Below are 144,179 nucleotides of genomic sequence, written 5' to 3' on the forward strand. Positions count from 1 at the left end.
TTTGAAGGATGCTGCTGGCTGAGCGTCTGGCTTGAGCGGCTCTCTTCTTGGGAGACTTTGGTCAGATATTTCACGAAGTGTTTTGGAGTCTGGATGTGACGGCTGTTGCGGCTCGTGGATGAAGATAGTCAGCGACTGTCAGATGGAAATCAGCCACGGCAGTTAGATGGGTTCTTCAACCCTTCTTCAGCGTATCGATTCTTTGACGTATCTTTTACATATCTTTTGACAACTGGCTATTGGGAAAGCATAGTTTTAAAGGAGCAATTTGGGTCCATCCTTCAGATGCGATCCTCCAATGAGACGTTGCTACGGAGATTAGACACGCCTCGTCTATTGTCCATTGATCACACCGCGTGATATCTGCAGAACATTCTCCTGTTTGATTAACAACTTTATAAAGTTTCTTAATATTTTCCTGATACTGAATTTCAATGTTTCATTCACACAGAATTACAGAGAATTATAAACTCTGTATTTAGAGCTCAAACATGACACACTTCTTCCACACACATATTACGAGACTGACCTAATTAAAACAATGATTACAATAATGCATTTGAAGAAAACCCACATATTGAATACATTGAATAGACATGTTAGTAATTACATCATGGCATGTATTATTCTGTATATAGTTTAAAATGATTTCTTAATGATGGTCCATTCGAAGTTCATTGCACAGTTTTCAAGCATAGTTTAAACTTTGACCGGAGTCACGAGTGACCGGGTCAGGATGGATTGCTCAATACAAGGGAGGTATTGATAGGACAGATTCGTCTTCAAATCCGTTGATGGGTGTTTTCCTGTTCCGTCCGCTAATACAAGAGGGTTTTGTGAGAGAATCAATAGATTTAATGTGATCAGATCCACGTGATGGGTTCTGATTAGTTTATTGCTGATGAGCTAATAAGTCCTTTAGACAGAGTCCTTTGTTAAAAGAAGTCACGTCATCACTTCAGGAAATGGATCTTTTGGACCACATGAAGCTTTGTTCAATCATGCCTCTGGCTGATGAAGCCATTTGTAAGTTCTGTCGAGCGGTGCCCTACACTAGAGTGTTAGCTTATAGTCCTCAATCACATGATACCCTACTAGATCAACCTATTGGGCCGACTGCCTCCACTCCTAGTGATGCAAATGATAACATTGCACAGCAGTTACGTGAACTTATTGGTGAATTAGGCAGTCAGATAGGTGATTCCATCGTCACCCGGCTATTAACTAGTCAAAGCCCAGTCACCCCCTCCAGTTCAGTCCCATTCAGTGCTGTTGCACCAGAACCCTCTAACGCAGGCCGAAATCTAACTAATGTCAGCCTGATAGTCAAGCCAGATGTCAAAGAGCCTCCAATGTTTAGAGGAGATGGAACAGACAAATACGCAGTTCAAGAATGGATTGAGTTGATGGAATTGTATCTCCACAAAGCGGATTGCTCTGACACAGATCAGGTAGATGAGATACTGAGCCACCTGCTAGGCAGGGCCAAGAGTATTGTCAAGGTCAGACTCAAAAGCAGCCCTAACGAAGCCATCTCCCCTGAGACCATCTACGATGTGTTGAGACGTTACTTCAGTGAAAGTCCTGTATCATGTCAACCACTTGCTGACTTTTACGCGACACGACCCAAAGTAAATGAGTGCCCTGTTGATTACTGGGTTCGATTAAATGCAGCTGCTGAATTAGCAGATAGCCATTTGCAGAAACAAGGAGAAAAGATGAAAAACATGAGTTCTGAAATTGCGATGATGTTCATCAGAAACTGTTCAGAACCAAACCTCTCTAGTATGTTTAGGTGTAAACCTATCAGTAAATGGTCAGTCACTGAAATTCAGGAGGCCATTGACGAACACCAAAGGGAAGTCCAGTCTAAAAAACTGTCCGCTGTCACGCATGATGTTAACACCGTCCAAGTCGCTGCAGCTAAAGTATCAACCTACCCCCACGCTGTCACCAAGGGAGATGATATGAAGGCGGATGCTCCTGTTTATGTCCCTGATAGTCCTTTGAAGGCTGCTGAACCTGCAACTTCAGAAGCTGCCACTTTGGAGCGTGTCTTAAGTATGCTGGAAAAGGTACTGGAGCGTACAAGTCAGAATGCTCCCATCTCACAGCCGAGAACAACTCAGTGGCGCAGCTTTCCCCCGTGCAGAGTCTGCGGTGATAGGAATCATTCCACACGTTCACATTGTATGAGAGAAAGGAGATGTTTGTTGTGCTTGGAGATTGGGCATCAGCAGAAACAATGCCACAAAGTCGTCAGCCCTGCTAGTCCATCTGCTTCTGACCTGCACGCTCAGGGAAACTAATACACTCACGTATGGGAGGGGATTATGTGGAGTGCAAAATGTCAAACCCTCAATGTGGATGATGATTTATATGTTTATGATGAATGTTGCAAGTCTGTCTCCAGTAACAGTGTCGTCCTATTCCAGAATGTCACAAAGTTGGAAAAGGCAGATAGTCTGTTCTATACTTCAGTTCTGTTGAATGACAAACTCACAGTCCAAGCTCTACTGGATAGCGGATCTATGGCATGTACGATCAATGAAGAAACAGAGCGTGAACTTTTGAACATGGGAATGTCTGCACAAGTAGATCAGCCACATATGGACGTTCTTCTCATTGGCTGTGGTGGTGTTAAAGTCAGACCAAAAGGAGTCTATCAGCTGAAGATGGACGTGTATGGCAAGTTAGTGAGTGTGCCTACACTAGTCGTCCCGGGACAGAGAGATCAATTGATTCTGGGAACTAATGTCATTAAGTTCATACTTACTCAGCTCAAACAAACCTCTGGCTATTGGAATGTCATGAATCGTCCTGAAACATCTGGAGAACCTGAAATTGAGCAGTTCCTGAACATGTTGTCGGGCATTAACAGGTGGAAGGGTGGTGAAATCCCTGATATTGTGGGCACTGCAAAACTAGCCCAGGCCATTACTCTGTTGCCCAAACAAGAACACCTCGTGTGGGGTAAACTTCCATCAAACACCCCTATTTCTATGGGAAGTACTGTTGTGATTGAGCCACCTAAGGCGCAGACCCACAAGAAAGGCATCATGGTGGGAAGAGTCATTGCCTCTATGTCTGGTGATGGTTGGGTCCCAGTCAGGATCATGAATCCCTTTGATAAGGCTATTACACTGAGAAGGAACTCAAAAATAGCTGACGTCTTCCCTGTTGTGGCTGTTGAAGACCTCAATGTGCACCTTGATCGCAAGAATGATAAGATGCTGAGTGTGCAGAACCAGGGCATCAATGGAGGCATAGATGGAGATTGCCCTGCTTTCGAGCTCCGTGAAAGCCTTCAGAAACTTGGTCTTGGCGATTTAGACATTGAGTCGTGTGAAGTATCCCACTATTGGAAGAGTCAGCTAGTACAGCTTATTAGGAGGCATGAGGACGTATTTTCCAAGCACAAACTAGATTGTGGAGAAGCCAAGGAGTTTGTCCACCGTATTCGTTTGTCAGACGATTGTCCATTCAGGCTTCCATACCGCCGTGTTCCACCAGCGCAGTACCAGAAGCTAAGGAGTGTTCTTTCTGAGATGGAGGAACAGGAAATCATACGCAAGTCTAATAGTGAGTGGGCTTCGCCTCTTGTGTTGGTATGGAAGAAAAATGGAGACCTCAGAGTGTGTGTTGACTACCGTTGGCTGAATGCTCGGACTGTTAAGGATGCCCACCCCTTGCCTCACCAGGCGGACTGTTTGGCAGCTTTGGGAGGGAATGTGATCTTTAGTGCGATGGACTTAACCTCTGGTTTTTATAACATTGTAATGTCTGAAGAGGACAAGAAGTTCACTGCCTTCACGACTCCAATGGGCCTATATGAATTCAACCGTCTGCCTCAAGGGCTCTGTAACAGTCCAGCCAGCTTTATGCGACTCATGATCAACATCTTCGGTGATCAGAACTTTCTCACTCTCTTATGCTATCTTGATGATCTTCTTGTGTACGCTCCAAATGAAGAAGCGGCCATTGAGCGGCTTGAGCTGGTGTTTTCTAGGCTCAGTGCGCATGGACTGAAGTTGGCGCCAAAGAAGTGCCATTTTCTTCGAAGAAGTGTGAAATTTCTAGGGCATGTCATTGACGGCACTGGAGTGGCAACAGATCCAGACAAGGTTAGCGCCATCTCTGCCATATCTGTATCTGATCTGATGATGCCGGATGGAGTGACTCCTTCACAGAAGAAGATAAAGTCCTTTTTGGGTATGGTGTTATATTATCAAAACTTCATTCAGAACTGCTCCAGTATCGCAAAGCCACTGTTTGCTTTGACTGCTGCACCCAGAGGGAAGAAGACCCCTGTGAGAGGCATTGCATCATTCAAAAGACTGAACCCCGATGATTGGAAGCAAGAGCACAGTGTGGCATTCGAAAAGCTAAAGACAGCCCTGTTAGAATCTGTTGTGCTGGCTCACCCCGATTTCAGCCGACCATTCATTCTATGTACTGATGCGTCTATGGATGGGTTAGGAGCTGTACTGTCACAGGTCCCGGAAGGAGAGATTAAGGCACGTCCCATCGCCTTCGCCAGTAAAGCTCTAACTCGTGCACAAGCCAAATACCCTGCTCATCGTCTAGAGTTTTTGGCTCTGAAGTGGTCCGTCTGTGACAAGTTTAGTCACTGGTTGAAGGGGCACGACTTTACTGTCTGGACGGACAACAATCCTTTAACATACATTATGACGAAGCCAAAGCTTGATGCATGCGAGCAGAGGTGGGTGTCCAAGCTGGCCCCTTATAGCTTTAGCATCCAATACATACCCGGCAGTAGAAATGTAGTCGCAGACGCCTTGAGTAGGCAGCCCTTCATCCGTGGGTGTGTCAGTCAGAGGCTGATGTCTGAGCCATACAGTGTGCTGTTGGAAGAAGCAGAGCAAGTCCGAGAGAACTCCATACAAGATGTTTTCAGGTTGAGTGCAAACACCTGTAATGTTAAACATTACCCCTGTGCAGATTCAGAATCATGTTCACTCACCAGTGTTGAAGTGTCGGCAGTCCTTTGATGTTCACACAGAGTGGGAAGTAGGCGCGAGGGATAGAGCGGTCCAGTGGCTCACTCAGGATACCCACCAGTTGTTGTCTCCAGGTCCTAGTCCCCTGCCGGTTTTCTCATTGAGGGATTTACAGGAAAAGCAGCAGGACGATGCAACCCTGTCAAGAGTCTTGTTCTATGTAAGAAGAGGAAGAAAACCATCTAGACGTGAGAGAACTGGAGAAACTCACAAGGTAATTAAAACACTTAAACAGTGGGAGAAGTTCAAAATGCTTGACGGCATACTATACCGAGTGTGCAAGGATGTCCTGATGCGAAAAAAGAGATTGCAATATGTTGTTCCAAGTTCGCTGGTGAAGCAGGTTCTTCAAGGCATTCATGATGAGGCTGGGCATCAAGGCCAGGGTAGGACTTTATCCCTTGTGAGACAGAGATTTTTCTGGGTCAGTTTGGAAAAGGATGTGCGTGAGCATGTTAAATGTTGCAAGCGCTGTGTAGTGAGTAAAACTCCCGAACCTGAAGGAAGAGCTCCTCTTGAAAGCATCAAAACATCTAGCCCCCTGGAATTGGTCTGCATAGATTTTTGGTCCGCGGAGAATTCCAGTGGTCGCAGTGTGGATGTCCTGGTCATAACAGACCACTTTACTAAGATGGCCCACGCTTTCCCTTGTAAAGACCAGTCAGCGAAACAAGTTGCAAGGCTGTTGTGGGATAGGTACTTCTGCGTATATGGCTTCCCAGAAAGGATCCATTCGGATCAAGGTGCCAATTTCGAGAGCCAGCTGATCCATGACCTGCTGGAAGTTGCTGGAGTGAGAAAGTCAAGGACAACAGCGTACCACCCAATGGGCAATGGTCATGTTGAACGATTCAACAGAACACTGGGTGGTATGATAAGGGCATTGCCACCTAGAGCCAAGCAGAAATGGCCACAGATGTTGCAGTCGTTGACCTTTGCTTATAATTGTACAGCCCATGAGTCGACTGGGTTTGCGCCCTTTTATTTGATGTTCGGCAGGGTTCCGAAACTTCCAGTGGATGTAATGTTCAGCAGTGTGGAGAGGGACGATGCCCTCATTGACTATGATGCATACGTGAGGAGATTGAGGGATGATTTGAAAGAGGCTTTGGCCCTTGCTCAGAAAAATGCTGAGGCCAGTCAGCGACGCCAGGCAGACCTATACAACAAGAGGACCAAAGGTTGCAGTATTGAAGTTGGGGATCAAGTCTTACTTGCTAACAAAGGCGAACGTGGTCGCAAGAAATTGGCGGATAAGTGGGAAGCCACCCCATACACAGTTGTTGCCTTGAATCCTCAATGTCACACCTACCGTATACGCAACACCCACACTGGTCAAGAAAAGACTGTTCATAGGAACTTGCTCCTTCAGGTTAACTTTCTGCCAATTGAGGCTGAGGAAGATGAACCCTCATTCAGTGACGGCAGTGAACCAGCTGATGACTGTAGCGGAGTAGCTTTGAGTGATGCTGTAATGCCCATGTCTGAAAGCAGCAATGCAGATCGAACTGCCAGCTGGGTAGCAGGGACTGTAGCTCCAGATGATAACCTGAGCAGTATATCCTCTAAGACAAAGAGCGTCCCCCCATTAACAGTTGATCCTGAGTCTGCGCAATCTGTGTTTCCAGCAACGCAGGAGGAACACTTGGAATGTGACAGCATTTCCAATTCAAGTAAAGGAGGATTGACTTGTGATACAGTATCTGCATCTGTGGGAGGTTCAATTGATGTTCAGACCTCTTATCCTGTGGATTCACTCCCTAATCATGTGGTGACCCAAGTCAGAACCAGATTTGGCAGGCTTGTGAAACCTATGAACAGGTTGATTCAGAACATGACCCAAAACATGAAGACAAGCAGTTCAGTCAATGGGGTTACCAGGTCTTTATTGACATAAGATGATGAAACTGTTACATAGATTATATTAGTGTTTCTTTTGAGGTTACTTAATTTACATCAAGTTGAGAAGACCAACATTCAGAAAACCTTCAGCTTCATTTAAAAGTAGCTGTCACATTGAAATCATAGTAGTGGTGTTTGGGGCACCCTATTCACAAGTGTTCTCTTAGTAGGCCTGATCACCCTGCTTGGGTCACTTTCCCTGTAGGTTGGGAAGCATATGTTGCTGTGTTGAGTGTATTGAATGTCAGTTGAGTTTTTATTCTGTGTGTGGCTTCTTGATCAGCTATTTATCCGTATTGAACAAGTTTTGTGAAGTTCAGCGGGGAGAATGTAGCTGGTTCAAATATTACATTATATATATATATATATATACATAAAGAATAATGTTAATGAACTTCATCAAAACTTGTTATTTTCTTATATTCTCATGTTTGTGTTCAGAGTTATAATGAGGCATAACATGCATAATTAATTCGAGTAGGAACCGTTAATGCAGAATATTTTATGGGGCACATAATGGTGACGCACACAATACCTCGTGCGATGTGTGAACAGCGCCATCTTTAGAAGCACATTTGCTATTGACGAGGTTCGGTTGTGCTTTCTCTCGCTCTTCAAACAAGAGTGCTGGTAAGGAGATTTCTCTAAGTGTAAACAATATCATCGATTAATTTCATGAGATAAATAATGTTTAAGTGTAATGTAAGACGGTGATTTCATGAAATGTAACGCATTGAATTGTATTTTGAACATTTTACTGAGATTGGTTTTGCTTACTAGCTTTTTCCATGCTGTATGGATCACTGAAGGGGAGAGACGTGTATCCCAAAAAACATTAATTGTGCTCTGTGTATTTCTGCAGGTATGTTCGTTGTTTATTGTATTATATGTTGAGAAATGTTTGAAATGTGTTTACTATCGAGTTTATACGAGTTTGATAGATACAAAAAAAAGAGTGAGGTCTGTATGCAAACGTGATGTTATCAAATTTAATATTTTCAATTTAAATTGTGCAAAATCTGTAACTTTTCACATTTCCCCCATTTAATTAATTTACTGATGCGAGTACGCGGTGAGGAACTATATTTTCTTTTTTTATATATATTTCATATGCCATATAATGGTGACATGTATTTTGTGACTTACTTTATTTGTTTGTTTTATCTTAATTATCTTGATTTATTTGATTTATACTATTTGTCTTATGTTTTGTAACTGTTAATTGAGTAAATTGCCTTCTTGAGAAGCACATTTGCTATTGACGAGGTCGGTTGTGCTTTCTCTCGCTCTTCAAACAAGAGTGCTGCTTTTTTCCATGTTGTATGGATCACTGAAGGGGAGAGACGTGTATCCCAAAAAACATTAATTGTGCTCTGTGTATTTCTGCAGACCTGCTTCTTCAGAATAAACCTTCCTGAGACCTGCTCCACCTGTATTGTCATCTTTGAGAGCAACAAAACACAACCAGAGTAAAACTGCTACACGTGCGCTGCGTGCTTATGTAAATAGAACTAATCAGTTTCGAATTTCAGAACAGCTTTTCGTCTGTTTTGCGGGCGCTAAGAAGGGCGGACCGCTGTCTAAACAGAGGCTGTCTCACTGGATTGTGGAAGCCGTGCGTCTAGCCTATGATTCCCAGGGACTCGACTGCCCGATAGGAGTGCGTGCCCACTCCACTAGGAGTTTGGCATCCTCATGGGCCTGGGCTAAAGGTATGTCTATTCAAGACATTTGCTTCGCGGCGGGCTGGTCATCTCACAGCACTTTTGCGAAATTTTATAATTTGGATATTCCCTCGTTTGCACCACATGTCCTGTCAGTGCAGGAGGGGAAGGCTGAGCAGCCATTGGACGACTGAATCGCCTGAGGACACGCCCCAGTCTGGCTCGTGTTTCAGCCCATGGTTTCAACTAGGTCGTTTAGGCGAGACGGTACAACATCATGTTAATTCTCTTGCGTGAATACAGTCATTTACTAAGTGAAACAAGCACACATACATAAGTGTCCCCATTCATCCATGCCCGCTTATTCAGGCCGGCAATGTTATCAAGCACCAACATGTTTTGCTGCCTTATTTCACCCCCTATATCACACCAGTTCAGTGCTGTTTGTGTACAGAGAGGCGCTGGTGGCGCCGACGCCGTGCTGGCTCACTGCCAAGGTTGCATCGGAGTGTTTCAACCAGGTCCGTTACCCGACATAAAGGGGAGGGGTGAGCGCGCTGAATTCTCTTGCTACTGCCTCAGCGCGTAGCCTTTTTACATCGGCTGTGTGCGAGTTCACTCGCATAAGTTTTCACTCGGCGGGGTTTTATACGTTCCCCATACATAATGTCGAGAAACCGACTCGATAAGGGAACGTCTCTGGTTACTCAACGTAACCTTAGTTCCCTGAGAGGAGGGAACGAGACATTACGTAGATTGCCATGTGAAAACCTCCCACAACCTCAATAGCTCTCGTTCAGTCGTAAGATTCTGAGGTATTTTGGCACCCGACATTATATAGTGGCTGTGCCAGCCAATCAGGCGAATGCTCGGACGCCATTGGCTATTGCAAAGCAATAGAGTGATTCAATCAGGCTTCAGCATTTCGAGGAAAAGGGTTTTCCCCCATACGTAATGTCTCGTTCCCTCCTCTCAGGGAACTAAGGTTACGTTGAGTAACCAGAGACGTTTCTCAAGAGGAGCTGCACGAGCGCTGATGACGACACACCTGTTTCATGATTGGCCGGATTCACCGCATGACAACGATCACGTGTGTTTCGTGTTTATTGTCACGCCTTCAGCTCCACTAATGCTCAAAAATCTGTTTTTATAACAGTTAAAGCTCTTTTCATGTAGTCGCGATGTTGTATTGTGTCATGTTTATCAAAATAAAACGGATAAAAAACAAAGACTCCACTACATTATTATTTAAATAATATATGCTTATGTTGAACTTTATTCTTGTAAAAACAGACGCTGTAAGCAGTAAAGTTTTGAATGAAAAGGTCTCTGAAACATCAGTGTATTAGTCAAATATTGCATTTATTTCACTTCAGCTGTGATAAAGTATGCAAACCGATGCAAACGCAGAGCGAGCGTCACTACGGGAAGCAGAAAGTGTCCGATTTCACGTCTCCGTTTTCAGCTCCTCCCCGCCTGGACGCGGCTAATCTCGCCGATCGGTTACATCCAGCCGCAGCCGATGTCGAACACACCTAAAGGCAGGCATACACTGTGCGATTTTCGTCCGATTTTGAGCCGAATTCGGACTCGTGCGACTCTTTTTTGAGTCGGGCCGATTTTCAGCTTTGTCGTGTGTCGTTTGTCGTGCAGTATACACGGGGAAACGAGTGGCGATACACCTCTCCCAACTGGCACAGTTGAATATCGCACAGTTGAAGCAGAGCTACGAACCGACTTGCCTAAACTCTGTGTTTTTCCCCTCACTGCGCCTGCGCGAAAAAAGAAATTAAACCAATCTTCAATGCAGCAAGAAAGAAAACGAAAAGAGGGAGATCTTTAAGTTCTGTAGCTATCAAACTAGCTGCAATTTAGCAAACTGTTGCTTACCTCCAGTTCGTGTTGCATGATGGATAAACCCACGTCTTTCAAGCCACCTGGGTGTACATAACCGGTGCCTCTTGTATTAATTTACTTGATCATTAATTTACATGTTTTGCTTTTCACTTTATATTTACTCATGTAGGCTATTTAATATTTAGGCCTACTTAATTTTATTAAATGCGGAAATGTGAACTGTTGTCCATCATTTGGCAATTGGTGATAAAGAAAAATGTCACGTCGCAATATAGGATTTTTTTTTTCCATTTTAAACCAGGAAGGCGAGTCAATGTCTACTTTATATCACAATGTGCAAACTTTGCGCGAGAGTTATGCCGATGAAGACGTCTCAATCCCCTGTCAATTATTCACCAGCCTTTAAAAAAAAAAAAAAAAAGTAAAACCGACGAGCTTTCGCATATTCTCTCAGAGACAACGAGACTACTTCAACCTGATAACGGTAGGCTTTATATCTTAATTTATTTTCTTAATATTTCTCTTGTGGCCCATAAACTGTATGTAGTGGGTGAAAAAATGAGAAGAGAAGTATTTCGTATTAAACAGGTTGTTTTTGAAGTGAAGCTGCTTTTCATTGACTGATTATTGCAGTCTTTGAACACACTGTTAATAATTTTAATTATATACCTTTAATTCATTGTATAAATGTCTTTAAATAATTTTCAGTGAGGAGTAATTATAAGCTAATCAAATCTTTTATTATCCTCGCAGTGCGTCAGTTAGCCTATGCGGTGATGCGCTATAAAATATTGCGGGCCAAATTAATTGTAATATCAATTTAATATTAAATAGGCCTACCCTATACTACTACTACTACTAATAATAATAATAATAATAATAATAATAATAATAATAGGCTAATTATTATTATTATTATTATTATTTAATATATGAATTGGAAATGCTAAATCCTCTTGATATCCATAGCTGATGCTTTTGATATCTCTGGAAACATATTGTCAATCGGCGCATCCCAGTACGTGGGTTTATCGTGCATATTTCAAACGCATAGTGTGAGCAGTCGAGTCACGCCTCGACCATCGGACCGCATAGTGTGAGCTAGAGGTCTTCACGGGTCCAAAAATTCATACCCGAACCCTAAGAGACCCGTAAATGTGCTACACGGAACCGACCCGGCCCGACTATTATTTTGAAAGTTGGACCCGAACCCGTGCAGAACCGAGAAATGCCATAAATGTACTACCCGGACCCATCTAAGCTGGACCCGAACCCGACAGGACCCGTCTGGACCCGATTGGCACATAGGTCTATTCCACAGCAAATTGCTATTAATAAGTCAATAAACAAGTTGCGAAAATAAAACGTGTTGTCTTACCTAATATTAGTAGGCTATAGCTTTCTCCCTTGTACCTGACTGTGATGCACTTGCCAAGAAAGTTAATCCGTTATTCCTCTCTTGCCAATTGAAATGCTTAATCCACTCATTATTCCAGCTTTAAAAGTTCACTTGCTGTCACAATGACAAATGCGACTTTGCAGTTTTGCATTATTTCTCGAGACTCGAGTCAACTCCCATAATAAAATTACTTTGACTGTTTGCCCTTTTGAACTATAATAACGATTGCTTGTTCAGTGACATGGCCGCTGACGTTAGCATTACTTATTTGCGGTAATTTCTGTGCTTTCTGAGCCGAGTCTGACCAAAACTTTAGATATAACAAGACGGCATAACGTTATTATAAAAACAGGAGAAAGAAAGTGCGCTCGCATGAGACATGCGCGTTAGTTGGAGCAACCTGAAACATAAGCTTTAAGCGTCACAGAAAACATTCGTGTGATAGTTCATATTTTGTTAATGATTTGAAATAGGCTATGCTATTTAAATGCGAATGTGCAAGAATACAAGCAGTTCTTGAGATTTGAAGTTTGTTTGCATTACTGTTGCACACGATAGGAATAATAAAACTAGATGATCACCGTTCGTTTGCATTAACTCTGCCCGCTCTGCTCCTGATGGCTGGGGTCACTCGTGTTTTTTCACCTTATTTCCCGGCTCATACTTTGCAAGTTACAAAACACGCACAGCGCTGACTGACTCTGAACACGGCCGTGTGATCTCCGAATCAGATCGGCTCGGGTATACACACAATGTTAATCAGACCCGGGAACCGAAGTAATAGATTAGGACCCGACCCGGACCCGGCTGACCATTTAAAATATGGTCCCGAACCCGTACGGTCCCGGGTCGGGTACCGGGTCGGGTACCGGGTCCTCGGGTCTCGGGTCTTCTTTGTAGACCTCTAGTGTGAGCACATAAATCGTGCATTTTGGTTTTTCATCGCACGTGATCTACTCGTACAGTGTGAGTTGGTAACCTTGCTGAAATCGCACAGATATCGCACAGTGGGTGCTTCTCAATATCCCTCCTCGTCTCCTCGCTCCTCTGTCCTCCATCCTATGACCCGGAAAACAATCGAGCTCAGCCATCTTGAGGGACATCTCAATTCTCTAATTGCACCGTGAGGAGGCGAGGAACGAGGAGTGAGGAGGCTTCCTGAGGAGTTATGAGCGAGGATACACAGGTGCATCCTTTGCGGAAGTCTTTCTCATTGAGAAACGTGACGCACGCATAAATTCTCCTCCCCCTTCTTATCTGTCACAATAATTTAAATGTATGCTTTACTTTTACAGATTAAATAAACTTTATATCTCATATATTTCAACTAGGCATCTTGCTTTATTAATATTTATTATATTTTTTTTAAATAACCAACATGTGGGTAGATCTCTCGAGCGCAGCTGATGACGCTTTGAAGTGACGCTAAAGGGAGCGAGGATTTATCATTTCACTTGATTCAATTCCTCCGTCCTCTCGTCTTTTCCTTGCGTCCTTCCCTCGCATCCTGGAGGGGTGGAGCTAAGGCGCGAGGAAAGGAAGCAAGGAAAGGAAACGAGGATGCACAAATAAGAATTGAGAAGCACCCAGTGTATGCTCGCCTTAAAGACTTCCGCAAAGGATGCACCTGTGTATCCTCGCTCATGACTCCTCAGGAAGCCTCCTCACTCCTCGATCCTCACCTCCTCGCGGTTCAATTAGAGAATTGAGATGTCCTTCAAGATGGCTGAGCTCGATCGTTTTCCGGGTCATAGGATGGAGGACGGAGGAGCGAGGAGACGAGGAGGGATATTGAGAAGCACCCAGGGTCACGGAACCACAGCTGCCGCTGCTATAAACATCAACTGTAAGTTTAAATACATTTAACACACTTTATACATGGCATATTGTATTTCTGTGCACTTAACTACAGTAACAGAAGAGCTTCGCCGTGACACTTTTGTTTGTTTGTTCCAGTAGAGCGACGGGCATGCGTTCATCTGACAGTATTTGAGTGAGAGATCACAGTGTGAAATTAGTTTATTATTCACATGGAATTGACAGTTTTCAGCAAGTCTCTTCTCACCTGTCATGTTGTGGAGAAAGTCATATTTCCTGCCCCAAATCCACTGAGCCATGCATGCAGAAATGCTCGAGCAAAGATCTGTACAATGAAATAAAAAAGTTTCTTCAGTTGTTTTAGGTTTCTTAAATGGTTCTTAGGTCAGTCTTTGCCCGTATATGGTTCTTTACTTGACTATAAGGTTTTTTTGGTGATTCAAAAAGTTCCTGATGTTTCATTACATTCTGCAGATCCATGTTTTGTTTTTGTTTCAACTTTAAAGAACTAGAAAATAAGTTCTTGTAAATTCAATAGATTAGTCTATGGCAACGGTTTTCAAAACAGGGATAGCACAAAGTCTGAGAATGTTGGTGCATTCATGTCATGCCAGAAAAAAGAAAAGTATTTTAAAAATATCAAAAAAGCATATCTTGTATTTATATATTTTCATATTTCACACATCAACCCTGTTGACGACTCCTCATGGAAAATGAACCATGACCTGGTCATTTTTATTTAATTATTCAGACTCACCTTTACTGATGAACATGTAAATAATTATATGGCAAGGAAAATAAAAAAATAAAAATAAAAAAATGTTTCACTGTAATTTGTTTGGTAGTTCTCAAAATAAATTATACCTCTCTAGGGTCCTAGTATGAGAAAGTTTGGGCATTGGGAATTAAATAAAAAATGTTTTACCTTTCTCCATTTCCTCCCGTCTTGAAGGGCTAAAGAAATCTGAAGAAAAAAACAGAGTTCATATGAAAATGATTTGACTCAGTTTTAGGCAGAACTGATTCTTCAGAATAAATGCAGCTCCACCTGTTATCATTGGCCAGAAGATTTTCTCAACCTCCTTTCTCTTAGCTAAAGCGCTGCTGCACAGAGCTGCAGAAAACACAATATGCAAATAAACGCAATAAACAAACAGGAAGTTTAAAAGAAATGGAACAAAAGACAATCATTTTTTTTTAAATAAAATATGTATATATAACAGTTATTTGTAATCAGATCTTTAAGGTAGATTAAGACATCACATTTCAACAAATTTATTGAATAATTTTGCTTGACTTTTCCTATGAACATTTATGAAATTTATTCCATCTGAAGAAATTTGAGGTTAAAGGATCAATTTTTATTTATTTATTTATTTATTTAGATTTTTAGTTTTTGGCATTGGACAGGCCTATTGCTGATCTGTTAATTGATCTAATGTTGGACATAAAGGTCTTTATGTCAGACATAATGCATTTAAGCCCCGTTCACCTCATTTCTCAAGTGCAGGCAAGACAGGACTGAGCATTTCTAGAGCAATTTCATGGTTCTTTATGATTTGTTTGTAACCACATGCATGCATATAGTAAAATGATGCACGGAACAGAAACTGTTGGCAGTCTTTAGTGAGTCTGATTCATATATTGATAGTTCTGGTTAAGGTAACACTTAACAATACGGGTGCACTCTTAATAATGTGATTTAATGTATCATCAATGCATGCATATTAGTGCACCCAGCCTACTCGTAAGTGTAATTATATAATTATATTATAATTATATGTTAATTATATGATGCAATGACATTACTGCAGATGCTATTGTCATATTTCTAGTTGTCAATCTTTCTAAAAACTGTTAAAAATGTGCATTTGCATTCATTAATATTCACTTGTTGTGTATGCTAATGTTATAATCATAAAATAACATTAGGATGTTTTAAGTAATTAAATGTGACATTTAAAAATGTTTGATAGTGTCTAAATTATCATTCAAATGCAACACCTAAACAAAAGTATGAAAATATGATGGGCAAAACTCTGAGCAACTAGACTAGAGCTATATACATGCATAGCCTAATTATTAAAGAGCCATACAGGCATCTAGTGGTTAAACCATGGCATTACATATGAATATAATTCTCTCTGGCTACCAGATGCATCTATAATTTGCCCTTTATAATTTGCTCTTTCTGAATTGGAATTTAAAAACCTTTTCATCTGGGAGCCCCATCTCACCAATAGGACACCACCTTGCCGTAATTTTCCTATTTAGGACTCTTGTTTATTTTATGTTTAACCCTTTAAGACCTGAAGGCATTTTTAGAAGGTTTTTTCTGAGTAAAGACTCATAACTCCAAAACTATAGCAAGGAGAGTCGAAAGGTAGGTACCATTTGATAGAAAACTTTTTAAAAGTTTAGAAAATATATGTATAATACATTACATTTGGAAATTCTCATGCTGAGAAACTGCTGATAAAAGACAAAATATAAATATATTTTTTATTATTAATTTTTCATCTTTTTTATTTGACATGGAATAACTCAGGAAGGAAATAAGATCGGAAAAATCTTTTTTGGCGATACTCTTCTACATGTGAGCTACATCTGGTTCAAATTTTGTGGTGATAGCATAAAGTACAGTTGAATAAAGTATTCATTTTGTCGCAACTAGATGGCGCCCCAGGGCGGTACACTCAGGTTTAGAGGCACTTCTCAGCACTCGTTAGGAGTTTATCAAAATGGTTAGATCAGGGGTAGGCAAGTTTGCTCCTAGAGAGCCACTGTCCTGTAGAGTTTAGCTCCAACCCTGAAAAAAACCCTCACCTTCCTATAGCCTTAATCCTGAAGAGCTTGATTAGCTTGTTCAGGTGTGTTTACTTAAGGTTGGAGATAAACACTGCAGGACAGCGGCTCTTTAGGACCGGACTTGCCTACCCCTGGTCTAAGGAAATATACATTTTAAACCTCTTTTTACTGTGCCATTGTTTAAGAACCCTCCACTTCTTTTCTGGATGAGACCGCCCCCAATTGTAAAGCAAAACGTGATTGGTTGTAGCTAGAGTGTGCTGCGATTGGTCAGCGCAACGTGGCCGTTATCTGATTGGCTTGAGTAGTCGGTGGGTGGAGTCAACCTATTTGTGGATTTGTCTGCAGTCATGACGCTAGAATTGTTTCAGAATCCACAAATGCACAGGTGGTGATTCACAAATGAATGCAGGCACAAATGAGTGCTTGTGACATAAAAACATATTTGTGAATATGTTTTTTATTGGCAAATCTCATTTTATTTATTTGTGATTTCAATTAATTTTTGTGGAACGCCCAACATTTGTGAATCTCATTCTAATCATTTGTGGATAAGATTATTTTTTGTGAATATCTTTACATTTATTTTATGAATCAATCTATTTATTTAGAATTTTGCTTGCACAGGTCTGTCTCCCACATCTGCTTTTCTTTTCAGAAAACGATCCATATTACAGTAATGTAATGTTACTGCATCTGAACGAACAAATGGTCAATCTGACGTTGTGATGTGATTGGTGTAGCAATATTTACATAAATTATTTTTTAGATAATGCATCTTGACTTTAATTGAGTGTTTTTGATCATTTAAATTAAATTAATAAGAACAATTAGATAATTATAAAATAACAAGATTTGTTAATTAAAAAAATAAAAATTAATTTGGGGGTAGTCTACCACTGCCTACAGGGCCCACCAGATGGCGCTCCAATGCCCACCGGTTGAGAATCACTGTGCTGAATGATTAAATGTGAATGTATTCAGTGCAGTCAGTATCAGTCCATTTCAAATGTGTCTAAAATCCTAGAAAAATAAAATAATAATGACTAGAGCTCTGGACTGACCAATCAGCATCCAGGAACACAACTATCAGTTTTGTAATAATGAGCATTTGCGGTGTTTGCTATATATCAAATGACCAGGACAAAACCTTATTTATCAAGAGCCCTTTATTAATTCATTGGAACAGAAACAGGAAAGAGTGCAATATTTGTTAAATACATAGGCTATATTTTTTATCTGCAATTACTGTTATCATATATGCAATCCAGTCTGATATTGCTGATTTGATTATTAATGATCAGATATTTATTGCTTAATGAAGGTCAGTCATGAAGAAACAGATTGAAACATGCAGAAACATATTTATCATTAAACAGAAATGAAGCACAAACTTTATCAATCTCTGATGCTCTTATAATGGCACACAAATCACATTTTGCAGAAAAGACAATAATGCTGATCAATGTTAAGAGAAGAAATGAAACACCATTTATTGTTAAATCAACTATATGCAGATCAGTTTAGTCTGTATTTAGATACATCACTGTCATGTTTTGTGTAAGCTTTTCTCTGTTTTTGCTCAACGATTGCACAAATCACTTTCTTCAAATTTTCTTTATTGTTTGCAATGTTCTTTCCAGCTACGTCCATAAGATCAGTGATCATCTCAGCACTGTAAGAACCTTGAAAAGTCTTGTATTTGCTCCTCCAGTCCTCAATTTTATCTGATGGAACAATAACATTTAAATTAGAATACAGTTGATGTTTCAGTTTTATTCAGGACATTGTAAGATTTTAACTTGCCTCCACAGTTGACCACATTAAAGAGAGGAATGTGTATCACGGTTGGAACGTTTTGGCCTTTGAACACATAGAAGTCTTTCGGTTTCTCTAAATCCTCACTGGGTATGTTGACCTCAGGGAAAGGGATGTTTTGTTCCCTGCACATCTCAGCAGCTTTCTTCACTGTCTGTAGAAAAAAAAGTATTGCAGCATCACTCAGTTAAAAGTGGAAGTACTGATGTGTCAGCCGAGAAACTGCCACTGAGATAAATGGGAATGCTAAAGGACAGATCTCTCCATATATTAGATTTTCATATATACCATGTAAAGATGGTTAAATGTAAACATATTTAAATGGTTTTCAGCAAGATTCTTCAAAAAAATCTCCTTTTGTGAAGGGTTTGGAACAACACGAGGGTGAGTAAATTATGACTGAATTTCCAGTTATTGGGGAATTATTTCTTTAAAGGAACACCTCACTTTTTTGAAAATAGGCTCATTTTCCAACTCCCCTAGAGTTAAACAGTTGAGTTTTACCATTTTCGAATCCATTCAGCTGATCTCCGGGTCTGGCGGTACCACTTTTAGCATAGCTTAGCTAGTCGTACCATGGGTGCAGCAGGCGCAATGATATTATGCAGCGTCTCTCACAAATGTCTCCATGGTTTGCAACGGCACGCTCCCTGTGCAAGCAGGGGGTCACAGGCTCTGCGTAATATCATTGCGCCTGCTGCACTCATGGCTACGGCAGCAAAGTTCCTTGATTATTACGCCAGAATGAGAGTATAGTTCCTAGCCATATCGGCTTAGAAAATCACAACTTTTTATTTTCATTTTCTTAGTACACAATGTAACTACAGAAAAGTCAAGTTTTAAATTGGAAAAATATTGAAACCTCTTTGGTCATTTTTGAGCGAGATGCTATTGGTCTCATCAGATTCAATGATTATGCCTGGCTATGCTAAAAGTGGTACCGGCCAGACCTGGAGATCGGCTGAATGGATTCGAAAATGGTAAAACTCAACTGTTTAACTCTAGGGGAGTTGGAAAATGAGCCTATTTTCAAAAAAAGTGGCATGTTCCTTTAAAGTGCCCTAGAATTTAAAATTGAATTTACCTCAGCATGGTTAAATAATTAGAGTTCTGTACATGGAAATGACATACAGTGAGTCTCAAACACCATTTTTTTCTCCTCCTTATGTAAATTTGATTTGTGCAAAAGACATCTGAAAAACAGGCAAATCTCAACATAACACCGACTGTTACGCAACAGTCAGGGTCATTAATATGCACACCCCCAATATTTGCATATACAGCCCATGTTCAAGGCATTAGACAAGCCAGTATTAAGTCTGGAGCAGCACAGCCGAATTAACAGACTTTATGCAGGTGAGCAAGCAAGGACAATAGCAAAAATGACAAATGGAGCAATAATAACTGACACGATCCATGATATCATGATATTTTTAGTGATATTTGTAAATTGTCTTTCTAAATGTTTCGTTAGCATGTTGCTAATGTACTGTTAAATGTGGTTAAAGTTACCATCGTTTCTTACTGTATTCACAGAGATCAGAGTCATGTCATTATTTTCATTTTTAAACACTTGCAGTCTGTATAATTCATAATAAACGCATCTTCATTCTTTATAAATCTCTCCAACAGTGTGTAATGTTAGCGTTAGCCCCTGTTAAGCCACATCATATTATCAAACTCATTCAGAATCAGATGTAAAGTTGCGAGCTTGGGAGCATTTAAAGGGGACACGCACAGAATCAGCACATTTTTAATTAAGCTTCACAGAAACTTCACTGAAAGTTCACAGACACATTCTGGGGACACCTTAGACTTATATTACATCTTGTGAAATAGGGTTCTAGGGCACCTTTAAATGAGCTTACAGTATATGAGAGTATGTGTGCATTATTAAATTAGAGAAAATTATATTTAATACCATGAAAGGATCACCATCACTGAAATCCAGGGAAATGATGAGGTCAACTTTTCTATCTTTTCTCAGCACTGAGAAGTAGGGTGAGTTGAGCAACAGTCCAGCATCTATAAAGTCCCTTCGTCTCACTTTCCAGTAGAGCGACGGGCACGGGTTCATCTGACAGTATTTGAGTGAGAGATCACAGTGTGAAATGAGTCACATTGAGTCACGTTTATTATTCATTTACATTGAAGTGCAAGTTATAAGCAAGTCTCTTCTCACCTGTCATGATGTGGAGAAAGTCATATTTCCTGCCCCAAATCCACTGAGCCATGCTTCTAATAATGCTCAAGCAAAGATCTGTACAACAAATACATTCTTCAAAATAAAGTTTCTTCAGTGGTTCTTGAGTTCCCTAATTACTGATGTTTCATTAGGTTCTTCAGATCAGTGTTTTGTTTTTGTCTTAGCTTTAAAGAACTAGTACATAGCTGATTTTCTAAAGAACTAGCAACATCTTCATGTCTGATGATTCCTTTACTGATGAACATTGCAAAGCATAAAGAAAGGAAATATGTGTTAAAATGCCCAAGTGAGTGTTTGTGTAAGTGTTCTGTGAAGAACATCAAAGGTTCTGTAAGAAATTATAGTCTTCCTCGACCCAGATTCGTCCACCACCACCACCGAAGACTATTTTTGACCCATGGAAAAACCCTGAAAATCCTTATGCTAATGCAATGAAATTGACAAGTAGCCATAATCAATATAAAAATATGACAAGGAAAACAAAAATGTTTACTAAAAGAGAACAAATGCAGGTTTTTCTCCTCATATCTTACTAAAATGTATTCTCAAGAAAAATTATACCTCTCTAGGGTCCTAGTATATGAGAAAGTTTGGGCATTAGGAATCATACTGGTTCAAACTAGAAGATCAGTTATTAATCTGGCTTAAAAACTAGGCTATATATCAGTTCAACCTACCAAATGGCCAGAATTTGAACCAAAGCACTCAAATTGTTGGATACATCCATAGTGTAACGCTCCATATACAGTTTTGCAGCTTCTTTATCAGTGAGATTCAGTTCTCCCACTGGAAAAATCAGCTGACCTTCACCTCCAGCGAGATCTGTATAAAATATGAGAACATTACTGAGTTCTTCTTATCTGACAACATATAGTTACATTTTGTGTAACTACAAACATAATTTACAAACAATTTTTTTGTTGGCCAAAACAGTGGTTTTGTGAAAAAGGCTACTTTCTGTTTGACCAATCAAAATATGGAATGTCACCACTGATTCAGGAAGTGGAGCAGGTGCTGAGCAAACGCAGTGAAAATTGAACTGTATCCAGATTAATCCTCTTTATCTCATGTTTGTTGGCAGCACCCTGAGCTTACTGATGTAATATAGTGTGTGTGCATATAAAAACGCACTTATTTGCATTTGAATTATCATCAGTAAACTTATTAAAAGAAATCCTGGGGTCTGCACAGTGAATTTCCTCAACTTGATGTTTTTACAAAGTTCTGTCTGCAGGGGTTCAAATCAACAAATCAATTTATTGCTTCAATTAAAACCTCAATCACAGGTTTGATATTTTTGCATTTGCCATTTCTGCTGTTGCATGAATTCTTTGTTTTGTGTAATATTTTTCAGTAAATGTAATACATTTTAAACAGTTATGATGTGAAATAGGGCAAATTTGAATTGAAATAGTATTTCATATTTCAAAAAATAAAAGGTATTCTTCTTAAATCAGTGTCAATAAACAAAATCTCAAGAAAACATGCACTGTGAAAATCTGACAGTACAACCACTGACCAGATTGTACGTCTGTCCCTAATAGACTTATTTTCACTGGCATCAATATTAAATATATTTGTTGGGCAATAACAGTGGAAATGTTCAATGTTTGTTTGTGTCTCTTCAAAAATAGATTATTAAAAATGGAACCACAAGAAATACATAATTTACAAGCACACTATAATAAAAGGTTTACCAGTCAGCGTTGTTCTGATGGATTCATCAAGAGCAGAAGGATCTTTGCCATCCAAAACATAGAGATTCATGTCCACAAGGTCCAAGAGCACCTGGCAAAACTTGTCTGCAGGTGGAGAGTTTGGATCTTCTCAAGAAAACACACATTGAACAAACATGAACACAATGAAAAATGTTTTTATCAAATATTTTACTACATGTAATCAATAAATAACAGCAACAAGAAATGCATTACCTTTCCCCGTTTCCTGAAGCATTTTTTTTATTTGAGTAAACAAACGTTGAAAGAAATCTGAAGAGAAAAAAAATGACTTTTGTGGATATTTCAGCTAACAGTTTGCTTCGTACGTTGTTTAACGGCATTAAGTTAAACTTACCTCATGTTCTCAATTCATGCATTAAATGCATGTCCTTAAAAGAGAGCATGCCGTTTTCTAACGTAGGCCTACTTTGACTCATGTAATGTCAAAGGTAAGACCCATTTCAGATGCAGCCAAAATTACTACAACAGTGGCTGCAAATTAATATATTTTAATTGTTTGAACAAAATTATTGCTAGGGACAGTTCAGTAGTGACTGGATATTGGTAGGGACATGTCCTGTAGTGTCCCTTTTAAATTCAGTGCCCTTGATGAATTGAACAGTTTTAGGCAGAACTGAATCTTTAGAACAAATGCAACTGCACCTTTTATCTTTTGCCAGATGAATTTCACAATCTCTTCTCCATCAGCTAAAGCGCTGCCACACAGAGCTTCAGAAAACACACAATATCAACAAACAGGACGTTTAAAATAAAAGGAACAAAACCCTAACATTTTTTAAAATAAATAATATACTGTATATATGTACACTACCGTTCAAAAGATTGGGGTCAGTAAGATTTTTTAATGTTTTAAAAGAAGTATCTTCTGCTCACCAAGCCTGCATTTATTTAATTAAAAATACAAACAAAAACAGTAATATTGTGAAATATTATTCCAATTTAAAACAGCTGTTTTCTATGTCAATATACAGTAAAGTGTAATTTATTCCTGTGATCAAAGCTGAATTTTCAGCATCATTACTCCAGTCTTCAATGTCCCATGATCAGGGGCGTAGTTTGCGGGGGGATGGGGGGGAGGTAACCCCCCCAATATTCAAATCCATCAGTTACAACCCCCCCCAATATTTCAACATGAAAATCACAGTAGATCTATACTAACATATGTATAATTCATTTATTTTGTAACAATCATTTTATTTCTAATCGAATATGAGTTTGTCATAATAAATTAGTCAAAAAAATACCCCCCTTCCATTGAACCGATTGGTAACGCCCAACCAATGCGCGTCGCACTTTCACCACAACAACGCAAGTGGTGCTGTACTGTTTGAATGGAGAGCACGGGTAGCACCAAAAAATGAAGAGAACCGTTGCCCAGCCAACTATATTAAACTTCTGTTCAAAGAGGGACGTTAAAAAGAATAAAGCATGTACTGAGAAGGAGGTGTGAAAACATTGTAATAGCTAATTACACTCCACATATATTTTAACTAGCTAATCCATTGCAATTTAGCCATAACTATCAGTGCAACTGTAACCAGTTCCTAAAACAGCCGTCTGTTTTGTTACTTCATTTTTCAATAGTATCTTATCAATGACAAAAGTATTCACATCGGTGTTTGTTTTCTTCCTTATTTAATCTGATTTTGAAAGAATTGGCTTGAATGAACGATTTAAGTAGCTCACTCATTAAAACGTCGAATCACTGCCACCTACTGGCGTTTTAAAATTTTAACATAATTTCTTTCTTTTTAGAATCACTCCATTATGTTAGAATTTGATGCATGGTTATAGATAAATTCCATAAAGTTATGATAGATAGATAGATAGATAGATAGATAGATAGATAGATAGATAGATAGATAGATAGATAGATAGATAGATAGATAGATAGATAGAGAAGAAATAAATTATCCAAAAACACTATACACATAAAAAAAAAAAAAAAAATAATAATAATAATATCAGGCAGCATACCAATGCTCAACCCCCCCAATGCTGAAACCAAATCTACGCCCTTGCCCATGATCCTTCAGAAATCATTCTAATATTATGATTTGATGCTCAAGAAACATTTATGATTATTATCAATGTTGAAAACAGTTATTTACATTTTTATTTCATGATGCTATGATGAATAGAAAGTTCAAAAGAACAGCATTGGTCTGAAATCGAAATCTTTTGTAACATTAAACACTACCGTTCAAAAGTTTGGGGTCAGTAAGAATTTTAATTTTATTTTTGGGGGATAGAAATAAAATTAATCAATACTTTTATTCATCAAGGATGAGTTAAACTGATCAAAAGTTACAGTAAAGACAATATTCTATTTTAAAATAGAAAATATTCTATTTTAAATAAATGCTGTTCTTTTGAACTTTTTATTCATCGAAGAATTTTGAAAAAAATTTGTACACAACTGTTTTCAACATTGATAATAATAATAATAATGAATGTTTCTTGAGCATCAAATAATCATATTAGATTGATTTCTGAAGGATCATGTGACACTGAAGACTGGAGTAATGATGCTGAAAATTCAGCTTTGGTCATAGGAATAAATTACACTTGACTGTATATTGACATAGAAAACAGCTGTTTTAAATTGGAATAATATTTCACAATATTACTGTTTTTGTTTGTCGCCGTAAGTCCAACTCTGTATCGGCTGAGCTACCGAGCAAGCTTGGTTGCGGCCAAAAAAAGTGAAACGCGTAGAGCCGGAAAGTCCAAAGTACATTCATTTACAAATCGACCGCTCCGGTAAGAAGCGTTTTGAAGTCGCGACATGATATTGCGCGAGGAGACGTCAAAACGAGGCTTTACGAATCCATAATCCGACCCCGGCCGTCGTCGAAACCGAGCCAAAGCGCTCATTGACGTTTTACCGGCCTCTAGCGTTCGTTTCTGTTGGAAACTGCAGCCAGACGTACGCGCCGGTACGTAATCTTGTGTCTCGCGAAAACGTGCCCACGGGTACGTCTCTCCCATGAGACCAGGTTGAAATGATCAAATGTTTTTGTCATTGGAAAATACAGATCTGTAAATTGATTTGTTGTACATTAACCAGTGGCGTAGCAAGTCAGCCCCGGGCCCATATGCAAAAAAATTTTTTACGGCCCCCCTTCGCGGACTTTAATATGAATAAGATATCATCACTAACATGCAGACAAAAATGTAAAAAAAAAAAAAAAAAAAAAACACATTTCTAAAACAACAGCACTACAGTAGGCCTACAATGCGCTCCTCCATCATTTTGACTTTGCGGATCTATTTCAAAAATGTAAAAAAAAACGGCTTTTTAACAGAGTCTACGCTTGAATTCGACCGATTCGACTTTCGATTCGATTCTGGAATTTCAGAATGATCATAGCATCATTTCAGATGTGATGAGTCCGAAGATTATTCCAGTTATGAATTAATTATTTTTTAATGCATATTTTATTCCTAATAAATTTACTAGAAGTTTCTTCTCTAAATTTGTTTCCATCACGTTTTATGTGCATTTTATTTCGTTGAATATAAAGTAGGCCTATCCACCTCAGCAAGAGTATGAGTTACATTTATTCACATCTTGTGCAGTATCTTAAAATGTGCAGACATAGTCGGTTTTTTTTTTTTCAGAAAACCAATGAGACTCATTTAAAATTCTGTACTACTGACATTACTGCATGCGTAAGTTTCAGAAACCCACTTAAAAATGACAGAAATGCGAATACCGGTCAAATAGATCATCGCTAAGACATGGCATGGACCATTTTATGGTCCATTTATTCAGATTCTTAATGATTTTCAGTACATTTAACATAGATAGGCTATAGCAAGTTATTGACAACATTATTTCTATTATACTTCATTTTTTCTGAACATATGTACACAGGTTCTGTCTCGCTCACAGATGCACGTGCAAGCCTATGAAAGTATTTGGCTGCAGAAAGACGCGTTTGGCGATCTAGTGGACTTTTATTTTCAAGCACTCAATTCACTCTTGCATGGGCTGTTTTCTGTACACACTGTCCGTGCCATCACAAAAATTGGGCTGCACGCGGACGGGGAGTGCGGACGTCCGCGAACCCTCCTGATGACGAAAATTTTGCGATGCGAACGGTGCGCGGACGCCCGAAGTATACTTTGGGGTTAAGCCCGTAATAGCGGGCCCCCAATCCGCCTGGGCCCATATGCACGTGCATACCTTGCATGCCCAGACGCTACGCCACTGACATTAACGGTTTTTACGTTCCATTTCACACCATTTCTTGAGTGCAGGCAAGACAGGACAGAGAATTTCTGGAGCAATATCTAGCGTAGCGTCAGTTCTGGCAGGTCACGTCAGTCAAGCTCGCATCACCTGACTCCCAGGGGACTCGCGTCTACCTATAGACCTTATGTAGCCCCGCCCCTTTTCAGCGCTGCGCTCGTTGTCTTTTGACTTCCGGCTTGTATTTCCACAGCGATCTTATGAATTTATGAATGAACTGCTCATTTTAAAATCTTCCCGTTCAACTGACATTTGTTAAGACACCCGCTTTAAACATTACAATGCTCATGATAACTTTTGTTAACTCTACAACACGTAAATCCACTTCACCAGCTAATTATTCATCAACAGCGATGCCATAGAAATATACAGGGCTACCGCGAAAACGGAAGTTCAAAGACAATATTCTAAAGATGGCGGCGCGCATGTTTCTCTGGAAAATAAGGTCTATAGGAATACGACGCCTATCATAGCATCCATATATAAGCTCCTCAGTAATGCATCGACGTCACTTTCCCGCCGGAACGCGCTCCCTCAGCTGGACTGAGTGGTAAAAAAATGCAAAAAAATTATGCAGAATATCAGATGGTAAATATGTAATTGATGAGCTGTCAACACAGTATATAACAATACAATATATACTGTCACAGGTTAACCTGTTGAATCTAAATTTGGACTTTGGACAAACAAACCCCTTTTCACTTGTACTATGCATTGCCGGCAATATTAATATCTGTGTACACATTAGGAAGGTGTTATGGAGTTTTTGGTTTTGTTCAGTCTAAAATTTTTAACTGCTGTGTTTTGTTCTAGTTTTCTATAATTTGTTCTCTTATGTTAGAAAAATAGTGACAAACTTAACAGAATACCAGAACACAATAATTCATGTGATAATTATCTTTTATTCACAAACCTTGTTGCAGTCAAACTTACCGGTTCACAAACACACCCTGTACAACCAAACCCTTCCCCTAGGTCAAACTGTGTTTTAAAGCAGCAGCCACGTCACTTCCTGTGGAAGCTACCATTTTGGTGTGATTTCAGAGGGGGAGAATATATGAATAGATGTTTTTGCCATTTAATTGGCTGTTAAACTCTTTTTCTGTTAATGGTTGCTGTATTAGCTGTTTGTAAGTCTGTCTTGCTGAGTTGGATTACTATATTATGTAATTTAATTGTTACAAACTTAAAAGTTTGTTTCTATTAATTGGTATGCCCTGTAGGTGGGGTTTCAGCCTATAAATAGGCTTCCTAGCTGAGAGGATTTCAGTTGGACGTCGGATTCGAGGTGGACGGTGGGGAGTGAGTCAGAGCGGAAACAGTCTCCACATAAGGCGCGGTGTTTAAAAAAAAGTAAACAACAAAACTTACTAATCGGGAAAGTACTCCTTGAGAGAGAGATGACTAGGTCTCGAATAAAAAAGATTGTGGCCGATCCAGAGTCAAAGGAATGCATAGAGGATTCAGAGGAAGGAGAAGGAGATGGAATGGAGGTAGGTGGGGAAAATGTAGAGGAGGGAAGAAATTTCACAATGGTAGGGGCTAGGAAAAGGAAAAAGAATAATAAAGAAGTGACAACAGGTAGTTCGGGGGAAAGCGGTGAAGAGGGGGTGATAGAAAGGAGAAGGGAGGAATTGAAGTTAATGATTCGTTTTAGAGAGGGTCATGGAATGATAGGGGTGAGTCCAATTGCTTTGACAACTGAGTTAAAAAAGTTGATAGGGGAGATAAAAAGTGCAAAAGTAATGCAGGATGGAGCATTGTTGATGATATGTGTTAATGGTGAGCAAAGGATAAAAGCAATGAGAATAAAAAAGGTGTGTAAACAAGAGGTAGTGAGTTGTAAACCAGTAGGTGAAAGGACAGGGGTAAGTGGAGTAATATCTGGAGTGCCTATAGAGGTATCAGTAGAAGAGATAAAGAAAAATCTTGAGGGAGGGAAAGTAGGAGAAGTCAGACGCTTGCAGATGAATAGAGATGGAAGTAGAGTTGATAGTTTATCAGTAATGTTAAAGTTTGAAGAGGAAGTGTTACCAGAACGGGTCAGAATTGGGTAGGTTTTTTTTTCTATAAGCCACTTTTTCCAGTAAGAGTTTGGGTTCCTTGCCGCTGTCGCCTTTGGCTTGCTTATGACACTTGAATTTGATATTCAATAGTATTCGCATTTATTCAAGTTCTTCTGATCTGCCTGATGACACTATTATAAGAGCTGCTGTGCACAAATTATGCCAGTTAAAGTAAAGCCGCTTTGACACAATCTGCATTGTAAAAAGCGCTATATAAATAAAGGTGATATCGACTTATTCAAAAGTTATTAATTGTGCAAGGCAGAGAAGATTCAAAAATTGTGAGAGCTGAAAGATTTCTAGGTGTAAAAGGGCTCACATGGGAGAAAGTTAGGGATGGACTAACTTTGGAGTCTCAGCAAAGTGGAAACAGGGGTCATTAACCCTCAGGGGTCTGATTTTTGGGACCCTGGGATGCCCTGACATGTGCTTTTTTCAGGTTCATAAACATATTAATGGAAAAATGTCATTACACTGTATTGCACAAACTAGGCTACAATAATATGTGAGGAAAGTATGTACATGTTTGTGTTTTTGAAGGAATAACGTTTATGCGTGGTTATTGAAAAAACAAAAAACTTAAGTCACTGAAATAAAGCAAAAAATATATATTAAATCTTTGTTCACAAGACTTCTGGGTATTTGAGGTTGCTAGAGTTTTTGCTTCAAAATGGTAAAAAATATGGCTGCGTTCATATAAAACAATAGAGAGATTTAAATTTTTAAAACATCTTTGGTCAAGAAACAAAGCGTGGAGGGTGAATAATCATGAATAATGGGGATTCTCACCTGAGAAGCAAAAGAATCACAAAGAGCTCTAAGACCTGATAAAAATGAGCTCTTTCAAAGGTAGGCTGAAAAAACCCTCTGTTGATATGTCTCAAATCTCATCATGGTGTAAATCAAACATACAGAAAAAAAGCACTGTGAAATATTACTACAATTTAAAATAATGTATTCTATTAATTCTTTAAAATATAATGTATTTCTGTGATGCAAAGTGTCTGAAGTTATGTTACCTCTATTGCATTTAAAGCTTTTAGCTTAAAAGCATGCACATTTGGAGAAATATTGATGGATTCTCAGTTTGCATTTTCTATACAAGGAGTAATATTTATTCAGGATTTATTGTCATTACTATGACCGCTGGAACTGTGTTTTCAATTCATACTTGCAGCCGGAGGGCACTCTGTACACCTTTGTCCACAAAGCCTGCTAAAGAGAATAGGCAATCCAGGAACTAACTGAATAACAAGGCCAGAGATCGCTAACTATGGCTATTCAAAACACTTTTCAAGACAATAAATACACGATTGAGACGATGTATGCAGTAAGGGAAGTCAGGCTCCCTGAATGGCTCTCTTTTCATACAGATGTTACATAAACACAGAATATTTGTTTTCGATTTGACTTACAAGATTTAAAACCTGACATTTCAACGTTTTTTTAGACATAAGTCTAATTTTTTTGTGATTAGTATTCACTAAGTTACAGTTCATTTTTGAGAATTCAGATGACTTCGTTCAGAGGAAGAGAAGTCACGCATATGTTAGTTTTCTTTATTTTACAAAAAGCACAACATTTTGTTGTTACTCTGAGTGTACACAAATAAAAGAAGATATTCCACAGATTAAAATGGTGTATAACTCTTAATTGTATGTGCAAATTGAAAGTATTTTGAGTCTCTTTCACACTGGTTAGAAAAAAAAACGCGGTGATCACGCCGGCGTGACCGCCGACCCAAGGGAGTTAATTGTGATATTAAAGTCGGCAGAAATCAAAATTAACAATTCTTATTTTTTTATGGAATATTGTGTATTTATTATCAATAAGTATCCGTGAACTTCATTATTTTTTAAAATTATGTGCCCTCATAATCTTTAATCAAAATCCTTAACCTCCCATCCCCCTTCAAAACGACTCATCGTCTCTTCCTGTCACATGCTATGGCGCAAGGGTGGGCTATCTGGAATTCAGTGACGTATGGGGTAAATGCTGGCTTCACTTTATAGAGAAAGTTAAACACCGCTGGCCAGATGGGGGACTAACTGGAAAGGAACCTGCGACATGCTCAGAGGCTGCGTGTCTGGAGCAGAGCAAGCGACCAGAGCATTTTTAGATTCATTCTTAACTTAAGCGCGGCTCAACTTCATAGGAAGAACCGAACTCACTTTTAACTGCTCGCTCCACGCCAACGGACATGCACCATGGTCATCAGTAAGTCTCTCTGGTTTATGTTAACCGTCCTCGTATCCTCAGTAAGCTCTTACAGTCGTGAGTGCAGTGGCAATTCATATCTGCCTCCATTTTGTTAGCAACGGCCAACTTCCAATCAATTTCCAAGGAAATCAAGTCCCGCCCTCTCATTTCAGATGCTTTTGGCTAATGGATTGGAGTTTAAAGGATATATAAATAAACTGAAAGATAAACCGGATGTGATTTGTATTCAGGAATCTTGGCTTAAACCTGGACTTGATTTTGTTCTAAAAGGTTACACAACAGTGAGAAGGGATAGAGATGAAGGTAATGGAGGGGGTTGTGTTACTTTTATCAGAGTAGGTATTCCATATAGGAAAGTAGGAATAGGGAAAACAATTGAGTATATGTAGTAGTTGAAATATGGGACCAAGGGAAGAAGTATGTTATAATAACATTTTTATAACCCATGCAAGAGATTAGGATTTAATGAATTGGAAAAATTGAAGGACAAGACAATGAGAGAGTTATCTGGTGCGGTGACTTTAATGCACATAATACACTTTGGGGTGGGACAGTAATGGATGTAAATGGAGAGGTAGTTGAAGAATTAATAGAGGTAAGGAAATTAGTATGTCTCAATGATGGGGGTGGAACGAGGGTAAATATTACTTCAGGTGTAGAATCTGCATTAGATTTAACATTGGTGTCAGAAGTGTTAGGAGGAATAACAGAATGGGAGGATTTTGAGGAAAAGCACAATGGGTAGTGATCATTATCCTTTAGTGATCTCTTTACTGGGGAGTGGAAAAGGAAAAGGGAACAAGAAGGGAGTTACAGGGAGATGGATATATGAAAAGGCTAATTGGGTGGAATTTATGAGAGAATGTGAAGAGGAATTGAGTAAAATGGAAAGAATAGAAATAAATTGTATAGATGAAACAAATAATAGGATAATTGCAATAATTAAGGGGGCAGCAGAGAAATATATTCCAAAGGGTAAAGGAATTAGGAAGTCAAAAATGGTTCCATGGTGGAATGAAGGACTGCAATGAAGCGATAAGAAACAAAAGGAAGAGCATTTAGGAAACTGAAAAGCACACATAATTTTCAAAATTTAGTTAAGTATAAAGTGGCTTCAAGCAGTGGTAAGGAGAGTGGTAAGAAAGGCTAAAAGGGATTTTTGGAGATCATTCTGTAATGAAATTGGGAGAAGTACTCCAGTAGAAGAGATATGGAATATGATTAAAAAAATGAGAGGAATAAGTAAGGAATTTGTAATACCTGTGATTAAAAGGGGAGAGGAGTTTGCAGTAACAGATGAAGAGAAGGCAATAATGTTTCAGGAAGAGTTTCATAAAGGTTAACTCTTCTGGAAATTTGTGTGAAGAGAGGAAGAGATTAAGGGAAGAAATGTTAAAAAGAAACCCGACAGTAAAAGACAAAAGGGAAGTTATGGATAGTGTAATGGATGTCCCATTCGAAATGACAGAACTTGAAGAGAGCATTAAAAAGAGTGAAAGAATCAGCACCTGGGCAAGACGGAGTGAGCTATAGCATGATAAAACATCTAAGTGGAAAAGGCATTGGGTGTAGTACTGGAATTTTTAAACAGGATATGGATTGAAGGGGTATTACCTAAGAGCTGGAAAGAGGCAATAGTTATTCCCATAAGGAAGCCAGGGAAGGATCATAGTATTCCAACAAACTATAGACCAATAGCACTTACTTCCTCATGTATGTAAAATAATGGAAAAAATGATAACAGACAGATTAATGTTTTATTTGGAAAAAGGAAATAAGTTATCTCCAAATCAGAGTGGATTTAGGGGGGGACGAGGAACAATGGACCCAGGAGTATGCCTGGAGTCAGATATTAGAAAGGCATTAATCAATAAAGAGATTGTGGCAGCAGTGTTCTTTGACATTGAAAAGGCGTATGATATGGTATGGAGAGAAGGGTTAAGGCAGGAACACACCAAGCCGACGGTCGGCCGTCGGGCAGTTTTTCTTTGTCGGCCGACTAAGTTTTTCAGTGTGTTCTGCACCGTCGGCTGAAGTTGGTCCTCGTCGGCTTTTTTTTCGGCCGATTCGACATGTTGAATTGGCGTTGGAGCTCGTCGGTCCGTCGGGCCATCTGATCATTCTGATTGGCTGTTCAGCTACTGCCGTCTGCTGTTCGGAAAGGCATTTCATCTCACGCAGGTGCAGAACTGACGTGCTACTTGGCCGTGGGCTGTTTAGCGTCGGTTTGGTGTGTCAGGGCAACTTTGGACACAGACGCTGCCGATGTGAGCCAACCCCGCAGTTTGCTTTCGTCGCCACTAGTTCGTCGGTGTCGGCTTGGTGTGTTCTGGCCTTTACTGTTGAAATTGGAAAACTTGGGGGTAGGGGGTAGAATGTATAATTGGATTAAAGAATTTCTGGAAGATAGATCAATTTAAGGTGAGAGTGGGAGAGTGCATATCATCGAAAGTACATGATAGAGAATGGCACTCCTCAGGGGAGTGTCATAAGTCCATTACTGTTTATTATCATGATAAATGATGTGTTTACGAGGGTGGATACAAATATTTGCTAGATCTTTATTTGCAGATGATGGAGCTCTGTGGTACAGAGGAGGGAATATAAAGTATGTTGTGAGAAGAATGCAAAAAGCATTAAAAGAAGTTGAGGAATGGTCATTTAAGTGGGGGTTTAAATTCTCTGTGGAAAAGACTCAGGTAGTATTTTTCACTAATAAAAGAATAGATGATGAAATCAAATTAAATCTATACAATCACAATCTAGATCGGGTATCCAAAATAAGATTTCTTGGAATATGGTTAGACAGCAGACTTACATGGAAAGGACATATTGAGAAAATGGAAGAGAAATGTAAAAGAGTGTTGAATATAATGAGATGTGTGGCTGGGCAAGGCTGGGGGGCAGACAGGCTGGCACTGAAAACTATTTACATAACATTAATTAGATCAGTAATGGACTATGGAAGCATAGTATATGGATCAGCAGCAAAAACTCATCTAGATAAATTAGAGCGAATTCAAGCAAAGGCTTTAAGGATTTGTTGCGGGGCATATCAATCATCGCCAGTATCAGCATTACAAGTAGAAGTAGGCGACATGCCTCTCAAATTGAGAAGACAGCAATTAGCTGCAGTATATTGGGCAAATCTTAGGGGGCAAGACAAGTCACATCCCACTTTAAGGGTATTAGAGCAGTGCTGGGAGTATGCGAAAAAGGAGTGTAATAGTTTTGGATGGACAGTTGGAAATTTAGTAAAGGAATTGGATATTAAAGAGTTAAATATTACTCCAAGAGTGGCGTTACCAGCAGTCCCTTTGTGGATTTTGCCACAGCCTTTAGTTGATTTAAGAATGCTGGAACAGAGGGAAAAAGAAGGGCAGAGTGAGTTCGAGGAAATCCAGGTAAGGGAATACCTGTGGTTAAAGTATGGGCATAAAACACAAGTATATACAGACGCATCAAAAAATCCAGATAATGAACAAGTTGGGATAGCATTTGTCATTCCAAAAATGCAAATATCTAGAAAGGTAAGGATCTCAAATAAGTTATCAGTTTTTTCAGGCGAATTAATAGCAATAATGATGGCATTAAGATGGATAAATGAGGCAGGATTAAAGAATTTGTTGGTTTGTTCAGACTCCAGTTCTGCTCTCATGTGCATTGAAGCACAACAGTCAGACACTAGACAGGATTTAGTAGTGGAAATCCTGCAAGAATTATATACATTACAGCAGAAAAGGGTGAGTATAATATTCATGTGGGTTCCTGCTCACGTGGGGGTGAAAGGGAACGAAGCAGCAGACAAATTGGCAAAGCAAGCTTTAAAGAACACTAGAATAGAAATGGAAATACCATACAGTAGATATGAAATTAAAACTATAGTTAAAAAACAAATAATTCAAAGATGGCAACAAATGTGGGAAACAGGAAATAAAGGTAGACATATGTATGAAATACAACCAAAAGTGGGGAAAAGTAGGTACTCCGGTGGAAGTAGAAGAGAGGAAAATATTTTATCCAGACTGAGAATAGGACATACAGGACTTAATAAAACAATGAAATTAATGTCCAAGCATCCAACAGGAAAGTGTGAATGGTGTGGAGAAAATGAAACGGTAGAACATGTTATCATGTATTGTGAAAAGTATAAAGATGATAGAGGAAAGTTATTAGAGGAGGTTCAGAGGAAAGAGGATATGGAAATAAATTTGAGATCTCTGTTAAACCCAGAACAGAAAAGTAATAACAGAGCAGCGTTAATGAAATATTTGGAGAGCACAGATTTAATTAATAGGATATGAATAATATATATATATATATATTTTTTTTTTATTTTAGCCGGAGGAGCTGAACACGCAGCGCTGGCTTTAGTATAGAGTTTTGGGGGAATTGGGGTAGTGGTTAGAGCCTCTGGATCGAGTACACAGTAGGTGGCGGTAATGCACAAAATTGGTGCGATCTGCCAAAAAAAGGGAAGAAGAAGAAGAAGAAGAAGAAGGATTTCAGTTCTGATTATGGACTCAGTGAAATAACATGCTGAGCAGTGTTGCAAACTTGGGCCGTTTGGTTTAGCCAAAATTAGCACATTGTTGCTGATTTGGTTTCTTTTTGTACAGTTTTTATTTAATTTTTGGTTTCTCCTGCACTGTAAATATCTTGCACCGTCCAAAAAAACGCCATTTTTGGATTATGCATTAACTTTTTGTACAGCACGTCATTTCCTTTTCCACTCCAACTGGTTGGCTTCCCTACATATACAGTATGATTTTATCGCAAAATCCAACATTTTGACACAAAATGATAACTGCTAATCCATGTTTCTCTGCCTGGAGTCCAGTTGTTTCTGTGAATTGCAGTGATCCATTTGCTTGTTTTTTCTGTAGCTTTTGGCAGTCTGTAAAAATATACCTCAGATTTTGTGTCAAAGTTGTTTGTACAGTCAATCGCAAAGCTCTTTCCCGTTTTGGATGCGTTTTGTATTTTCGCGGCATTGCTGAAAAACGATGCATGGATTAACAAGAGGATGATATGCTTTCAGAATGGTCCTAATGTTATTTTTTACATTTCAGTTTTGACTTGGAAATGAGTAACTCCTACAGACCTGATCACCAGATCAATACATCACAAAAACTATCGATCTATTAATTTGTTACCTTGCAGGTACAGCATGTCAATTTCAGGCTCCTTCTTCATCATAGAGCCTTTTTTAAACTGACTGCCAAAGTTGGATACTCCCAAAAATGCTCCAATGAGGGAATAACCTGCTTCATGTGGAGTGAACTCGAACCAGGGGTCTGCAGACAGAAACATCTCCATATAGCAGCTGACACAAGCACATTAACTGTCTGTCTCTTTCTTTCACACAAACACACAGACCTGCTTCCTTTTTCTGTTTGCTTTGCTTGTCGATCATTGTGTAGATGGGAAACGGGTCTTTACTCTGCTGGTTCCACTGCTCTGTGAGTGTGTGTTCATCGATCTAAAAGAGAATGCATTTCTTGTATGTATTGTATTGAGAAGACCTTAGAACAGTTTCTTCAATCACAAATTATATTAAGAAACTTACTCAAGTTATCTTTTATCAAGAAAAGTATTTAAAGTTAACGCACTAACTGTAAAATAAGAACTGTAAAAAAAAAAAAAAAAAAAAAAGTATTTTTTTTTTTTTTTTTAAATCTCATTTGGGAACATCTCTTATAAAATGTCCATATGTTCCTGCAAGAACTCTAAAGACTGTCAACAGTTCCTCCAGTGACCTCATCATAAAGAAAAAGGATTTGAGACACTTGAAATATACTGAAGTTCCTTGAGTTCATAAAAGGAAATTGGGGGTTCTGTCTCCAAGAAAATGCTACTATGGAGGACTTTATAAAGAGCTTTTTACTGAGAACATGTTGAGTCAGTTTCACAAAGAATTAGTGCCATCTAAATAGTAAAGCAGTAAAGGGGAGATTTTTCTTGTAATTACTTAAAAATTACTTAATATAGTATTTTAGTGTATTACTGTTGTACTTTTACATTTAATTTGCTTTGATCAGCGACCTAGAATTGCACAATCTAAAATGTATAATCTTATATTATTTATGTTATTTTACATATTTATATTTATTTGAAATGACAAAACTTTGTTTATTTCCAGGTTAAAATTAGATTATGAATCCTACATTTTTTTGCATGTATATTTCCTTTACTAAAGTATGGCAGGTTGGTAGTACTTTGTAATTTGAACAATGTTACAATATTCATAATATTCATAATATTTTTTATTACAATCTATTAAAAATATTCAACACAACTTTGACCTGAATGTGACCACCTCATAAATCATGTAAAGCCGGGGACACACCTAACGATTAGCTGAAACATTCTAAGACTGAACTGAACACACATACCGATTGTTTCCTTCGACTGGAGCCGATTTATATACTTACACATGGAATTTGAACACCGACTGTAATCGCAGACTGAACGCAACTGGCTCTGACTGGACGCGTTTGAGCGCGATAAGTCATAAGTATCAATTTACATTCATAATCGGCCTTACAATCGTTAAGTGTGTGCGCGGCTTAAGTCTGTGTTATGAAGAGTTACAGACCTCTTTCACATATGTCGTGACGACCATCGTTGCCCAGAAGTCAGTCAAGCTGAAGTGGTCTTTCTCATTGTAATATTTCTTCAGCTTGGCAAATGCATCTGTCCAGCTGACTTTAGGGCCGCTGAGTCTCTCTGGATGATCTTGTCTTTCACAGTCTCTAGTTTGGTAGACCAGTCTGCTTCCTGATATAAGGAGGCCATGCACCTACAGAGAACGCACTGCTCTCATTTTTGACATTCACCCCATCTTGTGTGTGTGTGTGTGTGTGTGTGTGTGTGTGTGTATACAGGTTTACATTTACATTTACATTACAAATGGATTAAACCATTATGTCTATGGAGAATCCCAAGGATGGTGAACCAGACATTAGGTATGTATGATATTGGACTTTTGCAGATATCCAATATGCCGATATTTTTCAATTAATTTTGGCCGATAGTTGATGCCGATATAGATTTATTTTTTCCCTTTGTTTGGAAACAACACCAAGTCTCTCCTGAGCAATAATTATAAATGCATTATTTTTGAGGTCTCCTTACCAAAATGTTACTTGTTAAAGATAAATAAATGTTAATACAATATATTGTGATGTTTTGCACTTTCCCAGGAGAAACAGACAGAAGACAAGAATCCAGTTTGAAAGCACCCAGCGGGCTGTGGTTTATTTCCTGAATGTTTACAAATTAAAACGTGGGTATCAGGAGGTGTCTTTAACTTCCCCAAAAATAACAAAACGCAGAAAGAGCTTGACTCACGTTTCTTCCGCTTGACTAACGTTCAACTCACTTCTTCTTTACTCCCCGCGCACTGTGTTTGCCCCTCCCTCTTAACTCTTTCCCTCCCGGACACCTCCTTCCAAGCAGCAGGTGAATCAAGTAAAACACATTTATAACAGAGAATAAACAGTGTCATCGCCACACTGCCCCCTTCTGCCTTTTCGGACTGTAGACCCATACCAGCTCTCCAGCATTAAAATCACATCCTGTACAATGATGGTCATATGCCCGTTTTTGGCAAACACCCGCCTACAAAGCCTGACGACGAACAAACTCATGGGCTGACTGCAGCCGGTCTTGTAGCTGATGGACATACTCCAATCCGGGCAGGGCTCTTGGTGCATCTGGAGGTTGACCCATCAACAAGGAAGATGAGGAGAGCTGGCGTACATCCAGTGGTCTCCTGCACTGCACTCCGACTTGCAAGCAGCACCATTGGCAACTGAAGATCCCAGGTCTTTTTGATCTTGGCTCACACACAGGGCCAGCTGGGTGGCCAGTGTTCGATTGTACCTCTCTACTAACCCATCACTCTGGGGGTGTAGGGGAGTCATCCTTCGTCTTTCGGATGCCCAACTGCCGGCAGAACTCGGAGAACACATGTGACTCAAAGTTCCTCCCCTGATCCGTATGCACCTCAGTGGGAACCCCAAAGTGAGCAAACATACCTTCCAGCAGGACATTCGCCACTGTCACTGCCTCCTGGTTAGGAACAGCATAAGGCCTCTGGCCATTTTGTAAAGTAGTCCATGGTGACCACCACAAACCTGATTTCCTCGAGGGGTCTGTGGAAACGGTCCTAGTACATTCCACGGCCATGCGATCCATGGGACAGCCTTCCAGGCGTTGTTGTAGTGGGGCATGGGACTGGCCGGTTGGCCCTTTTTCTAGCAGTGCAGGCATCACAACGATGACAGACGACATGCAGGCCTCCTTCCAGCTTCCACCCAGTTGATGACTACCTGGAGCTCGGGGTCCTTGCGCTGTTCAGTGGCCCATGCTACATTTGAATCAGGCAGAACTGCACTACAAGACGCCTCCATCCCCATCTCTGGGGTCTTGTCAGCCGGACCCTGCTTCACATATCCAACCAGTCGCTGACATCGTGGGCATGATGCCATACATGTGGCGTCTTGACAACCCGTCCGCATTCTGGTGACCCCCCCCCCCCCCCCCCCCCCCCCTGCGATGCTGAATGGTGAATTGAAACTCCTGCAGGCGTTCTATCCATCGTGCCACCTGTCCCTCTGGCTCTCGGAAAGACAACAGCCAACGTAGAGAAGCATGATCTGTTCGGATCACAAAATGAAGACCTGCAGAGGTGATGCTTGAAATGGCGGACTGCCTTCCACCATGGCTACAAGTTCACGTTGGGTCACACAGTAATTACTGTAATGACTGAGACAAATCAGACACAATTATTTGTTAGTTCACCAATAGTTTTAAGCTCACTCTGGGATTTGACTGTCCCCATCCCCCGGGAAGTTTTCAGTTACAAGTTTATTGCGCTGAGGAATGTGTTTGCCGCATGGAGAGCAGAGAAGAGACACAGAAAATCTGCATCTTCCCTGCATTTTCCACAAAGAACACAGACTCTATGGCATTAACCCTCAGGGGTCTGAGGATTTTTGGGGCCCTGGAGAAGTTTTGACATGCCCTGACATTTGTGCTTTTTTCAGTTGTTCATAAACATATTAATGGAAAAAGTGTCATTACACTGTATTCAGCACAAACTAGGCTACAATAATATGTGAGGAACATGTATGTACATGTTTGTGTTTTTGAAGGAATAACGTTTATGCGTGGTTATTGAAAAAAACAAAAAACTTAAGTCACTGAAATAAGGCCAAAAAAAGTATATTAAATCTGTGTTCATAAGACTTCTAGGTATTGGAGGTTGTAGACTAGAGTTTTTGCTTCAGAATGAAGTAAAAATTATCCTTCCTACTCCTTCATATAAAACAATAGAGAGATTTAAATTTTCTAAGACACTTTTGGTCAAGAAACACAGTATGCGAGGAGGCGGGAATCCTCATGTATAATGGGTGATTCTCACCTGAGAAGACAAAAGAATTGAATAATAATGACCTGAAATGACTTGCATATTAATGAGGCCTTTCAGTCAGGTAGGCTGTGAAAAAACCCTCTGTGATCATGCTAATAACAGGATTAAAGTCCACTCAGGACAAAAAAAACATGATTTTTGTGATCTCATGCATGCACGTATTATTGCACATGATATGAAGAAAATTTTGTATAGGCCTATGTTAAATTACACTACCAGTCAAAAGATTGAACACATTATAATGCCATTATAATGTTTTTAAAATAAGTCTCAAGTCTCTAACCAAATAATGGTTTTCTATTTTAAAATACTTTCAAATATAATGTATTTCTGTGATGCAAAGCGTCTGAACATTCCTACCTCTAGGGCATTTCATATAGGCTACTATATTTGTTATATTATAGAGCCTAAATGTTGATGTGCAGTTGACAAACTATACATCATTAAAAAGATCTAAGACTCAAGCTTCACATTTTGACTCTTAAAATCTTATATTGACCATAATTTCTTAATATGCTTAAAAGCATACACATTTGGAGAAATATTGATGGATTCTCATATGTTTATATCAATTTTCTATACAGAAATAATATTTATTATTCTATATTTATTGTCATTACTATGAGTGCTGGATACTGTTTTCATCATTCATACTTGCAGCCGGAGGGCGCTCTGCCCCTTTTGTCCACAAATGCCTCAGTAAAAGAAGAGGAATATCATGTGACAATCAAGGAACTAACAGAGGCAAGAGATCGCTAAATATGGCTATTCAAAACACTTTTGAAGACAATAAATACACGATTGAGATGATGAATGCATGTATTGCCTCTGAATTTGCGTCTGAATAGCGCTGGCTCCGTGGGCGTGGCCGCATTAGCGGATAATGAGCTGAATCACGGACTTCTGACATGGCTCTCTTTTCATACAGATTACATAAACACAGAAGGTTTGTTTTCGATTTGACATTACAGACATGTTTTAAAACCTGACATCTTAACGTTTTTTTAGACATAAGTGCAATTTTTTTGTCATTAGTATTCACTAAGTTACAGTTCATTTTCTAAGAACTATCAGATTGGACTTCGTTCAGAGGGAGAGGAGAGATCACGCATCATGTTAGTTTTCTTTATTTTACAAAGAGCACAACATTTTGTTTTTACTCTGAGTGTACACAAATGAAAGAAGATATTCCACAGATTAAAATGGTGTATAACTCTTAATTGTATGTGCAACATTGACAGAGTATTTTGAGTCTCTTTCACACTGATAAGAAAAAACCACGGTGGTATCGCCGGCGATACCTTCAGACCTCAGAGTGTTAATGTATAGACAGACTGTGCTATAAATGAATCCTTCTCAGGAAATGGTATCCATTATTACTGATGTTGTATTGTACTCATTGTATTTACATGTTTGATGATTGTTAAATGTTATGACCTGCACGGTAACTTCAATTCATGCCATGTTTAGTGTCTATACGTTCGTAGTCGGAGAAGATTTAAATGTCTGTGTATGCGGTATGTCCATACCTGCACAACACATAAGTGTTATAAGGATCTTTAATAGTACTTCTTCAAAGCTCAACCAGTTTAATCTTGCTCGGTCATAAAAGCCCCACCAAGGGGAGGTGTGTGTCACCCAGAAATACAACGACCTCATTGGCCCCCATCATTCCTAAGAGGTTGGCTTTGACCAGAGGTTAAAAACGATTGAACAGGGCCACTCCTTCTCTTTTTCTCCTTGCTTCTGAACGACCGAATCGATCTCCTTGCGGCCGGCCTAGGCCAGGCCTGCAAGGCCTGTAGGCCTCGGCCTACAAACGAGCCATGTGCTCCTCATCCAACATGGAAAAAACTGGCAATAACTTCGGACTGAATCACCCAAGATCTCTCCTCAGATGGCAGAGCCGATGCTCCTCAGCCTAAGGGCATCTTGCAAGTATCGTACATTTTAATGCTAAACAGCGATTTAGTATTGATTTGTAAAGACTTTACCTTTGCTATTGCTAAAAGAAACTGATGAGTCCTTTCCAGAGTGCCTTTGACATTTCATGTAGCTCTAGTAACAGCATCTCTTCCGGTTCAACTCTATCATTACTCACTCTGACTTGCGTGTGTGTGTGTGTGTGTGTGTGTGTGTGTGACCCTTTATGTATGTTATGTTATGTGTTTGTTAGTTTAGTTACGTGTTTGTGAGTTAGTTAATAAAGATTGTACACAATACACGTTTGGTTCTGACTCCGTCTGCTAATGAATTGCCTCTTAAGTGATAGATCCTGGACTACGTGAGTAGTACAGTACAATAAGAAATATTATTTTTCCATAACTTGGAAATTGACATTTCTTAGAATTAATAAACAATCAACACTGAGCGTTCACTGGACGAACAGGTTAACTGATTGTAATGTTAATTTTAATGTAGCTACGTCCAGTTAATCTGATTAACGGATTTGCATATTCATAATTAATCATAATTAATAATCATAATGAGTTATGAATAATTATTAATATTTCCCCTTTGAGTTAATTTTCGCTACATATTTGGTGGAGAATGCGAAAGGCATCATTTTAAAGCAATTGTTTGCAGAGGGACCAGTAATCAATTCATGTGTTTTGATAATCTTTATTGACATCTTATACATGCACATACAAATTTCTGATAAAATCAGCAAAACTGGGGCTTTGAATGCGCATTCCTCTTGAACGGCAGGAACGTTCCTCGATGCTATAATGCATATTTAAATTGTACGAAAGAAGCTAACCGTGAAATTATCGAAGAAATCATAATTTCAGTTGCTAAATGAGCGTAAAACTTTTCTGACGACGGAATCGCAGATTAGTAGCGCGTACAAAAGGGTATTCAAAAGTAATGTAACCTGAACTTGGGCGTAGAAACCCCCACTTTCAGCTTTAAATGCATAAGTCTTTCTGACGATGGAATCTCAGATTAGCAGCACGAACAAATAAACTAACCTGAATCTTGGGCGAAGAAATCCCCACTTTCAGCTGTAAATGCATAAGCCTTTTTCTGATGACGGAATTCCAGATTAAGCAGCATAAATTTACCTGTGTGACGAATGAAATCTCACTACAGCGTTTGTAATGGTGTTCTGGGCGAGACTCCCCAGTCACCGATTAAAGGCCTTTTTACTGTTCGTTCCCGTCACTGTATTCATATTCATGCTTGGGACCGCACATATGAAACACACGCAACGAACCTGTGGTGTAAATTCTAGCGTAGCTAACTAGCAATCCACCACCGTCTGTGAAGTGATGTGCTGTTGTGATTTGTGAGTTATGCGTGACCACACTGGAGTTCTTAATGCGGGCTTGCAACGCAGTTAGAATTCTGCTCCATTCTGATCGTGTTGCGGGCTGGCATTGGTCTCCTGGCAACGCATGACAACAGAGCGTGTAGAGCAGACACCTCTGAAAGTCTGATAGCAGCACACCCACATTACAGACTGTTGTGCAAACAACAAACCTCGTGTACGCGTAGTCTATAGAATCTACATGAACCCTACAAGTTAAAACCCGTTAGCTCGACTAAAAGCTGCTAGCACCCTGCTAGCACCTAGACATGTGCAAGCGTGAAGCATTCAAGCCAAAGACTTTATAGACTTTGGAATTCCCTTTAGGAGGGATTTTGATTTGAACCGCTGATGGGAACACAATGCGTTGTGAAGCTCCGAATCAAATGAATCAATTGCGTCACAAACGATTCACTGGTCGAACCGCTCAAAGCGCCCCTTTGCGAGTCAGAACAGTAAGCGTAGTGAATACTAGAGACACATGAATACGAATAGCGAATATGAGACAGCTTTAATAAACCATTCACAAATGTTATCAATTAAATGTGATCAATGAATCATCTAATATCCTTAAACCTGAGGTTTCTGTCAAGACATGATATTTCAGTAAACTGTAGCGCTTGTTATAAAAACTGACTAACAGACAAAACTGTTTTTCTAATCCTACTGCTAGGACGCATCACAATGCAGCCAAGTTCGAATTTGGTTACTGAAAAGTTAACTAAACAATTTTGTCTGTTTACCTTTCCTTTTGATTTCTAAATCTATTGGAAATTCTAATTTTAGTTTGTTCAACTCACGCTCTACGTGTCATTTTATTTCCTTCACTTTCTTTCTATATCTCTGTTCGGTCAAGTTGATTTAATCAACTTACATTTAATTAAATCAACCTGGGTATTCACATTCCCTAGGTTAAAGGGACCTTCTGAGTTTTTTTGTGTTATTCTACTATCACCCTCTTCCCTTTTTCTATAGGATTACAGTAGTTCTAGAAACTGTTGTTTCCTTAATGAGGCATAATGAGTTATAGGTTATTACTACGCTAACACCTATCTCTCAGCTCCCCCTCCTCACTCCTTAGTGCTGAGTACATGAAGTACGGCCACCGTCCAGTGCACTTGGGGCTCCGGAAAGGACTAGAAACTCTTCCCGTTGTTTCTTCTCCTTTAGACCTCAAGGCATCTGGTCTTTCTCTGTTAGTCTAGAGATTAGGTCATCACTTGAACCAGTGACACCTGCTTAACCATATCTCCTAGCAAGACTAAATGGGTAAAAAACCTCTTTCCTTCCTTTCCCTTTTCTTATTTAATTTTTTTTTCTCTCTCTCTCTCTACCAGTTTGTTCTATTCATTTACCTTATGGTGATAATTTCTGGAAAGGAATCATCTGTACTCTGAGTAATAGTTTAATGACGTGTACCAGCCCCGTCATCAGTCAACACAGCTTACAGCTGTCATCCAAGATAGTTAAACACCTTAGTCTCATGCTGGCTTCCCCCACTTCAGTTAGCCACTTCCTATATGGCCCACATAGCTGTACGAACTTGCATTTGCCTGTGCTATCTCTTTCTCTCATGTCCCCATAAGTGTGCCTGTCTGCCCAGTACATCCAGCCCTGCCATCCAGGACCCCCTGGAGACCCAGCGGAACAATGTGATGGTTGCCCTTCAGCTAAAGCAGTCAACAACCTGCAACAGCAGAGTAAGGGACAGCGAGATCGGCAGCACCAGCAGACACTTGACACCTGACCTGAGCCAAAAGGAGCTTCAATTTCTCCTTAGCCCATGCTCATACGGGCTTCCAACAGGAGGTAATTGAACGAACGCTGCAAGTCACTGAGTTCCACAGAGAACCAACCCACTCAGCATGAGAAGGCACAGGACAGATGCAAGAACCATGACAGAGCAGAGCAATTGAGGGAGGTCACCAGTCTTCAGGAGGCTCTGACAGCTGTTGAACTTCGCCAGTCAAAGAACGTAAAGAACTGTTTGTATTTAAAGAGACACTAAAGCGCATGCAGAGCTGAAATCCAAACACTGACTCGGCAATGCACCAGTGTGGGAGACGAACTTGTGGTGGTCCAAAAAGAACTGAAACAGTCCTACCAACTGCAAATGGACCACACCAAGCACCAGCTCCCCAGCCTTATACAAAGGGGGGGAGGGGCCAGAGCCTGCAGCCTAGGATACCACAGCGCTCATGCCAACATATGAGATCTTCCTTTTTGCCCGAAGCCCCTGACTGGCGTGACCCACCAAGACAGGCTCTCTGTTCTTGATCCCACCAGATTCACTATGAGTTTTGACTTAACAGCCAGAAAAACTCCAATTAGACTATCAGCAGTTGAAACCAGTCTGCATAAAGGATTTCTCAGACCCAGAAGCCTGAAATGCAGATTGAGTGCTGCCCCCGACACCAAGCAGGGCAGATCTGAAAGTCCCAAGGCTACTGCCACCGACTCAGACAAACCTGGAATGAATGGAGGACACCAACAGGACCTTTGCCTCCTACAACGGCTAGTCACCCCTTTGGACAGCACAACCTGCCCTCACACAGTGCCACTCCTGTGACCTGACACAGAAGGCCTGTAACACACAAGGCCCCTCAGCAGGGGGTTCTCAAGACCCCAATGACTTTGAACGGCAAACACAGTGCCTTCCACATAGCTTTTACAAAGGTTCCTAGTTAGCATAATGCATAAAGCACACGGTACACTGATTTCCATGACAACAACTTGTCAAAGGAAATAGTAACTCCAGCTACAGCACTATGACACTAGATTGAACTGGTTAAGTTAGCACGGCCTAACGCCACTCGCTTAAACCCCCGTCCAACTAAAAGAGTGTTTAATAATGTATAGCTCCGAAATGACATTTGACACAACGTTCGATTCGCATGTAGATCGGTGGGTCTGGCTTGCTAGATGCAGATAAAACCATAGCTTGAATTGACACCTCTGCTGTAACAGAGAGAGTCTTGCCACATTTGAATAAGTCAAATGGAATCAGTGTAAAGTTAATCTGATTTTAGCGAAGAAAACCTATTATGAAGATTTGGGTAAGGACTGTATTTGTGCTGGAGTAGGTGGATTTGTATCCGCACTGGTGTGTCGGCAAGAACACATAAGACACAGTTGAACCAGAGTTTGAGGTTTACTGATGATTCATTTCAAGCAGTAACAGGAAGTGGTAACAGTGAGTGGTCTGAAAATATTAAAGAATAACAATAAGTATTAGATATACAGCTAAATCAATAACATTCACATGTCATAGGCAATCCAGGTTACATTATTAAAGTTATTGCAGTACTTAATCTGTCCACAAGATGGCATCGCGAGCTCACACATGGAAATATGAAAGACGCCATTTTAACGTGTCATTACAGGCAGTAACGGCAGATAAAGAAACTAAAAATAACGTAATATATACAAATATGAGCAAATAGCAATATAAATCACAATCCAGAGATATTACTCACACTATAATGGCACTCAGACATTAGTTATATATAACATAACAATTGAACTTTGGCGCTTAGGCGCTAACGCGGACTGCCGCGATGGTGGACAAATGAGCCCATGGTTAATCAATAAAGTACACAAATCTGCCTACATACACATCAATAAGTGTACCAGATAATAGGAAACAAACAACTTACTTTCTGGTCATTAACTCGCTCACATAAGTTAACTGCTCAAAGAAAGGATGCAGCAGAGCATTCACAGCTCGTCTCTTTCTGACTGCGAGGCACTGACTGACGTCATTCAGTAAACTGCGCTCTGATTGGTTGAATACTTCTTAACACGGCCGCCCCCAAATATGCTATGCATATTTGTACTCAATATAACTATTCAGTCCGAGGAGGCTAATGCAGGTTGTTCTTGATCTGTGAATGCAGGAAGGGGGATCAGGCGGGCAACAGGTCGTGTGTAGGTCTTGCCCTTAACCTGGATCTCTGCAGCTCTGATATGGCCATCAGAACCTGGGAAGGTCTTCACAACTTTGCCTACTAACCACAATGCTCGTGGTAGCTGTGGATCGATGAGCATTACAATGGTTCCGGTAGAAATGTCGCTGGCATCTGTGTGCCACTTGCGGGTCTGTAGCGTAGGCAGGTAGTGACGAATGAAGCTTAACCAGAACTGATCGGCCAAAACTTGACTCTGCCTCCATCTCCATTTGCCCATAAGTTCTGTAGCAGGATAAACCACAAAGGGTAGTGAGCTGTCTAGCCACCCCATAAGCAGGTAATTTGGTGTAACAGGGTCAAGGTCAGCTACATTACTGGAAAGGTAACCAAGGGGCTTGCTGTTAAGCATTCCCTCCACCTCAATGAGTACCGTTTGGAGAACTTCCTCTGTTACAACTTGGGAGCTGACTGTGACCCGAAGGGCTGTCTTGACAGACCTAATTTTTCTTTCCCACGCACCTCCAAAATGTGGGGCTCCAGGTGGGTTAAAGTAGAAAGAAATTTTCTGTTTAGCTAAGTGTAGCTGGAGTTGGGGAGTGAGCGATGTAAAGGCTTCTTGCAACTCTCTTTGTCCTCCATGGAAGTTAGTGCCATGGTCTGAATACAACTCAGAAGGTGTGCCACGGCGAGCTACAAATCTCCTCAAGGCCATCAGAAAGGAATCAGTATCAATAGATGTGAGGAGGTCTAGATGCACGCTTCGTGTTGTGAGACACTTAAAAATGATTCCCCACCTCTTTTCACATCGTCTTCCAATCTTAACTTGGAATGGCCCGAAACAGTCCATGCCTGTACTGTAGAATGGGGGTTTGAGTAGTCTGAGTCGAGCTGGTGGTAGATCTGCCATTCTGGGAATAACTGGTTGGTTTTTCCATTTTTGACAGTCTTTGCACAGATGTTGTTGTTTACGTATAGCTTCCCGACCTCTCAGTATCCAAAAGTTTCTCCTTATCTCTCCGAAGACTCTTTCAGGTCCTGGATGGCAGAGTTTACTGTCATAGTCTTGGATCAGCAGCTTGGTAACCCAGTGATGTGGGTCAAGAACTACAGGGTGTATAACTGACAGCTCTAGTCCTTCAGCTCGACGTAAACGACCACCAACTCTGATAAGTTGGCAAGAGTCGTCAAATTCTGGGGCAAGAGCAAGTAGCCGACTAGTGGAAGGTACAGATTTACCTGCTTTTAGCAGTTTGTACTCATCAGGAAAACTATCAATTTGAGATTTCTGCAGGATATGCCATTCCGCAGTTTGGTAGTCTGCTGCTGATGGTGGTCCTGTATCTTTTAGCCCCTGAACTGTGGCCTCTACTAACTCGTTCCAGGTGCTGTGAGTAGAAGGGTCAGGAATGTCAGGCACAACCATTTCCGTCATAAGACCACAGAAGATTCCTTTGCGCTGCTCTGTTTTAATTTCTGGTGGTTGTATGGGAGGAGAGACAGGCCATACTGACTCAGACTCAAGCAGGAACAATGGTCCTTGGCTCCATCTGTTGGGCACTGATAGTTGAGAAAGAGTTTTACCTCGGGTGAGATCATCTGCTGGATTACTGCTGGAATCCACGTATCGCCAGGTACATTCTGCAGTCAACTCTTGAATTTCAGCTATCCTGGTTCCAACAAACACCTTGAATCTGTAAGATTCAGATTTGAGCCAGGCCAGAACAGTGGTGGAATCTGTCCATAGTGTCACTGTATTGATCTTGAGGGTGAGCTCAGAATTCAAGAGTCTGGCTAATTGAGCACCATTCAGGGCAGCACACAGCTCTAGTCGGGGAATGGTTAGACGTTGTTTTGGGGCAACCTTGGATCTTGCTATTACAAAGGCTAATTGAATATGACCACTATCGTCTTCAGTCCGTAGGTAGGCAACAGATCCATAAGCTTGCTCAGAAGCGTCGCAAAAGATGTGAATCTGTTTGATGTTGTGAGACTGATCAATGTCTGAGGATGTGACACAGCGGGGTAGTGTAATACTGGCTAATGTAGGCAGTTCTGCCTCCCGTTCCTTCCAGGTTATAAAAAGGTCGTCAGGTAGATTTGGGTCATCCCACTCTCGTTGCTTGTCCCATAATCTCTGAACTAAAATCTTGGCTCGTGTGGTGAATGGGAGTATGAAGCCTAAGGGGTCGTACTGGGTTGCAAGTACCTTATAAATGTGTCGAAGGGTACATGGTCCAGGCTTGACATGACGGGTTTTATACCCAAGGAGGTCTGATTTGCAGTGCCACCTTAAACCTAGTGCAGATTCAGACATCGGTACGATCTTGAGATAGCCACAATTCGGTACTGCTGGATCTCGCTTCTGTTGGTAGGTGGTCCACCACACTGGGGTCATTACTCGCCCACTGGCGAAGTTCGAACCCACCACTGGCAAAGAGGGTGCAGAGTCTGTCTACAAGCTGCCTTGCCTCCTGAGGGGATGGTAGGCTTTCCAAACAATTGTCCACATAGAAATTCCTTTCAACAGTGGTTCGGATGTTGTCATCAGGAGTACTATGATCCATGACATGTCTTTGGACAGCATAAATGGCACAACATGGGCTACAAGTAGTGCCGAAAGGTAGCACTTGCCACTCGTAGATGTCTGGTGGTTTAGATCTGTCCAAGTCTCGCCATATAAAGCGGAGAAGATGCCTATCACTGGGGAGGAGACGAACCTGATGGAACATCCCTTTAATATCACCGCTAATTGCCACTGGATATTCACGGAAGCGCAGGAATACACCTAACAAGGATGGGCCCAAGGCTGGTCCTGGCAGCAGATAGTCATTCAGGTTATGGCCTTCAAAGTCAAATGAACAGTTAAAAACCACACGGTTTTTACCATTGTGCTGCACAATGTGGTGAGGGATGAACCACGATTCACTTTGTGCATCAAATGATTCAGGTGGGAGTTTGACAACATAGCCTGTGGTCTCCAATTTCTTCATCTCCTGTTGGTAGGCGGCTGCTTTACTGGGGTCTTTCTCCAGACGTTTCTCTGTGTTCCGAAGGTTAGGAAGCACTGCCTCCATGGGAGCATGAAGTATAGGCATATCTTTCTTACGCAGGAGAGGAGTGGCGTAGCGACTCACACCATCGATCAGTAGCAAGTCAAGGGCTTCTTGGTCCTGCTTAGACCGAGTGACAGATTTCTCTGTTCTGTTGGGAATCACGTCTGCTTGCCAGAGTCTCTCAACATTTCGGAACAACTCTGTCATCAAGGGATTAACAGCAATGTGCAGACACTGTTGAGGTTTCACATTATCTCCAAAGACTCTTGCTGGGCCTTGTAAAGACCAACCCAGTCTTGTCTTGACAGCTGCTGGACCTCCAGGTGGACCGAGGCGGACTGGTTCAATCGGAGTGATAAGGTGAGGATGATCTGCTCCGATCAATAACAGTGGACAGGCTTTGTGAATAGGCTGTAATGGTAAGCCTCTCAGATGTCGGTAACGTCGCTGAAGATCTGCAACAGGGTACGAATGTTCGGCTAAGCTCAGTAGTTCTGCCGTGAAGGCTCCCGTTATATTGTAACTCTTGCCAGGCTGGAATGGGGTTGAGATCTGAAAGGACACTGAGGTACCACGAAGCTTAGTGACATCTTGCCTTATAGTTCTCAAAGCCAAGTCCTCTGCCTGGCCTGTAAGTCCCAACCTCCTGGCTGCTGATGTCAACAGCATAGTTCGTTCAGAACCATCATCAAGCACAGCGTAAGTATCTAGGCTCTGTCCCTTATGCTTCAGAATGACTCTGACTACTTTAAGAAGGACACTGCTGAACCCTTGAGGACGGTCTAGGTATAGCTTTTTGCTAGTTGAACTGACCAAACAAGTCCCTTCCTTCACTGGATTAATGTTGATCTCATGGAGGATCTGGAGGTGCTTTCCATTACACAAATGGCAGAGTTTCTTGAGAGTACACTGAGCAGCTCTATGGTTACACCCACACTTCCAGCATCTGTTGTTAGTCTTAATCCAGTCGATCACTTGGTCTTTGGTTAGGCACTGGAATGTGGCACATTGACTCAGGTAATGCTCTTTACTGTTGCAGTATGGACAGAAAGCGTAGCCTTTGCCTTGACTCGTGGTTGACACTGGTGGCACTGGGGGAGATGGTTCATTTGAGCTGTGAAATATGGTAGTCTGTCTAACCTTGGCTTTAGTCTCCTTCTGTTGATCCACTCGGGAACGGGCTCTATCTCTCTGGGGCTTATATCCACCAAAGCTCTCTGGATCTTGGCACCAGGATTCAAAATTAAGCCATTTAGCTAGATCAAGAAGCGTGTACACTGAGCCCGGCTCATAACTCATGTGTCTGCGGAAGGATGCTCTTTGTTCTGGAGGGAGCTTGGACAAAAGTCGAGCCACATGGGATCCACAATGCAATTCAATGTCTCCTTCTGTTCCTAGTGTCTTAAGGAATCCTACTAGAGCTTGTATCTGAAGAGCAAAGTGTTCAAAGCCTACAGTGTCGTCAGGCTGAACATCTGAGGCATCCATAATGGCAGCAATTTTGCTCAGGGCAAGCTGATGAGGTCGACCGAACCGTTCAGTGAGGGCTGCCATGGTATCTGAGTAGGGAGTGGATGAATTTAAAAAGGAATCAGCGATGAGGCGAGCATCTGTTAACTTTAGGTGATCCACCAAAACCTGGTACTTGAATAGCTCTGTAGCTTCATCAGGTAGCAAGTTATTCAAGGAAAGTTTGAGACGGGCAAATTCACCAGGGTCTCGACGGGTGAAATCTGGAATGGTTGGCTGCGGACCTCTATAAATTATCTCCTGTCTTGTAGTGTTAGTCTGGATCCCAGGTAAGTTAACTGGTGCTGCATGTGGCTGACTGGAGTAAGGGGTAGGAGATGTGGAGATAATAGAAGCTCTCCTTCCTGCTGTTGGCTGCCTTGTGTCTCTATGAGTGTCAACAGTGCCTAAGGATATGTGAGCAGCCACATTATCTGGAACAAAGGCATTTGAGTTAGGCCGCACTGAAGGAGCATACTGTCCATAGCTGACTTTAGCTGCAGAAGGATCTGTATTCTTAATTGTAGAAAGGCGGCGCGGTGCAGGAACTGGAAAGGCTCTAGGAGCTGGTGTAGGCACTGGAGAGTCTGACTGTCTGCTTGAAACTCTAGGCGAAGGAACTGGAGGGGTTAATACATGAGACTGTGGCTTAGGAGGAGGAGTTGACCTTTGACTTTGTGACTGGTTAATCAGCATCTCCTGCATGCTTTTCTGTATCTCTATAAGTTGGCTGATCTCTTCCCTCATGGATAACTGAGCAGCACGGAGGCGTCTGTTCTCTTGTTCCAGATCATGCACTGTGCTTTGAATGTCAGGAGGTAAAGAACGTGCATACCGTTGAGGGCTGTGTTCATCTCTCTCACTCCAATGATCTGTGGTAAGGTACCAGGGCTCTGAAGCCAAGCGTGGTGATTCTAAAGAATCAGGTGATCCAACAGCCCCTTCTCTTTGATCATAATGAATACTAGATGCTTGTGGATGGGCCATAGGAATACCTCTGTCCTCATCATCTTGTTGAAAGTCATCTGACCCATGTGGTTGTGGTGTTGACTGAGGCAGTAGGACATTAGCTCTAGGCAACCCAGCATACTGCAACTCGAAATCTTGTAGGTAGGCTGGCTGACGAACTATACGTCTAGGGCGTGCTCCTTGAACTTGATACTCTGCATTCTGGTCCTCTGACATCATTAGTCCAATGTAGACACAATATCCGGCTCGAAGGACCAAATTTATTATGAAGATTTGGGTAAGGACTGTATTTGTGCTGGAGTAGGTGGATTTGTATCCGCACTGGTGTGTCGGCAAGAACACATAAGACACAGTTGAACCAGAGTTTGAGGTTTACTGATGATTCATTTCAAGCAGTAACAGGAAGTGGTAACAGTGAGTGGTCTGAAAATATTAAAGAATAACAATAAGTATTAGATATACAGCTAAATCAATAACATTCACATGTCATAGGCAATCCAGGTTACATTATTAAAGTTATTGCAGTACTTAGTCTGTCCACAAGATGGCATCGCGAGCTCACACATGGAAATATGAAAGACGCCATTTTAACGTGTCATTACAGGCAGTAACGGCAGATAAAGAAACTAAAAATAACGTAATATATACAAATATGAGCAAATAGCAATATAAATCACAATCCAGAGATATTACTCACACTATAATGGCACTCAGACATTAGTTATATATAACATAACAATTGAACTTTGGCGCTTAGGCGCTAACGCGGACTGCCGCGATGGCGGACAAATGAGCCCATGGTTAATCAATAAAGTACACAAATCTGCCTACATACACATCAATAAGTGTACCGGATAATAGGAAACAAACAACTTACTTTCTGGTCATTAACTCGCTCACATAAGTTAACTGCTCAAAGAAAGGATGCAGCAGAGCATTCACAGCTCGTCTCTTTCTGACTGCGAGGCACTGACTGACGTCATTCAGTAAACTGCGCTCTGATTGGTTGAATACTTCTTAACAAAACCTAATTTCAGTATTAGAGCGTAAGCCTGTTCTGACGAAGGAATCTCAGCTCAGCAGCATGTAAACTGTACCAGTAACTATTCTACTTTGGTTGAAGAAATACCAATTGCAGAATTGCTAAACCTGTTTCTGATGAAAAATCTCAGTACAGTGTTATATGAATGTAGATTTAGATGTCGGCATCCTTTCTACAGAGCAAAGGCCTTAGAAATTATAGTCAGAGAGACTCATTCATCTAAACTTTAGCTGCATCTACAAGCATAACCACCGGGTGATCAATACTATGTTTCATTGGCCAATAGAAACATCAGTATCTATTCACAAGACGAGGTTTCTGCGCGCCTAGACCAGTTTGATTTGCATCAAATCTGGGTAACTACTCTCTAAATTAGTCAAAAGATGTTACAAGTAGAGAGAAGAATTTTACATGAGTAAAATTTACAAACGTCAAACCATACTTGCATCTGACTGAATTTAAGGTTGAATTATTGAAGCATAAGCACTCTTTTTTTTTTTTTTTACTTGATGCGTAACTCGTTTCAAATGCGCAGACATTCTTCGTGAACTGTAGAATCGCTCGGACATGCACTGCTTCTCATGACAACAACTTGTCAAAGGAAGTACTAACTTGACACCTTGTGACATCATATTGTAACAAACCAGGCTAGGGAGCTAAGCTAATGCAACCTAGCGGCCCTCCAGCTAAGGTGGCTAACTACACTACTATAGTAACAGTTAGCATTATTTACTTGGAGCCTTTAACCACAGCTTGTATGTATGCAGTGGGAAGGGATCTAAACCAAATTCCTTTAACCACATTCCTGGTTTTCTGACCTTCCACTTCCCTTACCTTGAATTCTTCTCAGATAATTTCATCTGTACTTAGGTGCATTTCTCCCTGAACACTGTTCAGCTAAATCTGCAGTTACTAGGGTAATTAAATCTAAATTTAATTACATGTAAACTGTTTAGTTAAAGAAGAATTCTAGGAGTTATTGAGACTTGTCAATAGCACGCTAAACTAAACTTCAAAACACAAATGGTTTGGTTCTGAACATGCTACGGATGTTAATCACTAGTGCTATTGACTATTCCCAATACCAGGTCATTCGGCTGTATTAATCACTTCTTTAAATCTTTGTATTGATTTGTAATCATAATAGCCATCCGCTATTAATTTTTATTAGTATTATTTCTTTCATCTATGTGATTTATTTACATTTTTCCTTTCTCCTCAAGTGGTTTAATTTCCCCAATAGGACCACAAGTATCTAGACATACTTTCCTTCTTGATTTTGTTAATTTAAAACAGTTGTTTCAATTTTATGAGCCAGTTACAAAAGTAATCTGAACGATTGCTATGGCATAATTTTGAGCACCACTAATGAACACAATCCAATGGGAAGCTCTCCTCCTCCTCTCCCTTTCTCTCTTCCATTCGTTCAGAGGTCGAGCCCATTGTGAGCCATCAGTACGTTCTGATAAATAATTTGACATTAAGAACCATCTTAAGTCATTTATTAAACCTAGCTTTATACACCTGGCTGCTCACTGTGCCTTTAGCCCTAAATTCTGTTTGATCGTGCAGTAGTCTCTTGCCCTTACTCTCACCACAAGCGTGCCTAAATGTTGCAGATGCTCAGCCTAACTGCCCAGATGGCAGACCGAAAGGACTGGCTAGGTGTGGTGAGGAACACCCTCCTAACCAGGGCTGCTGATCCCTTACAGCATCAGAGCCAAAAGCAACTGGACAAAGATGGAAGAGAAGTAAAGGCAGATGACTCAAACCAGGGGTATGATCACGATGATCTGACTGAAGTCAACTTCTTCCTGGCCCACAACCTCACTGGTTTGAAACAGGAGGTGAACACCCTCCAACTCCAGATCACAGAGACTCACAAGGAGCTAATGCATGCTAAAAGCCACATAGACCAGCTAGAGATGGAGGCTCAGGACAGACCCTGACAGAATAGAGGCACAGAAGAAAATCCACAAAACCTCAAAGGCTCTGACAACTGCTCAGCAACGAGAGCAGCTGGAAAAGGCAGCCAGAGAGGATTTGGTAAAAGAACTCTGTCACAAATAGTCACTGTTAAAAATAGCAAATTCTGAACTCTAGGACAAAGATGACAGGATCAGGACCTGTGAACGTCCTCTGGATGTGTCCAGACCTGGGACTGAAGCTCTGACCCAGCAGCTGGACAACACCGAAGATGAACTTGACATGGCCCAAAGAGAACTGAGACTCTCTTGCCTGCAGCAGAAGAACCTCCCCCAGCCAAGCACAGAGGTACAGAGAGGGGAGCCAAAGCCTTCTGCTTGACACCTCATCAGCCAATTTCCTGAAATCCTCTAAAGCTACAGAAGGAGAAGGATTAATTCAGACAGACCCAGGCACCAGACCTACCACAGGGAGAAGCCATGGATGGAAACATCCTCTTCCTGCAGACACTGCATGATCTCCAACAGCAGGTAGCACAAGGGCGACTGGACATGCCTGCATCGAACCTGTAGGAGCTTCTAACGCTAGTAAGGAGCCCCATGAACAGTACTTACTTGAGAAGTACTCAGAAGCACAAGCTTCTGACCACTCACACAAGACAACTCAGACCTGCTCAAGTCGGCGCCGCCACCAGAGCAGAGGGACACAGCAAACTTCAGACTCCTTTGGACTGAGAGCAGAGGTAACAAACGCTTCTGTCATCAACCCTAGGTCAGTCTGAAACACTCTTCACACTACAAATCCCATAAACTCTTCCTGCAACCACCTGCTTCATGGGTGTCCGAATGACAGGTGACACTGTCATGGCACCTGCAACCTCGACACCTGCTGAGCAAGCTCAAAGACCTGAACCTTGCCACCAGCAAACGTCTCGCCTGCACTAACTGACTTTAGGGTGACAGGTGACACACCGTCAAGGCACTGGATGCGTTGATTCCTGCAGCACCAGCTCAGAGAACTTAGCTTGCCCACGGTCTGCATCAACGACCACCACTCCAGGAGACACATACAACCAGGGCCCATCACAGCCTTCCAACCTTGTGTGTCAGTGATGTGTCTGATCTTTCTGCACCTTCAATGTCGCTCACTGTTGCCATAAGAGAGACAACAACGAGCGAAAGGGGGGAAATTATGTAATGACTGAGACAAATCAGACACAATTATTTGTTAGTTCACCAATAGTTTTAAGCTCACTCTGGGATTTGACTGTCCCCATCCCCCGGGAAGTTTTCAGTTACAAGTTTATTGCGCTGAGGAATGTGGTTGCCGCATGGAGAGCAGAGAAGAGACACAGAAAATCTGCATCTTCCCTGCATTTTCCACACAGAACACAGACTCTATGGCATTAATGTATAGACAGACTGTGCTATAAATGAATCCTTCTCAGGAAATGGTATCCATTATTACTGTTGTTGTATTGTACTCATTGTATTTACATGTTTGATGATTATTAAATGTTATGACCTGCACGGTAACTTCAATTATGCCATGTTTGGTGTCTATGCATTTGTGTCGAGCAGATTTAAATGTCTGTGTATGCGGTATGTCCATACCTGCACAACACATAAGTGTTATAAGGATCTTTAATAGTACTTCTTCAAAGCTCAACCAGTTTAATCTTGCTCAGTCATAAAAGCCCCACCAAGGGGATGTGTGTGTCACCCGGAAATACAATGACCTCATTGGCCCCCATCATTCCTAAGAGGTTGGCTTTGACCAGAGGTTAAAAACGATTGAACAGGGCCACTCCTTCTCTTTTTCTCCTTGCTTCTGAACGACCGAATCGATCTCCTTGCGGCCGGCCTAGGCCAGGCCTGCAAGGCCTGTAGGCCTCGGCCTACAAACAAGCCATGTGCTCCTCATCCAACATGGAAAAAACTGGCAATAACTTCGGACTGAATCACCCAAGATCTCTCCTCAGATGGCAGAGCCGATGCTCCTCAGCCTAAGGGCATCTTGCAAGTATCGTACATTTTAACACTAAACAGCGAGTTAGTATTAATTTGTAAGACTTACCTTGCTATTGCTGAAGAAACTGATGATTCCTTTCCAGATTGCCTTTGACATTTCATGTAGCTCTAGTAACAGCATCTCTTCCGGTTCAACACTATCATTACTCATTCTGACTTGCGTGTGTGTGTGTGTGACCCTTTATGTATGTTATGTTATGTGTTTGTTAGTTTAGTTATGTGTTTGTGAGTTAGTTAATAAAGATTGTGCACAATACACGTTTGGTTCTGACTCCGTCTGCTAATGAATTGCCTCTTAAGTGATAGATCCGGACTACGTGCTCTGAGTAGTACAGTACAATAAGAAATATTATTTTTCCATAACTTGGAAATTGACATTTCTTAGAATTAATAAACAATCAACACTGAGCGTTCACTGGACGAACAGGTTAACTGATTGTAATGTTAATTTTAATGTAGCTACGTCCAGTTAATCTGATTAACGGATTTGCATATTCATAATTAATCATAATTAATAATCATAATGAGTTATGAATAATTATTAATATTTCCCCTTTGAGTTAATTTTCGCTACATTACGTTCTGCCCTGTTGAAGGCTCGAATGTATTAGGCAATGACCCTCTCTCCCTTTTCCCCCTCCTGGGAGAGAACTGCACCCAGACCAAAGTTACTGGCCATTCGCGAACAGCTGCCGTCTTCTGATCAACATTGCCCCCCCTTGCAGTGCTCACATAGTGGCCCAAGAAGGTCACAGCTTTCTGCATCAGCCAATACCCGCTATGTAGATCTAGTGAAGAAAACCACCTGGACCCAGCGATCCGGTCCAGTGACTCATCAGCCCGCGGAAGTGGGTAAGAGTCCTTGAATAGGTCACCTCATTTAGGCGTCTGAAGTCAATGCAGAAACGCCAGCCACCATTCTTCTTAGGGACCAATACAACTGGTGAGGCCCACAGGTTTTCCGATGATTCTATAATTCCTGAAGCCTTCATCTCTTCTAGGCAGTGATCTGCAGCCAACTGCCTTATGGGAGGTAAGACACATCACTGGCTGTGTCCCTCCACCAAGATTTCTGCCTCACAGTGGCCCATCACCGTTGCTTTCTCACCCATGACAGTCACCAAGGGAAATTGAGCAGTCTGTAATGTCCCCATAGTGGTGAGACAAAGCCTGGTGCAGCGCATGGACACTACTATACACCTGACTTCCTTGGTCATCTAGCAGCACCTGTTGCGCATCGCCATCTAAAGCCACTACGAGCTGGCCCACTTTCTTGGATTCGTCCCAGCCATTAGCCTCGGCCACCAACTCAAACTTCTTCCGATATGCTTCATAAGAAGAATGACCATAATAGTGCCCCAATTTCAGAGAGCTACGGTTCAGGCGTGAATGTGACAGACTGTGATGGAAGTTTAGAAAAGGAGCAGCAAGTGGGTAAGGGTTCTTTGGCTGGGGACTCCAGGAGCCAGCGGTGAGAGGCCCCCTTTGTTGTGTGTTCTCAGGGGCAGGGTTTATTTAAATTTTTGGATTAGTGATGTCACTAACCCGGGAGGAAGTACGCTGTAGTCCCTACCAGCCGTTTGTTGTAGTCCTTAAACAGAGAAATATCTCCCTTTGCATTGAACTTTGAGCGTCATAACTTTGCAGATGTTGTTTATGATCAAACAGCAACATTACACACTAACTAAAGTTAAAAAAGTGAAATCATAATCAACCACCCCTTTAAAGGTGCCCTAGAACGCTTTTTCACAAGATGTAATATAAGTCTAAGGCAGGGGTTCCCAAACTTTTCAGCCCACGACCCCCAAAATAACGATGCCAGTGACTCGCGACCCCCACTATCCTCGGAGGTGGTTAACGAGTTGTGCACAAAGGCGAACACGCACTAACGCATGTTTCACACATAGCTACTCTGTTTGCAATGCGCATTTTTTCTGTGCCCATATTAACGGATTTCACACTGCACGCGGATGCGGTCCGGCAGTGCGTTCCAGGAGCAGCGCGTCTGCAGCAGTGCAGCGATCATTTATGCGCCGAGTCTATTTTTGCTGTGCTGCACAGCGATGAATTAAAACAACAGCGCACTGTTCGCATTAAAATAAACATGTATTGGCGCGAAAAAACTAGTAATTTCATCATAGATTCATATAGTTCAAAGTCTCTGTTACACAGTTTAAACACGGCTGCCTCGGGTAAAGCAAGGAAAATAACACCTTACCAGGCATTTAGTGTCAGGGTTCTGCCCTGACAGCCCTGTCTGTTTTGTCTTTGTTTAATGTCTCCATGTTTATGTTATGTCTGAGCACATGGCTTTGTCTGTGTTTGTGTCTGCCATGTGCTCCTCTGTTCCCTCCTCCTTGTTTGTCACCACGCCCTCTGTTCTAGTCATTGTTCAGTCCTTGTTTGTTATTAGTGTTTTCACCTGTTCCCTGCTCCCTTTCTTGTTGAGTCCTCGTTTGTCTAAGTGTTGTCACCTGTTCCTCATGTTCTTTGCCTCCTTTATATTGTGCACTCTTTCCCTCATGTCTTTGCCAGTTCGTTAAGCTTCGTGCCTGTGTTCTAGTCTTTTGTTCTCCTAAGCTCTTAGCGTTTTGTGTTGGAGTTTCTCGTATCCCTTTTTGCCATTGTTGTCTTCCCTGTTCCAGACCATCTAACCACCTGTCTCGTCTAGTCCTCGTAGTGTCTCTGGTCTCCCCCTGTCCTGTCCTACAGACTGAGGATCCCTGTGGCTGCTCCTTCTCCCCGACAAGCAGCAAGACCGGTTCAGTGCCTGATCGTTTCTGATGGTTCTAACTGCTTAAGCTGTTTGATCCTGTCTGGCTCCCACTACATCTTTGGGCCTCATACTGCACACCTGCCAATGCTCACCGGCCTGCTTACTACCTGGGCTGTTCTCAGTGGCCGTTCCCTCAGCGTGCTCGTCTTTGTGTCGCACCCCCTTCCTATTGTATGGACTGTGTTCACCTCCACACCCTCTATATTCCCAGTTTGTCAATAAACCTGTAAAACTCATCCTGCGTTTGAGTCCTCCCTCACAGATCCCTGACAGAACGAACTGGCCAGTATAAGACTCAGCAGGATGAGCATCAGAGTCCGACCACCTGCTAACGCCCGGGAGAGAGTGGCTCGTCATCAAGGTTTGACTCGTCTTCGCCAACAAGGTTGGGAGATAGGATGCTTCGCCCAGACATTCTGGACTATGTCTAGGGGGCTAGATTACAATGACGCGGCTCTCAAAGACATCTTTAACGCCTGCTTAGATGATCCCCTACCTGCGTGGGAGATGGATTCTCTCAGAGTTCTAGATTTCTGGGGTTTCATCAACTATCTTCGTCATCGCAGCCCACGGAGAGTGTCTAGTCGTTTAGTATCTGCCTGCAGCAATTCTCCTGCCCTTCCTCGTCTGTCACGTCAAGTCTTTGATCCTCCTCTGACTTCTACCAAGAAGCTAAGGTTCAGAAAGAGGGTGACTGAGTCCACCACATCCACCTCAGAGACACTTCCAATAACCTCTGAGCCAGTCAAGTCTACCACAGTCTTTCCTCAAGCAATCAAGTCTGTTCCAGTCATTTCTGAGTTAACTAGATCCGATTCTACCATTCCTGAATCAGTCACATCCGCTTCTGTTATTCAGGAGCCAGTCAAGACAAGCACCGTCATCTCTCAATACATCAGGTCAGTTCCAGTATCTCCCCAATCTGAGTCAACCCCTGTTCAAGAAACGGTAACGTCTACTTCTGCTGCCCAAGGGCCAGTCAAGTCTACCACTGTCATCCCCCAAGCAATCAAGTCTGTTCCAGTCATTTCTGAGTTAACTAGATCCGATTCTACCATTCCTGAATCAGTCACATCCGCTTCCGTTATTCAGGAGCCAGTCAAGACAAGCACCGTCATCTCTCAATACATCAGGTCAGTTCCAGTATCTCCCCAATCTGAGTCAACCCCTATTCAAGAAACTGTAATGTCTACTTCTGCTGCCCAAGAGCCAGAGAAGTCTACCACTGCCATCTATCAGTCAAGATTTGTTTCTGTCATTTCTGATCCTGCTGTACCCGCTTTTGTCATTGCTGAGTCTATGGGGTTAACTACTATGCCGTCTGTGTTGGCCGAGTCAGTTACAGATACTACAGAGGCGGTCAAGCACATAACATTGACCCCTCAAGAGCTGAGGAGCGGAGAGGCCATAGTTATTCAGTCTAATACCCTTCCTTCTAAAGCCCCAAACACAGCAGTTTCTGAAGCATCTAGTCCAGTGGAATCAATTTCAAGACCGCTTGGCATTCCTGTCACACCGGAAGTGGGTGTTCTAGCCAGACATGACCTGTCCAGGAACTTCCCTTGTGTGACTCCAAAGCCAGTCAAATCAACTGTCTTTTCTCAGGGTACTAAATCAGCCACTCCTGAATCTGCCGAACTAACCACTGATTTCCCTGTATCTGCCAAGAGTTTTTCTGTTTTTCCTGAGCCTGTCAAATCAAGTGTTGTCCCTCAGTCAATTAAGCCTGCTCTTACTGAGTTTGCTGAGTCAGCTTCATTCACTGCTGAGTCTACAGAGGTCACTGCTGTTTTGCCTGAGGTAGCCAAGTTAACTGCAGATACTACAGAGGCGATCAGGCACACACCATCGACCCGTCGCAAACGGAAGAGAAAGACCCATGCAAGGCAGTCTACTATCCCCCAATCTCAAGCCTCAAGTCCAGTGGTCCGAGAATACCCAAGTCTGAGTGCCCAGAACCGTGAGGTCCTGGAGGACCCTATTATGATGGTCTCAGATCCGGTGGTCCCTGAGGTATCAGGTCCAGTGACTTTTTCTAAGCCACCTGTCAGTCAATTCATGCCCTCCAAGACCGTTTCTACCAGTGCAGTCATGTTAACAGAGGTCCCTTGTCAGTCAATGTCTGCTATTATGTCCAAGGAAGCCATTCCCAAATTGCCTGTAGTCATTGCTGCAGAGGCTTTTTCTGAATGTCTTACAAGTCTCATGTCCATAGTAAAGATTCCTGTTGTGTCCACAGTAAAGATTCCTGTTGTGTCCACAGTAAAGATTCCTGTTGTATCCACAAAGGATGAAATTCCAGGAGGAATTCCTGAGTCTGCTCCTGAGAGAGCAGTCCCAACGCCCGCTCTGTTGAGAGCAATTCCTCAGCCTGCTTCAGATGAGGTTTTTCCTGAGCTCGCTGCTAAGAAAGCTGTTCCCGAGTCCGCTCCCAAGGGAGATTCAGTCCCAGAGCCCACTCCAGAAAGAGCAGCCCCAGAGTCCGCTCAGATGAGAGCAGTTCCTGAGCCCGCTGCAGAGAGGGCTGTCCCTGAGCCCAGTGCTGAGAAAGCTGTTCACGAGTCCGCTCCCAAGGGAGATTCAGTCCCAGAGCCCACTCCAGAAAGAGCAGCCCCAGAGCCCGCTCAGATGAGAGCAGTTCCTGAGCCCGCTGCTGGGAAAGCGTTCACCAAGCCCGCTCCAGAGAGAGCGTTCACCGAGCCCGCTCCAGAGAGAGCGTTCACCGAGCCCGCTCCAGAGAGAGCATTCACCGAGCCCGCTCCAGAGAGAGCATTCACCGAGCCCGCTCCAGAGAGAGCATTCACCGAGCCCGCTCCAGAGAGAGCATTCACCGAGCCCGCTTCAGCTCCAGAGAGAGCAATCACAGTGCCCATTTCAGCTCCAGAGAGAGCAATCACAGTACCCATTACAGCTCCAGAGAGAGCGTTCACCGAGCCCGCTCCAGAGAGAGCGTTCACCGAGCCCGCTCTCGCTCCAGAAAGAGCATTCTCCGAGCCCGCTCCAGCCCCAGAGAGAGCGTTCACCCAGACCGCTCCAGCCCCAGAGAGAGCGTTCACCCAGACCACTCAAGAGAGAGCGTTCACCGAGCCTGCCCCAGCTCCAGAGAGAGCGATCACAGTGCCCGTTACAGCTCCAGAGAGAACGGTCACAGAGATTTCTCTAGCTCCTGAGCTTGATCCAATTTTGGCTCCTGCCCCTGAGGATAATTTTAAGTCTAGTTCTAAGGGTACCCTAAGGTCTGTTTCCAAACCCATTTCCAAGACGCTCACCTTCCCTGTCACTTCAGCCATTGCCCCTGATCCTGCCAGTGTCTCCAAGCCCAGTTGGAGGTCCAGACCAGTGAGACCAGTCCCTGTTTCCAAGAGTGCTCCCAGTCAAGTTTTCACCCCTCCCTCCCCTCCCTCTGTATTTGCTGGTTGTTATGGCTCTCCTAAGCCAGCACCACCCTGGTCAGCCAAGAACTTTATGCCCAGTTCCGTTCCCACCCGCCCCTTTCCACCCTCTGTGTTCCCTGGCCAGTTAGGATCCTCCAGTTTTGTTCCCCACCCACCCTCCCAGTTGGTACCTCCTTGGACCCCTTCGCCCTGTGTGGACGCCTGGAGGCGTCCATTGGAGGGGGGGTACTGTCAGGGTTCTGCCCTGACAGCCCTGTCTGTTTTGTCTTTGTTTAATGTCTCCATGTTTATGTTATGTCTGAGCACATGGCTTTGTCTGTGTTTGTGTCTGCCATGTGCTCCTCTGTTCCCTCCTCCTTGTTTGTCACCACGCCCTCTGTTCTAGTCATTGTTCAGTCCTTGTTTGTTATTAGTGTTTTCACCTGTTCCCTGCTCCCTTTCTTGTTGAGTCCTCGTTTGTCTAAGTGTTGTCACCTGTTCCTCATGTTCTTTGCCTCCTTTATATTGTGCACTCTTTCCCTCATGTCTTTGCCAGTTCGTTAAGCTTCGTGCCTGTGTTCTAGTCTTTTGTTCTCCTAAGCTCTTAGCGTTTTGTGTTGGAGTTTCTCGTATCCCTTTTTGCCATTGTTGTCTTCCCTGTTCCAGACCATCTAACCACCTGTCTCGTCTAGTCCTCGTAGTGTCTCTGGTCTCCCCCTGTCCTGTCCTACAGACTGAGGATCCCTGTGGCTGCTCCTTCTCCCCGACAAGCAGCAAGACCGGTTCAGTGCCTGATCGTTTCTGATGGTTCTAACTGCTTAAGCTGTTTGATCCTGTCTGGCTCCCACTACATCTTTGGGCCTCATACTGCACACCTGCCAATGCTCACCGGCCTGCTTACTACCTGGGCTGTTCTCAGTGGCCGTTCCCTCAGCGTGCTCGTCTTTGTGTCGCACCCCCTTCCTATTGTATGGACTGTGTTCACCTCCACACCCTCTATATTCCCAGTTTGTCAATAAACCTGTAAAACTCATCCTGCGTTTGAGTCCTCCCTCACAGATCCCTGACATTTAGGTGAACAAGGAGACATAAACAATAGCACTCGCCTCTGAAGGTGGAAAAACAGTTCTTTATGACCTGAGGGATTTATTGTAAAAAGATTTAAAAGGAAAGAAAAAACGAGAGTCGCCTGTTTTTGTCTATTTTAAGTTTTTTTTTTTTTTTTTTTTTTAAAAACGTTTTTGATTTTAACATAAAGCTTACGTTTAAATGTTTTGCCACTTGCGTGAGCAATATATAAATCTAAAGTATTACTTCAGATAAATATAAAGTAATGAAATGAATAAAACGTTTAAATATAGTGCATTTAAACGTGACATCTATGAAATATAGTGTAGGCCTATACAAAGAGAATCGCTGTGCTGACAAGCCATATTCAGTAACAACTTTTGGATTTGAAATAAAAATAAGTAAATGTTGTGTTTGTGATACACAGCCATGGATCAGTTGCGCACTGCAAACGCGGCATATGTGAAGCGTGTGCTTCTCCGCTCTCCTCCGCTGCCTCCCTGCGTTTTCTTTTTTGATCGATATTAACCAACGTTTCATTTTGACAAAAATAATATCCAAAGCTTAAAGCCTAAAGAATTACGTGCACATGTCTTAATGTTTAACATGTTGCAGTAAACTGACCTGCTGCAGCTGATGCTGTTGCTACTATGTCATTAATCTGTCGTAATCACCTCAGGAGTCACGGCCGAGGGGAAGGAAAATCGAAAGGTTGATGGCTTTTTTTATTTGCATGTTTTTTTGTTTTTAATTTAACTACTATTTTTAGTATTTTGTGACAATTATTGATAGAATATACTATTTCTAATCGTTTAATTATTTTTTATTTTATTATTATTATTATTATTTTTTTTTTTTTTTTTGATTTCTGGAAATCATCTCGCGACCCCTTCCTCACTGTCTCGCGACCCACCGGGGGGTCGCGACCCCGACTTTGGGAACCACTGGTCTAAGGTGTCCCCTGAATGTATCTGTGAAGTTTCAGCTCAAACTACCCCATAGATTTTTTTTTTATTCATTTTTTTAACTGCCTATTTTGGGGCATCATTAAATATGCGCCGATTCAGCGTGCTTCCCCTTTAAATGCTCGCGCTCCCTGCCCCCTAGCTCGCAACTCCATAATACATTGCATAAACAAAGTTCACACAGCTAATATAACCCTCAAAATGGATCTTTACAAAGTGTTCGTCATGCAGCATACCCGATTATGTAAGTATGGTATTTATTTGGATGTTTACATTTGATTCTGAATGAGTTTGATAGTATGCTCTGTGGCTAACGGGCTAAAGCTAACATTACACACTGTTGGAGAGATTTATAAAGAATGAAGTTGTGTTTATGAATTATACAGACTGCAAGTGTTTAATAATGAAAATAATGACATGACTCTGATCTCCGTGAATACAGTAAGAAACGATGGTAACTTTAACCACATTTAACAGTACATTAACATGGCAATGAAACATTTAGAAAGACAATTTACAAATACCACTAAAAATATTGTAACAGACCTTATTGTAATTTAACTTCTAATTTGTTTTTGTACTTTATTTTTGATATTTTAGTGGGTTTAATTATGTATTAAGTCTGCACTATCTGTCTTAAAAAATGGGGACTCTCATTTTGACGGCTTTTGCTGTCTTCGGAGGGAAAAAGGATTCCAACAGCATTGAACGGGAGAGCACGCTCATTGTTATGGTTCATCTTAGCTTTTTAAAGTTTTCCAATTTATAAAGCACCCCCCGAAAAGGCACAAGGTGTGTATATTTGTATGCTGTTAGTTATATTGAGTATTTTTTGTGATTCATTGTGTGTGCAGAAAATGATGTGAAAGGAGAAATATGGATAAGACATTAATACGTATTTTTTGTACTTTGTTCAGCTCTTACGGTGATTTCTGAAGTTTAAAAGGCCATATCATCGTTGTTTAATATTTAATAAAGCTTCAAGAAACTCAGCAGTAAAGTTTGGCCATCATTCGGACGGGGTCCGCTACAGTAAGAGCTTTACCCTCGCTGGTTCACATCCCCGCTGCACGTGCTTGCTCAAGATGGCTCAACGTGATGATCATTAACTGATAGCAGCACGTCGGAATCAGCGTGATGGTCTACGGAACTGGAACGCTATAAAAGTGAGTTCGCTATGGAAAGGGATACTGAAGATGGAGAATATGTAGGCCTGCTTCAGACGGAAACAGAAGGTGAAAAGGATAAAAATGGAGCAGCTAAATGTAAAGATAAAGATACATCTGAACTGCAGTGTCGTGTGCAAGACAGTACAGAACTCCCTCGACGTTCAGTGCGTCCACATATTCCAACTGAGAAAATGCTTGCTTACCAGAAAGATGAATGTTGTAAGAAAGAAAAAAGATTAACCACATTGTATGAACAATGGAAATTAGATGCTCGTAAAGCAAGACATGACTTAAAATCAGACATATCTGATAAGCAGCTTGCTGAAATTGCTGACTCTTGAGGATAAAAGGAACTGTATTATGAAAATCTTCAGTGAGATACGGGAATATATTGCACCTGCTGCTGATCTAAGACGTAAAATAGATGCATGTGAAGCCGTGACCAATGATATTGTCAAAATTGTGCTTGAAAGACTGGCAACAGTAGATGGCGACTTTGATGCAGAGCAGGAAAAGAGCCGTCTGCATGGACTTTTAGCTCATAGTTATGCTCGCTCCATATATGGTTCCAGTGCTTCACGAACGAGTGTCAGCAGCCATTCTGGATCTTCTTGTACAGCAAGCAAACGAGCAGATGCTGCGGCAGAGCTGGCTGCAAAGGAGGCTGAATACAAGATGATGCAAATGGAAAGACAAAAAAAGGAAAAAATTAGAACTCTAGAAGAGCAACTCAGAAAAGAGCTAGAAACTCAGAAATTTGAATTCGAAAAGCTCCAGATAGAAAAGGATTTAGAGGTTGCTCGTGCCAGAGTAAAGTCATATGATGAAGAAATAAAGCAAGAGACAAAGTGTCCATCAATTAAGAATGAATATGAAAGTCAGAGAAATGAAATCTCCTCTACAGCACTTCAGCCAAACAATGTTGTCCAGCCAACAACTCTCAGTGAAGTGTCTTACCTTGCTCAAGCAGTGCAGGACAGCATAGCCATCAACAGATTACCCATACCTGAGCCTACTGTGTTCAGTGGAGACCCAATTCAATTTGTGGACTGGAAAGCCTCGTTTATGTCACTTATTGCTAGAAAGGGCATCTCAGCAGCTGATAAACTTTATTATTTGAAAAAGTATGTTAGTGGCTCAGCACACAAATATCTTGAAGGCACCTTTTATCGAAATGATGAAGAAGCCTACAAAGAGGCTTGGAACAAGCTTAACCAAAGATACGGCCAGCCTTTTGTCATTCAAAGAGCATTCCGGGAAAAGCTATCTAAGTGGCCTAGAATACAGTCAAAAGATGCAGAAGGTCTGAGAGCATTTTCTGACTTCTTAAATGCCTGCCTGCAAGCCATACCTCATATTAAAGGCCTGGAAATATTAAACGACTGTGAGGAGAACCAAAAGCTGGTTCAGAAACTTCCTGACTGGGCAGCCTCCAGATGGAATCGCCAGGTCACAACATCCCTTATGGAAGACAAGGAATTTCCAAGCTTTCAAGACTTTGTACATTTCATGTCAACAGAGGCAGAAATAGTATGTAATCCCATCACTTCTTTACATGCTCTTCATGCACGCGAGTCACCTCAAGATAGAAGAATGCCAAAGGAAACCAAAAGAAGCAAGGCAATTGTCTTTAAGACTCAAACAAGTGTAAACGGTGATAAACAAACAACATCTAAAGGACAGTTGAAATCGCCATGCATGTTGTGTCAAAGTGACAATCATCAACTTTGTAAGTGCCCAAAATTCATGGAGAAGTCTCTTAAAGACAGAAGAACCTACGTCAAAGACAACAAACTCTGTTATGGGTGTATAAAACCAGGTCACTGTGCAAAGGAATGTCGCCGTCGCCACACATGTGATGTATGCAAATTACGACATCCCACATGTCTTCATGATTACAACTATGAGAATAACGGAAACAGAAAGCTACCAGTGGTAAGCAATGAACATGTACATGAGACTACTGATGCCATGTCGCTCAATATCACAAGCCAAGGTCATTCAGTCATTACATCTATGATCGTACCTGTATGGGTGTCGTCTGTTAAGAATCCATCCAATGTACAGCTGGTCTACGCTTTGTTAGACACCCAGAGTGACACAACGTTCATTGATGAAGAAATGAGTAATGTACTGCAAGTGGATACTCATCCAGTAAAACTCAAACTTACCACCATGATGGGAGATAATATGATCATTGAAAGTAAAAGAGTATCTGATCTTCGTGTGAGAGCATACAATGCCTCAGTACATATCAGTCTTCCTCCAGTATACACAAAGGAGTGTATTCCTTTCAATCGTGATCACATACCAACGCAGGAAACAGCAAAGAGCTGGAGTCATCTAAAGGTAATCACAGACAAAATGCCACCACTTCTCAGGTGTGAAGTAGGTTTACTGATTGGCTACAACTGCCCCAGAGTGCTAGCTCCCAGGCAAGTCATACTAGGTAAAGATGATGAACCTTATGCTATTCTGACAGACTTGGGATGGAGCATTGTGGGCTGCTCCACATCAGGCATTAACGAAAAAACAGCAGTCAGTCTTTGTCACAGAATGGCCACTAAGGAGATGCCAGCTTTGACACCTGTGGATGCTATCCGTGTGCTTGAGTCAGACTTTAAGGATGTCACTGTAGAGGACAAGACAATCTCTCAAGATGATATCATGTTCTTAGACAAACTCAAAGAAGGCATAAAGAAAAATGCTCAAGGACATTATGAAATGCCTCTTCCATTCAAACTACGGCCATACTTACCTGACAACAGAGAGCTTGCCAAAGTCAGACTCAACCATTTGAACAAGAAGTTCTGTAGAAATGAGAAATACAAGGCAGACTACATTACTTACATGAATGACATCATTGAGAGAGGTGATGTAGAAATGGTGAGTGATGACGGAACTGATGGCGAAAAGTGGTACATACCACACCATGGCATCTACCATCCAAAGAAGCCAGACAAGCTACAGGTCGTCTTTGACTGCTCTGCGAAATTTAAAGGTACAAGTCTCAATGAACATTTGTTAACAGGACCAGACATGATAAACAATCTCACAGGTGTCCTTGTAAGGTTCAGAAGGCATCCTGTAGCAGTAACATGTGACATTGAGAAAATGTTCCACCAATTCCATGTCCAAGAAAATGACCGGAATTATCTGCGCTTCTTATGGTGGGAAAACGGAGACACAAATTCAGCACTTCAGGATTACCGAATGAAGGTGCATCTTTTCGGTGCAGTGTCTTCGCCCGGTTGTGCAAACTATGGCCTAAGATATATAGCCAGTGAGTATAGTGAAACATATTCATTAGCTGCTCAGTTCATCACAAGAGATTTTTATGTTGACGATGGTGTCAGAGACAGTAGAAAAGGCCATTCAGTTAGCAAAAGAAGCACGAGAGTTGTGTGCAAAAGGTGGTCTTCGACTTTGGGAATTCATTGGAACATACAGAGTGATAGCTTCAAATTCCATATCCCATTAAAAGGTCAACCTACAACACGCCGTGGCATACTGTCAACCGTTGCCTCCATATATGATCCTTTGGGCTTTGTAGCTCCATATGTTCTCAATGGGAAGAGGATCCTGCAAGAAATGTGTCGTCGAGGTACAGGCTGGGATGATCCACTTTCCCCTACGCTTAGCCCACGGTGGGAGAAGTGGCAGAACGACTTCATCAATCTGGAAAAGGTGAACATACCACGATGTTATGTACCTGCTGAATTCGGTAAGATTGTGAAAACAGAAATACATAATTTCTCTGATGCAAGTACCTGTGGTTATGGTCAATGTTCTTACCTCAGAATGATCAATGAGAAGGATGAGATTCATTGTACTTTCCTCATTGGCAAAGCCCGGGTCACTCCTGCAAAGATTACAACAATACCGAGACTAGAGTTGACGGCAGCTGTGGTATCAGTGAGAATGAGCAATATGCTCAGAGAAGAACTTGACCTCACCAATGTCAATGAGTTTTTCTGGACGGACTCAAAAGTGGTCTTAGGATACATAAATAATGATGTCGGCCGTTTTCATACATTTGTAGCCAATAGAGTCCAGAAAATACGCCAAAGCACCGAACCAAGACAATGGTCGTACGTCCCAACGGATGAAAACCCAGCAGACAATGCTTCAAGAGGGAGAACAATAAGTGAGCTGTTATCATCCAACTGGTTCTCTGGTCCCCCATTCTTGTGGAGGAAGGAAGTAGTGACCTCAAGTGTTGTACCGGAACTCCCAGTAGGAGATCCAGAAGTAAAAAGAGTTCAGATGTTTCAGACAGAGACCAAAGAGAGTAAAGATCTTGTAGACCATTTGTCTAAGTTCTCATCTTGGTCTAAAGCCGTCAAAGCCATTGCACGCCTCCTGAGATGGATTAGAAAGGATAAAACTAATTCACCTGCTTCTGTAAGTGAACAAGAGGATGCAAAGTGCCTGATTCTGAAAGGAGTGCAAAAACAAGTGTATCAGAAAGAAATAGATGTTCTGAAACAAGGGAAACATCTTCCAGGGCATAATAAACTCCATCACCTGGATGCTTTCTTGGATACGGATGGTATGATCAAGGTGGGAGGAAGATTAAGTCACTCTTCATGCACTCACTCATTCAAACACCCACTAATCCTTCCCAAAGATCATCATGTAACCAAGTTGATAATTGCACACTACCATGAAGGTGTAAAGCATCAAGGAAAGGGTTTCACAATTAATGAAATCAGGTCTTGCGGCTATTGGATACCTGGAATAAACAGAGCCGTCACATCTTACATTCACAACTGTGTAACCTGTAGAAGACTGAGAAAATCGGTAGAAGGACAGAGGATGAGTGATCTTCCTACAGAACGTGTAGAGCCTTCCCCACCATTTGTGTATTGTGGCATGGATTGCTTTGGTCCTTTCATGACTAAAGAAGGGAGAAAACAGCACAAAAGGTATGGTCTGCTTCTAACATGCTTTTGTTCAAGAGCCATTCATATTGAAATGTTAGAAGATATGTCCACAGATGCATTTATTAACAGTCTACGGTGCTTCATTGCAATTAGAGGCTCAGTACGACAGATCAGATGTGACCAGGGTACCAATTTTGTAGGTGCAAAAAATGAACTGAACTCAGCATTGAAAGAACTTGACTCCGAAAGGCTCACTGCTTTCCTTGCAGATAAACAGTGTGATTTTGTTCTGAATGCTCCCCATTCCAGTCATGCAGGTGGTGTATGGGAGCGGCAAATCAAAACTGTATGGAGTGTTCTTAATGCTACCATCGCCCTGTCATCAGGCAGGCTCAATGATGCTTCATTGCGCACTTTGTTTTATGAAGCCATGGCAATAGTTAATAGTCGCCCCCTTTCAGTGGATAACCTGAATGACCCCAGGAGTTTAGAACCTCTCACACCCAACCATCTGATTACAATGAAAGTCACCACAGCCCTACCTCCACCAGGAAAGTTCATAAGAGAGGATGTGTATGCGAAAAAGAGATGGAGATGTGTACAATACCTTACTGAACAATTTTGGTGTAGATGGAAAAAAGAGTACCTACACAACATTACTGCTCGCCAATGTTGGCATGCTCCAAAAAGGAATTTTCAAATTGGTGACATAATCATAGATTCAGATGAGACTGTACCGCGAAACGAATGGAGATTAGGACGGATAACTGGCACTGTAACTAGCCCAGATGGACTGGTAAGGAAAGTCACAATTGCACTTGGTGACAAGAAATTGAACAAAAAAGGAGAACGGATCAACAAGGTTTCAATAGTAGAGAGACCAGCTCAGAAGTTGGTCTTATTATTAGAAGCAGAGTGAACCAACCTTTAAAGGGACTTTGCTATGCTTTGCATACATGCACAAGGGTTATTATCAGTGAAATTATTAATGTTTGAAAAACGTTTATAATTTGGTGGGAGTGTAACAGACCTTATTGTAATTTAACTTCTAATTTGTTTTTGTACTTTATTTTTGATATTTTAGTGGGTTTAATTATGTATTAAGTCTGCACTATCTGTCTTAAAAAATGGGGACTCTTATTTTGACGGCTTTTGCTGTCTTCGGAGGGAAAAAGGATTCCAACAGCATTGAACGGGAGAGCGCGCTCATTGTTATGGTTCATCTTAGCTTTTTAAAGTTTTCCAATTTATAAAGCACCCCCCGAAAAGGCACAAGGTGTGTATATTTGTATGCTGTTAGTTATATTGAGTATTTTGTGTGATTCATTGTGTGTGCAGAAAATGATGTGAAAGGAGAAATATGGATAAGACATTAATACGTATTTTTTGTACTTTGTTCAGCTCTTACGGTGATTTCTGAAGTTTAAAAGGCCATATCATCGTTGTTTAATGTTTAATAAAGCTTCAAGAAACTCAGCAGTAAAGTTTGGCCATCATTCGGACGGGGTCCGCTACAAATATCATGATATTGTAACCCACCCAATTAATTGAGGCTGTTCCTATGTATTTCCTATGTATTTTTTTTTTTCTTTCCTAATGCATAAAATGTTCAGACATATTTTTATTTATTTTTTTTTATTTTTATAATTATTAATTTGTTTTCGTGACTGACGAAAATGAGTAAAAGAAACACGTCGATGGGTGCTGACGTCACATGCGCGCCAGCTCGTTGAAGAGAGAGATGTGAGCCACATGTGCGGCTATTATTAATCTTGCCCATCTTCATCATTATTTTTCTAAATTGATGTCTGAACTGTTTTATTGCATTAGGTAAGTCACAATCATTCTTTATTTTCATAAATATTGTTTAAGCATTTGTTTGTTCATATAATGAAATGCGGATGGTTAATGCTGTTCCTTAAACTGGTACAAAGTGTGCAATACCATACTTGCAAAGTGTTTATGCTGAATTTATATACTTGTTAAACCTATTTGCACACTTATGTTATGAAATACTGTTGTTAAAGTTTAAAAGTTGTAAACGTTATATGCATTTCGGTGAAGGATGCTGACGTCACATGCGCGCCAGCTCGTTGAAGAGAGAGATGTGAGCCACATGTGCGGCTATTATTAATCTTGCCCATCTTCATCATTATTTTTCTAAATTGATGTCTGTTTTATTGCATTAGCGATTGGATGTTGCACCCCAAAGTTTGAGGAGATTGGACTGTCTCAACGTTCGGCGGTCGTGTTGGAGTCGCGCAGTGAGGGAGAGCCGCGCTGGATTTGCACTACAGAGAAATTGCGTCATCTGAGGACTCCGCTTGTTTTCTTCATCGTTTCTTCATCGTATCTTCATCGTTTCTTCATCGTATCTTCATCGTTTCTTCATCGTATCTTCATCGTTTCTTCCTGCAAAGACTGTAGGCATTTACACACACACACACACAGATTGAACTGAGATGCATTCACACAAACTGAACTGAAGACATATCCACACAAATGGAACTGAGTCATTTATATTCCTCTTGGACTTAAGTATACACTCAAGTACACATACTGATTTTTTTTTTTTTTTTCTTTGTTGTTGATGAACAATATACTTTGTATTCAATTGGTGATTTGTGAAGGGCAAAGAATGTTTTCATGTGATGTGTGCAGTGTGCAGTGTTTAAGTGCATACTGAAAACGAATCGAAAAAAAAAAAAAATTAATTCAGAGAATACAGGTACAGTTCATTGAAGCTAATTAATGTGTTTCATTCATTTATAATTCATTTTACTATTAATTTTTTTTTATTCATTCTGTTAGTATTGTACATGACTTAAGTTATACAAGTGCAGACACACATATTTAAAACAAAGTTGTAATCATCATTTTGATTCAGTGCATGGTGTGAGACCCCGAACCCGGGACTCCAAATACTAGCATAAATAGGAATTAATTGTATTTGGTGAGCTCAGACCCAAGTAGATATTTTTCTTCCTTTTCTTTGATCTAGATTTTATAAACGGGTTACAGATAAGAGAGAGAAAAATTTGGCGCCCAACTTGTGGGGCTGTGCTTGTGTGACAAAATCAGATTTTGGTCCAAACTATTCTGAATATTTTCTTAATTTTAATTTAATTATTTTTTTTTCTTTTTAATTTCTTTATTTTTTTTCTTTCTTTCCCCTTTTCTGTTCACAATGGATCTGTGTAAGCTACATCATTTTGATCCTGAAAGATCTGTATTGCTTACAAAAGTAGACCCAAAGACTACTCTTGTGGAAGTGAGGAGATTCTTTGATCATCTTGATGAAGTGAGGAAAATTGAGTGGTTAGGTGACAAATTCCCAGGAGAGCTTCTTTGTGAATTTCAGGAGGTTACTACCCCATTAATAGCCGAAGAAGAATATTTGAATGCAGATGACCAAAATGTATGGGGAATCGTGCCACTAGATGGGAGACAGAACAAAGATGTGCAACATCACTCTAACGCCCCAACATCACTATACAGTGAATATTCAGATAAAACCTTGGATAATATGGCTGATCAGCTGTTGGCACAAATAGAGATTTTGGCGAAACTACACTGCGTAGATGTTGACGAGCTAAGCCAGCAGGTAGTGACAAAGCTTGCACACAAAGCTGATGGTGCAGACAGGGGCCCTTCAACTTCAACCCCTGCTCCAAGAAAATCTTGTAATGTAATGCCAGCAGCGATGCAGTCTGTAGTTACCAATTCAGCATCAAAAGTGTCTTTTGCGATTCAAGCTGATTCACCTCCTGTGGAGAGAAATGTAAAGCATGAGACTCCTGTCACGTTTACTATACCACAGGAGGTACAGCGTGTAGTGGTTGAACATGTGGTGAAGCATGACCCCGATTACCAGGGACATGTCACCTCACCCCCTAAACTGAGAATGTTTTCTGGGCTTTGCCCCAAGCCTAATGGGGAAGTTGATTTCAACACGTGGCAATTGTATGTTAGGCAGTTACTCTCAGACCCTTCTCTGATGGAGAGACATAAGAGAAGGCACATTTTGGATAGCCTCCTACCCCCTGCTCTTAATGTCGCTCTAGGAGTAGGCACAAATGCACCACCAGAAGTGTACGCATGGGAACTAGAAAAAGCTTATGGTAGTGTCACTGGTGGAGACGAGCTGTACATCCAGTTTATAGAGACGCACCAAAACAGGGGTGAGAAGTCCTCTGATTATTTGAGGCGACTCTATTCTCTGATGCAGGAAAGTGATTGAAAAGAAGGGAGTGGTTGGCGAACATTCTGATACTTTACTTCTCAAACAGTTCATCAGAGGGTGCTGGGATGAAGTTCTGATAACCCAGTTGCGTCTTAAAGAATTACTAACAGGCTCGTCACAATCTGATTTGAGCTATTCTAGCTTGCTGTACAAACTGAGGTCTTACGAGCATGAGAAACAGCTTAAGGAGAAACGTAGGAATCTACATCTATATACACCACCCGTTAGAGCGCAAAACCAAGTACATGTTACTGTCGATCATGGATTTGCAGATAACTCTGAGGAGGTTCAAGACAGTCTGGCATTGACGAAACGCATTAAAGAGCTTGAAGCTGAGGTGGCTAAAGCGCAGAAGCCAGCCTCAGTAAATAAACTGTCATATGACCAACTTCAGGTCAGTGGGCCCAAGAAGAGAAGAGGCAAAGAGGGGAAAACATCACACCCTGTGCCTCAGACTCACTCTAAGTCACTGCCTACGGGTGGGTTTTGCTACCGCTGCGGTGAAGACTCTCATTATTTGCAACAGTGTACTAATCCCGTGAATGCAGCATTGGTACAGCAAAAGTTAGTTCAGAGACATAAGCAAAGGAGTTCTCCCACCAAAGTGCCGACACCCACTGCACATTTAAACTTGGAGTAGCTTCTGTTGAGGAACGAACAGAAGCTGGAGTTGTGAAAAGTTCCATAGAAAAGAGTAACCAGGTTCCTAGTGGTTTAGTTGGGGAACCTTGGGAGAGTAAAGCTTGGGTGGATGGAATTGAGTGTCGCTGTTTAATAGACACTGGATCCCAGGTGACATGTGTAGCAGAATCCTTCTACAAGCAGTACTTACAACATAGGGGTATTACTTCTATGGGAGACTTACTCCGGGTTGAGGGAGCTGCGGGACAAATAGTTCCTTATATGGGGTACATTGAGATAGATGTACAGTTTCCCAAGTCTGCCTGCGGAACAGATGTAGTCGTTGCTGTGTTAGCGTTGGTCTGCCCTGATCAGGTCTACAATGCTCGGGTGCCCTTGCTAGTGGGTACAAATGTACTTCGCCAGCTTGTCCAAGATTTTAAAGTACTGCAGGGAAGAGAATACATACAGCAAATGCCCATTAGCATCAACTGGATGACTGCTTATCGTAATTGTGATGCTATTTTGACACCCTGTAAAGGGGCACAGCACATCACCCCAGTTAGACTGTCAGGCAAGAAATCTGTAACGATCGGTAAAGGGGAAAAGTGCGAAGTGATCGGTGTTTATCGAGTTAAAGATTGTGGTCAGAGCAAGATGCTGATTATTGATGAACCACTGATGCATCACATTCCAGGTGGTTTAGTCGTGGAATGCAAATTGATTCAAGCTGAAGCAAGACCTCGAAATAAAGTCAAAGTAGTCGTTCGAAACATTTCAGACCACAGTGTAACCTTGCAGCCAAAGGGCGTGCTCGCTGAATGTTCAGTGGTGGACTGGATTAAGTCTGTCCCTATTTTAGATAACACTAGCACTTCACAAGATAGCACTTCCCTGATGGCAAGTCTTTTGGTAAAGGCGGAAGACCCTGTGATTCTCAATTTTAATGATTCTCCCATTTCTGAGGAACTCAAAGCTCATATCATTGAGAGGATAAACCGTGAAGCGTCTGGTGCATTTGCAAAGCATGATCTAGATGTGGGACGAGTGTCAGGCGTGGCACATCGAATAGAGCTAATTGAACATGTTCCTTTTAAAGAGCGCACACGTCGAGTCTCTCCAGCTGATTTTGAGGATTTGAGAAAACACCTGTTAGATTTGCTTGCTAGCGAGATCATTGAGGAATCTAACAGTCCTTATGCTTCCCCAGTGGTACTGGTGAGGAAGAAAAATGGAGATTTGAGAATGGTGGTTGATTACCGCAAACTCAATAAACTAACAAAAAGAGATGCATATCCTCTCCCGAGGATCGAGGAGACGTTTACTTTGTTGTCAGGCTCTAAGTGGTTTTCGGTGTTAGATTTAAAAAGTGGATACTATCAATTAGAAGTTGAAGAAAGTGATCGTCCCAAAACAGCATTTACTACGCCATTTGGAAATTGGCAATTTCGGCGGTTACCACAAGGGCTGACAAACTCTCCTGCCACATTTCAAAGAACCATGGAGAAAGTCATGGCTGGTTTGAATTTGCAGGAAGTCATAGCTTTCCTTGATGACTTAATCATTTTTTCAGATACACTTGAACAGCATGAGGATAGGCTCATGAAGGTTCTCCAACGTATTTCTGCATTTGGGCTGAAGTTAGCGCCTTCCAAGTGCAAGTTCTTTCAATCTTCCGTTAAATACTTAGGACATGTTATTTCTGCTCAAGGTATACACCCTGACCCAGAAAAGATTTCTGCTCTAACAGAATGGCCTCTTCCAAAGACTGTCAGAGATCTGAGGGCGTTCCTAGGCTTTGCTGGGTATTACCGGCGATTCGTTGAGGGCTACTCTCAGATAGTCAAGCCTCTAAATGCGCTGTTACAGGGTGAATTTTCTACTAGAGGACGGTCAACATCATCGTACCGGGTTAGGAGTAAAGCGCAATCCTTAGCTGGGAAATGGAATGATGAGTGTCAAGTTGCTTTCGACACTATCATTCAGAAGCTTACAACTGCTCCAGTTCTAGGTTTTGCGGACTGGAAGTTGCCGTACATTTTACACACGGACGCCAGCGTAACTGGCATAGGCGCTGCTTTATATCAAGTTCAAGATGGAAAGACTAGAGTTATCGCCTACGCCAGCCGCGGTCTATCTAAGAGTGAGAAAAACTACCCAGTGCACAAGCTAGAGTACTTAGCGCTCAAATGGGCTGTGTCTGAAAAATTTCACGATTTCTTGTATGGCACAAAATTTACCGTGTTAACCGACAACAACCCATTAGTGTACGTCCTCACAACGGCTAAATTGGATGCGGCTGGCCATAGGTGGCTCGCAGCTCTGTCTATGTATGATTTTGATATTAAGTACAGAGCGGGCAAAACTAATGTCGACGCGGATGGGCTTTCACGTCGTCCTCAAGAACCACTTGTGGATGATGCTGAGGCCATACAGATAGATGAACGTGTAGCAAACTTGATAAGCAGAGCAAAATGTGCAGCAACTGAGTTTGAAAACATTGAGCACGAAGCAATCAAAACTGTGTGTATGCGACATTCAGTGTGTTGCGAGACGCATGTTGTACAGTCGTGTGAGGAGGGAGACCTGCTGGAAGGCAGAGTTATTCCAAGTCCCGCTGTCGAGATGCTTCTTTGCAATGACGCTGTTGTCCCTGATGATTTCTTAGAACCTGAGCCCTGGCCTGGACAAACCACATTACCCAGTATGACTTCCACAGATTGGTACAAGTTGCAAAGAGAAGATGTAGCCATTGGAAGAGTAATTGACCTTGTGGTGTCTGGGGAAACTTTAACTCAGGCAGATAGACTCAAAGAATTGAAAGAAGTGAGTCTAATGCTGAGGGAAAGGCCCCGACTAAGCTTGGTAGATGGTGTACTATATCGTATGGTGTCCGATCAGTATGGGCAAAAATACAAGCAGCTAGTGGTTCCCCTGAGTTTCAGAGACAGAGCTCTTGAAGGAGTTCATGACGAAACAGGGCACATGGGGTATGAAAGAACTTTGGAGCTGGCAAGAGGTAGATTTTATTGGCCGAAAATGGCTGAGTATGTTGAGAGAAAGTGCAGGACTTGTGAGAGGTGCGTCAAGAGAAAGGCTTGTGTACAAAGGGCTTCAGAACTGGTAAACATCAAAGCTTATTCTCCTTTGGAATTAGTTTGTATCGACTATCTTTCAGTAGAGCCGGATTCAAATGATACCCGTAACATCTTAGTCATTACTGACTTCTTCACTAAGTTTTCTTGGGCATTTCCCACTAAAGACCAAACAGCCAAAACTGTGGCTTCAGTGTTGTGGGAAAATCTGATCTGCAATTTTGGTTTTCCTAAGAGAATACATAGTGATCAGGGGGCTAATTTTGAGTCTGAGCTTGTGAAGGAGTTGTGCACGCTAGCTGGAGTTAAGTCGCGAACGACACCTTATCACCCACGGGGAAACCCAGTGGAAAGATTTAATCGAACCCTTCTGGATTTACTGGGAACCCTGAGTGATAAAAAGAAAGAACATTGGAGAAAATATGTCCGTCCCCTAGTGCACGCATATAATTGCACTAGAAATGATGCGACTGGTGAGTCTCCTTTCTTTCTAATGTTCGGACGCCAACCTCGTCTGCCAATCGATCTTTGTTTTGGAATTAACCCAAAAGGGCATAATTCTAAAACTCATACTCATTATGTCAGCGAGTTGAAGCGAAGGCTGAGATACGCTTATCAATTGGCCATTCAAAATTCTGAAAAGAGGCAATTGATGAACAAAGCTAGATGGGATAAGAAAGTGACAGCTGCTACGGTAGAAGTTGGCGATCGCGTTCTTGTTAAGAACGTTAACATCCGCAGAAAACATAAGATAGCAGATCGTTGGGAATCCACCGTATATGTGGTGATAAAGCAGCCTAATGCAGAGATCCCTGTATATGTTGTTCGGCCTGAGAATGGTGAAGGCCTTGAGCGTGTCCTGCACAGAGATCTTTTACTCCCATGTGGGTTTCTTCCAACCAGTCCTGATGAGATCGAGGAGGCTCCAGTTGTTGAAAGAGCAGTTACACGCAAGATGCGTAGACATGAGTTGGAAGGGAGCTTGGAAGTTGAATGTTGTGAAAAGAATGTGGAAGCCGAGGGTCCCATGGTGTCTCTGAACCCTTATGCCCCAGAGTTTCAGTTGGGGACAGCGTTGCAAGAAGTCTCTGAATCTTCTGTGTCTCACAGTTTGTTAGATGAGCGAGAAGCTGAAATGCACCAAAGTGATTGGCAAAGCGCAGAATCTATTGAGAACAAGGTGGAAGAGAGCTGTGAGGCTGTAATTCAGCAAGATGTCGCATCCTTAGTGGATGAGGTTAAAGAGATGTCAGTACATCCTGATGAGTTGTGTGCTGAAAAGAGAATTGATTCTCCTATTGCGTTAAGGAGGTCCCAAAGAGAAAAGAGACCCCCAAGTCAATTGAAAGATTTTGTTTGGAAAGCACAATGTGGGATGCAGTGTGCAAATGTAGAACCCAAATCTAACTATTTCAGTCAAGTAATTGAAATGATGCAACAACAAATGAGAGTGCAACAAACTCAAAGTGAATTGTTGTTTAGCCTTGTGGGTAATGTACCAAATTAAGTATCTGATGAGGACATCAGAGTTTCAGCAGGGGAGGATGTAACCCACCCAATTAATTGAGGCTGTTCCTATGTATTTCCTATGTATTTTTTTTTCTTTCCTAATGCATAAAATGTTCAGACATATTTTTATTTATTTTTTTTTATTTTTATAATTATTAATTTGTTTTCGTGACTGACGAAAATGAGTAAAAGAAACACGTCGATGGGTGCTGACGTCACATGCGCGCCAGCTCGTTGAAGAGAGAGATGTGAGCCACATGTGCGGCTATTATTAATCTTGCTCATCTTCATCATTATTTTTCTAAATTGATGTCTGAACTGTTTTATTGCATTAGGTAAGTCACAATCATTCTTTATTTTCATAAATATTGTTTAAGCATTTGTTTGTTCATATAATGAAATGCGGATGGTTAATGCTGTTCCTTAAACTGGTACAAAGTGTGCAATACCATACTTGCAAAGTGTTTATGCTGAATTTATATACTTGTTAAACCTATTTGCACACTTATGTTATGAAATACTGTTGTTAAAGTTTAAAAGTTGTAAACGTTATATGCATTTCGGTGAAGGATGCTGACGTCACATGCGCGCCAGCTCGTTGAAGAGAGAGATGTGAGCCACATGTGCGGCTATTATTAATCTTGCTCATCTTCATCATTATTTTTCTAAATTGATGTCTGAACTGTTTTATTGCATTAGCGATTGGATGTTGCACCCCAAAGTTTGAGGAGATTGGACTGTCTCAACGTTCGGCGGTCGTGTTGGAGTCGCGCAGTGAGGGAGAGCCGCGCTGGATTTGCACTACAGAGTAATTGCGTCATCTGAGGACTCCGCTTGTTTTCTTCATCGTTTCTTCATCGTATCTTATCGTTTCTTCATCGTATCTTCATCGTTTCTTCATCGTTATCTTCATCGTTTCTTCCTGCAAAGACTGTAGGCATTTACACACACACACACACAGATTGAACTGAGATGCATTCACACAAACTGAACTGAAACATATCCACACAAATGGAACTGAGTCATTTATATTCCTCTTGGACTTAAGTATACACTCAAGTACACATACTGATTTTTTATTTTTTTTTCTTTGTTGTTGATGAACAATATACTTTGTATTCAATTGGTGATTTGTGAAGGGCAAAGAATGTTTTCATGTGATGTGTGCAGTGTGCAGTGTTTAAGTGCATACTGAAAACGAATTCGAAAAAAAAAAAAAGAATTAATTCAGAGAATACAGTTACAGTTCATTGAAGCTAATTAATGTGTTTCATTCATTTATAATTCATTTTACTATTAATTTTTTTTTATTCATTCTGTTAGTATTGTACATGACTTAAGTTATACAAGTGCAGACACACATATTTAAAACAAAGTTGTAATCATCATTTTGATTCAGTGCATGGTGTGAGACCCCGAACCCGGGACTCCAAATACTAGCATAAATAGGAATTAATTGTATTTGGTGAGCTCAGACCCAAGTAGATATTTTTCTTCCTTTTCTTTGATCTAGATTTTATAAACGGGTTACAATATCATGGATCATGTCAGTTACTATTGCCCCATCTGCCATTTTTCGCTATTGTTCTTGCTTGCTTACCTAGTCTGATGATTCAGCTGTGCACAGATCTAGACGTTAATACTGGCTTGTCTAACGCCTTGAACATGGGCTGGCATATGCAAATATTGGGGGTGTACATATTAATGATCATGACTGTTGTGTAACAGTCGGTGTTATGTTGAGATTCGCCTGTTCTTCGGAGGTCTTTTAAACAAATGAGATTTACATAAGAAGGAGGAAACAATGGTGTTTGAGACTCACTGTATGTCATTTCCATGTACTGAACTCTTGTTATTTAACTATGCCAAGGTAGATTCAATTTTCAATTCTAGGGCACCTTTAAGAATGACCACACTGCTGACGTGATCTTATCGTTAGCACTCCTTGCACACGTGAGTTATTGCAGGTGCATATCAACACGTTGTCATATCTGCAAGGCATATCGGCATACTTTGTCATATCGGCCAATGCTGATTATTATGTTTTAAGCATTTATCGGTCGTTTCCGATGACGTGCCGATAATATCTTGGATTCCTACCAGACGTATGTATATGTGTTTATTTGTTGTTTCTCAGGGTTCATACCATGTTGATCCAGAGACTCCGCTCAGATAAAGGATGGAGTCCAGAAGTCCTACTTTATGGAGCTGAACCACAGATCCCAGCAAACCCACCATGGCTCTTTGTCCTCCTCCAGAACCCAGTAATGCAATGTTTGGTACATCATTCTGAAAAACACATGGTTTGATTTTACAAGCATTTGATGTTCTGCTGCTACAAAACCATTTTGTAGGTTATTTCAAGAATGTATAGTCATACAGATATATGAAGTGTAAGATGTTTTACCAGACTGCAGTGTATCTCATGGTTCTGCAGGCATTGCTGAACAGTGTTCCTCCTTCTGATTCTAAACTCCTCCTCATTCTTATTCAGAGAGTGTTTGATTCTCACCTCATTGTTGGTGACAGACCATGAACATCATCACATACTGCTATTTAATATATTTGGATTTCATATATTGCTGATTTGAATATAATTTAATATAATGTTCATTTTGGACAGTTATTCCCTGAATGATCCATTTTGTTATAGATTTTAATTGTGTAAGTAATGCAGCAGTACTATGTAATGAAGTGCAATGCTTCAATAATTGCAGGAATCTGAGCAGGATTACCTTTCCTGGAGTTTGGATGCGCTCATCTATAAAACATTAGAGTTACAGTTTTTCTTAATTGTTTTGTTGGTTTTCCATGTTTTATGGGGACTTTCCATAAACATAATGATTTTTATACTTTATAAATGGTATATTCTATCCCCTACCGCTAAACCTACCCATCACAGAAAACCTTCTGCATTTTTACATTTTATAAAATTATCATTTCATATGATTTATAAGCTGTTTTCCTCATGGGACAAAAAAAAAAAAAAAAAATCCCAAACAAGGTCTAAAATGACTGGTATTACCATCCTTGTTGAGACATTTAGTTCACAATGTAGTATTTTCCAGGACCATACACACACACACACACACACACACACACACACACACACACACACACACACACACACTTTGAAAATTGTGGTAATCATCTAAGATAAATTGCTTATGTCAAGTCAAGTCAAGTCAAATTTATTTATATAGCGCTTTTACAATTGGTAATTGTTTCAAAGCAGCTTTACATATTAGAAGCACAGAAAAAAGGGAAGTGGTTAAAAATAAGCTGTACAAACAAGCGTGGTAATATGTAACATATACAAGATGGTGCTACATTAAGCCAATGTCGGCTGACTCCCAGGGGTGGAAAAAACCCCCTAGGAGAAAAACCCAGCGTGCTAACACTGGGAAAAAAGTCCTAGGAGGGAAAAAACCCCTTGGAAGATATATATAATATATGTAAATGGATATGGAGATCAAAATCTGAATTATACATTTTTATTATAGAGATTAAAAATAGATTATATATAAATATATGTAAGCGGATACGGGGATTAAAAATCTGAATTATAGATGCAGCCAGAACTGGATCTGTAGGCCCATTGTCTCCTGGGCTACGTTGTAGTCAGGTCCAGACACAGGTTCTCCATCTGATCTGGATACGGCCTGGATCCAGCACCCGGAAAACCTCAGGATAAGCAGAGAGACAGATATTAGCGTAGATGCCATTCTTATTCTGATGTACAGGTATATCTAGTGTTATAGGAAATGTTCTTGGTTCCGGCCGACCTAATTATTGCAGCGTAACAATCCTTTAACGGATTTGAAAAATGTTAATGTATTGATAATATGTTATGTGTATGCAAGAGCAAAGAGATGTGTTTTTAGTCTAGATTTAAACTGACAGAGTGTGTCTGCTTCCCGAACAATGCTAGGAAGATTGTTCCAGAGTTTAGGTGCTAAATAGGAAAAGGATCTGCCGCCTTCAGTTGATTTTGATATTCTGGGTATTATCAACTGGCCTGAATTCTGAGATCGCAATAAACGTGAAGGACTATAATGCATTAAGAGCTCACTTAGGTACTGGGGAGCTAAACCATTTAGAGCTTTATAAGTAAGTAGCAAGATTTTAAAATCTATACGATGTTTAATAGGGAGCCAATGTAATGTTGACAGAACTGGGCTAATATGGTCATACTTTCTGGTTCTAGTAAGAACTCTAGCTGCCGCATTTTGGACCAACTGTAGTCTGTTTAAAAGCCGAGCAGAACAACCACCCAGTAGAGCGTTACGATAATCTAGTCTTGAGGTCATGAATGCATGAACCAACTGTTCCGCATTTGTCATTGAGAGCATATGTCGTAATTTAGATATATTTTTTAGATGGAAGAAGGTGGTTTTACAGATACTAGAAACATGACTTTCAAATGAAAGATTGGTATCGAAGAGCACACCCAAGTTCTTAACTGAGGACGAAGGTTTAATGGAGCACCCGTCAAGTGTTAGAGAGTATTCAAGGTTTTTTCGTGAGGAAGTTTTTGGTCCAAAGATTAGGATATCAGTTTTTTTCTGAATTTAATAATAAGAAATTTCTTGTCATCCAGTTTTTAATGTCAGCTATGCATTCTGTTAGTTTTGTGAATTTGTAGGTTTCGTCAGGGCGCGAGGAAATATAGAGCTGAGTATCGTCAGCGTAGCAGTGAAAACTAACACCATGCTTCCTAATTATCTCTCCTAAGGGCAGCATGTACAGAGTGAAAAGCAACGGTCCTAGTACTGAGCCTTGTGGTACTCCATATTGAACCTGTGATCGATACGACATCTCTTCATTAACTACTACAGACTGATAACGGTCAGATAAGTACGATTTGAACCATGCCAAAGCAATTCCACTAATGCCAATATAGTTTTCAAGTCTTTTTAAAAGAATGTTGTGATCGATAGTGTCAAAAGCAGCACTGAGATCTAATAACACTAATAGAGAAATACAGCCACGATCGGATGATAGGAGTAGATCGTTTGTAACTCTAACGAGAGCAGTCTCAGTACTATGGTATGGTCTAAATCCTGACTGGAAATCCTCACAGATTCCATTTCTTTCTAAAAAGGAGCACAGTTGTGTTGAAACTGCCTTTTCTAGTATCTTTGACAGAAAAGGTAGATTCGAGATTGGCCTGTAATTTACTAAATCTCTCTGATCTAGTTGAGGTTTTTTAATAAGAGGTTTAATAATAGCCTGCTTAAAGGTTTTTGGCACGTATCCTAGTGTTAAAGATGAATTAATTATATCAAGAAGTGGACCTACGACCTCTGGAAGCATTTCTTTCAGTAGTTTAGTCGGCATTGGGTCTAACATACATGTCGTTGATTTTGATGATTTGATAAGTTTAGATAATTCTTCCTCTCCTATAGCGGCGAATGATTCTAGTTTTACCTCAGGGACACTACAGTGCACTGTCTGAAGCGAAACTGTAGACGGTTGCATGTTTTTAATTTTCTCTCTAATATTATCAATCTTGCAAGTAAAGAAGTTCATAAAGTCATTACTGCTGTGCTCTATGGAAACGTCAGCAGTTGAATCTCTGTTTCTAGTTAATTTAGCCACTGTGTCAAATAAATACCTAGGATTATGTTTGTTTTCTATTAAGAGATTTGAAAAATAAGTAGATCTAGCATTTCTTATAGCCGTTCTGTACTCAATCATTTTTTCTTTCCACGAAAGGCGAAAAACTTCTAGTTTTGTTTTCTTCCAACTACGTTCAGCTTTTCTAACAGCTCGTTTTAGAGCCCGAGTGTGCTCATCATACCACGGCGTTGGATTAGTTTCCTTAATCTTCTTTAGACTTAAAGGAGCGACTGCATCTAATGTGCTGGAAAAGAGAGAGCCAATAGTTTCTGTTGCAGCATCGAGTTCTTCTAAGTTGTCAGGTATACTAAGGCGATGAAACTGCTCGGGGAGATTATTTATAAAGCAATCTTTAGTGGTAGACGTGATGGTTCTACAATATTTATGGCTGGGTGGTGGTTTTGTAGCCTTGGCTAATTGTATTATACACGAGACTAAATAATGATCTGATATATCATCGCTCTGCTGTAGAATTTCAACAGCATCAATATCAATTCCATGCGACAGTATTAGATCTAGGGTATGATTACGACAATGAGTGGGTCCTGACACGTGTTGTCTAACTCCAATAGAGTTTAAAATGTCTGCAAATGCCAATCCAAATGCGTCTTTATTATTATCTACATGGATATTAAAATCACCAACAACAAGGACTTTATCCTGCAGCCAGTACTAACTCTGATATAAAATCAGCAAATTCTTTGATAAAGTCATTATGGTGCCCTGGTGGCCTGTATACAGTAGCCAGCACAAATGTCAACTTACATAATGTTACATAAAGCACCATCACTTCAAAGGAATTATATTTGAAATTCTTTTGAATGATTCTGAATATATTACTATAAATTACAGCAACACCTCCCCCTTTGCCTTTCTGTCGAGGATTGTGTCGATAATCATAACCTTGAGGACTAGATTCATTTAAAGTAATGTAATCGTCTGGTTTTAGCCAGGTTTCTGTCAAACACAGCAAGTCTAGTTTATTGTCTGTGATAATTTCATTTACAATAAGTGCTTTTGAAGAAATAGATCTAATATTCAGTAACCCAAGCTTTATCATTTGTTTATCTGATTTATCTGTGATTTTCATTTTTTGAACATCAATTAAATTTTTACCCTTAAAAGGTTTCGGAAGTTTTTTGTATTTACTAGTTCGAGGTACAGACACAGTCTCTATGTGATAATATCTAGGTGAAAGAGTTTCTATGTGCTGTGAATTATTTGAGTTCTGTGACGTGAGGCGGCTAGCAGACGGTCGGTTTAGCCAGTTTGTCTGCGTCCTGATCTGGGCCCTGGTTTGTCATGTTTCAGCTCTAAGACTATTTGCCAAATTTCTAGATAGAACAGCAGCACCATCCCGGGAGGGATGAATACCATCTCTTTTCAACAGATCAGGTCTGCCCCAAAAGCTTTTCCAATTGTCTATGAAACCTATATTATTCTGCGGACACCACTTAGACAGCCAGCCATTGAGTGATGATAACCTGCTAACTATCTCATCACTCCGACGAACAGGAAGAGGGCCAGAACAAATTACTTCTGCTGACATTGAATTTGCGAGTTCACACACCTCTTTAATGTTAATTTTAGTGATCTCCGACTGGCGAAGTCGAACATCATTTGTGCCGACGTGGATAATGATTTTAGAATATTTACGTTTAGCATTAGCCAGCACTTTTAAATTTGCTTTGATGTCAGGTGCTCTGGCCCCCGGCAAACATGTGACTATGGTGGCTGGTGTCTCTATTTTCACGTTCCGTGTAATAGAATCGCCAATAACTAGGGCACTTTCAACAGGATTCTCAGTGGGTGCGTCACTGAGTGGGGAGAACCTGTTTGATGTTCTAATCGGAACGGAAGAGTGGTGTTTGTTCTTGCCATTATGCCGCCATCACAGTCACCCAGTTAGCCTGCTGCGTGGCTTCTACAACCGGAACCGAATGTGCAGTGTTTACTAGGCTAGTCGCATCCAAAGCAGTATCTAAGGCCCTTTCATTCTCACTATCCTCAATTAAAGTTTGGATGCGTGTCTCTAATTCTGAGATTCTCTCTGTCAGCCTGACAATATCCCTGCATTTATCACATGTGTAAGGCTCACTGCTGACAGAAAGAGCTAAGCTGTACATGTTGCATTTAATACACATGATAATCGTCGGACATGACTGACCGTGTGTTTGATGAACGCCGTCCGAAAAACTGCAACGCACACGGGACTCGCTGGCTGGATGTCTCGGTCGCTTGCCGGAGCCTGGGGTAAGGGTGATGTGCGGGACGCTGTACCTCGCGGTGGAATCGATGAATGCCGGGCAGCAACGTCTCCACAGCTTCCCGATCTGGCGAGGACAGATCAGAATAACATACATCTGATAAATCCGCCATTAAATCGACAAGGAAGGTTGGTTTAGAGGAAAAAAGAAAGTAGACGGTAGCTAGCAGGCTATGGCTAACACTAGGTGATTACGCTGGTGGATTGCTAGTAATAAATCGTTCCGTTTAGTAATACTATGCAATAGGTTAAGTAATCTAGTGAAAAATAAGAAAGAAGAAAGTTATATTATGTGAATAGGAATAAAGAGAAGGATTTAGGATAAACTCCACGAAGCTCCGAGCGTAGGTCAGACAGCAGGCAGGCAGCAGCGTTGAACCGGAAGTCCACCATTATAATTCATTACATTTGCTTATCCATAAGTTTGGTTATAAATAAGTTCTATAGAAACTATGCCTATAGAATCAATATATAGAGAAATCTATAGGTGTACCAAATGATCCATTGATAAACCAAAACGTTCAGTTGGATTAAATGATAGACAAATGTATTAAACTAAACGAAAAGAGTTGCAAATCAAATGTTTGATAGTAATAGTATTATGAATGGCAGTAACTGTGAATGAAACATTTATATAGATGAAACATTATATAGATGAAAAGGATACTTTGTAATTTTGTGTATTGTACTAAATCAATTGAAAATATGCTGAAATGTTTGAAAAAAGTGCACTTTTGATGATCTGTTGTGATATTAGTACTAAGAGTTTTGAAAATGTACACCATACTTGTGAAAATAGTACCAAAGCAAATAAATAAAAAATAATGTAATTATTTGGCGCAATTTTTACAACCAAGTTCACAGATTTTTTTTTATTTTATTTGCTTTGGTACTATTTTCAAGAGTAAGATGTATATTTTCAAATGCCATCTGTCTCCCATCTTCTGATGCATCTTTGATCAATCTGATGTTAAGGCCAATTCACACCGCACCGACAACAGCCAACAAACGCCAACAAACTCGTCTGTTGGAGTTTGTTGGATCAGTGTGATACCCCTGTTGGCGTCTGTTGGCATTTGTTGGCGTTGGTCGGAGTCGGTTTTCACCCAACTGAACATGTTTAATCGGCGTTTGTCGGGTCGTGGAATGTCTGCGCGGTGTGAACAGTTTTCCAACAGACGGCAACCAACTCTGACGTAATCTGACCTGTTCACGAACCGTTGCCATGACGATGAGGGAAGTCCCCTGCAAAGACAGCTATTTGATCGCGCCCGCGCCTCACGCACACACAACAAAGCACTGGAAATGTGACATCGCAGCTTGTTCGTTATAAAAAATAAAATACAGTTAAAAAATTAAAATATACAAAAGGTACAATAGTCCATAGTGCAATCCGTGTCATTCAGCAAGAGCAGCTGCTCCACTTCACCGAAAGAGAGAGGTAACGTTATAACCACCGTGAGAGCAACGCAGGTTTACTTTCAGTTTCGTTTTTTAATGATTCGTTTTGACTTGTTTAGCTACATGGTTTTATATGTGTTACAGTAGACTGGAGACAGACACAGATGTAATGGGTAACAGTTGTTTATTTAGACCACAGTTGAGCAGGGTGAAACACACAGGTAAGTGAACTGGTTGTAGCTTGGCTTGAGCAGGTAATACGAGGTATATTTACTGTCCTTTTCTTTGCAGGGAGATACACGCTGGAGCTTGGAGATCGCTGGAGAACTTGGGAGCTGACAGGAACACACTCACGTAGCAGACGAGGCACACAAAGGGAAGAGACACGCTGGAGACAGGTGAGTATGCGAAGAGGAGTCCTTGAGGTAAGCATAACATTGAGGGTATGCGAACGAGACCGGACGTGGAGTGCTGTGTGCGTGAGTGCTTTATAGTTGATGAGTTGAGTGATGAGGTGCAGGTGGCGGTGATCAGTACTCTGGAGAAGGTGCGCGCTGTGATTGGGTGACGTTGGAACCTGACGTGTCTGTGACAATATGCTTATGGGTCTCGTTAATAAAAAGGGTCACGCTAAAAAAAAGTTTAAAAACCGGTAACGTTATACCAACCGCAGCGCAATAGGTCAGATCGATGGCTACAGCGCTTCGGATTTCAGGTTAGTATTTTTGTTTTGCCTCAATACTTTAATACAATGAAAATATATATGATACTATATTATTAATATAGTAAACTAACCTGACAATATTGTTAACATGGTTACTTGTGTAGTTGTGGAATTTTCCCAGTCAGACGTCACTCGTTGGTCGGTGTTTGTTGGGGTGGTGTGAACATGACAGTTTTTTCTCATAGAATTCTAAATCCAACGGCCAACTTGTTCGTCGGCATTTGTTGGTGTTTGTTGGCGTTTGTCGGTGCGGTGTGAATTGGCCTTTATACTGTACAGTCATTGACTGTTTTTTTTCCCTTGTACTCTGTCCTGCTCCCTTTGCAAATTTCAAATCCCTCTGTATCTCTCTCTCTCTCTCTCTCTCTCTCTCTCTCTCACACACACACACACACACACACACACACATTTGTTTTTGTGAATTGTGGGGACATTCCATAGTGGTTTTTATACTGTACAAACCATATTTTCTATCGCCCTACACTACCCCTACCCCTAAACCTAACCATCACAGAAAACTCTTCACACATTTACTTTCTCACAAAAACTCAGTCTGTATGATTTATAAGCCTTTTGAAAAATGGGGACATGGGGTAATGTCCTCATAAGTCACCCTCTCCTTGTAATATCTATGTAATACCCATGTCATTATACAAATTTGTGTCCTGATGTGTCACAAAAATGCACGAACACACACATGTTGGATTTCCATGTTTTATGGGGACTTTCCACAGACATAATGATTTTTATACTGTATAAACAGTATATTATATCCCCTACCGGTAAACATACCCGCCACAGAAAACTTTCTGCATTTTTACATTTTATAAAAATATAATTTTGTATGATTTATAAGCTGTTTTCCTCATGGGTACCAAAAAAAAAAAAAAATGCCCAAACAAGGTCTAAAATTACTGGTGTTACTATCCTTGTTGGGACATTTGGTTCACAACACAGTATTTACCAGGACCACATACACAAACACTTTGAAAATTGTGGTTATCATCTAAGATAAATTGAAAATTTTACAATTAAAAAATGTTGATAATTGAAAATATGCTAAAAGTTCTAAGAGTTCTAAGAGTTTTGAAAATGTACCAACTGCTTGTGAAAATTGCACCATAAATAATAACGTCTCGGTTACGTATGTAACCCTCGTTCCCTGAAGGAGGGAACGGAGACGTACGTCAGTAGTGACCGACGAATTGGGATATCGCTTAGAGAGCCCTATCAGCTTCGTGTGAACTAAAACAGGCCAATGGAATTGGCGTGCGATATTTGCATAATGCGCACCGCCCCCGCCAGGTGTATATAAATAGGAAGCGGATGCAATCGCACTCTGTTTTTCGCTGAGGAGACAGCTGGTGTCCGCACTACAGCGAGGGTACAGAAACTGTGGCGACGGGACGTACGTCTCCGTTCCCTCCTTCAGGGAACGAGGGTTACATACGTAACCGAGACGTTCCCTTTCAGTCGGTCACGTTCGACGTACGTCAGTAGTGACCGACGAATTGGGATCCCAACTAAAGCGCCACAGTTACGAAACCCCTTCCAGTGCCCAGCGCAAGCTCGGCTACCCATAGCACCAGCTGGGACGGTGAAGGGGCGAGCTTACGCCGAGAGAGTTTACTGCTGTCTTACCGAATACCCACTAAGTAAACTAGACTACACTGGGGAAGCAAACCCGTAAGGGACGCTGCGGAGGCCACTACCTACCCAATGGGGGAGGAGTTTACGTGGAGAATACACATATGGACTGGCCCGGGGGGCAGTACACATATGGGGTCCCTGGGATGGCTCCACCTGGTAGGGGGAGACTCATCTGACAGGTGACAGCAGAGCTGGCTCTGCTAAGGGAAAGACACGGGCTCGCCGTAGGGATTTTAGACCCGTGGACAATTACACATATGGGACCGCTCACGTAGAGGGGTCACGACATATGGGCCCCAGCCAACAGACAGCGTCAGCGACGGATGTAGGCCTGGCATCAGACACTCCGCAATGTCCGAGCCGAAGGGGGAGGCGGAGGAACTCGACAGGGTTCGCCAAAGCGGGGAACACGACTGGAGTAAAAGTATGCACGTATCCGGCCAGGGGGCGGGAATGGCATTGCAAGCCGACACTTAGAGCGGGTACAACACGTCTACCGACTAGTAGATGCGAGTACACGTGAAGATACCGGCTCTACACGTAGGCTATAAAACCTAGCGAACGTGTTAGGTGTCGCCCAGCCCGCAGCTCTACAGATATCTGTCAGCGAGGCGCCATGAGCCAGCGCCCAGGAAGAGGCCACCCCTCTGGTGGAGTGGGCTCTCAACCCGAGCGGGCAAGGCACGCCCTGGGATTCATACGCCAAGGCGATGGCATCCACTATCCAGTGGGCCATCCTCTGCTTGGAGACAGCCTTTCCCTTCTGCTGGCCTCCGTAACAGACAAAGAGCTGATCTGAGGTCCTGAAGCTTCGCGTTCTGTCCACGTACACACGCAGAGCGCGGACGGGACAGAGCAAAGCTAGGGCTGGGTCTGCCTCCTCCGAGGCAGACGAGGTAGTTGCAGGTTCACTACCTGATCTCTGAAGGGAGTGGTAGGAACCTTGGGCACGTATCCAGGCCGGGGTCTCAGGATGACGTGAGAATCACCGGGCCCGAATTCTAGGCACGCTTCGTCGACCGAAAACGCATGCAGGTCCCCTACCCTCTTCAGGGAAGCCAATGCAACCAGAAGGACAGTTTTTAGGGACATAACCTTCAGGTCGACTGATCGCAAAGGCTCAAAGGGATGACCCCGGAGAGCTGTGAGAACCAGGGTCAGATCCCAAGAGGGTACGGAGGAAGGGCGAGGAGGATTCAGTCTCCTTGCCCCCTCAGGAACCTGACGATCAGATCGTGTTCCCCAGGGACTTAACACTCTGAGGTCTAAAAACGCGCCGGCGCGTTTTGCAGGTTTTTTTCACATTGCAGCAAAACAGACTTAAAATACTCCGTCATTTTTTGTCATAGAAACATAAGTAATACATCAATTGAAACTATAGAATATCTCCTTTTATTTGTATACACTCAGAGTAAAAACAAAATGTTGTGCTTTTTGTAAAATAAAGAAAACTAACATGATGCGTGATCTCTCATCTCCCTCTGAACGAAGTCCAATCTGATAGTTCTCAGAAAATGAAGTGTAACTTAGTGAATATTAATCACAAAAAATTCATACTTATGTCTAACAAAACGTTGAAATGTCAGGTTTTAAATCGTGCAAGTCAAATCGAAAACAAACATTCTGTGTTTATGTAATCTGTATGAAAAGAGAGCCATGTCAGAAGTCCGTGATTCAGCTCATTACCCACTAATGCGGCCACACCCACGGAGCCAGCGCTATTCACAGGCAAATTCAGAGACAACACATGCATTCATCATCTCAATCGTGTATTTATTGCCTTGAAAATTGTTTATCTGGATGAAAAAGCCATGGTTAGCGATCTCTGGAAGACATTCAGTAAATTCCTGTTTGTTTTCTTCTATTGATAAGTTTTAAGTGAGTTTTTGTTTCTTTAGCGCCCTCCGGCTGTAGTATGAATTGGTAAACACCATTCATGGAATATCGTCTTCTTCTTAGGTGAATTTGTGGACTAAAATGCACAGAGCGCCCTCCGGCTGCAGTATGAATTGCAAACACCAGCGCTCATAGAGATAACAATGAATATTGAATAAAAAATAACTCCTCTGTATAGAAAATTGACATAAACATATGAGAATCCTATATTTCTCCAAATGTGCATGCTTTTAAACTAAAAGCCTATATGAAATCAATAGAGTAACATAACTGTTCAGACACTTTGCATCACAGAAATACATTATATTTTAAAGAATATAATATAAAACCATTATTTTATATTGTAATATTTCAAGTATTGCTGTTTTTTCTGTATGTTTCATATACTATGATGAGCTTGAGACATCACAGAAGTTTTTTTTCACAGCCTACCTGACTGAAATGCCTCATTAATATGCAAGTCTTTTCAGGTCATTACTATTCAATTCTTTTGTCTTCACAGGTGAGAATGAGCCATTATTCATGGAGATTCACGCCTCCTCGCATACCGTGTTTCTTGGCAAAAAGTGTCTTACAAAAACTAAATTAGTATATTGTTATAAATGAAAGAGTAGTCAGCATAATTTTTACATAATTTTGAAGCAAAAACTCTAGTCTACAACCTTCAATACCCAAAAGTCTTGTGAACACAGATTTAATATATATTTTATTGGCCTTATATCAGTGACTTAAGTTTTTTGTTTTTTCAGTAACCACGCATAAACGTTATTCCTTCAAAAACACAAACATGTACACACATGTTCCTCACATATTATGGTAGCCTAGTTTGTGCTGAATACAGTGTAATGACACTTGTGTCATTAATATGTTTATGAACAACTGAAAAAAGCACAAATGTCAGGGCATGTCAAAACTTCTCCAGGCCCCAAATCAGCCTCAGACTCCAGAGGGTTAACCTCAACTGCATGGTGATGTGCAGCGATAGCGGCAACATACACCTTCAGGGTGGAGGGAGACAGCCTTCGCTCCAACCCTTCTTGCAGGAAGGAAAGCACAGATCTGACCGAGCATGATCGGGGGTCCTCTCGGCGAGAGGCACACCATTCGACGAACAGGTTCCACTTCAGCGCGTAGAGACTCCTAGTGGAAGGAGCTCTAGCGGAAGTGATGGTATCTACGACCGCTTGCGGGAGATCACTCAGAACCTCCGCATCCCGTCCAGGGACCACACGTGGAGGTTCCACAGATCGGGACGCGGGTGCCACAGGGTGCCCCGTCTCTGAGTCAGGAGGTCCTTCCTCAGAGGAATCGGCCAGGGAGGGGCTGTCGCGAGGAGAATGAGGTCTGAGAACCAGGTCCGAGTGGGCCAGTACGGAGCCACTAACAGAAACCTGCTCCCCGTCCTCCCTGACCTTGCACAGGAGTTGTGCGAGAAGGCTCACTGGGGGAAACGCATATTTGCGTAGACCCGGGGGCCAGCTGTGTGCCAGGGCATCCGTGCCGAGCGTGCCGCCGGTCAGGGAATAGAACCACTGGCAGTGGGCAGTTTCCGGGGAGGCAAACAGGTCTACCTGGGCCTCGCCGAAACGCTGCCAAATCAGCTGAACCGCCTGGGGGTGGAGCCGCCACTCGCCCGCAAGTGGAGGCTGCCGTGACAGCTCGTCGGCCGCACGGTTGAGCACACCTGGGACATGAGTGGCCCGAAGGGACCTCAGATGCTTCTGACTCCACAACAAGAGATGGCGGGCGAGTTGCGACATGCGACGGGAGCGTAGACCACCTTGATGGTTGATGTACGCAACGGCCGCAGTGCTGTCCGAACGGACCAGTACATGCTTGTCTGGCAACAGCTCCTTGAAGCGGGCCAGAGCAAGACGTACTGCTAGCAACTCGAGGCAATTGATATGCCAATGCAGCTGAGGCCCCGTCCAAAGACCCGACACTGCATGCCCGTTGTACGTGGCCCCTCATCCCGTGGCAGAGGCATCTGTGGAGACCACAGCATGCCTGGACACTTGTTCCAGGGGTACTCCGGCCCGCAGGAACGAAGGGTCCGACCACCGGACAAGGGTGCGGCGGCAGCTCGGTGTCACGGGGACACGGAGCGTGCCGCGCTGCCACACCCATCTCGGGACCCGGCCGCGGAGCCAGTGTTGAAGCGGTCTCATATGGAGCAATCCGAGCGGCGTGACCGCGGCTACAGATGCCATATGCCCCAGGAGCCTCTGAAAATCTTTCAGTGGAGCCGCTGTCCTGCGCTTGAGCGAGCTCAGGCAGTTCAACACCGACTGGACGCGCGCCTCGGTGAGACGCGCAGTCCGTGCGATCGAGTCTAGCTCGAGACCGAGATAAGAGATCCTCTGCCCGGGGGCGAGTTTGCTCTTGTCCCAGTTGACCCGAAGACCCAACCGGCTGAGGTGAGCTAAAACCATGTCCCTGTGTTCGCACAACTGCTCTCGCGAGCTGGCCAGGATCAGCCAGTCGTCGAGATAGTTGAGGATACGAACGCCCTGTTCCTTGAGGGGAACAATGGCAGCCTCCGCAACTTTCGTAAAGACGCGGGGGGACAGGGCCAGCCCGAAGGGCAGGACTTTGTACTGATATGCCCGACCCTCGAACGCAAACCGCAGGAAGGGTCTGTGTCGAGGCAGAATCGAGACATGAAAGTACGCGTCCTTCAGGTCGATTGCTGCAAACCAATCCCGGGGACGGACGCATTCGAAAATGCGCTTCTGCGTGAGCATCTTGAACGGCATCTTGTGGAGATACCGGTTCAGGACGCGCAGATCCAGGATTGGCCGTAGCCCACCGCCCTTTTTTCGGTACAATGAAGTAGGGGCTGTAAAACCCCGACTTCATATCGGCTGGAGGGACCGGCTCGATTGCATCCTTCGCCAGGAGGACAGCAATCTCCGCCCGGAGAACAGGTGCACTGTCCAACGACACCTGAGTGAAGTGGACACCCCTGAAGACCGGGGGACGCCGGGCGAACTGAATCGCATAGCCGAGTCTGATAGTGCGAATGAGCCAGCGGGACGGGCTGGGAAGCGTGATCCACGCCTCCAGACTCCGAGCCAGCGGGACCAAAGGCACCACAGACGCACCGGGGGTGGGGCAGCGAGGTAGAGTGGGATCCAACTCGGACGGCATGGGAGCGGCCCGGAGTGTGGTCGAACTCTGGGAGGCAGCAGTGCGTATGGGAGACGGCGCACGGGGCGCGGGCTGCACCATCACACTGCCACCTGCTGGCGAAATGGGAGGGGGCTGCGAGTGGCGAGGCGGGGCCTGGCACACTGGCAGGCGCACCCTGTTGTGACCTGGAGTTTGAGGAAACTGCTCTTTTTGTGATAAAGTGGGTACCGCTGGACTCCGGGGAGCCAGCGGCGGAAGATAGACAGACATCACAAATTCCCCCCGGCCCTCCTCCGGGGGTGGGAGAGAAGGTGGAAAACTCTCCCGAAGAGCAAGATCCTTCCCCTCCAGGTTGCCCGTCTCAGGGCCGTGACTTCCTCGTCCGCGACTGGCACCCTGCTGCTTGGCTGGTGTAGGCTGCTGCTTTGCCGAACCAGCAGGGTCGGAGGACGACGCAGGCGGGCGCCCTCGGCGACGAGCGGGCTGAGGCTGAGCCACGGGCGGGTGGGTGGAGGCAGCAGCGGACCACCGTGGCATGACGTGTTTGATAGCCTCAGCCTGCTTCTGTGCGGCAGAGAACTGTTGGGCGAAGCTCTCCACCGCGTCGCCGAAGAGGCCGACCGGGGACACGGGGGAATTCAGGAACCGCTGCTTGTCGGCTTCCCACATGTCCGCCAAGGTCAGTCAGAGATGGCGTTGCTGGACTACCAAGGTAGACATCGCATGACCAACAGCGCGTGCTGTCACCTTCGTCGCCCGGAGGGCAAGGTCGGTGGCAGCGCGCAGCTCCCCAAGCAGTTGTTGGTCAGGCCCTTCCTGGGGCATCTCCGACAGCGCTTTTGCCTGGTACACCTGCAAAAGGGCCATCGCGTGCAGGGCGGAGGCAGCCTGCCCACAGGAGCTGTAAGCCTTCTCAGTCAGACCGGCTGAGAATTTACAGGCCCGGGACGGGAGGCGCGGCTCACCACGCCAGCCAGTGGCCGTTGGACACAGCTGCATCGCAATGGACCGCTCGACTGGCGGGATCCTTGTGTACCCCCTGGCTTCTCCGCCATCCAGGGAGGAGAAGGCGGACGAGGGACCGGGCCTCGCACGAACACTATAAGGTGTTTGCCAAGACCTGGTCACCTCATCGTGCACTTCCGGGAAGAAAGGCATTGGGGCGGGACGCTGGACCTGACCAGCGCGACCCCCCCCAAATACCAATCATCCAACAGAGATGGGCCGGGGCAGGGTGGAGGGTTCCACTCGAGCCCGACACACAAGGCGGCCCGGGAAAGCACAGCCGTCAACTCGGGATCCGACTCGGCCACCGCTACCGTCCCGGAGGGCGGCAGCGCGTCCGGATCTTCCTCCCCGAGGACCCTGGCTCACCTTCCGATGCAGAGATCGACATCCGGTCCGCCGCAGGCGCACTAAAGGTAACGGCTGGACAGTCCGTAGAGGGCCCAGCGGAAACCAACGGCAGCACGACGGGTTGCGGTGCTGATGAGGCGGCAGGGGCCCGCGGAGCGTTTCCGCTCGGCGGGGAAGCCCTGACCGTAATCCTCAGGTCACCCTTCCCATACCCCGCCGAACCATCCTTCCGTCCCGGGCCGGAAAAAGCGGTCGAACGGGGCATAGGAGAGGGGACCCCCGCTTCCTGAGACCTCAGGAAGGAGAGTCTAGACCTCAGCACCGCGATAGTCATATTCCCGCAATGGGAACATGAACCATCCACAAAAGCTGCTTCAGCGTGCTGAACGCCCAAACACGAGATGCAGCGATTGTGCCCATCAGCAGGGACCAGGGAACGACCGCACCCAGTAACGCACAGACGAAATGACATACTGTCAGGGTTCGTCTGTAAAGCTCTTTTAGAAGGGGAAAGATCAGTTCACTTGTGCTGAAGCACACAGGGAGTGACGCGATGCGCTCAGGTACACCACTCCCTGAACACACCGAGGAACCGGCCCAAATCGCAACACGCACACACACTTTTAGAGTGTTGCTGTTACAACAGCAGTTGAGAGCTTATAGCTCGGCTCCTCGGAAACTCGCGACCTCGCTGGAGTGCCTTGACTTCCAACACGGACAGCTCGCTGTAAATCCTCTTCTGAGGCAGTTTTAGTTTTAAAACAAAAAGTCTGAAGCAGGACACCAGAATATGGCTCCGAAGCGAAAGACAGAGTGCGATTGCATCCGCTTCCTATTTATATACACCTGGCGGGGGCAGTGCGCATTATGCAAATATCGCACGCCAATTCCATTGGCCTGTTTTAGTTCACACGAAGCTGATAGGGCTCTCTAAGCGATATCCCAATTCGTCGGTCACTACTGACGTACGTCGAACGTGACCGACTGAAAGGGAACAATAATAATAAATAATAATATTTTAGTCTTCAACACATTTCACAGCACCAAAATAGAAAAAAAAAAAAAAAAAAAATACTACATGATTTTCTGTCTCCTACCTCAAGGCAGATCTTCTCCACTTCTGGAGTGACAACCTTCTCTGGGGTAAAGCCACCAGGTATTGACGTTGCTGCAGTGTGCTGGTGATTCAAAGCCTGGATGAAATAAACTGTATTATCAGGCAGTCTGACGCGCATATTGATTCTGTTCCACTATTTATGCTGCCAAAATCACATGACATGAGTCGTCATTGTAATTGATGTGATCGCATGGAAAGGGGCTGAATGAATAGGCGTAGTTTCACTTTGGGGCTGTTCTGTAATATTCAAGCTCCTGTGAAAAACTCTTCCAATGGCAGTGGGTATACATGAATATTCATGATATTTCCCCTATTGTGGGCGTGTCCTTGAGAATTACAACTTGATTGATGGATTATTTCCAAAAGATAATTCAGTTTTGATGTTAAGCACTAACTGCAACAGATCACATTTTCAATGTTAGGCACAGTAAAATCAGTAGTGTAAAAATTGCAGTGTTAAAAGTTATTAATACCCAAAGAGTTGAATTAACAATCTACAGTGTTGAAGTACTCCTTTTAAGTGTTACAGGGTGCTACATGGTGTAATTTCATTTTTACACAAAGTGCAAAAAAAAAAAATTAAAAAAAATGCCGAAATGTTTTTACTCCACCCTTCGATGACTGCTGCCTCGCAAAATGCTGTTGTCGCCATTTTATCTTCATGCGACCAAGATGGTAAGTTTGATTGGCTTTCTCTTCCTACAATTAGATAGGAAATACATTCCTTTAAATATTTTTAGTCAAAATAAGTGGTGGTGAACACATTTTAGAAATTACTAACACTAAACGTGTTTTTTGTCAGGGTTAAGGATGCTCGTTAAAGAAAAGTTCATGAGATGCAGAGATGTACAGAATAATGTAAAACATCTCATGCCGTTTTGATTTCCTGGATGAAGGTGATTTTACATGTAAAATAAATTTGTTGGAATGTCCTTACAGTTTGTTACATATAGTTTTAGCATCTTTCATTTTGGCATTTCCGCCTCCAGTCACGCCGTGGCCTGGTTTTACGAGTCTGACACTGAGGCTGATGAGGAGGTCTGAAGCAGCCACATTTGAGTGTTTTTCTGCGCAGATGAGAGAATTCATCAAAAGGTAATTTTATACTTGTTTTTGAAAGCACTAAGTGTGGCATTATGTTGTGCCCATGCTTTGAACACTGTAAAAGTGGCACTGTTATATATTCACACATTATCAATTCTGTTTTTGTGACTCATACTCATTCAACTACACCGTGTTTAAGAGTCTTGTCGTGCACAGTGCAAACAAGAAATGCAGTCTTTCTGCAGACTGAGGTGGGGAAGTGTAGAACATGAATTGGTTTGTGGGTTACCATGCAGGTTGCGTTATCTGTTGCAAAACTATGAAGTTAGAGCATTGCAATGCTTCCAGGTTCTACGTCAGAACGCTGGCTCAGTATTAGCTGGCTCCTGTGTCAGCATCAAATGCATGCATCATGCTGCTCATGTGACCAGAGCTGGCCAATACTGTGCCTGCATTTGGACATAAACACGGAATTTCGGCAATGTAAATAGCTTAGCAGAATGACAGGGGAGAGATGAATTTGTTGAATAAAGTCATTATTTTTGTTTTGTTTTTGTGCACAAAAAGTATTTTCGTCGCTTTATAATATTAAGGTTGAACCACTGTAGTCACGTTGACTATTTTAACGATGTTTTACTACTTTTCTGGATCTTGGTAATTACGTTGCTTTCAATGGAGGATAAAAAAAATCTTTTGGATTTCATAAAAATATCTTATTTTCTGTTCCGAAGATGAATGAAGGTCTAACCGGTGTGGAATGAGGGTGAGTAATTAATGACAGAAATGTCATTTTTGGTTTAAATAACCAGCTGAGCTAAGCAAGCTTAATATGCAAGTAAAACTCTGGTTAATGATGCAAACTCCAAAATATGTTTGTTTACCATGCACTATGATAGTGTTTTGTGGTCATAACATAATTGTGCAAGGAACTGTGTGAAAACAAGTCTTTATTGATCCACAATCTGCCCCTGTAATCATAATTGTGTGTGAAAACGATTAAACTGTTTTACTGCCTCTAGTGTTCATTTCTGTTGGAAACTGCAGTGTACATATTGGTACAAAAATGTTGCCACAGGTATGTTTTTCCAGTGAGACTGTGTTGGCCATTTTACCATTTTTAGGCAGGATGGTGATGTTCTCCGGCAGAATGCTTTGATTCAGAGAAAATTCAGTGAACTTGTCCAAGACAACTTGGCTCAGGTCGGGTGTTCGGCCTACAAAAAAAAAAAAAAAAAAAGAAGAAGAAGAAAAAAAGGGTAATTCAAATCAGTGCAAACTGCATTACATAATTTAATTAATTGAGCTAATGTTTTTTACAGTACACATTACAGGCTGAAATATAAGTAAGATTAGAAACAGCATTCATATTCCATTTACTTCCGTAACATGATGTTTCAGAGAGGAATAAGATGTTCAACAAGAAACATTTTACATTAAGGTTATATTGGTTAACATTAGTTAACATGAACTACACTCTAAAAAATCCTGGGTTAAAAACAACCCAAGTTGGGTTGAAAATGGACAAACCCAGCGATTGGGTTGTTTTAACCCAGCGGTTGGGTTAAATGTTTGCCCAACCTGCTGGGTAGTTTTATTTAAACCAACTATTGTTTAAAAATTGCTATATGGCTAGCTTAAAATGAACCCAAAATAGTTGGGAAATTAAAAACCAGATGCAATTAGAGGCAACAATAATAGACAAAAGGTGAATGTTTATTAATAAGCTTTAATATTTTATTAATATAAATTTAATAGTTTATTAATATAAATGTATTAATAAGCAATTTAATAAATGTTTATTGTTTAATAATTATTCATTGAACATTAATAAATGTTCATTTCCAACATACCTTGGGTTAATTTTAATTAAGCAATACAGTAATTTTTAAACAATAGTTGAGTTAAATAAAACTACCCAGCAGGTTGGGCAAACATTTAACCCTACCGCTGGGTTAAAACAACCCAATTGCTGGGTTTGTCCATTTTCAACCCAACTTGGGTTGTTTTTAACCCAGCATTTTTTAGAGTGTAACAATGAGAAATACTTCTAAAGCATTTATTAATCTTAGTTCATGTTAATTTCAATGTTTACATTATTAAAATCAAGTTATACCTGTTAACTTGAGCTAAATGAACAAACAAAGAACAGTTTAACTAATGTTAACAAATAAAAAATAGGCCTGTAACAAATGTATTGCTCATTATTAATGCATTAAATAATGTTAACTTAATGGGACCTTATTTTAAAGTATTACCAGAAAGTTATTACAGTTGAACAAGTTATTACATTTTGACCAAATTGATGAAAGAATAACAAGAAAGTCTTTCATCAATTTGGTCAAAATGTAATAACATCGTAACTTTGTCCTATTCCTTTTTAACACAGATAATTTGCTCACCCAATCAATACTAGATGTAATCATACAGCTGCAGCTCATGTGCATGAAAGTTAAGGTTGGGTGACCTGAACTAGTTGATACAGGAAATAAGCAGCCTAATAAAGGCTGACTGGCATAAAGTATTCAGAATATTAAAAAAATAATAAACTTAAATGTATTTGAATCATTTTTTCAAAGGCTTTAAAGGAGTTCAGTACATGGAAATGACATACAGTGAGTCTCACCCAGAGGAAAAGAAAATCTGAAAAGAGATCTCCAAAATGTTTCATTTATTTCTCCTAGACAACTTTGAGATCCATATGACACCAAACTGAGACAAAGGTTTATTTCTCCTGTGTCTCAGGCTTTTCTCTGGAGCAATAAGATGCACTAAATCTCAATTTAGTCTCCTTTTAAGTTTCAGAATAGATCTCAACAAGCTCTAATATAATGCTCAGAGTTTCTCAACTTCTGTGTCTCTTTGTGATCTCAGACAGAGTTCTCTCCATGAACTCAATATAATCTTATCCCAGCTTCAATTCATGCATCTCATGCTTAACTCAGATAGAGCAAAGGAAGAGATTTCCACAAGTGCTCATTGAATTCTAAGACTTGGATCACTGTCTTGGATGTTTCATATGATATCTTAATCCACATGATTTTTTAAATATAATGTATTCCTGTATGAATAAATTAATTGTAAATCTTTTATTTTAGGCTACAAAGACCCTCTTCTTTTATATTATTTTCTATAAATGATTTGAAATATTTCACTGCATGTAATTCAGTAAAATAATTTTATTAACCACACAAAACACATTGCAAAATTAAAAACAGTAATTTATTGGTAACTTGAGAGCAAAGAAATTACAATTTCAACATTTCAGATGTATCAAAGTTTAACTGCCAAAAACTCATATCATTAATAATTTTAATGTTGTATATTCAGATGTATGCATCTTCTCATGTTAGCCCCAAAGTGACCTTTTTGTATGACAATAGATTTGCCCATATAAAACAGTTGAGATGGCATCACAGTTGTCCATCAACATATTTTACATTTTCAGTAGGGATTTTCAACTAGTTAAATCATGGGCCCTTTTGTTCAAAATAAGATCATATCTTTGACTTTATAATATCTTTAGTCCCTTTCAAGTTTGTTAGGGAAATGTGCAGCAAACACAATACCAGGCATCGAGGACAAATCAATGAACATCAACTTTGCCAAAATACTTTCAAGTCCTACCACTGTCTTTCTCACAGGAACTTCCAGGAGGCTAACAATATGGAAACACGTTCCACCTGTCAAAGTATCTTGTAGAAGATTTATGCTTGCAACTGCAAATTCATTCAAAAACGCAAGTTTTATCTCATTCTGACCTTCATTGGGTTCTTTGTAGGAACACAATAATTTAATCTGTCCATATTTGATCTGCGCACCATCACAAAATAACACTGTGTAATTGTTTCGTCTTTTGGCTTTGACATACTGCTGGGAAGTGTAAATTATTTTCCCTATTTGAGCTCTGTTATATGCCTTGACCACATTACTATGTAAAGCCTGACCAAGAAACTGTTCCAGAAGAAAAATATCATCAGTTTCAAGACATCTATTGAATGATGCCCCTAACATGGCCACAATATTGACAACATTACTTGGTTGATAACTATTGCTATTTGTCATTCTGGCCAAAAACTCAGTAGTTACTATGTTCAGCTTTATGTTTTGTGTGATGCTAGGGAGATATTGTATAGTCTTTACAGCATTTACCATTTGGGCAGGTATATTCTGGGTTCCATGTATAAGACGGAGCAAGTACCCATTTTTGTCTTCAAAGTGAAAGCAAGAGTGTGTCCACAGAGGTCCAAGAGCTCTTACACTATCAGCTAAATGGACAAGTAAGTGCAAATTGGCTGTCATGTATCGCTCACCATAGAGTCCACTCATTTGAGAACAGAAATTCCAGAGTAGTTTCTCAGCATGATCTATTTGAGCAGGGGTTATTGACTCCATCAGAAGAATAAAGATTGCTTCACTAAGGAGCAGGAAATGGTTGTAGTACAGTCCTGCAAGAATGCCCCGGAATACAACTGGCCCGAAAAACAGCAAAATGGACCGATACTCAGATGCTTTAAAGAACATCCTGTGAGAAGACACAGAACGAGGGAATCGAATCATAAATGGTGGCCTTATTTCTTCCAGACGTTTGTCAACTTCTTTGATTGATCTGACCATACTGAATGCACATCGAGAGAACTCTGTGGAAAACCACAAAAACATCAATAGACGCATTACTCCCAGTAGTACACAATGCATGTAGTCTATACCTGTGCCCAAGACCAAATCATAGCTTGTTAGTCTGCTGAGAAACGTAGGTCCCTTCACCCCACGAACAACGCTGTTGGAATCATAGGCCATCTTAGCATAATCTACAAACCCCTTGTGAGTACGAGGCGGGCCTTTTGGATCTGTCTTCTGGAAAGGAAAGGCATGGACATGACCTCTCTCTCCAGTCTTCACTGTTTGACCTGGCTGTTCACACTTTAGACACCCAAAATGTCCATTGAATTGAACAGTATTAAGTACCAAAGCTTTTGCAGGCAAATCGCAGGTTCCTGCAATTGTAAAGGCTTTGCATATGAAAGGTTCTTGAGCTCCTGCAAACTGAAGAGAAATTCCTTCTCTTTCAATTTTGTTCAGAGTGCCACACAGTGGTTCAAGGAATGTCAACATTGACGGCTTTGAATCCCCAAACCAAACACCTGCAAATATCATGTTTTCTCGTTTCGTGCGTTCAACAAAATTTAACTCGTTTATGACACAATAAAAAGGCCAAACAGAAAACTTTGAAGACTTAAAAATAGGTATACCGTCTGTGTTCCACATTAACGAAATGTTTCTGGAATCACTGAGAGGCCCATTGCAAGTAGTTAATTTCTGATAGGTTTTTCCGTCATATATTTCTTCAATACTGTCATGACATTTTTTATGTCTATTAAACCTGAACTTAAGTTTTTCTTCAAAACCTTCCTGAGCAAACAATCTCTTCAGTTGTGCTTCAATGGGAACCTCAATAAAATAGGAGGTTGACCCCTCCATCGACACATTGGCTTCACAGGTTTTACACTGGGTGTCTATACTCTCAACAATCATGAAGCATGAGCTACAATATGTGTGCAAAAGCAGAGAGGAGGGATCATCAAATAACTGTTTAAATTTGTGTAAATTTTTAAGACACTCAGTCTGTGTATCAGAGGGGCAGTGCAGAGATATTAATGTAAGCAAATCACTGAGAGCTTTTCCTGTTATTTTGTGTCTGTTTGCAAAAGTCATTATGAGGAGAAGACTCTCTGCAACAGAAATTGGTGCATTTCTGTACAGTGGATGATCTACAGTGTTTGTAGAGCTTTCGAGTTCTGTTCCCTCCTCTAGGTTAAGCTCAAAACTGTCTTCAAATGAGAGGTCATCATCAATTGAAAAGTCTTCATCAAATAACGCATTGTCATCTAAAGTCCCTTCTTCAACAAATTCAGGTAGGTGCTCAGGAAATGTTTGCATGTAAATAGGCTGTTCAGGCTCTGATTCAACATTAAGACCAGAGTGATGCATCTCACTTGTGTGTCCATAGCATTGGGATGAATGGTTGGCATAATGGATGTTACACACATTTGTGTTTGAAGAATCTTCCAAATTAGCAGATCTGGTCACTTGCTCGGTGCTGCAATCATCTGACCTCCAGTTTGTTGCTTCTAGAAAAAAAAAACAATTGATTAATTTGCTTTTACTTGATTGGTGAATTTATGGCTTACTAGTCTCAACATGTTTATTTTTCATTATACTTATGCTAAACACATTACTAATTACTAGACTATTAAAGTGTTATAATAATCACCTGAGCTGTCAGTAAACCCTTGACAACCCAAGTGAGGTTTGAAGGTCTCACTTCAGTAACAGTGTTTTATTGGACACATTAACTTTTATTTGAATTAACGCTCCAGTCGATCAAAATTTAAAGCTTTGCAACATGCGATTTCCACAGAATAAATAAACTACATGCCATCTTGGAGACTGAAGGAAATGGAGTTAGTTGTTTTACATTTTTGCACATGTTTTACCTCTATTTTCCTGTCCTTGTGTGTCCTGCAGAAAACCGAGAATGATAATACATTAAGCATATTTAACACTCACATGCAAATTTATAAGACATACCTAGGTTACAACAATGCAGTATATACTGTAGGAAATCCTGCTATAAATTCTCCCCTCATGGGGATTAAAATATTAACATTTTATTGGAACTGTTTAAAAGAGGTGATTATTTACTTGGATGGCCATTTTTTAAACTGTACTTTGTAGTGCTGTAGAACACTACTACATAGGTCAGACATGTTCTTAATATTTTGCTAATTCCACATATAAAGGTGATCTTAACAGACTTGTCATTTCAAACAAATATTTTATTGTTATATAAAATTATTGAGGAACATTGTCAGAACCAATGGAGCTGATGAAATGTAGCTGAGTAAAGAACATAGCAGCTAAATATATATATATATTTTTTATTTTTTTATTTTTATAAATTACCTGAAAGACACACTTCAGTAAAAGGGAAGTTGTTAAAATATGACTTTGGTAAAAGCTAGTTACCCACATGAAAAAGACTTTAGTAGAAGATGAAAGTATATGATATCACAGTAAATGTACTTCAGTTTCAAAAGTGTAAGTAAATTACATAATATTTACATGTATGCGTTGGTTGATTATGTCCTGGCCAATTATCAGATTTGTTATTGACCTGAATCAGTTAAGTCATTCATGTAAATTAATCGGAAAATGTGCTGTTTTGACTCTGAAGTTTAATGTAATCTGTAAAGCAAATGGAAACTATACCGGTAGTTATCAGATAAATGTAGTGTAGTAAACATTAAAATATTATTGGTAGCACTTTATTTTACAGTCCTGTTCTCCATGTACATACTATGTACTTATTATAGTAATTACAATAACTATGTAATAATTAGGTACTAACCCTGAACCTACCCATAAACCTAACCCTACCCCATGTAGTTACCTTGTATTACCAGAACTTTCTTAGATAAATACACTGTAAGTACACTATAAGTACATGTAAGTACACGTACTGTAAAATAAAGTGCAACCATATTATTTTTCCCTAAAATGTAGTGGAGTGGAAATATCAAGTGGCAAGTTAAGTACCAACACCTCAAATGGTACGTAAATACAGAACTTGGGTGAATGTGCTTATAATCAATCACTGCAGATGACAATATAAAAACAATAAAATGTAAATTTCCCAACCTTTCTTCTGTATCTTTTGCAAGTATTTTGCTGGCTCTTCACCTTTCTCCTCCAGCGTGAGTTGTACTTCTGCGCCATTCTATTTTTTTAAAAATATATGTAGCTCCAACTGTAGACACACACACACACACACACGCACACACACACACACACACACACACACACACAAATATAGAAGATGCTCTTCTTTGATGATGGTGGTATAGACAGTGCAGTCTAATACACAGTGTTAAATAGTGTTACACTTACCCCCCCTACTATTAAATGTATCAGTAACCTCTATGGAAGAGCAATATTGACTGGAGTCGGAGGCTGCAGGGAAAATAACCTGTGGTTGACAGAAAAAAAAGGTACAGAATGTTCATAAAAGGGCACAAAATATATTAAATTTTTTCAGACTGAAAAGGGTTACATTAAATGAATAATTATACACACGTGCAACCTTTCCTATTAAATAGAAATTGATTAACATAAAGTTGACTAAATTATGATCATAATGAAAATGATCGCAGTTGTAACATTCATTAGCTGGTACAGAATGCACAAGTGAAAACTCTTGGCATGTGACAATCACTTATTTTACTAACCATTTCATTATAAGGGTTTCATTATTGTAGTAAATTAAAACAAAATTATATGACACTGAAATAATGGGCGTGTAAGAACTATTTCAGTTAACTGAAATAAAAATAAAACTAGATTTTTTTTATGTAAAAACAAAAAATCAAGTACTAAAAGATAATGTGTTGTACATTTACAAAGCTCACAAAAACCTTAAATTACAAAGAAAACACAAGTAAGTTTATTCTATTATTAAAAAGTCACTCACCGCTTATAGATGCTGAACCGCCACCTTTGTTTTTTTTTTTTTTAGCTTCAGTTGGCGCAAAAACACTGTGAACCTTGAACCTTGTAGATGATGCAGCCCCGACGTCAGCATTAGAAGAGAGCGCCATCAGTCACAAATGCTGCATCCTCATTGGTTAATTCACAGTGGAGGGGCGCTGCTGAATCAACGAGGTTAAGGCGCGCGTTAGTTAACGTATGGAGTTGCGGCGGGCAGTCGGAATGGAGGAAAAAACAGTTGCAAGACTCAAAAGAAGGTAAGCAACTATGGGATGATATTAGACTCAAAACGATTAATGAATGCACACACAATTATCCATGTACTAGATAAATGTTATGAATGTATCCTACTAGCCACAAACAAATTTGAATCTGTGGAATTCGGGTTTGAATGATTGTGCAGCGATTTGTACATGTTTGCGAATAAAACTGTTCTGTTCTACATTCATAAATCATAAATTGCTCATTCAATAAGTAATTGTGCATTTGTGAATCAGGTGACACGCATGCATTTATTGACGTGTTGTTCAAGTGGATCGCGTTCGGTTCATTTGGATTTTGAGACTTCCTTTCCGCAGTTTTTAGCTTGTATGATCCACACGCAACTGAAAGGCAAGGCAGGCAGCTACCACTAGATGGCAGTCGCTGAATTACCGAGCTGGTATTGCCTACAAATCGAATGGCATTTGTTTGTGGCTAGTAAGATACATTCATAACATTTATCTAGTACATGGATAATTGTGTGTGCATTCATTAATCTTTTTGAGTCTAATATCATCCCATGAGCAACATGTTTTTTTAAAACATAATTTAGGCATTTTAAATGGCGAGTGTATGCGGGTTCTGATACTCTCTGAAAAAACTGGTCGTATTTTGTAGCTATACATTCTTGAAGTTACATAAATTGTGTGTGATTGGAAAAATTTGATCTCGTGCAGTGAGACCCCAATAATTAAATGTGTTGTACTTTTGTTTATTTTACAGAATGAGTGCAGAAGGAACTAATACAAAACTGCCCAGAAGAGCGCGAAACCCTCCGAAAAAGATGAGTTTGTATGAACCAGACCCCAGCTCCCCCAGAGATAACCAAGATGGTAATTTAGTTATTTTACTATACTACGGCTTAGCTAATTTTGTTAAGTATTAAAACTGGTTTAAGTGGTTATTTTTAACGTACTTTGGACACTTTACTAACCAAAATATTCGTCAGTATTTGGTCTCTTATTACTGGAATTTTTATAAATACTGTATATTGGTAGCTTGAGGCACACATATTGATTATAGCCTACAGGAATTTTTAAAGGAATGTCATGAAAAAGGAGTGAAACTTATTTGTACATTTTAGTGACTGAATTTTGCGAGTCATCTCAAAATTTAAGGGATAAAATAATTTGTATAGGAATTGCAGCTCAAAGTTCTTTACAAAAAAGTATTCCTGCACCATACTCTTCATAGACAATGTGTAAAATAAATAAATAAATAAACAAATAAAATGTGTGATAATTAAATAATGAAAGGGATTAAAAACATTGAAAAAATAGAATAGAGAGTGCATAAATCAAAGAGTTGCAGGAGCAAATAAATTTGAAAGTGCTAAAAGAATAAAGTTAATCCTAGTCGAAGGCTAAAGTGAAGAGGTCATTTTGTTGCTTTGCTAAGAGGGTTAGAAATAAGACAATAAAGATATAGTAGCATGTTTAAATAAGATTGATTTTTAGCCTGCACTGATTTACTCACAATCTCCTTTTTGTTTACTTTGTGTTCATTTTCAGGACTTTTTGTATTTTTGACCTTTGAAGATGGATACACAGCAAAGATTTTTAATCTCTGTGATATACTTAACAAAGATGATAAACCCATCGCTTGCTTTAGAGATCTGACACCAGGAGAAGAAGTACTTGCAAGATGGTCTGACAATAAGTTCTACAAAGCTACAGTAGACTTCACTGGAACAGCTGACAAAACGGTGGATACCAAGAAGGCGACTAAGAAGGACATGAAAAAAAGAGATGCAGCTGCACAAAGATTCTACAACCTTCCATTCCTACCTCAAGCAGGCCAGTCCACCTCTGCACAGGATCACCTAAATACTTTGGACCAAAATGTCATTCAGCCTCCAACAACCTGGCCAGTGTACCAGCCTCCACCCACAGAGTCATTTCTACCTGTCCAGCCACAGCTCCAGCATGCAACTGCCTGGCCACAGTACCAACTTCCAGTTTCCCAGTCATCACCAAATACGCCACAACATTACCAGCATTCACCATTCCAGTCGCTCAACCAGTATCGAACTACTCTGTCTCCAATTCCACACAATTCCAGGCTTTCGCAGTATTCAAAGCATCACCAGCCTCACACAGCACTACCCACACCTTCAGACCAAACACAACAGCAGCCTGTTTTGGCAGATTTGGATCAGCGGAGACAGCCACCAGCTCCTACAGCCAAAGAAAGCTTCCTCAAAATGTTGCACAGTCCTAATACACATCAAAAACCTGCTGTTCTTGGGGACCAGAGCCAGACAAGCACCTCTGAACATGAGACTTCAAGCTCATCTGCAGATGCTTTAATCATCGAACATGATCCAATTCCAGAAAGAGAACCATGTTTCATTTCGCCTGAGTCAGCAGAAGACAGATCGTGGAAGCCATGCGAAGCATGCAAGACAGAGGTGGAAAAATTAGTGGAGGAAAAGGCCAAACTGCATGATGTGCTGTGTGGCATAAGTAAGTATGTTCTGTTTCTCTGTTGCAATTACTTGTTCTTTTAACACTTCTTTTTTTCTCTCAAAGTTTTTCTAACACACCTAATATCTATTCAGAAGAGTTGTGTAAAAAAAAAAACGTGGGTAATAATCTAGTGTATTAAATTGTGCAACATAAAATTGTAATTATGTTTTTATATTGGTATATGTTTAAAGTTCTACTACATTGTCTTACTTTGGACATTGGGAGTTATTTGATGCTTAAGCTAAATCTTAAAAGCTTTTAACAATTTGGTAAAACTCTTATCCAATCATGAAATATTTTGGACTTTTTAAAAACTTGTCTTTTGTTTTGTTTTTTTTACTTAATGAATGCTGCTGTGTCCCTGTAAGGTAATATACATCTTTTGTGTCACAGGTGGTGAGCACCTCGATGCATTCAGAAGTTTTCTGGACAAAGTGGAACAGATCCAACCTCAGGCTGGTGTTTGGGCTCCAAAAGGCAGATCTCGGCAGCAGGAGCTATATCCAGGAAGTGGCCTCTTCTTGTCCTCGACTCACCTGGCTGCAATCCATGCATCCGCAAAGAAGGACTGCCTTCGCTTGTTCCATCTTCTTTTTGATGAATTCTTTACTGCAGAGGAGTGCCAGAATGCTGTGGCATTTGGGAAACACGGAAAGGTGCCAGATGGGAAGAGAGTCCTGGATAAGTTCAAAGTCAATGCAATTATAAGTAAGTTTGTTGCTCATGTGGTTGTTAACAATTTGTGGAAAAAGTTGTGAAAATTCATAGGTAAAAAATGTGTGGGAACCCAATAAGAGGTGTTGGATACCCATATATCACATAGCTACGTTGTGTGTTATGATTGTTTCACTGTCCTCACAGTTTTGCTGCATTTCCTAATGTGTGATCCATAGAGATATTACAATGCGAATTTTGTCGTATCAGGATGAAAAAAGTTGTCAATACTGTTGTGGTAACTGCGGTTACTCAATGCAATCTGTAATTTGTGCTTTCTTTTCTTTTATGCTTGCAGCTTACATCATGCGCTGTAGTACACTGGATGGTTGGACACCGGTTGAAAAAAGTAAGGTCAAAAAAGCCTTCATAAACAAATGCCGCATCAGGGCCACAACACTGTAAATATGGGACATTTGTTGAAATGACAATGTTCACAAAAAGTCCTTGTTTTCAAATTATGTATGTTGGCGTCAGAGACTCAAGTTTATTGTTGTGAATTGTTGTAAACCTGGCCTGCCACTGCTCATAACATTGTTAAAATTGTTACTGTTTTAAAAACAGAATTTTACAAAAAAAAGCACTTTAGTTCATATTTTGTAATGACCATGTTTAAACAGTTTTTGCTGTCTTTAAAATGTCTTTAAATTTGTTAATTTTACAAAAAAAAAGCACTTTAGTTCATATTTTGTAATGACCATGTTTAAACAGTTTTTGCTGTCTTTAAAATGTCTTTAAATTTGTTAATGTTATTTTGATTTAAATAAAGATTCAGATTCAGATTTCTTTATTTCTTTATTACATCAGCTAATCTGCCATTTGCTATAGATTTTTAAAGCCTGATGGTTGTGGATAGATCTTCTGTCTGTCCTGCAGTGAAGAGAGAGTAGCATTCCCGTCCGTTGTTTCTTTGGTCCATCAAGGTGTTCTGAAGTGGATGATCTGTGTTGTTTAGAATGGTGAATCTAGTCTGGTAGGAGGAAAAGGTCATATGATTGAATTAGTAATTCATGTGCGTGCGTGTGTGTTTGTGTGAATGAGAGGGAGAGTGAGCGAGAGACTCGGATATTGCTCCAGTATTGCTCATTTTCTTTTTCAAAGGAGAAATAAAGGAGTCATTAAAAACACAGAATTGAGATTAGCAAGGCATCTCCTTTTAGTCTCAGGTATGACTCCCTCTGATTATTCTGTCTCACCTATTGCTCCTAGTGAATTTTAGGAGAAATATATGAGAAACATTTTAGACAAAATAGAGATTAAAATAAGGCTTAGATGAGAATCTCACATTTGTCTCCTGAGCTATAGAAAAGCATACTTTGAGCAGTAAAATTTTCCTCTGGGCAAACTCCATTGTTTCCTCCTTCTTATATAAATCTCATTTGTTTAAAAGACAGGCGAATCTCAACATAACACCGACTGTTATGTAACAGTCGGGATCATTAATATGTACGCCCCCAATATTTGCATATGCCAGCTCATGTTCAAGGCATTACACAAGGGCAGCCAATATTAACGTCTGGATCTGTGCACAGCTGAATCATCAGACTAGGTAAGCAAGCAAGAACAATAGCGAAAAATGGCAGATGGAGCAATAATAACTGACGTGATCCATGATTACTTGATATTTTTAGTGACATTTGTAAATTGTTTTTCTAAATGTTTCGTTAGCATGTTGCTAATGTACTGTTAAATGTGGTTAAAGTTACCATTGTTTCTTACTGTATTCACGGAGACAAGAGCCGTCGCTATTTTCATTATTAAACACTTGCTGTCTGTATAATTCATAAACAAAACTTCATTCTTTATAAATCTCTCTAACAGTGTTTAATGTTAGCTTTAGCCACGGAGCACAATCAAACTCATTCAGAATCAAATGTAAACATCCAAATAAATACCATACTTACGCGATTAGACATGCTGCACGATGAACTCTTTGTAAAGATCCATTTTTGTGGGTTATATTAGCTGTGTGAACTTTGTTTATGCAGTGATAGAGTTGAGAGCTCGGGAGGGGGTGGAGAGCGCGCGATTTAAAGGGGCCACAGCATGAATCAGCACATTTCTAATTATGCCTCAAAATAGGCACATTCAGGGGACACCTTAGACTTATATTACATCTTGTAAAAAAAACGTTCGATGGCTCTGTAAAGTTCCACCCACTAGCCCAACGACGGTACCTAGTGGTCTGGTCGAAGGAATTTCGCGTGTAAGTCCTCTGGCACGTCTGTAAAAATCATCGTAATTTAATACACCGTTGATTTCTAATTCAGTTTGACTTCGTGATTAATTTGATCTGACTCCAATTTATTAATGACTCTAAGTTTCACAATTCTCTGATGTATCAGCTGATCATAAGGTTAGTTGTGCTTTAATTTAGATCTTTGATTAATCTGGATCTCATAATTTCAATTACCCGTTCATTACAGACCCATATCGCTTAGAAAAGTCACTTCGGCCAGTTTAGTTCTTTTCACGATCACAAATTCGCCAGTTCTGGTCTTAGTCAGAGGGTGCAGAGTTTACTAATGCATTTGAGTCGAACCGCCACATGCTTGTTCATACAAAAACACAGTTTTCTTAGTCACGGTACTGCAACTTGCAAAGTCAGATGATAGACAAAAATCAAAAAGACAAATGATGTGCCCACATGCTCCTTTCATTGAGCTTTTAGTCTCAATCTATCCTGACGCAGATTTGTGGAAATATGGACTCTAATAATCTACTAGTCATAATGATTTTAGAGGAATCCAAGATAAATCAAGATTCACATTTATTAATTTGCCAGGCAGGATAAAACATCAATAAAATTAATTAAAAGAATACATCACACAACGGATCAGCATAAAATACAAAATACAATTCGAAACAAGATATTAAAAAGAATTTCAAAGAGTCAGCATACCTGGCAAATAGAGAGATACACACAGCAGTTGTGCGGGAAGCTCTGGCTACAGATTCTTCCTTGAGTGGTTTGCCAAATCCCTTTAAATACCCAAATCCTAACAAAAGGACAGTAAACATTTAGCACCCAAATATTTATGCAACTTCTGTTGGACCCTTTCTCGTGCCCCAGAGGGTCATACGCCTGGTTTTGGGGAACAAACAAATGGCTAATAAAGCTCTTTATTGGGGCATCTCCCACACCAGGAGAACAAGTTTTGTTTTCTTTATTCTTGTCTGTTCTATTGATGTGGGAGTGAAACCACCTTACCAGTCGCACCGGAGGTATTTATATTGATGTCACTTAAAACAACTAAGATAGTAGATTTGTGAGGTTAGCATGGCCTGAGGAGAAGGAGCGGTGTGAGGAGTCAGGAACTCAGCATGGGGGGGAAGAGAGGAGGTCGAGCCAGGTGTTGTCCTGAGCTCTTTCTCGCAGATCCTCACTTGAGATTGGAGAGTTTTATTGTTTTATTACAGGATAGGCACATTTAAAATACAAAATAATTTTGTGTTTCAAATACACATGTACTATATCTGAAAAATGCCCCACCCAGCACAGGGTTAAGTGCAGCGTGAGAAGTCATGCAAAACAAAGCTGAACCAAACCCATCAAACATTAAATTACAGCCTGCTCAAATTCAAGTTAATTTAAGGTGTGTTGATGCTGGAGCTGTTACCGCAAGTTTGCTGAGCACTGTAGTGGAGCCGTTCTTGGTCTTGACAGTTGAATCAAAGCATAGTCATCATACTTCAATCAACAAAAGTTATGTTGTAAGTCTCCCAGCCTGTGGAACAAACATTTTTATTTAGTCCTCTATAAGCCACTAACTGCATTTCATGTCTAGGTGATCATATCTTCCTTACGTTCCTGTGGAGGCTGAATATTCCAGGAAAATCAGCTTATTAACAAATTGGTTCATCCTCCAGCATGTGCCATCAGGACTGGAAAAAACAGAGGACAAATGGGTAAAATCTTTGCATTATCCAACATGGAAAAGTTTAATTCAAGTTTCTTATTTTTAGTAATCAGTTTATCTTACTTGAGACTAGAATATGCCATCTCCAGATCTCCTTCATCAGTCGGAGTCAGCATGGCGACTCCCATCTTCATGTCTGCCTTACAGGTGACAAACCACTCATCACTGGTGGCAATACCAATCAGGTACCATTTCCCAGCCATCTATATGAAGGACACACACATCAACATTTTCCAAAGGATATTCTGGTCTCTAAATATAGTTCATGTCCCTGCATCATTACAAATTATATATATATATATATATATATATATATATATATATATATATATATATATATATATATATATATATATTCCTCCTCTCGATCAGCATCTTGCAGTCTTACCCTCTTGATGTTGAAGTCGGGCTGTGGCGTGACACCAGAACTAACGGCAAGGGCACAGAGCAAAACTCCCAGCAATCCCAGCACGGTGGTTGGCATGGCTACTGCAGAGCTCAGTGTGTGTGGGAATCTGGGAATTCTGAGCGGAGTCTCACGACGCACTCTTATATAGCACAGCCCCCTGTTACATAAACACACGCCCCTTACACATGCACACACTCCCACAACCACACATAAACAAACCAGAACACACTTCAACATAATACTTAGACAGTGTTGGGATGGTTACTTTGAAAATGTAATAGGTTACAGATTACAAGTTACCCTATTTAAAATAGTATCATTACCATTTTAATTACTCAACACTGATTACTGTCAGACTTTCAAAATCCTTCATCACTTATAATAATTTAATTTTAAAGCACAGCCACCACAAAATTAGACTGTATCACCTCTTTTTACTTGGAGATCGTTCTGAGGTTAAATACAGATTTAAAATCATAACAAGAAATTGTTTAATATCTATGATACTGTTTTTGAAATCAAATCTTTGCATAGCTATGACAAGAAACACTGGAATCTAACAATGCCTTGGATAAACATTTCATCTTAAAAAATAAAGCATATATATAAACTCAAATAGGAAATAAATCTGTTATTGAATACACATGTCCTGTTCTGTGTCCTAAACTCCTGAAACATTGGTGTCTCATATTTTGGAACAGTCAGTGCAATTTGGGAAAGAAATCAATTAAACAAATAAATATTATTCAACATATCCTAGCTGTAGATACAAAGTCCTAGATTAACTTCACTGAACTCCTCACAGAAGTCAGCCAAAAAAATTGTAAACAAGTACGAGTTTAATCAAAACACAAAAATATACAAAAAATCCTGTTGGTTCTTGTATCCAATTATATTACACTTGTTAAACCTTTATCTTGTCTTTCCTTAAATGTTTAAAAACAAGTTCGTATCCATAAATGACAGCAAAACGGTAAGAAAACAGTTTCTCCCTTATTTCCCTGCCTGAACCTTTTCAATCTTGCATAACAAGTAGACGTGGTCGTTACATAAAAAGTACAGAAATTATACATCAGAAAACATAGGAAATAATACTGAAATATATAAAGGAAATATCAGAATTGTATCTCAAAGAAAGTTACAAAAATGATACTTAAAGTTATTACTTGCAAATCAACACTCTAAGCAAACAATAATAATATACAAATTATTGACATGTTAAATTGGCTCTTACATACCAGCCCCTAAATGTAAGCTTTAGTGTAAGTTCTGCTGGGAAGACTCTAATGTTACGTCATTCATTAGATCAGATCTAACCAATCATTATTGAACACTTGGTATAAAGCATCGGCACTTACACTTATCTGAGTTCGTAGATGCTGACGCCAATCTCCATGTAGCATCAGTGGCAAACCAAAATGTCATCGTTCAAACATTTTGTTTGTGACTACTCCGACTCCGATGAAGACTTTGTCCCTCCATCTCCGCTTCCTGTGCGTTGTAGCACGCGCATTCAGTGTCGCGACTCGTCATGGGCTCAGTGGTCTTCGGAAAAAATCATCAGTACTCTCCAGGCTGCTGGCATTCCTATCTCCCAAGGATTATCCAGAGAGGACCTGCTTCTCCTGGCCCATAACGCCTTGGGTAGTCCTTCTACCAATGATTCTGCTCCATCTACTTCTGCTCCGTCTGGCCAGACTAAACAAGCCGGCAGGAAGAGATCTGCCAAGTCATCATCTCCTCATCCAGCGAAAAAACCTATGCTGTCTGCACCCACGTCATCTCCACCGACTTTCACTGTACCTGCGGATGTTAATAATCAGCTCATCCAGGTCGACCAAAGCCTTTCTGAGACTGTTAAAAAGTTAGATTCGAAGGTGTCGAAATTCGAAAATGCCGTCGCAAATTCTAACTTCTCTACGAGCTCTCTTACACCGAATTTCTGTCTTCCCGTCAGATCAAGTTTTCCTTCATGTGTGCCGTCGACTTCTTCGGACCTGCCAGCTTCTCATCGCTCGATCCAGACACCATTTCAAGATGCTTCTGCTCCATCTGCCACGTCAAACTTCACCCTCTCTACGGCCGTACCAGCTCAAGAGTTCGGTAGGCGTTTCGTTTCTCCTGCTGCAGTTACGGTGTCTCCTCAACTTAGATCTAACATAATCCAAGGTAAGGACATCAATCTGGCTTCATTACTGCTTCCTTCGCCCGCAGTCGATAGACAATCAGTTGACTGTGGTGACGTGGCAGTTTTCTTAAAAACATCTGACCCCAGATTGCAGAGAAACCTTTCATTCGCCGAATTTGTGATTGCTTTTAGTATCTACAGAGACATTCTATGTCAAGTCTTTCCCGATCGCTGGGAAGAGTTAGATCTCTACCTAACCATGATGGCAGACTTTAACCAACGATACGGGGGTACGTTATTCTACGAATATCATAAATACTTCTCAGCAAAATCGGCCTCCTTCATCTCCTTGTTCAATACAAGGCTACACTGGTCTATTACGGACACCGAAGATCCTGGCTTGTGCCGTTTGTAGTTCCCACGGACATTCAGCTCCATTTTGCCCTAAAACATTTGCGAGCCAAGCCCCACCCGCTGTCCAAGGTGCTGAAAACGTAAGAAATCTTTTCGATGGCAGAGGTCGTCCCATTGTTGAATTTAATGGTGTTTCTTTGTGTAATAATTTTAATGAATCTGTCTTTCATATGCTCAATGTAAATTTGCTCACATCTGTAGCTTATGCAAGGATCCACACCCGAAATCCGTGTGCCCTCGCCGGGTCAAGCCTGCTACCCGAGGGAAGGCCCCAATTCAGAAAAAATTCTGATCAGTCATCCATCCACTCCAATTAATGTTCCAGTTCTTTCTGGCTTTCTCTCTTCTCATCCTGATCCGACTTTTGTTGATTATTTAATCACCGGTCTGTCTCAAGGGTTTCGGGTGGGCGTCCTTTCTCATCTTACCACCTCTTATATAGCTAAAAATTTGCAATCCGCCCTGTTAGAACCCGACGTGGTTTCAGCTCTTTTAGAGAAAGAGGTTAATAAAGGATATGTCATTGGCCCCTTTGCCTCTCCTCCTTTCTCTCCTTTCCGCATTAATTCTATCGGTGTTTGCAACCCGTAAATACTCCGGTAAAAAACGTCTCATCTTCGACATGTCTTCTCATTCTAATCACACAGCGAGCGTTAACGAATGCATTCCATTGGCACCCTTTTCTCTGCATTATGCTTCGGTCGATAACGCCATTCATTTGATCAAATTAGCCGGTCAAGGCGCTTGGTTAGCTAAAGCTGACATCATGGATGAATTCAAGTCTATGCCAATTCACCCCTCCGATTGGCCTTTATTCGGCGTTAAATGGAACTCTAAATTTTATTTCGCCGTGAGACTCACGTTCGGGTGCAGAAGCAGTCCTCATATTTTCAATACCCTTTCAGAAGCTCTGTGTTGGATCCTGCTGAATGTCTGAAAGCTCCCTTTCGTTCTACATTTGCTCGACGATTTTTTGCTGATCGATTTTCCTTCATCCAAAACCCCAATTCTCGATACTCTTAAGCAGGTTTTTAGCGATGTAGGTGTTCCCCTCTCAGAAGAGAAAACTATGGGTCCCTCTACTTCGTTAGAATTCTTAAGGATCTTACTCGATACCGACAAAATGCAAGCTTCCCTTCCTAATGAGAAGCTTCTCCGGATTAGGGCTTTTTTGGAATCTTTCTTCTCGTTACGTTTCGTTTCTAAGCGCGATATGCTCTCTCTGCTAGGTCACCTCAACTTCGCAATGAGTATTATTCCTCAAGGCAGGGCTTTTATATCTCGTTTATTAACACTTGCTCACTCCGTGCCAAATTTATGCGACCAAATTCAGCTAGATGAAGGATGTCTGTCTGATCTTCAGATTCTGGTCTAACTTGTTAAACAATTGGAATGGCATCTCTTTCTTTTACAATGATGATCTTGAATCGTCTGACGAATTGCAATTATTTACCGATGCTGCCCCTTCTATCGGCTTTGGGGGATTCTTTCAAGGGCAATGGTTCGCCGAGAAATGGCCAATCGATTTTCCCAAGCCAGAATCAGGTTCAGTTTCGTCTGCTCTCCACGAAATCTATCCTTTAGCGGTTGCTAGTGTTCTCTGGGGTCCGGCGTGGTCAAGGAAACGTATCATGAGGTTTTGCGATAACGAAGCCACGGTCGCTATCATCAACAAAGGTAGATCTTCCTGTCTTACGATCATACCATTTTTAAGACGCTTAATTTGGCAATCAGTTGTTCACAATTTTATTATTAAGGCCATCCTGTGTTTTGTAAATTTGGATGTTCTCTCTCTCCAAAGCTCCATTTACAATCCAGGCAAAATCTGCCAGCAAACAATCCAGCTGTGAGAATCCGTTCCCCACTCCCATGATGAGAGATGCTGATGTAGTGGCTAAAAAGATGCTGATTCTATTCTGTGAGTGCATGGAGTTTAACCAGCATCAGTTTGATAAATATCAGAACCTCATTGTGTAAGAAACATGCTGGGGGAAAAAAATGTGACAGCAATCAATCCAGCTGTCAGAATCCGTTCCCCTAACAATGTGATGAGAGATGCTGATGTAGTGACTTAAAAGATGCTGATTCTATTCTGTGAGTGCATGGAGTTTAACCAGCATCAGTTTGATAAATATCAGAACCTCATTGTGTAAGAAACAGGGTGGGATTTTTGGTGATTTTGCCTTTTTATTGTGATAGGACAGTATGTAGACAGGAAGCAAAGTGGAAGAGAGAAGGTGACGAGATCAGAAAAAGTCCACAAGCTGGGATTTGAATTTGGGTTGCCAAAAGCACAAGAGTGCTATATGTCTGCGTGCTGCCCACTAGGCTATTGGTATTGACCAGCCATGTTCAGTTTGATAAATATTAGAACCTCATTGTGTAAGATCCATGGGGGGAAAAGAATCCGATGGCAAAAATCCAGCTGTCGAAATTTGTTTCCCCACCAATATGATGAGAGAGGTTGATGTAGTGGCTTAAAATATGCTGATTCTATTCGGTGTGTGGATGAGCTCAACCAGCATTAGTTTAAAGATTTATTTTTTGGTGATTTTGAAAATAAGCCATTTGGAGGATCATCGTATCCAACCGCTTCCAACATACCGACGTGGACATGAAATGTGTTTAGTAGATTATTTGCTTTAAATGAATGGTTAATGTATTGGTGTAATGAACAGAAGCTGCTCTTTATAAATAATTGGAATCTTTTCTGGGAGCGACCTAGGCTCTTCCGTGCTGATGGCCTGCACCCCAGCAGAATCAGAGCTGATCTTCTGTCAGAGAACATCTCCAAGACGCTTCGCACCATATGACTAGTAAGTCAAACCTCAAATCACAATCTGTGTTCTGCCCACTTAATTGATAGAGATGTGAGTGTAGTACAGTCCATAGAAACTGTGTCTACTCCCCGAATAGTGAGGTTTAACAATAAAAATAAAGGATCTAGAAAAAAATCTGATCGTGATCAAACCAGAAATTCACAAAATTACTGAACAAAAACAATTTCTAAATCTAGGGCTACTAAACATTAGATTGCTGACACCTAAGGCGGTTATTAAAAATGAAATGATCACAGATAATAGTCTTTAGTCCTGTAATTTGCCTTACTGAAACATGGCTTAAACCAACTGATTATTTCGGTCTTAATGAGTTTTGTCCACCGGGCTACTGTTATAAAAACAAATGCCGTCTGATTGGCCGTGGTGGTGGTGTTGCAACAATCTAAAGAGATATTCTTAATGTTACTCATAAAATAAAATACAGGTTTAATTCATTTGAAATTCTTGTGTTAAATGTTACACTCTCATATACAAGCAAAAAGTCACTAATATCTCTTGCTTTGGCTACCGTTTATAGACCTCCAGGGCCTTATGTTGATTTCCTAAAAGGGTTTGCAGACTTTCTCTCAGACCTATTGGTCAACGTCGATAAAGCGCTGATTGTTGGAGATTTTAACATTCATGTTGACAATACAAATGATGCGTTAGGGGCTGCGTTTACAGATTTACTAAATTCCTTTGGGGTCAAACAAATTGTCACTGGACCCACTCATCATTTTAATCATACACTAGATCTAATTATACCACATGGAATCAATCCTACCGATATAGAAATTCTACCGCAAAGTGATGTCACTGATCACTAACTTGTAACATGCGTACTGCATACTGCTGATATTTGTCAAAATGCACCACGATATCAAATAGGTAGAACAATTCTCCCGACAACTATAGATAACTTCACGACATGACTAGCAGTATGGGCACCATTTTCTCTAGTACATTAGATACTGTTGCATCCATGAGATTAAAAAAAGGTTAGAGAGAAAAATAATGCACCATGGTACAACAGTATTACTCACACTATCAAAAGAGAAACTCGTAATCTAGAACGCAAATGGAGACAAACTCATTTAGAGGTCTTCGGAATCGCGTGGAAAGACAGCTTGTCCCATTATAGAAAGACTCTAAAAGCAGCCAGAGCTGAGCATCTCCGCAAACTCATAGAAAATAACCGAAACAATCCACGGTTCTTGTTTAGTACAGTGGCTAGATTAACAAATAGACAGACATCACCAGAACAAAACATTTCATTACAGTTTAGTAATGATGACTTGAATTTCTTTACTGAGAAAATCGAAAGCATCAGAAATACAATTGTAAATGTACAACCTTTGACAGAATTTTGTGATTCAGCCTCAATTATCGCCCCTCAAGAACAGTTGCAGTACTTTACAACTATAGGACAGGAAGAGTAAAATAAACTTATCATTGCTTCTAACCAACAACATATTTATTAGATCCAATACCCACTAAACTACTGAAAGAATTGTTACCTGTAGCAGAAGAGCCTCTTCTCAATATTATCAACTCGTCTTTATCTATAGGTCACGTCCCAAGACCGTTCAAGCTAGCAGTTATTAAGCCCCTCATTAAGAAACCACAATTGGATCCAAATGTATTGGCAAATTACAGACCCATTTCAAATCTTCCATTTATGTCTAAAATACTAGAAAAAGTGGTGTCGGCCCAATTGTGCTCCTTCTTGCAAAAAAACACTATCTATGAAAAATTTCAGTCAGGATTCAGGCCTCATCATAGCACAGAAACTGCGCTCGTTAAAATTACAAACGACTTACTTCTAGCTTCTGACCAAGGCTGTATCTTAATACTAGTGTTACTTGATCTCAGTGCTGTGTTCGACACTATAGATCATAAAATACTTCTAGATCGACTACAAAATTATACTGGTATTCAGCGACAGGCATTACGGTGGTTTAGGTCGTACCTATCAGACGTCACAATTTTGTCTATTTAAATGGGGAAAAATCTAAGATCACGATAGTAAACTATGGAGTGCCGCAAGGATCAGTGTTAGGCCCTCTGCTATTTTCAATATACATGCTGGCACTCGGCAATATTATAAGAAAACATGGAATTAGTTTCCACTGCTATGCTGATGATACTCAGTTATATATTTCAACACAACCAGATGAAATCCCTAAATTATCCAATCTGACAGAGTGTGTTAAAGAAGTAAAACATTGGATGACTAGTAATTTTCTTCTATTAAATTCAGATAAGACGGAAGTATTACTTATTGGGCCAAAAACCTGTACACAGAATCTCTCAGACTACAATTTGCATTTAGAAGGATGTACTGTGACTCCATCCACAACAGTTAAAGTCCTGGGTGTTATATTAGACAGCAACTTGTCTTTTGAAAATCATATTTCATGTTACAAAAACAGCCTTCTTCCACCTCAGAAACATTGCTAAGATACGGAATATGTTATCTATTTCTGATGCAGAAAAGTTAGTTCATGCATTCACGATGTCTCGACTAGATTACTGTAATGCATTACTAGCTGGTTTTCCTGCTTCCTCAATAAACAAGCTTCAATTAGTCCAAAATGCAGCTGCTAGAGTTCTTACCAGGTCAAGAAAATATGATCATATAACACCAATTTTATCATCTCTACACTGGTTACCTATTAAGTTCCGTATCAATTATAAAGTATTGCTACTGACCTATAAGGCAGTGCTGGAGGAACTGACCAGGAGGGCTTCAGCGGGTCAGAAGGCCTGGGCGGCGGTGGCAGGGCAGAAGGCTTGGGTTTGGGCGGCAGTGCAGAAAGCTTGGGCGACGCCGGCAGGGCAGACCAAGGGGCCTCCGTGGCCGTATCAGGGAGAGCTGACAACTCTGGGACGCAGCGGGCTCGGGCTGCTCCGGGACGGCAGCGGGCTCGGGCTGGCAGACTGGTCCGTGGTCAAGGGAACTTAAGTGCACTCTCCAGGCACGCAGAACAGCCAAAACATAAAAGGCGAAGACAACCCTCTTGGCCATGACGGGACTGACAGGAAGCGCATGCGGGGCTGGAGCAGACTCTGACAAGGCCTCTGGGCCTTGAGTAATGGAGGAAGCCTTCCTTCTCCTCCTCCTCCTCCTTTTACGTGAGTGAGGCGGTGACTCTGTACCCACCTCCTCTGTGGGCTCTGGAGCGAACTCACGGACTGGAGCGGTCTCTGGAGTGGACTCACTGGCTGGAGCAGGCTCACTGGCTGGAGCGGTCTCTGGAGTGGACTCACGGACTGGAGCGGGCTCTGGAACGGACTCACGGGCTGGAGCGGGCTCTGGCTGAGCAGGTGTTGCCCAATGGACCCTGCAGCCCCTCCATCTCCCATTGAGGCAGAGGGTCCTTGAGACACTCATTAAAAATCTCCTTTAGAGCATCATCATTATAATTTAGCCCCACCGCCATCATCCAAAACCTCTGGGCAGAGCCCCAAACCTCCCATCTCTCCTGTCATAGAGCCATCAACACCCAAAGTCGAGCCATCCGCTCCCTCATGGTGGCTGGAGGAAGAATCCAGAAACTCAGGCTGCTGGATCTATTAGTGATCGTGGTTTCTGTCACGTATGGCACAGAGACAAGAAGGTAAGATCCAAATGCAGCTTTAATGGGGTAATCCAACACGTAATCCACAAACAGGCAAGGGTCAAAATCCACAGAGCAGTCCAAACAGAAAACAAACAGAGAAACCGGTGACCATAAATGAAACCACGATAACAAAAGCAGAAACAAACCAGATATAAATGACAGACACTAATGAACATAACACAAGAAGCTGGGTGCAATGAAGAGGTAATGAGTCCAGGAAGTGAGTTCTGGGAAATTAAGTCCAAGTGTAGAAAACAAGAGTCCAGGTTGGAGTGCCCTCTAGTGGCTGATTAGGGCACTCCCACTAGTGATCATGACATCTACTCATTCGTGTTTATAATCACACTCTTGCAAACTATTATAACTCAAACTTTTAGGGAAAATATTTTTTTAATGAAGCTTAGTGATAGTGAGATTGAAATCATGCGACTTGGTGTAGTTTGTTATAGTCTACGCTTAGCTTCTGGCGATTATATTTAGGCTTCAAAATTCATAAAAAGTGTATTTGTGAAGATTATACAAATCATAAACTTTTGTTGATCACAGAGATTATTTTCTGCAATAATCCAATAGTCAGTAGAAAAATCTAGTTGAGTTTTTGTTAAGGAAACCAGGGTGACGTCCAATTTGGCCTACAAAAATATGTCACTAAAATGTTGTTGCAGAAGATGAAGATCATTTTTAAAGAGATCACATGATGTATTTTTTGCAAACAGATTTTAACTTGCCTCCACAGTTGACCACATTAAAGAGCGGGATGTGTATCACAGTTGGAAAATTTGGGCATTTGAACACATAGAAGTCTTTTAGTTTCTCTAAATCCTCACAGGGTGTGTTGACCTCAGGGAAAGGGATGTTTAGTTTCTTGCACATCTCGGCAGTTTCCCTCACCGTCTGCAGTGGAAAAGTATTGCAGTGTCACTCTATTAAAAGTGGAAGTACTGATGTGTCAGCTGAGAAATCTGCCACTGAGATGAATGGGAATGCTAACGCATAGCTCTCTGCAGGTATTAGATTTTCTTTCTATAAACCATGTAAATATTTGTTTTTGATTTAATTAAAACATATTTAAATGGTTTTCTTTCTTGTTTTTCTGTTAAAATAATACAAAGTATTTATAATTATCTGTCAGTGATTTTTAAATTCTGTACATTTTAGGTTAGTGTGACCTCTGGATGGTCACTGTGTTATGAAGAAAAAGCAAGATTCTTCATAAAATCTCCTTTTGTGAAGAAAGAAAGTCATACAGGTTTGGAACAACAGAAGGGTGAGTGAATTATGATTGAATTTACATTTCTATGGGAACAATTCCTTTAAATGAGCTTATATGAGAGAGTGTGTGCATTTTTATATTTGAGAGAATTATACCATGAAAGGATCACCATCACTGAAATCCAGGGAAATAATGAGGCGAATGTTTCTCTCTTTTCTCAGCACAGAGATGTAGGGTGAGTTGAGCAACAGTCCAGCATCTATATAGTCTCTCTTCTCACTTTCCAGTAGAGTGGCGGGCACGCGTTCATCTGACAGTATTTGAGTGAGAGATCACAGTGTGAAATGAGTTTATTATTCACATGGAATTGCCAGTTATCAGCAAGTCTCTTCTCACCTGTCATGTTGTGGAGAAAGTTATATTTCCTGCCCCAAATCCACTGAGCCATGCATGTAGAAATGCTTGAGCAAACATCTGTACAATGAAATAAAAAGTTTCTTCAGTTGTTCTTAGGTTTCTTAAATGGTTCTTAGGTCATTCTTTGCCCGTATATGGTTCTTGACTTGACTAATAGTTTTTTTGGTGATTCAAAAAGTTCCTGATGTTTCTGTCACGGTTCGCAGATGCATTGTTTCCTTCTTGTCGCGTGCTCTGTGTTGTGACAGCAGTGGGTGTGTTTGTGTATGTATGCGTGCGAGTGTGTTTGTGGGTGTGTCCAGGCCACTGGTGTCAAAAGTAGTCACATTCAATACTCAAGTAGAAGTATAGATACTAGGGTTTAAAAATACTTCTGTAGAAGTTGAAGTATCAACTCAAGCTTTTTACTCAAGTAAAAGTGTAAAAGTACTGGTTTCAAAACTACTTAAAGTATAAAAGTAAAAGTAATGTAAGGAAAAAAATGCCATTAAGGACAAAAGCTTAGGCCGCGCCACAGGGGTCTATTGAGCACTCCACCTCCTCAAAATGTCATCAATAACCTTTATTGGAATGTAAATGTACATCCAAACTTAACTGCAGGAATCTGTGAGGGCAGCGGACAAGAAAAATGCGGGTAGTTTTGGTGTACCCAGGGCAGGCTTAGTAACAATCAGGGCTTGACATTAACACCCGCCAACCTGCCAAATGCGGGTAGTTTTCAGCTGTTTCAGTTCACACCGCACTCGTCTGTTGGAGTTTGTTGGATAGGTGTGATAACCCTGTTGGCGTTGGTCGGAGTCTGTTTTTACCAGACTGAACATGTTTAATCGGCATTTGTTTGGTCGTCTGAGCATCCAACAAACGGCAACAAACTCTCGGTGCATTCCAAACGGGATATATCACCCTCTGAAGAGCACTTTGGAGTGAAAACAATCATGGCCGCCATATTAAAGGTTTGTTCCAAACCGAAGTGTTCAAAACTGGCCACTTTAAAGGGCCCTTCGGAATGAAGAATTTGAAATGAGACATTCAGATGGCGCCGTTGTGGCTGGCATGCCGTCTATCGCTCGGCATAGTCCTGAGTTTGTTTGTTTTAAGCTCATTTATGAAGTGTTTAACACAGTGTGCTTCACCAGTTTTAACATATGACCGATGTACTCTTTTAAAGTTGGAAGAAATTTCATATAAACAACTCGTCAGTTTTCATGGTGTTCCACCTCCCTTTCTGAAGTCAATTCCGGACTGTATACGCCGTTGGCCTTGCTCCCTGCCGGGCAGAAAGCGAAAGAGACGACGTGGACGACGGGGTGGCTTAGCTGTTAAGCTAAAATGCTACCTGCGATTCCATCGGGAGTCGCGTTCTTCCCCGGGGAGCTTTATGAAGGACTTCGGGAAATGCTACCCGCGCTGGCGTTCCCTGGAGCCAGTGCATGGTTGGATTGTTCCCGTGTTTCCCACCTCGCTGGAGCCGCTCCCGGTTTTTCGCGCGCCTCGCCCTGCGCGGGGAGGAGTGTGTCCGGGGAATCTTCGGCCGCTGCCTCGGGCGAAACAACCTGCGGCCTCTCCTGAACTTCCAGCGCTGCTCAGAATGGCTTTGATTAACGCCAGGTCGGTAGTAAACAAGACTTTCATTATAAATGACTTTTTCTCTGCTCGCCACCTAGACCTTCTCTTTTTGACTGAAACATGGATTACTCCGGGGGATATCAGCGCCTTTTCTGAAATGGTTCCGTCAAATTCTTTGTTTTTAAATTCACCGCGTACAACGGGACGAGGTGGTGGTCTGGCCTCTATTTATAAAGACATTTTTTCCTGCCGTCCCGTAGTTTCAAAGGAATACCAAAGCTTTGAGCTACAGTTGTTTACTTTGGAGCTATGCGACCCTGTTCTGTTTGCTCTGATTTATCGTCCCCCAAAACCTAATTCGAATTTTCTGAAGGATTTTGCTGACTTTTTGGGAGATTTCATTGCAAAATATGACAAACTAATGATTGTTGGGGACTTTAATGTTCATGTCTGTTGTGCAGCAGATTCCTTAGCAAAGGAATTTATCAATCTGCTAAACGCATTTGATCTGACGCTTCAGATCAATGTACCCACTCATCAGCATGGCCATACACTGGATTTAGTGCTAACTTACGGCTGCTCTCTGAATAAACTAGAGGTGTGTGAAAATGGTTTCTCTGACCACAAGACTATTATGTTTACGTTTCCATCTTTTAACAAAACTGTTACGTCGATGTATTCGGCTCGCCAGTCTCGGCTTATTACATCAGCTACCAGAGAAGCTTTTCGCTCAGCCTTTAGTGAAGGTTTGCTACAAAGTGACATTCTAAACACCGATTCAAGTGCTGAAGAACTACTTCGCAGTTTTAATTCCACCTGTGTTCAGGCTCTAGACCAAGTGGCACCTTTAAAGACTCATCTCCATAAACCGAAATCTGAGCCTTGGCTTAATGACACAACTCGCACTCTTAGGCGTATTTGCAGAAGATTTGAACGAAAATGGAGGAAGGACAGACTTCAGGTTTCAATGCAAATGTTCAGAGACTCACTAACTCAATATCAGAAAGCAGTGAAAACGGCAAGATCAATTTATTTCACTGACATTATAAACAAGAACTGTCATAAACCGAAAACTCTGTTTAATGTTATAAATTCCACCATCAACCCCTTCACTGGTCTTGATATAGAAGTGTCATTAGTTTCCTGTGAAGACTTTCTTTGTTTCTTTGTACAGAAGACACATGACTTAAGAATGGGGCTAAACCCAGTTTCATCTGACCCTTCAACTCTCTCTAGATGTACTGCTGTTTTTAGTTGTTTTACTCCTGTTACAGATAACCAGCTAATAGAAATAGTGGATCACCTGAAAGCATCTGGTTCCCCAACTGATGTAATGCCCCCTCTCTTCTTTAAGCAAGTTATAGATGTGGTTGTTCAAAATCTTCTGTCTTTGATAAATCGCTGTTTACAAACAGGTACTTTTCCAGAGTCGCTTAAACATGCAACTGTTCGCCCTCTGCTTAAAAAACAGGGTATGGATCCTACTATTCTGACAAATTTTAGGCCCATCTCCAATTTGTCTTTCATTTCAAAAATTATTGAGAAATCAGTTCTTGATCAAATACAATCTTTTATGGCTGAAAATTTGATCTTTGAGGTTTTCCATTCTGGGTTTAGAAAACATCACTCTACTGAGACTGCACTGCTGAAAGTTTCAAATGATATACTGTTAACATGTGACTCAGGTAACTATGCGGTTTTACTCCTTTTAGATCTCACCGCTGCATTTGATACTGTCGATCACGCTGTACTTCTCGATCGACTGGAATATAGCGCCGGTATTACTGGCAGTGCCCTGCAGTGGTTTAGATCCTATCTGACAAATAGGACCTTTTCAGTGAAGTTAGGAGATCATACCTCAAGTAAAGCTGCGATAACCAGTGGAGTTCCTCAAGGATCAATTTTAGCTCCCTTTCTTTTCTCTCTCTATATGCTCCCTCTTGGCTCTATTTTCAGAAAGTATGGGCTATCGTTCCATTGCTATGCGGACGATACACAAGTTTATCTGCCTCTAAAACGGAATGCACCGGATGGACTGAATGCACTATTGCTTTGTTTGAGTGATGTAAAGAAATGGTTGTCTCTAAACTTTTTAAATTTTAATGAGAGCAAAACAGAATTGATTGTTTTTAAACCCTCTGTGTCTGTGACTTCTACAATTCCAAATTTGGGTGAGTTATCACCGTATGTTAAGCAACATGTAAAAAATTTGGGTGTTGTATTTGATGAACAAATAAAATTTGATAGACAGATTAATACTGTGGTTAAATCTTCCTTTTTCCAACTGCGGCTTCTTGCTAAAGTAAAACCTTTCCTATCTTTTAAAAACCTTGAAAAAGTGATACATGCTTTCATTACCTCCAGATTAGATTACTGTAACTCACTGTACACTGGGATTAGTCAAACAGCTCTTTCTCGTTTACAGCTGGTCCAGAACGCAGCAGCAAGATTTCTGACCAGGTCTCGTAAGCGGGATCATATTACTCCAGTTTTACAGTCTTTACACTGGCTGCCTGTACGCTATAGAGTTGATTTTAAAATTGTATTAATCGTGTTTAAGTCACTACATGGTATGGCCCCTTCGTATATATCTGAACTTTTCATTGAACGAAGCGAAACAAGATCTCTCCGGTCATCAAACCAGAGACTATTGTTTACACCAAAGACGAGGCTGAAGTCCAGGGGCGATCGTGCGTTTTCATCTATCGCCCCAAGACTTTGGAATGAGTTGCCCTCTTCTATTCGATTAGCTCCCTCTGTGTTCATTTTTAAGTCAAGATTAAAAACCTATCTGTTTGACAAAGCTTTTATTTCTGGTTGAAGCACTGTGTTTTACCATGATTTTATTTATAGTTTTTTATTTTCTTTTAAATTATTTCAAATGGCTGTGGTACTTTTTATAAGTTTTTTTTTTTTTTTTTTTTTTTTACCTTTTACTTTTACTTTTATCTTTATTGTGCAAATGTGGTGTGTGTTTTATGTAAAGCACATTGGTCAACCATGTGTTGTGGAAATGGTGCTATATAAATAAAATTGACATTGACATCAAAATTGACATTGACAATTTCGAAGGGTACAACTGATGGACACTTCGGGCCCCCATGATCCTTTGCACAGGGAAGTTCTTTGTCATCACAGAATGGGTACAGGAGGTTAGGAGTTCGATTTTACCTATAAGTGTATTATTTTCTATACTACTGTAATATTTATACAAGTTAGATTTAGTACATTAATATGGTCAAAATGACATTGTACTTCAACAAAAATACTTTACAGCTCCTTTTATCAGTTCATTCAAATGTTTCAAATACATAGACACAATTTACATTATGGTGCAATAAACCAAAAATAAATAAATAAACTAACGTTAAACAAAGGGCGCAGCTTGAGCAATCTATCCTCCTTGACTGTCTCGTTAAGATGACGCAGAAGTGCGTTCCAAAAAAGGAGTAATTTGACCCCTACACCCTTCGAAGCTCTCACTCCGGAGGGTAAACCCTTTGAAGGGATTGGGCATAGGGATGAGCCCTTCCGAATGGATCGCAGGGCCTGACGTAATCTAACCTGGCCGCGAACCGTTGCCATGACGATGAGGCAAGTCCCCGGCAAAGACAGCTGTTTGATCGCGCCCGCGCACACAACAAAGCACTGGAAACGTGACATCGCAGCTTGTTCGTTATAAAAAATAAAATACAGTTAAAAAAAAAAAAAAGGTACAATAGTCCGTAGTGCAATCCGTGTCATTCAGCAAGAGCACTGCTCCACTTAACCGAAAGAGAGAGGTATGAGCAACGCAGGTTTACCTTCAGTTTCGTTTTAAATGAATTTGTTTTGTCTTGTTTAGCTACATGGTTGTATATGACTATGGGTCACATAAATGAAAAGGGTCGCGCTAAAAAAAGTTTAAAAACCGGTGTATAGCAATTTATTCAAACGTCTCTCTACCGAACTAACTTACCTAGCTTAATTTGCAGAGGACGAAGAGAAAGCACCCGTTTGATAGCCTAAATGAGCCAGTAGTAGAGAAATAATAACTTTTAAGAAATAATCTTTTTTGAGTAACGACCCCCAACACTGTCGTCCTTGCTAGAGTGTGACGTGATTTGTGACGTGCAGGTGCGATGGATCGCGTACAAACCAATAGTGTGTCAGAATGGTAGGCTATGTTTATTCTCATCCAGTTGTTTTTTTTCAAGCCGGAATGAAAACAAGCCGAAATGAAATAGGAGTAACGAGGCTATTTTTAAAATGTAAGGAGTAGAAAGTACAGATAATTGCATGAAAATGTAAGGAGTAGAAGTAAAAAGTCATCTGAAAAATAATTACTCCAGTAAAGTATAGATACCCGAAATTTCTACTTAAGTAAGGTAACGAAGTATTTGTACTTCGTTACTTGACACCTCTGGTCCAGGCCACGTGGATCATCAGTGGATCCAGCTGCCACTCATCACCGTCCCCACCTGCTGCTCATTCCCTCACCCCTTTAAATACTTACCTCATTCTCATCTCCATTGTCAGATCGTTGTCTGGTGTCCTGTTCGTGGTTGTCTCGTCTGTTCCTGACCGGAGTCCCTTTTGTTCGTCGTCAGTCCCAGGTTGATTGTCATCGTGTCTCGTCTCATGTCTGGATCCTGGAATCATCTCACCGCCACTCTTCACGTCACCACCTCGCTTCACCAACCGATCATCCAGTCCCTGCGCCAACCGAAGCCTGCACATTTAATTGACTGTGACTATTTCTCTGCTTGTTGTTTAATAAACGGCGTTACTTGCATCTGCTTCCTGTGTTCAATCATGACAGTTTCATTAGGTTCTTCAGATCAATGTTTTGTTTTGGTTTCAATTTTAAAGAACTCATAGAAAATAACCAAAACAATCCACGGTTCTTGTTTAGTACAGTGGCTAGATTAACAAATAAACAGACATCACCAGAACAAAACATTTCATTACAGTTTAGTAGTGATGACTTTATGAATTTCTTTACTGAGAAAATCGAAAGCATCAGAAATACAATTGTAAATGTACAACCTTTGACAGAGTTTTATGATTCAGCCTCAATTATCACCCCTCAAGAACAGTTGCAGTACTTTACAACTATAGGACAGGAAGAGCTAAATAAACTTATCACAACTTGTTTATTAGATCCAATACCCACTAAACTACTGAAAGAATTGTTACCTGTAGCAGAAGAGTCAAGTCAAGTCACCTTTATTTATATAGCGCTTTTTACAATGCAGATTTTATCAAAGCAGCTTTACATTGATAACTGGTGCATAATTTTTGCTGCACAGCAGCTCTTCAAGAAGAGCCTCAATATTATTAACTCGTCTTTATCTCTAGGTCATGTCCTACGACCGTTCAAGCTAGCAGTTATTAAGCCTCTCATTAAGAAACCACAATTAGATCCAAATGTATTGGCAAATTACAGACCCATTTCAAAACTTCCATTTATATCTAAAAAACTAGAAAAAGTGGTGTCGGTCCAATTGTGCTCCTTTTTGCAAAAAATTCGCTATCTATGAAAAGTTTCAGTCAGGTTTTAGGTCTCATCATAGCAGAGAAACTGCGCTTGTTAACATTACAAATGACTTACTTCTAGCTTCTGACCAAGGCTGTATCTCAATACTAGTGTTACTTGATCTCAGTGCTGCGTTCGACACTATAGATCATAAAATACTCCTAGATCGACTACAAAATTACACTGGTATTCAGGAACAGGCATTACGGTGGTTTAGGTCATATCTATCAGACCGTCACAATTTTGTTTATTTAAACGGGGAAAAATCTAAGATAACGATAGTAAACTATGGAGTGCCGCAAGGATCTGTGTTAGGCCCTCTGCTATTTTCAATATACATGCTGCCACTCGGCAATATTATAAGGAAACATGGAATTAGTTTCCACTGCTATGCTGATGATACTCAGTTATATATTTCAACACAACCAGATGAAATCTCTAAATTATCCAATCTGACAGATTGTGTTAAAGAAGTAAAACATTGGATGACTAGTAATTTTCTTCTATTAAATTCAGATAAGACTGAAGTATTACACAGAATCTCTCAGACTAGAATCTGCATTTAGAAGGATGTACTGTGACTCCATCCACAACAGTTAAAGACCTGGGTGTTATATTAGACAGCAACTTGTCCTTTGAAAATCATATTTCATGTTACTAAAACAGCCTTCTTCCACCTCAGAAACATTGCTAAGATACGGAATATGTTATCTATTTCTGATGCAGAAAAATTAGTTCATGCTTTCATGACGTCTCGGCTAGATTACTGTAATGCATTATTAGCTGGTTGTCCTGCATCCTCAATAAACAAGCTTCAATTAGTCCAAAATGCAGCTGCTAGAGTTCTTACCAGGTCAAGAAAATATGATCATATAACACCAATTTTATCATCTCTACACTGGTTACCTATTAAGTTCCGTATTGATTATAAAGTATTGCTAATGACCTATAAGGCTCTAAATGGTTTAGCTCCTGTGTATTTAACCGAACTTCTATCACCCTACAATCCTTCATGCTCTTTACGATCACAAAACTCTGGACTTCTGGTTGTACCTAGGATATCTAAGCCCACTAAAGGAGGGAGAGCGTTTTCACATTTGGCTCCTAAACTCTGGAATAGCCTTCCTGACAATGTTTGGGGCTCGGACTCGCTCACCCAGTTTAAATCTAGATTAAAGACGCATCTCTTTAGCCAAGCATTCATATAATGCATCTCATATCAGATCAGTTGAATGACTATGTGACTATCTTTGCTTAATGTTATGAACAGCAGCTACGCTAATTATTCTCCATTTGCTTTTCTGTTTTGACTAGAGAGTACATCAGCTTCAATTTGGATCCAGCCTCTTAAGAAGACCTCAGATGAACAAAACCTTTGAGGAGACGGTGCCAACTCCTGCGAGGACTTCAGAAGATGCAACATCTTGATCAACATGCACATTCCCAAATTCCTACATATCCTAATTATTGTTAATATGTAATTAATTTTTCCAGGAGCTCATTGCTTCTACCTTCAATTAAACTGCTAACTGTCACGGTTCACTAATCCGCTGTCTCATACTGTTGTCTGTGTGTAGGTTTTGGGATGTGTCACTTGATTGTTCTGTGTGGGCGTCGCCGCTGATTGCTGATCAGCGGCAGCTGTGGATCATTACACCTGCCTATATAACGCCTTGTCTTTCGTCTCATGTTTGTCAGATCGTTTGTTGAAGTCCTGGTGTTGTCCCGTTGTTTCTCGTGTTTCTTGTTCCTGGATTGGATTCTCGTCGCTGTTCCCTGTTACCTGTCTGTCTCGTTGGATTACTCGTTCTGGATTTCATTCACGGATACTCACACGGACACACGGACTCACCATTCAGGACCATCATTCACCACGGACACTTCATCGCCCATTGAAGTCCCTGTGTTACCCCTCTCCTGCTGTCTGTGTTGCTGCTGTGTGTTTTGTTGTCTACTTACCTGGCGTGAAGCTCTATTAAAGAGATATTAACTTGCAATTGTATCCAGTCTTCTTTTCCGTGACAAGGACTCGACAGGGTCTGCCTTGTAGGGACTCTCTGGAGAAAAGAAGTGCATGTAGCGCAGCAAGCCGACACTAAGCCGGGGCCTCTCCGTGCCTCTGACCTGTGGCGAGAACACGGGAGGAGACCGGCTCGACACGAAGGCTATAATATCTAGCGAACGTGTTAGGTGTCGCCCAGCCCGCAGCTCTACAAATGTCTGTCAGCGAGGCGCCACGAGCCAGCGCCCAGGAGGATGCGACACCTCTCGTGGAGCGGGCATACAACCTAAGCCAGGGCGATGGCATCCACTATCCAGTGGGCCATCCTCTGCTTGGAGACAGCCTTTCCCTTCTGCTGGCCTCCATAACAGACAAAGAGCTGGTCTGAGGTCCTGAGGCTTCTATGTACTGTCGCAAAGCGAGAACTGGACAGAGCAAAGCCAGGGCTGGGTCTGCCTCCTCCGAGGGCAGCGCTTGCAGGCTCACCACTTGGTCCCTGAAGGGAGTGGTAGGAACCTTGGGCACATAGCCAGGCCGGGGTCTTAGTACCACGTGGCTATCACCCGGCCCGAACTCCAGGCACGACACGTCGACCGAAAATGACTGCAGGTCCCCTACCCTCTTGATGGAGGCCAATGCAACCAGCAGCGAAGTCTTCATAGACAGAATCTTTAAGTCTGCCGATTGCAAAGGCTCAAAGGGAGCAATCTGAAGTGCTCTTAGCACCAGAGTGAGGTCCCAAGAGGGTATGGAGGGGGGACGAGGAGGATTTAACCGTCTCGCCCCCCTAAGGAACCTGACGACCAGGTCGTGCTGACCAACAGATTTGCCATCTATGTGGTCGTGGTAAGCGGAGATAGCAGCAGTATGGACTTTGAGGGTGGAGGGGGACAGCCTACGCTCCAACCCTTGCTGCAAGAAGGAAAGCACGACTCCGATCGAGCATCCTCGGGGGTCTTCTCGGCGAGAAGAGCACCACTCGACGAACAGGTTCCACTTCGAGGCGTAAGCACGTCTCGTAGACAGTGCAAGTGCCGAAGTGATGGTGTTAAGTACCTCAGGGGGTAAGTCACCTAGAACCTCCGCGTCCCGTCCAGGGACCAGACATGGAGTTTCCAGAGGTCTGGACGCGGGTGCCAAAGAGTGCCCCGTCTCTGAGAAGAAGGTCCTTCCTCAGAGGAATGGGCCAGGGAGGGCTGTCGCAAGGAGTGAAAGCTCTGGGAACCAGGTCTGGTCGGGCCAATAGGGCGCAACTAAGAGGACCTGCTCCTCGTCCTCCCTGACTTTGCACAGGGTCTGTGCAAGTAGGCTCACTGGGGGAAACGCATATTTGCGAAGGCCCCGGGGCCAGCTGAGTGCCAGTGCGTCTGTCCCGAGTGTTCCCTCGGACAGGGGGAAAAACAACTGGCAGTGGGAGGTTTCCAGTGAGGCAAACAGGTCTACCTGAGCCTCTCCAAACTCTCTCCAGATCAGCTGGACCACCTGGGGGTGGAGTCGCCACTCTCCTGGCAGCTCAGCTCATGATAGCTCGTAGGCCACATGGCTGAGCACACCAGGGACAAGAATGGCATGAAGCGACCTCAGACGCTTCTGACTCCAGAGGAGGAGATGGCGGGCGAGTTGCGACATGCGACGGGAGCGTAGACCACCTTGATGGTTGATGTACGCAACGGTCGCAGTGTTGTCCGTACGGACCAGTACATGCTTGCCCCGTAGCGGCCCTTTGAGGCAGCTCAGAGCAAGACGTACTGCTAGCAACTCGAGGCAATTGATGTGCCAATGCAGATGGGGTCCCGTCCAAACCCCTGACACTGCATGCCCGTTGTACGTGGCACCCCAGCCGGTGGCAGGAGCATCTGTGAATACCACAGCATGCCGGGACACTTGTTCTAGGGGTACTCCTGCCCGGAGAAACAAAGGGTCCGACCACGGACTGAAGGCTTGGCGGCACTCCTGAGTGATTAGCACCCGGAACGTGCCGCGTTGCCACGCCCATCTCAGGACTCGGCCGTGAAGCCAGTGTTGAAGCAGTCTCATATGAAGCAGACCAAGCGGGGTTACTGCCGCCGCGGCCGCCATATGCCCCAGGAGCCTCTGAAAGAATTTCAGTGGGACCGCTGTCCTGCCATTGAACATATTCAGGCAGTTCAACACTGACTGAGCACGTTCCTCTGTGAGGCGTGCTATCTGTTTGACCGAATCCAGCTCCATACCGAGAAAAGAGATCCTCTGCACAGGGGAGAGTTTGCTCTTTTCCCAGTTGACCTGAAGACCCAACTGGCTGAGGTGTCTGAGCACCAAATCCTTGTGTTCACACAACTAACCCCGGGACTGTGCTAGAAAGAGCCAGTCGTCGAGGTAGTTGAGAATGCGAACACCCTGTTCTCTCATGGGAACAAGGGCTCCCCCTACGACTTTCGTAAAGACGCGGGGAGACAGGGCCAGCCCGAAGGGTAGGACTCTGTACTGATATGCTCGACCTTCGAACGCAAAGCGCAGGAATGGCCTGTGTTGCGGAAGAAACGAGACATGGAAGTACACGTCCTTCAGGTCGATCGCTGCAAACCAATCTCGGGGACGGATGCACTCAAAAATGCGCTTCTGCGTCAGCATTTTGAACGGTAGCTTGTACAGGCTCCGATTCAAAACTCGCAGGTCCAAGATCGGTCGTAACCCACCGCTCTTTTTGGGTACAATGAAGTAAGGACTGTAGAACCCTGACCTCATATCGGCTGGAGGGGCTGGCTCTATCGCGTCCTCCGCCAGTAGGACTGCGATCTCCGCACGCAAGACAGGGGCAACGACATCTTTCACTGTAGTGAAGAGGACGTCCCTGAACTTGGGGGGATGCCGGGCGAACTGAATCGCATAGCCGAGCCTGATGGTCCGAATGAGCCAGCGAGACGGACTGGGGAGCGCTAACCAGGCTCGCAGAGACCGTACAAGCGGGACCAAAGGGACCACTGGCGTACCCGCAGCGGGGCAGCGAGGTGGAACACAGGGACGCGGCTCGGGGGGCTCTCTTTGTGAGGCGGCCCGAAGCGGCGTCACAGTGTGCTAGGCAACACTTACCCGGTTCCACGGATGGACAGAGGGAGCAGTCGAGGCTTTGGCTGCCCGCTGCTCGCTGCTGTCCGCTGGCGACAGAAGAGGGGGATGAGAGTGGTGAGGTTTTTCTCCTCCCACTGCTCTCCAACCCTCTTCAGACCTGTAAATGGAGGAACTGCTCTTTTTATTTTTGGTACCGCTGCCTCTTGGGTCAGTGGCGGAACAGAAACAAACCCAATAAAAGGATTTACCACCCGGCCCTCCTCCAGGGGTGGAAGAGCAGCCCCACCCATCTCTGGGTCGCCCGTCTCAGGGGTGATTCTCACCAACCACTTAAACAGCTGCAGAGACGGGAGGCGTCATCTCCCCGCAATGGACACAGCAGAGCCTGCTGGGCCAGAGTTTCTTGCAGGGGATGACACCCTTGGCGACGAGCAGACCGAGGGGCGGCCCAAGAGGAACTCAATGGTTTGTCATGGGAATCTCCCCGATCCGCTACTAACTGAGAACCGCTGGGCTCAGTCCTCGACAGTGTCACCGAAAAGGCCACCTCGTAAGATGGGAGCATTGAGAAAGCATTTAGCTTGACAACCTCTCGCACCTCACAAGGTAAGCCAGGGGGCACTTCTGGACCACTGAGGTGGACATCGTCTGGCTGAGGGCCTGCGCCGTGACCTTGATCACGGTTAGTCAACAAGCGCAGCTCAACCCCAGCACAGAACTACCCTCATGCAAAAAGAGTGCCTTGGCCTCACATGCAGGGTGGGTGTGGTCTGTGTACAGCCACCCCAACCAAGAGGGTAGTGAGAGAGGAAAAACTTATGCAGATTTTGGCACTTTTGGCATTCCATATTTATGGCACCAACATACCCCCATACTGCCAAGTTTTCCATGCACATCTGGAAGACCCAGGAAAGCATGGCTGTAAACTCCATAAGCACACACCATTACAGTGGGCAGCATCACCCTCATTTCCAGAGCATAACAGCACTCTCTCCGATGCTGCAATTGATGTCTGTCCCTCAGCTGGAGCTCTGAATTAAATGCTAGGTTCCCCTATGAGAAGGACCAGCAATCCAATACAGAAACTGCACAGCTTGCAATGCGCTAGAGAGGGAGGGGCCCTAGGGGGTTGGTTCCCCGAAGGAACCCCTCAACCTCATGTCACCCAAGCCATATCAGCAAAGTAGACCTCTTCTGGTGCACCAGAGAGGGCGCTACAATGGAGATTATGCAAGGGAACCGCGCATCTAGAGCACCGAGCGAGCGCTGGGTTGCCGTGACAACCCGCGCTGCAGCCCGGCAGCTCGACGGCACACGACACGCAGAGGAGCGAGAGGTTTGCTCTCGCTGATCTCCACGGTCTTCCCAGAGTGTCGGGCAGACCCGCGGCTGTGCTTTTACACACAAGCGGCAGCTGGCCAACAACAGAGGGGACTCAAGCTTCCCGGAGAAAGAAGAGTCACGACCGGCGTGTCGACGTGATCATGTTCTCATATGAAAACATGAAACACCCACGAACATCATTTCAACACGCGCCTAGACATGTGAAACAGTGATCGTTGCCGTCAGTGAGGACAGGAACGACCGCATCCAGAAACACAAGTAGGATGTCATCTTTAAAAAGACGCGAATCTACTTGTGTAAGCTCTTTCAGGGACTTTACTCTTTTAAAAGTGCTGAAGCACGCAGGGGAACGGCCGCCGCAACACAGACAGGGATTGTGTGCAGCCTGTCGTGTGCTCTCTCTCTCTCTTTGAAGGCGCTCACTCTTACCAGCCGTAAAAACGGTTTTCAGCGCTCAAAAGCGCACCGTACCGGCCGTGAGAACAGCCTTCCGACGCTGTCAAAACAGCTATTTGCTCAAAAACGGCAAACGAAACAAAAACAGAAAAAGAGAGGACTTCAACCCCGCTGCTGTGCTGTTCGCCTGCACTCGGAAAAAAAGAGAAGTTCAACCAAAAAGCTTGACTCGTCTTCTAGCAGACACACGCTTGCAGAGAACAGGAACAAACACCGTTCGGCTCCGAAGCGAAAAACTGAAGATGCAACGCACCTGCTGCTCATTATATACCCACGCTGCGAGGCGAGCAGCTGATGCATATGATTGCATGCCAATGTGCATTGGCTCGTTTTAGTTACACTCGAAGTAGATTGGCCTCTCTAGCGAGATTCCTATTCGTCGGTCTGTCCGACGTACGTCGAACGTGACCGACTGAATGGGAACTTAAGATTGAACAAAACTTGAATTATGATTTAAAAGCTGTGTTTTTCAATTCTGTGAAGTCTAATTGATTTTCATTATTTCAAAGCCATGAATGATCTTGTTTCCTTTGATTTGGTGTTTCAAAGAAGCTTTGTGTGAGGTTATTGAAGATAATCTGTACTTTGCACCTCTCTTAAGCTAATTTTGTTTTTTCATTTTGTTTTTTGTTTATTAGTGTGTTAAATGGCTGGATAATGTTTTAGAATTTGTAATAAAGGATCTTTGAAATTCAAATTCTCTCTCTCTCTCTCTCTCTCTCTCTCTCTCTCTCTCTCTCTCTCTCTTTCTTTCTTTTGTTGGAGCCACGAGTGGTGATAAGGAATTGACCGTTATTTGTTGTAACCATAGTGGATGAGCCGGCTGTCTCTAGAGGAATCCCCGAAGGTGAGGAGAGTAAAGGACTGACACTTATACGTTGCAACTGCGGAAGGCCAACCTGATGTTTTAAGTCAAGGACAGCATTTTGAACTGTGTGAACTGAGCCCAATGTTTTAAATCCTTCTGAAGTGAGTTTTTATATTATCAAGGAGTTAGTCAGGTTGTGGTTATTGTATTTGTTATTGTGTATTTTTTTATTATTATTTTTATTCTTATTATTGTTATTTTTCTGGTTGTGCTACATTCATTTTGATGCCTGATAGAGACCGGAGTAGAGCTTATTTACATCAAGAGGTGGGGAATTATGAGTACTTAGTGTCGAGTGTATTAGATTGATTCATGGTTGCACTTGCAGTAATTATCTGACTTTTGTGGTGCCTGTATTTTTTTTTTTTTTGTGTGTGTGGGTTTGAGTACTTTTATTTCCTCCTCAGAAGCTTTTGTCCAGGCTGATGGTTAAATGTAGCCAAGGTATTTTATTTTTTTTATTTATTTTTTTTTTTTTTGCTCTAGACAAACTCTTAAGAAATATCTTTGATCAATTTTCAACCTTGTCTTCCATAGTTCGTTGTGAAATAAAGAGAATTGTGATTAA

General features: G+C 41.6%; 2 protein-coding genes, 1 long non-coding RNA gene and 2 pseudogenes across 3 annotated transcripts; 2 read left to right on the plus strand and 3 right to left on the minus strand.

The window, feature by feature from the left end:
• The first annotated feature begins 7,514 nt into the window (after positions 1-7,514).
• On the plus strand, positions 7,515-8,404 carry LOC125246215. The gene is made up of 3 exons (XR_007179777.1): positions 7,515-7,553; positions 7,704-7,785; positions 8,313-8,404. It is a non-coding gene; the product is annotated as an uncharacterized LOC125246215 (long non-coding RNA).
• Positions 8,405-21,166: 12,762 nt separating this feature from the next.
• On the minus strand, positions 21,167-100,896 carry LOC125244428 (annotated as a pseudogene).
• A 526-nt stretch (positions 100,897-101,422) lies between these two features.
• On the minus strand, positions 101,423-118,303 carry LOC125246191 (annotated as a pseudogene).
• On the minus strand, positions 104,994-110,439 carry LOC125245061. Its single transcript, XM_048155505.1, has 5 exons — positions 110,404-110,439; positions 109,824-109,902; positions 109,575-109,683; positions 108,371-108,395; positions 104,994-108,004 (listed from the first exon to the last, which is right to left on the minus strand). Exons 3-5 carry the CDS (start codon positions 109,650-109,652, stop codon positions 105,396-105,398), a joined length of 2,712 nt encoding a protein of 903 aa, XP_048011462.1. The 5' UTR covers positions 109,653-109,683; positions 109,824-109,902; positions 110,404-110,439; the 3' UTR covers positions 104,994-105,395.
• LOC125245078 lies at positions 110,574-114,495 on the plus strand. Its single transcript, XM_048155523.1, has 5 exons — positions 110,574-110,677; positions 111,405-111,514; positions 112,193-113,146; positions 113,543-113,857; positions 114,162-114,495. Exons 1-5 carry the CDS (start codon positions 110,619-110,621, stop codon positions 114,266-114,268), a joined length of 1,545 nt encoding a protein of 514 aa, XP_048011480.1. The 5' UTR covers positions 110,574-110,618; the 3' UTR covers positions 114,269-114,495.
• Positions 118,304-144,179: the final 25,876 nt, after the last annotated feature.

The sequence above is a fragment of the Megalobrama amblycephala genome, linkage group LG14 (genome assembly GCF_018812025.1).
Source record: "Megalobrama amblycephala isolate DHTTF-2021 linkage group LG14, ASM1881202v1, whole genome shotgun sequence".
Lineage (NCBI taxonomy): Eukaryota > Metazoa > Chordata > Actinopteri > Cypriniformes > Xenocyprididae > Megalobrama > Megalobrama amblycephala.

Coding starts and splice junctions, on each gene's coding strand:
- LOC125245061 (XM_048155505.1), bottom strand. CDS start 109,652: ATGGCGCAGAAGTACAACTCACGCTGGAGGAGAAAGGTGAAGAGCCAG. Junction 108,396..109,574: donor GCAAAAGATACAGAAGAAAG/GTTGGGAAATTT, acceptor GGTTTTCTGCAG/GACACACAAGGACAGGAAAA. Junction 108,005..108,370: donor ACAAGGACAGGAAAATAGAG/GTAAAACATGTG, acceptor TTTTTTTTCTAG/AAGCAACAAACTGGAGGTCA.
- LOC125245078 (XM_048155523.1), top strand. CDS start 110,619: ATGGAGTTGCGGCGGGCAGTCGGAATGGAGGAAAAAACAGTTGCAAGA. Junction 110,678..111,404: donor GTTGCAAGACTCAAAAGAAG/GTAAGCAACTAT, acceptor TTTATTTTACAG/AATGAGTGCAGAAGGAACTA. Junction 113,858..114,161: donor CAAAGTCAATGCAATTATAA/GTAAGTTTGTTG, acceptor TTATGCTTGCAG/CTTACATCATGCGCTGTAGT.